At 41.4% G+C, this 144,179-nt stretch overlaps 2 protein-coding genes across 3 annotated transcripts in view; one reads left to right on the top strand and one right to left on the bottom strand.

Annotated features, from left to right (window-relative positions):
• The first annotated feature begins 21,825 nt into the window (after positions 1–21,825).
• Positions 21,826–98,033, top strand: MAP1B (microtubule associated protein 1B). Its single transcript, XM_068422700.1, has 7 exons — positions 21,826–21,997; positions 26,789–26,890; positions 78,709–78,791; positions 82,820–82,960; positions 88,850–95,345; positions 96,798–97,036; positions 97,751–98,033. Exons 1-7 carry the CDS (start codon positions 21,826–21,828, stop codon positions 97,904–97,906), a joined length of 7,389 nt encoding a protein of 2,462 aa, XP_068278801.1. The 3' UTR covers positions 97,907–98,033.
• A 12,226-nt stretch (positions 98,034–110,259) lies between these two features.
• The window catches only part of MRPS27 (mitochondrial ribosomal protein S27), a 49,708-nt gene continuing 15,788 nt past the window's right edge, over positions 110,260–144,179 (bottom strand). For both annotated transcript variants that reach the window (XM_068422213.1, XM_068422214.1), the window contains exons 5-11: positions 126,412–126,526; positions 125,859–125,937; positions 124,451–124,566; positions 121,545–121,647; positions 119,194–119,336; positions 115,649–115,804; positions 110,260–110,648 (exon numbers count right to left, since the gene is read on the bottom strand). In XM_068422213.1, coding sequence (XP_068278314.1) covers positions 110,409–110,648; positions 115,649–115,804; positions 119,194–119,336; positions 121,545–121,647; positions 124,451–124,566; positions 125,859–125,937; positions 126,412–126,526 — 952 coding nt within the window. In that variant the 3' untranslated portion in view covers positions 110,260–110,408. The remainder of the gene's footprint in view (positions 110,649–115,648; positions 115,805–119,193; positions 119,337–121,544; positions 121,648–124,450; positions 124,567–125,858; positions 125,938–126,411; positions 126,527–144,179) is intronic.

Consider the following 144,179-nt stretch of genomic DNA (forward strand, 5'->3'; position numbering starts at 1 on the left):
GCTTGTTTTTTTCCAAAGCACAGTTTCTATCTTGAGGAGAGAAGGAGAGAGCTGAGTTGTGCTGCATCACTCTCCTTGCAATCTGTTCTGGCACAACTCCCTGTGCTGTGTGAGGGAGTTCAGTCATCCTCCAGCATTGCCTTCAGATAGGAGTTAGGACTAATGAAGACTGAGAACTGAAAGTTCTACTGCAGAAAGAGGTGAAAATATTGACATGTTTTTAGGAGGCAAAGGATGAAAATACTGTCATATAGGGGCCCTTGTTTTGTACAAGACTGATGCTGGAATGCAATACTAACCTGTTTTCACAGCAAGGTACATGTGAGAAGCCTCAAGGTCCCCCATTTCTCTCATTCAGATAAAATACGAGAAAAGCAAACAATACAAAGGAAATCTTAAGTGCTGTTGTTTGCGACAAGCAAGCTTCCTTGCCTGCATCAAAAAGACTACTCTCTGCCTAGCTTAGCTGATTGTAAGCTTTGCTTTATCATCACTGCTGAGCCTCCAGTTGGATGGGGTCCTAGAGCTAAAAGCCTGAAACTTCCAGAGAAGGAGCACATTTGACAGCAGTTGCTGATGGTATAGCACCTTTCAGGGCAACTTGCTTTTGAGTGATCAAACTTGAAATTTCTTCAGAGCCTGGTGGTACAGACTGCACTTGTCTTCTGCAGCCACTTGCAGAGCTCTGGTTTTAAACCAGCTTTTGGGCCCATCACGCCACCAAGGAGAGTAGCACAGCGTGAAAATCTTCACCTGTCTTCTTTTTTTCCCCTCCTTTCCCCATTTATGCTTTATGGAAAACTTCATGGATGGCACTTTCCCTTGTGCTTACAATAGCAAATTAAAACTTAGAGCAGGGGGTTTGCTGTGTTTGTCTGTGCTCTCTAGTGTTACACACTGTGCCAAATATTCTGATAACGAGAAGGAGAAGCCACGTTGGGTTGGCAGCAGTAACAGGTTATGTTTCTTCTAAGCTGCCAGGGAAGCAAGAGGCAGCATAGCTACTCACGGCACGGCCAAAGCTGGGAAAAGGAGAGCTGTGATAGCTCCACTTATCTTGTGCAGCTCTGCTCTCGGAAATACAGTTCGCAAGCCTCTGGTGACAGTGTTACTATAGAGACGAGCTCTGTGCCACTTGCCCTTTCACTGCAGTCAGCAACTTGCATGAATAAAGTCTGCCAAAAGATTTCTGCTAAGTGTTTTCTCTAAGATGGAGGGCTTATATGATATGTAAATATACATCCAGACACTCTCCTTATTAACATTACACAGAAATTTTGCAGGTTCCTGATGTCCCAAAGCAGAATGTCACCTCTGCTTGAATATTTTCTTTCACAAGATTGATTTAAATGACAGGTTAATACTGTACTTCCCCAACATGTGTATGGGCTTACAACTCTCTGCCTGCACCACTTATCTATTTTTTACTGCAGCCCAATTATTGATCACAGTTATCCTGATTTTTTTTTCCAGGTAATTATTTTACTAAGTGCTACATCAAGTACAATACAAGCAAACCAATAGACCATATGGTCACACGTAAGAAATCAAATGGCATCTTCTGTCCTCAGCTGGTCCCTCTGCTGTAATCCACCTGACCAAGGCAGGTGCAAGAGCAGGCCTGTTGTTAGATGGACACCTAAACTGGTCTGTCATTCAGCCAGGCAACTGAAATACATGGCATGTTACTAATTCCCTTCTGTGTTACAGCAAATTGCAGAGAATTGTGGGATATGAGCCATGTTTGCAGCTGGGTTTTGAAGGGCCTGGGACTGGTATGATCGTACCGTCTGTCTGTCTGTCGGCTTTCCTCCTTACTCCTCCCTGTGACTTCTGGTCTTATGGACAGGCTCCAACCAGGCTTGAGAGAGTGGATGGTGTCACAAATACGACTAAGTTCTTGCACATATTATGAGCATAAGTGTCAGGGGAGAGAGAGACAAATTAGTGCCCCTGTTTCAGAGAAAGGCAGTAAAATGGGAATATTATATGTTGTTTGGCAGTAATCTGTCGCTAGCCCATGCCTGTGTCCTGCTTAGCTGTATGTGTAACACTTGGCTAGACTCAGCAGGTGTACTCAGGTGGCAGTACCACAGAAAACATAGTGAGGGGAAGCTGGGCTCCTTGTAGCAGAATTGAAATAGAGGAGGCAAAAGATGTCAATAGGGGCTGAAATAATTCTTCTTAGAGTATTTAGCACCTTGTAAAGGAAAGCGCCTGCTCCTGCAGTCCTGTGAACATGAGTCTCTGCTTTCATTTAACAACAGTTTCTAGCTTATATGTTTTTAAGAAAAGCTTAGCAACAAGACCTATGAGTTTCAAAAGGCAAATTAAAAAAAATCAAACCCAATGAACTTTAAAAGTTTCTCTTTTAAAATCTCATAATACTTTAAAAAGTCTCTTGATCTGGGGTGAGAGGACAGAACATGTTCCTAATGCAGTAAATACACTTGTTTTAACTTCATAAGACAAGATCTTTATCTAATGCTCTGCTGAGTACTGTAACACATCTGCAATGAAACTGCCCATTTACTTCCTTGAGCTGAAACCTGCTATCCTGTGTGCTGCTGTGCAAGTAGAATAGTTGACATCCAAGGAGCTGATCATATGAGAAGGAAAATTTAAAGCAAGTAGTGAGCTTGTTTTCATACAATGTGTTCCTTCTCAAAAAAAAATTCAGTTTAATGAGTGATGGGAAAGCGAGCCAACAAACCTTATACATAAAATACTGCCATAATGCTGAAGGTTGCCACATACTGTATATAAATGTAATAATGAAGTAAAAGATTAACAATTTTGGCTCTAAAGATAGAACCAATATTTTGCTATATTTAAGCTTCATTTAACTTCATGTTTGGAAACAATATTTTTCTTTTATGTGGGCTGCTTTTAAGCTACAAATTTGAAAAACCTTTCCAGCTTTCATTGTGTGTTATCTGAAGACTGAGGTTGCTGAGAAGTGTATGTCTTTTTAATAGATTTTATGTATGCTCAGAAATAGAAAGCCATAAAAGCAAAGTACACAGAGGTTTAGAATCAGTGGAAAAAAGTTTACTTTTAACATTCTTATTGAAGTGTGACATTCTTATTAATATCTTGAAGACGGTTGAGTCAGATTTCCAAAACACTTCAGGTGCACAATCCTGATAGACATGAACCTGTTCCTTTGTTGTTCACTGATGCTCCATTCACAGCCATGGTTGTGCAGAGGTTTGTCAGTGACCGCCCATACTGCACATTTGGTTCTCCCCCTTGAGCCTCACTGACCAGGCAGACAGTTAAGTACACGGAGAATATGTTAGAAGACCAGGGCTTCAGTCAGCAACTAAGTACTTTCATATTTTCTTATATTATGAGTTAAACATCAGGGAGGGTGTATACAAAATGGAAGACAATCACAAAGATTCTCCAGTGCTTGGGTTGAATACATGACCAAGAAAATGTTGGGACTCAGGAAGGTTCAAAAGTTGCTCTGAACTTCGGTTGCATTGAATTGTGTAAATGAGTGGGAATTTACATTTCTCTACATTTTATCTGTGAATTGTCTTAGAATCTTAGAATCATAGAATCATTTAAGTTGGAAAAGATTTTTAAGACCATCAAGTCCAACTACAAACCTAACACTGCCAAGTCTACCACTAAACCATGTACCTCAGCACCACAACTACGTGACTTTTAAACACTTCCAGGGATGGTGACTCCACCACTTCCCTGGGCAGCCTGTTCCAATACTTGACAACCCTTTCGGTGAAGAAATTTTTCCTAATATCCAATCCAAACCTCCCCTGGTGCAACTTGAGGCCATTTCCGCTCATCTTATCGCTTGTTACTTGGGAAAAGAAACTGACACCCACCTCGCTACAACCTCCTTTCAGGTAGTTGTAGAGAGCAATAAGGTCTCCCCTCAGCCTCCTTTTCTCCAGACTAAACAATCCCAGTTCCCTCAGCTGCTCCTCATAAGACTTGAGCTCTAGACCCTTCACCAGATTCGTTGTTGCCAAGAACGGTTGTTGCCCTTCTTTGAACTTGCTCCAGCACTTCAATGTCTTTCTTGTAGTGAGGGGCCCAAAACTGAACACAGTATTCAAGGTGCAGCCTCATCAGTGCTGAGTACAGAGGGACGATCACTTCCTTAGTCCTGCTGGCCACACTATTCCTGATAGAAGCCAGGCTGCTCTTGGCCTTCTTGGCCACCTGGGCACACTGCTGGCTCATATCCAGCCAGCTGTCGGACAACACCCCCAGGTCCTTTTCAGCCAGTCAGCTTTCCAGCCACTCTTCCCCAAGCCTGTAGCAGTGCATGGGGCTGTTGTGACCCAAGTGCAGGGCCCGATAATTGGCCTTGTTGAACCCCACACAGTTGGTCTTGGCCCATCAATCCAGCCTGTCCAGATCCCTCTGCAGACCCTTCCTACCCTCCAGCAGATCAATACACTCGCCCAACTTGGTGTCATCTGCGAACTTACTGAGGGTGCACTTGATCCCCTCATCCAGATCATTGATAAAGATCTTAAAGACAACTGGCCATAATATTGAACCCTGGGGAACACCATCTAGATTTAACTCCATTCACCACAACTCTTTGGGCCCGGCCATCCATTTGGTTTTTCACCCAGCGAAGAGTAAGCCTGTCCAAGCCATGAGCAGCCAGTTTCTCTAAGACAATGCTGTGGGAAACACATTCAAGAAAAAATCTTGATTTACTACACATTCCTCTGTAGATCTATGGCATACCTATTATTGATCAGTTACTTAGTTTGTGTTCATTTTAACCTGAGTAACAGTTTTACAAGACTCCAAGGACAAAGAAGATTAGAGAATGTAATGCAGAGAGAAAACAGTGTTGGCAGTAGGATATGTTAGACACGTGTTTTTTTTCTGCTTTCAGTGTCTATAACTGAAATACATGTTGGCATATGTACAGACAGATTTTGTTTTTCAATAGAAGTTTCCAGTAAGATTCCTTTGCATATAGGAAGCCAGTGGGGAAACTCCACTTAAAAATTAGATTGTGCTTTAAATACAGATATGGGTCTCTAGCTTCAGAAGCACATCTTTCAAAATCTCTGCTCTCATACTCCCAGAGTTTGACACAAGCCTGACTTGCATCAGTTTATAGCAATGTTTTCAGAAAACATCGTCCTTTTTACCCTGACATGAAAGCACAGTAAATCCTCTCAGCACACACATGTCTATGGGTGTCCACACACATATTTGTGTTTGCAGATGCTCACCATTTTCCTTGTCCTGTGCACAAGGCTCAGAGCACGGGAGCAGGTGTGAAGCTGAGGTTGCAGCCAAGTGCCATCTCTTCACAAAGCTGCTGGCTCCTGCCTCGTCGAGGAGTGCATGTGCAGACCCGTGGGACAACAGGCTGATCAGCGAGGTTGGCCCCATCTGGCACTGAGGTCCCAGGGCTGGAAAGATCTTGGGACACTGTGCCTGGAACTCAAAACCTTACATAAAGCAGGAAATACAATCGCACTGCTTGGGTGTTTGTGACTGTGCCTGAATACAGCCCTATTAGCCTGAGACTGGATATGAATTAAACTTTGTACCTGTAGTCTGAAATTTATTAATGTTGTATTGTGACCTTGGAATACATAACTATATTAGGACTAGCCAGCAGGACTCTCAGGACAGAAATAATGAAGAAAAACAATGCAATGAGGAAGAAAGACCTTCCCACAAACTCTTGTGAATTTGTTTAAAGATGACTTGGTGAACAGCTGGTCTAAAGGGCTTGGCTTGACCTCTTGTGAAATTCAGAAAATAGGTGGTGAACTGCAGGGTAAGGAGCAGAAAACTGCCAAGACAAAGCTTTGCTATGTAAAAAGTGACTAATTTGCAAGAGTTGTTTGGAAGGTCTTTCAGGAATTTTAAACAGCTTGTCTAGAGGCTTTCCGCTTCTTTTATATCCTGCCCTGTTCCTATCATCAAGTTGATCAATACATTGTTTTAAGGAATCTACCGTATTCACCATCAGCCACAGACTCACAAAAGGAATAACGTCAATACTGGACCCAGACAGGCCTCCTGGGTAAGGATGATCACTGCTCTCATTTAGCACGTAGCATAAAAATGGGAAAAGAGCATGATGGGTTTTCTGAAAGGATAACTTTGTAGAGAGAAGCAGCTGAGTTGCAGCTATTTGCCTAACCACGAACACTGTTAATTTATAAAACATCTCAATTCCAATTTTAATTAGAAATATTTTTAAAGAAAATAAACCTCATTTGTAACTGATACATAAAATTTTGTGTTAATGTATTTACTGAATTTGCATTCTGAAGCATAGAAGAAGTACTACAACATGATGTTCCAGAGGCAACACTCAAGGCAAAACTTCTTATACGCCCTCGACTTATTAAGAACAGAAAATCAATTTTCCTTCAAACACCTTGTTGGACAGTACTTGTAAGCATCTGAATAATGGCATTATTAACATAATGTACTGTGACTCACTGGTTCATTGTACAGATCTGGAGAGAGATGAAAGCTTGGTAAAGTCCCATCAAGCTTTTTTCATTGAGAAAGTAAAAACCTATGGCAAAATCTCCTTCTATTCTGGAACTGGGCTAACTACCTTTCATTCTCCAAGACAAGGATTTTTAGAAATCCAGCATAATTTGCATACTGCTCAGTACGTTTTCACTGTAGGCATTTATATCAGAGACCATCATTAGAAGGCTTGTCTTTCTCACCTGCCAGTATAGTTAATGCGGCAGAGGGCAGGGGAGCTCTTGCAGAGTTCAGTCCAACTCCCTGACCTCCCCAACTGCAGATAAGACTTAAATAACCTTTCTTGCTACTCTGGTTGTCTTATGCACCAGAGTGATGGTGCAGATCACACCTTGAAAATGGGAAGAACTAAACTGCAGTGCTGGTATGACTGAGGGAAAGAATTTTTATTGAAGAGATACGAATGCAGCAATGAATTATTCAGTCATTGTTTGCACATTTGAGGTACCTTCCATTATTTCATTAAATTTCAGTTTCGATACCAGTGAAACTTATTTGACAGAAAACAAAGTTTTTACAGAATGACCTGCATTGCAAGATGTCTGTGACCTGTGTGTGTTGCTAGAGAACCAGGTAATATTCGGTGGGAACAAACCCAAATCAATATTACAGGATGAGGTTATGGGTCAGTGTCTACCAATATGACATGGAAGCAGAGGAAAAAAGACAAAGTAAATGAGCTTGCTTTCATTTAAAGTATACATCAATGTTTCTTCCCTCAGGGCATCCTGGCAGTCAATGAATATTTCAAGAAGCAAAATCAAGAGGTTCATCTCCAGTCATTTTATTAGCTACCTTTTTATTTGGACAGTTAAGTTGCGATGAAACGCAGCCATGAGACCACTGGACAAGTGAAAAAGTGTTCATTTATTTCAGCTGGGCTTCCTTTACACACCAGTGGTGGATATTCAATATATTCTAAGAACCAATGAGTTGTCATCAGCTGAGCACCCAAAACTACTTTAGCCTTCATTCAAAATTAGTAACTCAGTCACTTTCCATATACAATACAAAATTTTAACTTTATAAGCTTAAGTTACATCTCCTAGATGGTGTTCTGCCTAGAAATCCAAGTTTGGTGTCTTTTTTTTAGAGAGCATGACTGTTTCCAATATTCCCAGTGCAGTTCTCAAACTTAACTTCTAACAGCTATTGTTGGGAAATCCTGATGTGATCATTACCCAATGCACATGTATGCAGCATAAGTAGTAATGCACAAGGACAGACTGTTAGGTTATTAAGGCTGCAGTGAAGACAAGAGATGCAGTTATTGTGGTCTGGACTAGAGAAATGCTATAAATTTTAACCTGCTAGGATCCTGAAGCTGTAAAACAACTGGGCCTCAATTCTCATCCCATTAAAACAACTGAGATTTTTGCACTGACTTCATTATGCCCCAGATTAGACCCAGTGTGAGCTAAGGGTTGGAGAGGTGCACAAACAAATTTGAAAATCAAGGTAATAATTGATTAAACTGGACATCAGAGGATGAAGTGTCCATATTGAGGATATCCCATTTTCTGGAAATGTAACTTTTTAGGACAGGTTAAGTCAATTGAATGCAAAAATCTTAAGTATTTCAAAAAAGGAGACTAAAAGCTATTCGGGTCAATTTACATATTGTTACAGCCCCTATGAAATGTTGAGCACACATTTAAATCATGTGGCTCATGATAAATCATGGCTTATTCCTTAGGTGTACCCTACGCTTACTCAAGGATGCTGCCTTTTTCTGGCCCTTGCTCCAAACCTGAAACACCTGCACTCAGTCCCAGCTTATAATAACACCCACAGCTGCATTTTGGGGGCTCTGCCTGGAGACTAAGGGCCTATTGTTATGCCTTGGGCCAGATGCTTACCCCCATCAGCCATTAAACCAACAGCAATGTTCAGCCCTGATCATTACTACTTAAGTCAGTATCAGTCTAGTTACTAAGCTCTTACCAGGGTGTCTTGGATGTGATAACTGCATAGCTGCAAGCAAATCAGATAATTCCTTACCGCTATCTTACCACTAATTATTTTTACACTATATGTGTAAAAATAATTCTTCCAGGAGGTTCAAAGCAGTTGGCCATGTGCCTAACAACTCACCTAGGCATTCTGGGATTGCATAATAAAATACTACTTGTCATGTCTTATTGCTTAATTATTGTTATCAGCTTTCAGAATTTCAGTAAACTGGGTGTACTGCATAATGAGGTTGTACTAAGCCAGAGGCATTGTATCACAAGTAGAGCTATACTACTATATTGTAGTGGTTATACCATTACCCCAACACAGTAAACTTTTCAGTCTCTTATATTTTTTCCTAGGAAGAAAAAAACCAGTTTACAGTAGACTTTTCTTCAGTGTGCCTGGATCTTAAATTCTCTTAGAATGATAAACTCTCTGATATAATAAACTCCATCGTTAATATTATTACAGCATGCTTAAAATGTATCTGGAGAGTAGATGAGGATACCCCTCAGGCTAGGAGACAGTAAAAGGGAAAACAAAAGGAGAATGATCATTCTCTCATGTTATGAAATCTCACCTTCACTCATTTGCATAGTGACATCATCTCCCTGCTTTTTGAATCAATGAAATCAGGAGCATAAATGCTTAAGGTAAAAAAAAACGAACAACTAGGTAACATTAGCAGAAAACTCCTTAAAAGCAAAATATACATGTAAGAAATCAAGCAGAAGAAAATTAATGTAAACAAAAATCCAGAGAAGAAATACCTCTGATTTTGCTGTTCTCTAAGAACTTACATCTACCTTTTCTCCTATGTATTTCAAATAGCTTTCCAAAACCAAACAAATCTGCAGTTTATAAATGACAAAACAAAGGAGAATAATGAAGGTCAAATACATGACTTAATGTAAGTACATCTATGTGACAAATGTAAAATACGTTGTTTCCCTTGGCAGGTGGGCTCCTCTAATTCTTTCAGAATTACCTAAGCTTATTAGCCTCACTAAAATGAGATTTTATTAATTTTTACTGCCATTAGCAGTAGAGAAAAAATTCAGCTCTTGGAAGATGAGCTGGATTTTATTCTGGTTTATTTATCATCAAAAGAACTATTAATTAAATTCTCAGTGCAAAATATCACTGTAAATGCATCAGCCCAAAATAACCCAGCTTTGCTTTCAGTGTTTATTAGATTCTGGTGTATGTTTTCCTGCTCATGCTCAGGAAAAAATTAGCAAAAAAAAAAAACCTAAAAAAAGCTTTTACATGGAAATTTGTCTAGAAGACACTGGAAAACAGTTCTTACAGAATGAAAATTTTAGTGGCTGTCCCTGGTCAGGCAGCAAGGCAACACCAAGTTGGAGACAGGTTAGATGTCCCTGATTGATTAGTCCTTGTGCACTTGCTGTTGCTGCAACAGTGGATGGACAGGGCAAGCCACCAGTGGCACAACGCAGAGATAGAGGGAGGCAGGAGTCTGCAAGCAATCTTGAGAAATTTCTCCCCAAGCCGTGGAGTTCAGAGACATCACAGTGCACTCAGTCTGGAAAACGCTTGTTCATGAGAACAGCCCATTAGCTTTAGGACTTGGAGCCAGAGCGTTGTTCAAGTATTGGCACTGCTTGAAAAGAAGTTGAAGAGCAGCGCGTTGTATAGCAATCCTGCGATGTGATGCTGTGCCGCTGCTTTGGACAAACAGTCCTGTTGATTACAGCAGGAGTTTTAGTGTGGTCTGTATGTGCATGGGAATCTTCAGGTGCCCTCTCAGGAGTTGCAGAAGGCAACTCAGAAAATCTAGTCTGTCGTCAACACGTTTAAATTCTCACTGTGGTAATCTGCACCTCCACGCGCTGCCCATACATTTGATAAAGCCTCAAACTGGATTAAAATAGTAAGGAGTTTTTTGCTCAGTCTTAAAATCCTGGAGGTGGTTGGTGAGTGCAGTCAGTATCGGTCACCTTTCATAAGTGCCCAGAGGAGAAAATTAGAACTGTTGCAGGGATCCTGGGAGTCAGGAGATGCCAGAGGTGCTCTGCTCCATGGGGAACGCAGTCGATCGTTATTGCAAGAAATCATTCTGCCTGTCTGAGGGGATGAAGTGACTCTTTGGGCCAGTGCTCACCTTGACTTACCCTTTGTGCAATGCCTTTGATTTTGCAGGGTTGAGGCTGAAGTGGAATTGTGCCAGAATCAACCCTCTCCTCCTTTTTTTCCCAAATGATGAATTCCCATCCCACATCTGGGCCACTGATTCTCCCGAGGAGAGCGAATGGGAAGAGAAGTGATCAGGTTTAATGTTTGTTTAGATTCCTACTACATCTGTCCAAATCTCTTCCTACAGCTGCCCATCCTTTATTTATGTAATTACTTTCCAAATTCAATTGACAATGCCATGGCCCTCTTGCTAGTCACCTCTTTGCTCTTTACTTTTCTCCCTGTGCCCACAGCCTGAAAGCAGGTACTAATAGGTATTATCACAGAAAGTTGCACAGTGTATGGGGCATCTTTCTCAGCCAAAATAAACATGACTCTTTCTTGATTTCATGTTGCTCTTAGTCAGAAACTTTTCCTCTTAAAAGTATTTACTTGATGTTTACCCCTGTTCTGTGCTGAATGCTAGCAGAACATGAGCTTTGCCAGTCAGCAATGCTGTTCAGAGCCAGACTGGCACGCTAGCCACCTAACTCAACTTTCTGAGAAGACAAGGGCAAAAAAGCTTATCATCAACCCTGATAATGCTTGGAGCATAAAAACAAAACCTAGACTTCAGAGAATATTTCTGAGGCAGAAAATAGCTCTTTGTCCATTTTGTTATAACTTCACCAGTGTCCTTTGTACTTTGACTCCCAATCTTTGCTTCTTCTATTCATGACTCTTCTCAGTAGTTTGCACCATAAGGTAGTATTAGCAATTTTCTTCTAGATATAGTTTTACTGGTCCTTACCATGGTCTTAATTTAGTTTTCTATAAAAGTGTCCATGGACAGTTGCTTTATACTCCACACTGCGTTTGTTAATATCAAATGAGATTGAGACACTAATTGAACTCAAGGAAAATGCTGCTGTCAAACTGGAAGCCTAAGCCTACAGCTTTGAGATGTTGGAAAACAAAAAGGTAATCAGAGACTCCTCTGGAGATAAGCAAATCGTTTCACTGAATGAATCATCTACAATGATTTTAACGCTGTTAAAAATAGAACATGTGAATGCAGGAATATAATATAATAGATATTAGGAAGAAATTCTTTCCTGTGAGGGTGGTGAGACACTGAAACCGGTTGTCCAGAGAAGTTGTGGATGCCCTCTCCCTGGAAGTGTTCAAGGCCAGGTTGGATGGGGCTCTGAGCAACCTGGTCTAGTGGAAAGGTGTCCCTGCCCATGGCAGGGGGGTTGGAACTAAATGATCTTCAAGGTCCCTTCCAACCAAAACCATTCCATGATTCTGTGATATCAATGAACAATTTTATGGCCCATGGGTCATAAGGAATTGTTTAGGTGCTTTTTCTCAATGATGACAAAAGCTACTGTGACTGAACTTAGGCAGTGCAAGTCCTCCAAAGAAAACATGCACTGCTTGTGGTAAGGTTGTCCAGATAAATAACACTCTCTTCCCTCAGTTACAGAGTTGACACATTATGTTTTGAGGAACTATGATTTTCTCAGCAAAATGTGAGAAAACAGCTTTGAACATGTGTTGCTAAAATCCAGCCTTTGTATTACCCAAAAATGGAGATTACTTTCTGTCTGTGCAAAGTAATTCCATTACTTTGATTGGAAAGGATAATTAGTTCATGTCTTTTCATAAAACTGAACGCAACTGCAGCATACTCTATGTTATCCCAGGAACGGCAGTATTTCAGTGCTGGAAAACATTATTCCTGTATGTAAAAAATTGTAGTTGCATAATTACTGGGAGGAGAAAGAGGGTCTACATATATCACGTTCATTATATATACAAACACCTATATCATGTACACGATACATACAAATACATATATTGTGCCACATAATGACAATATAATAGCTGCTATCTCAAAAGTGTGTATGCAGAGTGACTGCAGTAAAATAAGTCAGATCTGGCTAATATAAATCTTTCCTTCCTTGAGTTTTGAAGACTAAACCATGACCTTTTTAAATCTGGAATTCAAAAAGTGGTTGGAACCAGCATAAAGAGAATTTGGAAAAAAAATACAGCCGAAGAAGTTCAGGCTATCTTGGGTAAAACTGAATGGAATATTTGGAAAAGAACATTAAAAATAATGCTGCTTTTCTGCATTTTGAAATTTCCTTGGTCGTAGATCTATATTTTTGCATTGGAAATCATACTTTTCAGCAATAGCTCTAATATTGTTGCTCTACTGCCTTTGCAAGTGTTGAAGAAGAACAAAACTTTTCTGTGTTTCAGAAATATGATAACAGCACTCTAGTATTACCCAAAGAAGTTACCATGCAACATCTGGCAAATGGGATACCTGACAAAATTCAGGACAATTCTTAGGGAGAAATTATGGCAGACCCTTGACTGTCCCGTGGCATGGTTCCAGCTCCACAAGGTCTCTTGGGGCATTGCCTTGGTGGGACCAGTAGACTCCCATGGGCACAAAGCAAACACCGACGGTGACCCCCTGTATATCAGAATGCACAGTGGTGGTGGTCTCTGCCCACTCCCAAAACAGGAGCCCTATAGCAAAATGCTCAGCTTGCTGCCCTCTCTGGGCAGCCCTACTGCATGCTCTCCAGCGAGGCCATTCACTAAATTCTGCAGTGAGACCCTTAGCACATCCCAACCTACTGCAAAATACTGATGACTAGGAATGATTTATTAAGCTAAAGAGCAGTTAAAGTAGAAAGAAAGAAAAGATCAGAGGAAAAACATTCAATATATTCATTAATGACTTGGATGAGGGAATAGAGTGCACTGTCAGCAAGTTCGCTGATGACACAAAACTGGGAGGAGTGGCTGACACAACGGAAGGCTGCGCAGCCATTCAGAGAGACCTAGACAGGCTGGAGAGTTGGGCGGGGAGAAACTTAATGAAATATAACAAGGGCAAGTGTAGAGTCCTGCATCTGGGCAAGAACAACCCCATGTACCAGTATAAATTGGGGACAGACCTGTTGGAGAGCAGCTTAGGGGAAAGGGACCTGGGGGTCCTAGTGGACAGCAGGATGACCATGAGCCAGCAGTGTGCCCTTGTGGCCAAGAAGGCCAATGGCATCCTGGGCTGTATTAGAAGGGGTGTGGTTAGCAGGTCGAGAGAGGTTCTCCTCCCCCTCTACTCTGCCCTGGTGAGGACGCATCTGGAATATTGTGTCCAGTTCTGGGCCCCTCAGTTCAAGAAGGACAGGGAACTGCTAGCGAGAGTCCAGCGCAGAGCCACGAAGATGATTAAGGGGGTGGAACATCTCCCTTATGAGGAGAGGCTGAGGGAGCTGGGTCTCTTTAGCTTAGAGAAGAGGAGACTGAGGGGTGACCTCGTTAATGTTTATAAATATGTAAAGGGCAAGTGTCATGAGGATGGAGCCAGGCTCTTCTCAGTGACATCCCTTGACAGGACAAGGGGCAATGGGTGCAAGCTGGAACACAGGAGGTTCCACATAAATATGAGGAAAAACTTCTTTACAGTGAGAGTGACCGAACACTGGAACAGGCTTCCCAGAGAGGTTGTGGAGTCTCCTTCTCTGGAGACATTCAAAACCCGCCTGGACACGTTCCTGTGTGATATGGTCTAGGCAATCCTGCTCCTGCAGGGGGATTGGACTAGATGATCTTTCGGGGTCCCTTCCAATCCCTAACATTCTGTGATTCTGTGATTCTGTGATTCTGTGATTCTGAAATCATCTTTACTTTCTATCATCCTATTGGAGTGCATGAAGCAGACAGATACATAGCAGACAGAAACAAAAGGGAGGCCAAAAAAAAAGCCAAAATGATGCTGTAAAATTGTACCACTAGTAATGTTGCTATTAAACCACAATAGAAACTGCAAGAAGGTGGAAAGGAAGCAGATGGTCAGTCTTGTAGGTGGTCTGAATGAACAATTCTGGAATTTGTTTTCAGAGACATGTAAAAAAGTTAATCGTTCCTACTGTTTATCCTGTAAGAGTACCAAGTCCTAGGCAAAAAGCATGAGTTTTTTTTGTAGTTGAAATGGTTAAAGAAATGGATTATTGTGGCAGTAAGACTACGGAGTACATCAGTAGAATGACTAAAACCTGTTTAGGCAATACCAGAGTCACAAATTATTCTCTTAGGAGCAGGCCACATTTCATTGTAACTTACTACACATATTTAGCTGAAATCCAGAGTCTCTGAAAGAGAATTAGAATGAAAGGCCCCATCAAGGCCTTTACAGGAATGTAGTTTGCATGCATTAAAAATCCTGGGGAAGGGTGCGAAGTGATGCACTACCCTGGTTGCAGCTATGAAATATGTGAAATCGCTGTGCCCTTAAAGAGCTGGTACATTCCCGGTGTAGGATCATAGTCTGCTGGACCTGTGCAGTAGGCAGATCCAGCAGTTCCCCAGTTTCCATGTTCAGAAGCCTGTCAGTGCACTCTATGAAATAACGTTTGCCTGGATTTCTTGCTTCCTATTCTCACTGCAGTAGCGATAAGCCATTTCTATTGTAGCGTGCTCAAGAGAACATCAGAATGGACCCTTGTAAAATAATAATAATCAGTTTTAAATTCTACAGAACTAGAAGAGCTAGGCAACCTCTCCAAAGTGTTTTAAGGCATGTCTCAAAGCTAAATGAGAATACATGTAAAGTATCTACTTGCTGTTGGGTTCCCAGAGGTTGCTTTAGATGATTCAGCCTGGGGAGGAAACAGAAAAAAATATTCCCTTTGCTCTAGAGCACCTCTATGTGCTTTTGGCACTCGAGTAGCTAGGATGCAGCAGCACGTGACCGGCAGCCCATCAATATTTTTCTCTTCTGTGCTTGCAGTGAGTTACAAGACTAACACCTGGCATACAAGACAGCTGATGGTCATCCAGCAGGGCTGTGGACAGAGTGTGCTGCCAGGGCAGACAGGTTTCAGGCAGCCTGGGGCCAGGCTAAACACAGGTGTTACAGAAGCCAACACCACATTGTGGGAGCTGTCAGCTTCCAGCTGCCCCCCAAATTAAGCAGATGATAGTGTACATACAGTCATTCAAAACCTGTGGCTTGACTCACCTCCCTCTTAAGTCAAGAGGGAACTCTAAAACTGGCTTGAAAGGAAGTGTGTATTGAGCCTCTGGACTGAGGGGCTCCTCAGGTTGGTGTGATAGGGCATGAGTTGTATCATCCCTAGAAGCCAAATGTAATTCTGTAACTTGAAGTCCTTCAACAAGAACTGCAGAACTCACCTCCTAAAACCCAAACTATACCCTGTATCAAAAGACCATTCTTCTCTTTCTTGCTCAGAAGCATTCAAAACTGCTCAAACTACTGCTGGCTGCCGATTCACGTTGTCTTACCATTGTTTTTGCCGCACTGCTGTTTTAATTATACACCCAGCTTTGCAATACAATGGGTATCACTGCTCTCAATGTTTTTGTTACCAATTATTGCTGAATTTTAAGTGTCATCCTAATTAGTAAAGAGGATCTAATTGCTTAAAACTGCTCTATTTTCTCTCCAATAGTGGAGAAGCAATCATTTTATTTTCATGCAAAACTATGTGTTTTTTTATAGAAAATTTCAGGATAAGTTTATTCAAAATCATTAATTTCTGATTTGTCTTTATTTAATAGTCAAGAGGAAATTACTTTTTTTTCCCCATTCATTCTCACTGAAGTTAAATCAAGTATTTTTCCTTTTTTAACTTCTTTTTCCACTGAACAAAAAGAGGGAAATTACTCTGATAAAAAAATAATTAAATTTTTCTATTGGGAACTAAACCAAAATGTTACTTAGTCTTATTTTTCTCTCACTTCAAGAGAGAAAGTTGAAAGTGAGAGAAAATGTTATTTTTAAAAGCAATAGTGTTGCTTTCCTCACTTTTTTTTTTTAATATTTAACTCCCTCTTTTCTATAGAGAAAATGGGAGGAGAGGGAAATAGCTGAAATGCCAACTGAAATGGATATTTCACCACAAGCAAATAAAAACTTTCTTTCTTTTGCTGTTTAAAAAGTAATCATTATAACTGAAGTAATATAATTTAAAATACTTGAAATGAATGTCAGACAAGTAATTTTTATTTTGCATGCAGTTAAACATAAAGCTTGCCATCTTAAAAAGTAAATTAAGAATTTCCCTTCTTAAAGAGTCTCTCCCGGAGTTCAAGTCCCTGGCTGCTCACTCAGGTACAGCTCTCTCTCGTGCCCCTGGCCTTTGCTGTATCCCTGCTGCAGCAGAAGCTCCTCCAGCAGCACTAGCTTGAGGGTGTTAGGGATGAGGATGCTTCCCTGCCTAAAAAAATGGGGGAAGGCAAGAGGGTCTGTCTTTATGAATCACATGGCCACATTCTTGCAGGGATGTGCGGGGCTCCTGACTCATCACATCATGGCTGGTGGCTGCAGGATGACCCTTCTATTCTGCTGGGGTCAGGGCGATGTGCTGACTGTCCCTCTGTGTCTGCACTGCTGCTGTGTGCTCTGCTGAATTGCCCTAAAAGACCAACACACAGAGGACACTCTGGGAGGTAAAGGCTGGACCATGTGGGGGTGGTGGAGCTGCTGACTGCAGGAAATGGGGAGTGTGGGGTCACACAGGGGAGTGGGAGTATTGAGAGTGACAGCAGGTCACATTGGGAAGGCATCAGGTAAGGTACAAAATGTTATGGGTATTATTTGCTATAATACTAGTGGCATATTCGTGACTTCATCATGCATCAGGAAACACTTTTTGACTGTGAGGGTGATGGAGCACTGAAACAGGTTGCCAGAGAGGTGGTTGTGTCTCCATCTATGGAGATACTCAAACCTGACGGAACACAGCTCTGAGCAACCCACTGTAGTTGGCCCTGCTTGAGCAGAGGGATTAGACAAGATGAGCTCCAGAGGTCCCTTCCAACCTCAGCCATTCTGTGACTCTGTCACCTCTGGTGTAGGCTGGAAAAGCTTCATCTCTAAAATACATTAGGCCTTACTGCCTCTCCTTGCAAAAACCTACCCACTCTAGGAACCCCCTTCATGACACATTGTGCAGTCCTCAGATTGACATTTCTCTCAGTGAAGACAGCCTTCTGAACCATTTCACTGTCAGTAAAGTTCTTAAGTTGGTCTGAAGTAATGCACATGGACATGTATTTCTTTTATGCTAGGGGTGACATTTGGCCTTGGATAAAGGGCCAGTCTAAGGGTTTGTGCATCACTGAAACGTCATTTAAAACTTGAAGATAGGACTTCAACACAACCTGAATATTAGTGGATAACAAATGACATACACCACCAAGACTTCAAGCACTTTATTTAAAACTGCCTGTTTACTTTAAAAAATACCACATCTGCACAAAAAATACAGCTCTACCTTTAATGTTTGACTATATTGAATTGGGGGACACCAATTTGGTATTGAACATATTAAAGGAACAAAAAAAAAAAGGAACAAAACCAAACCAAAACAAAGCAAACAGAAGCCAGACAGCAGCGGGTATCAATCACTGTCTCTTTAAAAGAGCAAGACATATTCCATAGCCCACATGAGTTTTGCTGTTTCTTCTACTGAAGTGGCGTATCTCTGTGATTTAGCTTAAGCTGGGAAGCTGGTATCACTTTCAAACAGTGAGGGTCACATGACACTGAGTCAGCTTTATACAGCACATTGCCACATTTCACCCGGCAGCGGATCTGTTCATATGCTCCATATTGCAGCATATAAATGGGTTTCCAGATAGGGAAAGATGACAACAAACAAAACTACCCAAATGAGATATCGGTGGGGCAAGTGACAGTGTGGACACTGACTATAGAGCTGGGAACCTGCAGCTTCCTCAGAGGCACATCCAGGAGGCTAAAGTATCTTTTCTTGTCTAACTTCTATCTCAGATGAAGTGGCGTATGCTTGTGAATGGATGAGGGCAAATGTCTGCATCCCTTGAAGAGTTCAGCATAAGACCATTTTCTTCCAAAGTCAGCCTCTTGTCCTTAGAGTTTAATGTGTGACACATCTCCCATCACAAGACAGCTTGACTGTAACAGTTCACCTTTGATCATAGCATGTTCTAGTTGCATATTATTTTACAGCGCAATATAAAATAGAGGACTACCTCAGCAGGCTATTTCAAACATATCTGTATTACCTACCTGTACGTAAGCATTTTCTTTGATACATTCTTTTCACCTCTTACTTTTCAAATTCACAGGTATTTTTCCAGTTATGTATGTCTTCATTTTTTCTTAAAATAAGAAAGTGCTAAAAAGCACATATAATGCATTTTGTGTACTGGTGTGCATTTCTGAGAGTAATGCATTTAATCTGCTGTGCTTGTGAGGCAAGTAATTGTTTTACCTTTATGTCCTGGAACCACTACCAGTCTATTCTGCAACCAGTTAGCAAGTCCCCTTGGCAAGCCCCTTCCATGCTCCAGAGACCAGCTGCTCTTGTTGGTGATTGAAATAAAGGCATATCCCAAAGCTGCGTTTTGCAGTGGGAGAAGCCCGAAGCTCGCTTTCTCCAGTGGGCACCATGTGGCAAGTCTTGAGGGTATCTATAATCAGAATAGATTATTAGGGTGGGGGCCATATAGGACATGGCCACAGGGGTGTGGACATTATTTCTAGGTAGGCATCTATACTACCCCATGGAAACTGCTAGAATCAGCGAGGAAACACCAGTCACAGCTGGGCTCAGATGAATGGGGGTACCCAAAGAACAAAACTCTGTACCTATGAACACCTCACTGTTTCCGTTTAGTCCGCATCCAGGGCTAAACAAAAACCAGCTGTTCTATCACCAAATGGCCCCTCCCCAGCCATGAAAGGGAATGGGGAAAAGGAAGGAGACTTGTGTGTTGAAATGGAAACAGATTTAACAAAATAAGAAACCCAATATTAATTCTAATATAAAATACACCGCGTTATACTCAGCCCATGTAGTGGCTGTGAGCTGCGCCCTCCCAGCAGTGAATGCCTGATCTCAAACACTGCGAGCACCATAGCTCCAGTGACAGCGCGATGATAACAGGGAATGGGAGAGCAGGCCTCGGGAGCAGAGTGATGGGCAAGACCCTCCAGGGATGGCGACCATTGAGAAGAGAGGGGCCGTCCCCAGTAAACTTTCCTATATATAGTGAAGTGACATTCATGGTGCAGAATACTTCTGTTGGCCAGCCTGGGTCAGCTGCCCTGGCTTTCACTCCTCCTAGCTTAAGCACCTGGCTAACTTGAAACTGCTAATGGCCTTGATCACTATGGGAACCCGCATACTATGGCTGCCCACCAACGCAAACGAAGTGTCTTATCAACTTCGTTCGCACTGTATCAGGTGCTGCAGGCTTCTCAAAAGTGCAGCTTTCCTGGACAGAAAATTGATTCCATGATTCTGTCACAGCGAAACCAGGACACTCGTGAACTTTAGAAGAACTGCTGCTAGCTCTTCTGCACCTACGCCATTGCATTTGTTCTATCATCAGCAGTGTCAACTCTAGTGAAGAACAAGCACTGTTGCTCTTTACCACTGTGTCATCTCAGCCACCTGACATAGCTGCAAAAATGCTTGTCCGCACTCTACAACATTCAGACTGATGGCAGCACAGAAAAATAGCCTGCTTTGGATGTAACATCCGCACGCATCATGCCACATTAGCCAAGGCTCTCCACGCTGTATTTATGCAGAGGAACTATTCACGTTAAAAGCACTAGGTGCTATAGGCAGATATAACATTACGGACCAGCACCTACAACAATGGTGTTTCAATCTTTGTGGGTGCCTCTAGGCAAGTAAGAACAATAACTTAGTAGTGACAACCTGAAATGCATGTTAACTGGAATGAGTCCAGTGTGCCCTGAAACAAAGTACATATTTTAAGAAAACAGGACTGATGTATTGGTTCATCAAGGCAAGCACTCTGTGTTTCTGAGCAGCAGGCGGTGAATTTGAGCAGTCAGTACTCAAAGGAGCTGCACACAGAGGAAGTGTCTTCTCAGTCAGGGACCAGGGGTTATCTTAAAAACCAGACTACAAAAGTTTGCATCCTTTCCTGGGTCACAGTGAGATTTTTCCCACATCACTTTAGCCATATAAACAAGAGGCTTAGTGTAAACCAGTGCCTTGCTTCTGTCAGGAAAGTGAGAAGAACATCTCAGAGAGGCTGATTTATCTGACTGCTCTATCCCATTTTAGGAGAGGATAAAACACTTTCAGGAGGTGATTGAGTTTATCTCTTGAGTGGGTCTCAGTGAGTATTAGGGAGCAGATGTCTTAACTTTTATGTGGAAAGGAATGAAACTTTTGTTTTTGAAATCGTAGACATTTTCTGACACCATTGCTCCCTGGAGTTGCTTAAGCCTGGTCAAAATTGGTTACCCAAAGCCCTTTGAACTTCTGGAGCCTTAAGAGTATGGGTTTCAGTAGCTTGTCCAAACCCAGTGCTTTTCTGGTGTAAGTCATATAACCATGGGCCTTGAATACATGCAGAAAGGCTATGTTTGAAGTATCTTACTAAGTGAACTGCTTTCAAATGAAAAAAAGGTTGCAAGAATATTTAGATTTGCTGGTTGGAGGGGGAAGCATGACTCAAATGTCGCTGCAGTGCTACAGCAAGATGCAGGAGACAGGACCCTTGGCCTTGGACAGTGGAACTGCTTTTTCACCAGTCGGCGTCAGGGGGGCACCTGGATCCCCGCTGCCGGTTTTCCCAGACGGCTCCCCAGGCCTGTCGGAGCATCACCTGCGGCTCCCGGCTGGGACCCCGGGAGAGGGGCTCGGGGCGCCGAGCCAGCATAGCAGACCCCGGGGCTGACCGGCCCGGCAGGGTGACGCCCCGAACGGGCACGGCGAGCAGTGGACGCGGGATGACCGAGAGCGAGGGGCCTGCGCCGGTCGGGGCAGCACGGGCCGACGGGTCCCGCCGCCGGGGCCGGGAGCCGGGCCCGGGTCGCACCCCTCGGCGTCCCCTCGGGGCGTTGTTCGCCCCCCGCGTCCTTCCTGCTTCCGGGGGCCGCCGCGATCAGGATTTGCCGCAGATGACATCAGCTGTGGATGCTGGAAACGCGGCGGCAGCAGCGCGGGGATGCGTCGGCTCCCCCCCTTCCTCCTCCTCCTCGCCAGGTCCCTGCCCTGCACCGTCTCCGTATAAAAGCGCCGCCGCCTCCCCGCCCGCCCTCATTCCCTCCCTGCCGCCTGCGGAGCCGCCGCTGAGCGGCCCTTCTCCCCTCAGCGCCCCGGAGCCGCGGGGCGAAGCGGGGCGGCGGCGATGGCCACCGTGGTGGTGGAAGTGGACTCGGAGCCCTCCTGCAGCATCCTCAACCCTACCTCGCCCAGCCTCTCCCACCGCTTCCTGGACAGCAAGTTTTACCTGCTGGTGGTCATCGGCGAGCTGGTGACCGAGGAGCACCTGCGGCGGGCCATCGCCAACATCGAGCGAGGTGAGGCGGCGGGGAGCGGGAACGCCGCAGGCAGTGCCGCTGCACCACCCCCTCCGCCGGCGCTTTCCCCCTGCTCGGACGCGGCCGGGGCTAACCCCCCCCACACCCACCCCACGCAGGGCACAGGCACACCAGCCGCCAGTCGCGGTCTCCGGTTCTTTATTCCACGAGGGTCCCGCCGCAGCCCGCCCCCCATGCCCACTCCCGTCCTCCCACCGGCGGGGTGCGGGCGCGGCGGAGCAACGGCTGCGGGCCGGGCCCCGCTGCCGCCCGCGCAGAGGGCTGGTGGCCTGCCAAGCCAGCACGGCAGTGGGTCCCCATTGTTAGGGCGGAGGGGCCGGGGCGGGAGCCCAGCGCCCGCAGCGCCGCTGCCGCCGCCGAGCCCGTCTGCCCGGAGACACCGGCGGGTGGGCGTGGCGCTGTCCGCACTGCGGTCCCTATGGCAGCCCGGAGCGGACAAAGGGCGGCCGCGGCGCCGGCGGCAAACGCGGCTGGGGATGATGGGGATGGGCACGGGCTGCGGGGCGGCTGCTCCCCGCAAAGCCCCGTCCCTCGCCACCAAACCAAACCGGCGCGATTCGGGGCGTTTTCCTTCTCGGCGGCAAAGGCTGCCTGGGCGGGAGCGCAGACGTGCCTTTGTGTCCAACTTTGGGCGGTGAGACTTTTCTCTTGGCTGGAGAATTTTTCAGGACCCAAGCTTTATATGTGCATATATATATATATATTTCAATAACGAAAAAAACATATAGGTAACAAGGCTAACACCTGAGTGCTCAGCCTCATTATTGTCCGGCTACGGGCTGCTTTGCCTCAATGTTGATTTGTCCTTTTCTTTAGACGGTGATACAGGAAGGTACCGCAAGTGAAATTACAGTTTTATAAGTTCTCGATGTAGTTTCTGGTACAATAGATTGCAGTGTACATGCAGAGGGGAAAAAAAGCCCCGTTGCAGTAATAGTGGTATAAAACACAAAGAAAATTATTGCTGGACCCTATAATTTGTTTATCTTAATTGATACCTGATTTTGTAACATATATTTTTGTTCTGGGCTGGTGAAAGCAGAGATTTTGGAAACCTGGCATTGTTAGAGGGGAGTAAGAGACCCTGGAATGGGGAATTGGTAGCAGCCTTGTCATGTAGGTGTGGTTCAGCAGTCCAGCTAAGACTTCGTTTGTCTCTATTGTTGCTTTCTCAAGCATTGTTGCTCTTTAGTTGGCTGTTTCTCATGATTCTTTTTCATGACTGTTTGTGGGAAAGGGCTGCCTCATCACAGCTAACCAGTTTCACCATGACCTGTTCCTCTTTATTGCGACTATTGTTTCCTAGTCAAAACTACTGAGGCAGATGCTTTGTCATTCAGAGCCTCTTCAGCATTGCACTTTCCTAATTCTATCTAATTTTTGGCTGTCAGAAGTGAATTGGATGCATTTTAATTAAATTATTACAAATTATAGAGCAAATGGATAAAACTTCTGCCCGCAAGACAGCTGATGTCATCCTTCCTCTGAAGAAATGCTCTTCAGTCTCTTCTTGAAGCTTCTATTGTACAGTTGCTGCTGCGTAGCTCTGTTGCTGCTACCTCCTGCCACTAAGCGTAACACCCACTGACAGTTTTAGATTTTTCAGAGGGAACGCTTTGGCCTTTTTATTCATCATTTTGGATTAGAGGTCACCTTGCTGCTCCTGGTGTCAGATGGTCTGATTGAGATTTTGCCTGCCAGGGAAAAAACCTTGATCAAATTTTGAGGTGCATTGTTCTGGATGAGTACACTGGGAGTCTGAAGCTCTAGCTGCATGAGGCAAGTATGGGCTCGCCTAATCTCTTTCTCTTTGGAAAGTGTGCTGTAGTCTGGAGAAACCTGCTTCTTTCAGCCTTTTCTCTCCACAGAGTCTTAAATGCATTTTGGGTTTCTGATAACTCTGTCTCACTGTCTTCTCTGGTACATCTCCTGGGTACCACCACTGAAAACTGTGGATTCATGCACCAAACTGCAGAGCAATGTGTCAAAGAAAACATCTGCTGATAACACATCAGTGGCGTGATGCTATGCAACCTGGTGGAAAGCAGAGTCATTTCTTAATATATCATGAAGAGGCAATGGTGTGGCAAGATGCATTTTCAGTAATTATATTTGAGATGCGACCCTACTAAGGGGGCAATCCTCCAACCCACTGCACACCAAAAAATAAGAGAGGAGTGAAAAGAAAGCTTCAAGATTTTTCCACTGATTTGGCAGATGCTGCTGGGTGTTCCCTGCCTGCTGTCTGATTAGTCCTGTGTCTAGTGGCGTTGAACTCCGAACACTGCAGAAAGAAAGAAATAGCTCCAGTTCAGCCATGCTTCCAGTATCTACATCCATGCTGTTAATGATCTACATCATTGGATTGACCTTGGATTTTAGTTCCAGATTTACCTCTGTTCTATCCAAACCTGATTTGATTATATAATGTATAAAATACATTATTCTAATTTATAATGTACATGCATAATTTTTACATCCAGACTGCTGAATCATGCAGCTGCAGATTCGGGATATCCTATCAAATTCCAGCTTTAGCTTCTAGGACTACTGTGTGCCTGGGATGTCTAGGCTTTTTTTTTGCTATTTATTTTTCATTGAGTCCTGTATTTTGGACACTGCCTGGCTCAGCAGTCTTGACTACGCCTAATCAGAATCTTATCCCTACAGCAAACTTGGATTCATGACAAAAGCAGCTAGGGATGATGGACAGGCCCTATCATTAGCAGCATTGCTGAATCATAGTCCATATTGCTTAACAGGCCTCCAGAAAGCTTTGTAGTCTCCCCACACGAGCTTGCTGTCAGAGGCCAGTGAGCTGTTTATCTTCTAGCTTCTTGAAGTTCAGCACTCGTTCATTCAACGTACTTCAGCTTTGTGATCGATGTCTAGTTTAGTTTTCATATGTGCTGTACGTGTGTGATAATATATTATCTTTACTTTCTTGCTCTCAAATATTCCAACACCTGGAAAACATTAAAGCCTGCTGAGCTGTATTTTTCTGCCAAAACTATGCTCCAAAAATGCACCATATGGCCAAGAGATTTTTGAGAAATGAAAATAAGGAGACTTGCAGAAGAGACTCACTGCTTATGCCTCTGAACATTGATGTGTCAGTCAGGAAGTGGAGGTGGCTGGTTATAGCTCAGTTATTTTTCTCTTGAGTAGTTATGAAACACACAGACAATACTGTATTTCCAAATTTGTTTAGAGTTTCAAATGGTGGCTACTTTCAATGGCTGGTAGCATATCCCAGTAGTAAGCATGCTCCTACCTGGATTCGGATGCTGACAAGGAAAAGCCCTGGATGAATTTTCGCTGAAGAAGCTTCATGCTCTTGAAATGCAGATGTGCCTGTTTGCATGGAGAACCTACACAGAGCTGCAATGGGAGACCGGCACTGCACATGTTGTTTCTCTGCTCTTCCCTCTCTTTCTTCTCCTCATTCTTCAGCCCTACAACATGGCTTCTGCCAGCACGAGTCCTGATGCTTCTGCTGCATTGAAAGAGAATATAGCGTGGGAGGTAGCATTGACAGTAATGTTCACAGCCTGAAACACTGACAGGGTTACCAGCAGGAGTGTTGGTGCTAGTCTGATGGTGAGGGGTTGGCCACACACCTCTTCAGGTATCTCCTCACCAAACCCCAAAGTGATTTAACTCAACAATTTCATGCAAAGGCACGGTCAGTCATGTGGGGAGGGGCTACCAGACACTTCCTCACCTGCAGTTCCTCTGCAGTTTGCCAGCTCATTTGTGTGTAAGTCTAATGATGTTCCTTTAGGAAAAAAAAAAATCACTATAATGTTGGTGTTCAAAAATTGCAGCAGTGCCTGGATTTACCAGTAGTGCAACTGCCTGCTCATTATTTTTCAAAACTAGAAGATTTTTCAGAACAATTTCAAAACAAGAAAATTATAGAAAAATATTAAGCATGTTCTCCTAGTTTGTTTTTTTATTTAGCCCTCAAAATCATATGGAAGGAAACTATAAATTTGTCTTTTGGCTACAATGATTTTCTTTTTTTTCCTGGTCAAATTTCAATCCTTAAAAATATAGTTTGGAATAATACATTTTTTGATATTATATATGTCAAGTGTCTTACTTTCTAAGTAGCTGAGGGGAAAAATGGTAGGGAATAGAGATGTGCTGTTTAGTTTTTAAAAGAAAAAAGATCAAGCATAGCATTTTTAAATCTCAAAACTAGAATTTTGATACTTCATAAATAAAAGATCACTTAAATTGTAATTTAAAATATGGGATGCTTCAAAGCTTTTGAATGAAAAAGTCAGCAATTTAATACTTTGTACTTAGATATTAATTTGCAACATGCTAGGAGATGCTGTCTTTTTTTCTCAGAGGGATGAATACAGTGGTCCTGCAATCTGACTAAAGTGTCCTCTGAGTGATTGAGTCTTTCAGTTTTGTAAATCAGAGTATTGCTATTTTAAAGGCAATTCAGGGATATCCATAACTTCTCCTAATGTGGCTACTAGGATGTGTGACTGGCAGTCCTAGAGCTGGGGCCTTAGAGGGTGATTGCCCTTTGAAAAGGCAGATTTCCTCTTGCTTGTGACTGTTTCCTGTCCAGGGTGCTCCTTCTGAACACTCAGCACTTTCCAAAAAATAGCTGTGGGCCTTGAAAGGAAGAGAGGCTGGCTTTGGAATTTAGAAATATGCAAATAACATGAATGCAAATGGCGTAATATTCAGTTAAAACTTCCAGTGCTCGTGTATCAATCTAGATGTGTTTTGTGTTTTGAATTTTAGGAATCCGATCATGGGACACAAACTTGATTGAATGCAACTTGGATCAAGAACTGAAACTTTTTGTGTCTCGCCATTCAGCTCGATTCTCTCCTGAAGTTCGAGGTGAGTTTTTGGAAATATTTGACAGGGTTTTTTTTGGTTGGTTGTTTGAAGACCAGAATTAATAAATATACTCTGGGATTGTATGGCCAACTTTCATTTGTAATTACAGTGTATAATTTTTTTTCCTTCATTTTAAAATATGGCTTGAAAATTACAAGTTCTTTGAACTTTCTTGCAACTTAATTTTAAAACAATCAACCTTTTAGGTTAGCTTCATGTATATCACCATTATTACCTTGGTGGTATATGTTAGTTTTAGGGCCACATTAAATTTAAGTAAAACTCACTTTTTGACTGAACAGTTTGTTTACGTAGCACCAGTCTAGGAGTTCCAAGTAGTCTTGTGGTAGGTAGAACACATACAAAAAAATAACCTGAAAGGTTAGCTCTACAGTTTGATAGAGACAGAAGTGGTGTCATGGCTGTTGCACAAGTGCAGCTCAAGCCCCATATTTCTGCCCAAAAGACTCGGACTTTTCTCTTTCTTGGTGTGAAAAGCTGAGGGGTGGAGGGTTTACCTTGACTCACAGGAGCTTTCTTTGGCTTGTATGAGGAAATTAGAAATTTACAGGGCTCATAAAACTAAATCTCTTTTGCTGCCTTTACTTCAAACTTGTCCTTCCTTTAGAGGATTTATACAATAAAGCAAAGCAAAACAAAAAAATCTGATTTTGTGAAGTGTAACATTTGATTTTGTTCTGCTTGCATGGGAATCAAGTGTTTGGTAAATTTTCTAACATCTTATTACTTTAACACAAATGCTGAGTGAGCATGGGTGAAATTAATAACAGTTTTCATGTAAAATATATAACCTTCTCAAAGGAGTAGAGGTTGCTTTCATGGGTAAAATCATTGTGGCCATGTGCATGTTGACTAGTGCAACCTAGTACTGACAAGTGTTATAAATTCCAGCTTCAGAAACATCTATTGAGTGTGGTGAAAAAGGGCTATGAAATGTTGTACCACGCAGCTACGCCACATTCCTAGGGTCAGTTGCTATGCGCTGTTGACAAAGAGATCCTGATGTCTTGCTAGCATGACAGCATTGACCTGATGGTTTTGAATAATGTACCAAAATGTCTTGTGTAACTAATTCTTCCTCTTGCAGCATAGGTTATAGCAGATTTTGCTGTATCTCCCCATATCTAAAGAGAGTAAAACTTCAGGGAGAAATCAGATCCTGCGCTGTTTCTTTAGCAAAAATAATCCAGCATGTCTAATATTTTTTGCCGTCTTCTTTAGAAGATACATCCTGACACACCAGAAGGCTGTGCTGCCATTCAGAGAGACCTAGACAGGCTGGAGAGTTGGGTGGGGAGAAACTTAATGAAATATAACAAGGGCAAGTGTAGAGTCCTGCATCTGGGCAAGAACAACCCCATGTACCAGTATAAGTTGGGGACAGACCTGTTGGAGAGCAGCTTAGGGGAAAGGGACCTGGAGGTCCTAGTGGACAGCAGGATGACCATGAGCCAGCAGTGTGCCCTTGTGGCCAAGAAGGCCAATGGCATCCTGGGCTGTATTAGAAGGGGTGTGGTTAGCAGGTCGAGAGAGGTTCTCCTCCCCCTCTACTCTGCCCTGGTGAGGCCGCATCTGGAGTATTGTGTCCAGTTCTGGGCCCCTCAGTTCAAGAAGGACAGGGAACTGCTAGAGAGAGTCCAGCGCAGAGCCACGAAGATGATTAAGGGGGTGGAACATCTCCCTTCTGAGGAGAGGCTGAGGGAACTGGGTCTCTTTAGCTTAGAGAAGAGAAGACTGAGGGCTGACCTCATTAATGTTTATAAATATGTAAAGGGCAAGTGTCATGAGGATGGAGCCAGGCTCTTCTCAGTGACATCCCTTGACAGGACAAGGGGCAATGGGTGCAAGCTGGAACACAGGAGGTTCCACATAAATATGAGGAAAAACTTCTTTACAGTGAGGGTGACTGAACACTGGAACAGGCTTCCCAGAGAGGTTGTGGAGTCTTCTTCTCTGGAGACATTCAAAACCCGCCTGGATGTGTTCCTGTGTGACATGATGTAGGTAATCCTGCTCCAGCAGGGGGATTGGGCTAGATGATCTTTCGAGGTCCCTTCCAATCCCTAACATTCTGTGATTCTGTGATACCATTGCATGAATTAAAATAAAACACTCTGCTTTCATATGATAAGTAAAATAAGACTATGCACCCCTTTTTTCAATGGAAAGTCTATAGAATTCTCTAGGAATTTTTCTCTAGGAATTGTATTTTTGGTTGATTTTTTTTTTGTTTGTCTAGACTTGGCTGTTCAGTCTGTCATTGTGTTGAATTACAGCTTAATTGCATGTGACTGGAATTCATCAACATCTCTATGACAAGCAGTAATGGATGTGTTTTTCACCACTGCTCAATCGTTAAACAATGAACTGCCAAAATCTGTGCTGAAAGAGTATTAACGGAGCCTGAAAGTTGGGTAAAGGGAGCATCCATGAATAAAGCTAGCCTTCTTGACCAAGTTCTTGTCTAAAATTTTATGGGGAAGCCCATTGACACCTCCAGAATCCCACTGCACAGATCAGAGGATTATTTATTTCAATTTCTCTCTGTGGTTCTCTGATGTTGAATCTGCATGAGGTTCGTTTGTATCCTCTCTACTGTTTGGTAGGGAGAAGGGGTTTTGTTGCCATTTGTTAATAAAATTTCAGAATGTTTGATTGCTGTTACAACACTCAAATGTTGAATTTTGAGTGTTTAACCAGTGAAATGGTGCATGTTCATGCTAAAGAGATGATTGTAAGTACGTGTTCCCTTATGGTCCCAAACTCAGAAATTCTATGGAATTTTGGTAACTAGGCGACCTTTTGTCCAAGGAAAGTATTCATCCAAGGTGACAGGGTAGTCTGTGGGATGTAATTAAACAACGTTTTTTTCAGTCCTTTGAGACTGAACTCTTTGTGTGACGCACATATAGGGACAGTTTACTCTTGAGGAAGGGTAGAGTCATCTAGTGTGTCTGCACAGCTCCTAGTGTAGTCAGGTCTGACTGCTGACTGAAGCCTGTTTGATTATAATGTTTAATTATGGTAATTGCAGTGCTGGCTCAGTACATGCTTGTATGTTTCTCAAAGCAGCTCGAGGATACGTACAGCAGCAACATGAAGGGTAGGACTCTTACTCCAGAAGGAAGCTTGGAGGAAATGGGGCCGGCCTGTCCCCATGCCATATGCCTATGATGTCGAAGGAGAGGCATGAGAGATAATATGTCTGTCAAAGCATTCATGTGTTTTTACTTGAGGAATTTGAGTTTTAATCCTTCTCCCTGTGTAGTGAATAGCAATGTACATATTGATACTACAGGGAGCATGACTGGATCCTAACACTCTTTGTGCTCTTTTCAAGGGAATGGATTGTAACAGTGGTATTTGTGTGTTTATATTCAGCTGCTGGGCAATTTATGGATGATTTATGATTCCTGAAAAATAGAATTCAGAATGGAAATGCCAGCAGATGTTTTCTGATACCTTGTAAAGCAGCTGAGTTAGCAGACTCCTTAATAATACCAAATCTTGCAGAGATGTTGTCAGGTGCTGGTGAAAAATGAGTAACAGAGCTTATTAACTGGTTGCCAAGACAACAGGCAACATGACTTAAAATGGGTACTCCAGTGCTTGCCTCTGTTTTATCTGTCATGTACCGATAACTTCCATCTTATGTTAGCTTCACAAGGACAAAAAATTCTAACAACGAATTTTAACGTGTACGTGCTGGAAAAGGAGCTGTGTATCTGGTAGTGAGGCAGAGCAAGTGGAGAGTCTTGGAAAGAGCTCTGTTGAAATTGCAGCTGTATCTAACAGTCTTAATTAAAAAATGTTTCAGCTGCACAAAGCAGCTTCACAAAAGACTAAGTAAATAGGTTTTGGGATGGGGGCCATGGGAGTGTGAAGCCATTGAGGGCCCTTCTGCAAGACTTCTACACCTGCCGTTTTGAGGCTCAGCTTCCACCTGGGGACACTTGACTGTTGCATTGGTGTGTATTCAAGTCCTTGTCTAGATGAAATCTGTTTTACTTAAATAGCTGTTCAGTAGCTAGTCACCCCTAACCTTCTAAGAAATACTGCTCAAGCAATGCACTGTGGCTACTTCATACTTTGTCCTGTTGTTATGAAGAACATGTATCTGTGGAAGACGTTTCCCATCTGAGCAGTACTGGGAGGTCTCCTATTGCCCATAAGTCAGCAGTTGGTGACTGCACTAGCTTAAGTGAGTACTTCCTTACCTGTGCCCACGACTTTATTTTTGCCAGCCTGCCTGTAGCTAGGGGGGACCTTGGCAAAGTGCAAGATAAGTTTGGTGTCCCCTCGGCAGCCGCCTGCATCATCATCAGCAGTGGGCTTGCCTTCTTTAGGCTTCCTAAAGGAGGTCATTGTTCTCTGAAACTGTCATTACCCCAAAAAGCCTTAACATCTTTCATTCTGAAAGTTACGGTTTCAAAAGTTACTGTTTTGGACTGTTAGTATCCTGTGGAGAACTTTTGGATCTGGGAATTTTGGACATCAATGTCCACAACTCCATACTTTGCCAAAGTGGTGTATAGTCCCATTGCCTTTGTCGAAGCAGATCTAAACCATTAAAATCACACCTAGTGCTTGCAATGTGACCTCATGTGACCTTTAGGATTTGCTGATAAAATCCTAAAGGGCATGGTTTTAGTGCTGTCTTACTGAAAACTGCAGTTCATCAAAAATTATCAAGTAAGAGCACACAGGTACTTGAGCAAAACCTGTCACTTAAAAAGAAAGAAAAAGATCCAAGAAGTCAAGACCAGATTTGTCAGCTGATATCAGGGCACCATCACAAGGTGCCTGGGAATTAATTTCACTTAAAATCTCAAGTAGTCTGGTATGCACATTTAGGGACATCCTATAAATATGATTCTTCAGCTATTAGAGGCTGTAATAGCTGGCATAGCTATCGAGTGGTGTCATTTTAGCTCATGATATGTTTGGAGAGGTTAATTTTAATTGGCTACCAGACTTGTTTTGTGTCTTGAAGTATTTGTGTCTTGGAAGAAAGAAAATGGAGGCAGAATAGGACTTGAATAGGGAATTGAGCTGACATCACTGTGGCTGTGAATGGTGTCCCCACAGGGCATTGCTGTCAGTGGTCGCAGGCTGCCCGGCGGTGTGAGACCAGGGAGCCCCACTGTCCTTGTGGGATCAATCGGCTGGGGGCACATGCAGCGCTCTCATCTGCTTCTGAGCTTTTTTTGGGTGGGATGCCAGGATTTTAGTTGCTCAGGAGAGGATTACAGTGTAACAGCCTATATGTTCAGATACATGAATCGTCAAAGCCTTCCTTTCTTAGCACTAGTCAAAATTCCAGAGATGGGCTAATAAGTGACTTTATCTTTTTTTCAGTTAATAAATTGTTGCACTTATGTGACAATCATTCTGGCACTGACTTCCATTTCTGCTTTTTTAGGAATGATATCAAAGAAAATTAGCATGAATTTACATTGCTGCCAAAACACCAGTACCTACTGATGCTAAGCTGTTAGCATGAATCAGCAAAATTACCGAGAGATTATTTTTAAATGCCTTGTATCACAAGTGCATACAATGAGTTCAGTGGTCTTAGAATAGCCCATATTTTATGGGAACAGGTTTTTGACCTGTGCGAGGCAGCTACCAGAGGCTTGGGATTAAGTTAGTTGTGAATAACGATAGAATTTTAACTCCATTATGAAATTTGACTCCCCATTCCTCTTTATTAGAATGATAATTCGGCTTACCTAATGGTATATTCACAAGGGTTATTTTGTTAAGGGTTATTTAACAAAAACTTACAGAATTATAATTATTAATTTGTCTCTTTTGAGATTCCTCAATCTTTCTTTCCTAGCATTTTGTCTATGTAGGACATCTGAAACTGAAGTCTTAAACAATATGTTGTTTTTGACCCTTGCCCTGTATCATTTACAGATGACCTACATCTCATCTCTTCCGTCATGGATTTATAGTAAATGTGTAACCAGAACTTCATTGCCACTTTTTTCATGTAGTTTCTGGTTGTCATGGGCAACATTTTTCTCAGATGTCTTTTTTTCTTAATTTTGTCAAGACTTACCTTTTTTAATTGCCTGGAATTTCTGTGACTTTCTGGTACAGTTTATCAATCACTTAAGAGAAATATTAAATGTTTGTAATTGGACTTTATAATGAGAAAAGACTTTATGCAAAGGCCACTGAAATAATTGGATTGGATTTTGGATTAGCGGAAATACTATCTAGTATTTTTAAGATAGTAAGGACCATATTTTCACATAATGAAGGAGAAAGTGAACATTTAAACTTCTTTCTTGCCAGATAAAAATGGTGCTTTATTTGCAGTGAGTTGCCTACCACTGTATTCAATAATAGGACCAGATCCAGGGAAGAAGAGTTGAGACATTCCTTGTCTCTAGACTGAACAGAATGGGGAGCACGTATTCATCCCTGTTGCCAACTGTAGAATGAGAGTTGCCACTGTGGCTGCTGCTATCAGCCTTACAACAGCATGAGGAGCTCCAGCTGCCATCTGCCTTGTAGAGACAAATGCAAGAGATGCATTAGCGCTGGCTGCAGGTCCAGGTGCTCCTGTCTATAGGCTGCTGGGAGTATCCCATAGTACTCACAGTCCGTATGAGTCCGTATGAGATAGGGAAGATACGCACTTTAGTCAGTAAAAGTCACAAATAGAAAGCTGGAGAGTTAGGTAACAGAGGCCCATACTTTTGCATCAAATTCCCAGATGGTCCCAGCAAAAAGACATGATGGTTACTTTGGGCTTGTAGTCACTGGTGGGAAACTGTTCCTAGAGTCGAGAAGAAAAACCAGTGCTCCTGGTGACCTGGGTTTGCATGCTGTCTGTGTGTGCAGCATAGACTCATAAATGTAAAGGCATGACTCTTCTGGTTCCTGGGTTTTCTACTGGTTGGAATTAGTCTGCTTATGATTCAAAACCAGTTGCTGATACAAGACAAAATTAAGTTCAAAAAATTTTTATTAAAATAATAACTAATTCAGAAACAAATCTGCATGAATTTCGGTATTATTTTGATGTTGCAACTTTATGTATTTTGTACTTGAGAGCTTATCTATAGTGGTGAGATGAGTCACTGTCCTGTGTCCCTATGTCCCTATCTCCTGCATAGCTGTATGCGGCAGATTCACAGAATGGTTAGGGTTGGAAGAGACCTCTGGAGATCATCTAGTCCAACCCCCTGCTAGAGCAGGTTCACCTAGAGCATGTTGCACAGCGTCGCATCCAGGCAGGTTTTGAATATCTCCAGAGAAGGAGCCTCCCCAACCTCTCTGGGCAGCCTGTTCCAGTGCTCTGTCACCCTTAAAGTAAAGTAATTTTTCTTCATATTTAGGTGGAACTTCCTGTGTTTCAGTATTCTCCCTGTCAGAACTCTGGGAAGCTTAGGGTTTTATTTGAAACAAACAAACAAAAACCTACCAAAAAAAAACCTAAACCAAAAAAACCTCTTCCAATGAGACAAGCCATATTCTTAGGCTGTGTAATTTCTGAGTGATTCTAATGAGCTATGGACACTTTCACCTGGAATTCAACTTACCCCTGCCAAAGGCAGCCTTTGGAAGATGTCCCAGTTTTATGGCAGTTCTGCAGCTCTTCTGGAGCAAAGACTGATCCTAGCTTTGGCTCCCGTGTCCTGAGTCACAGATAAGCTTTTCTAGGTCTTGTAAGCTCTTTATGGTGGATTGAGTTCCCCCTCCACCCCTGAGAGACTAGAAAGAGCAAAAACAAGAAAACTCATGGGTCAAAGTAAAGGTGATTTAATAGATGAAGGAAAGAGGAAAAGAAACAACAAGCAAAGCGAAGCAAATCACTCACCACCTTACACAGGCAGACTAATGCCTAGCCAGTCTCCAAACAACAGCCACCTTGGAAACTAACCCCCCCCGCCTCTTCCTCTACTCCAGGTTTTGTTGCTGAGCATGATACTATATGGTATGGCACATCCCTTTGGCCAACTTGTGTTAGCCGTCCCAGCTTTTTTTCCTCCAAAATTCTTGTCCAGCCCCAGCCTACTCACTGGTGGGCAGAGTGTGGCAAAAGAAAGCCTTGATGCTGTGCAAGCACTGCTTAGCAATAGCCAAAACATTGGGGTGTTATCAACGCTGTTCTAGACACAGCACCTTACTGGCTGCTGTGAAGAAAGGTAAGTCCATCCCAGTCAGAGCCATGAAACTCTCTAGAAAGGGTTGTTTCCTAATGTTCATATGTGTATTCATTACTAAGAGCAGGACTCCAGTCTTGGATGAGTCCTTTCAAAAGACCATCTGGAAAGAACTGAAGTTTCCTGGATCACTGTGTGAGGAAACCGGCATCATGAAAACTGCCCTGGACACATGGGACAGACAAGACAGACTAGAAAAATACTGAAACAGGGAAGAGGGAAACCTTGCTTTCATCTTTTTGTGTTCAAGTCATGGTTTTTTGCTGGCACCATTGTTGAACCCCTGGAAAATAAATATAGGATGAAGTCTGACAGACCCTTAAGAAGAGAGCCTAACTAGAGGAGTCTTGCTTCTGATCTTGGGTCTTGGAAACATCCAGCGCCCATCCTGGCAGGGGTATTGTGGCCATCCAGCATGCTTTCCTAACCTCAGGTTGTGTCCTGAAGTTTTCTTGGTCTTCCAGAATCTGCACAGAGTTTAGACAAACTGAAAAAAAATGAATATAAAATTATTTTCTATGTGACCAGTATTTTAAATAGACACAGAAGGCAATGCCTTCAGGAGTATCTCTGGATAGGATTTAATGCTTGTTGCAAGCTAATAATTTAATGACATTACTCATAATCATTTGTCTAGCACTATTGAATTTTTCAAACTTACCATTACTAGCTGCAAAGCTCAAGCTCAGATTCTGAAAGTTCATTAGACTTGGAAGATTTAAATATTTTTCAATACTAATTAGGTTTTTGTACATTTAACATTTCCTAGCAACTTTATAAATTTTAATCTTTCTGTCCACTTTTTCAATAATTGTATTATAGAATGCCATTCTTTTTACATTTCAATCCACTATATACAAAAAAGCTTGAAGTGGTCTTTTGTTTGTTTTTTAACGTGTTATACAATATGCATTTCTGGATCAAATGAAAAACATACCACCTTTCAACATAACACGTGGAAGTCAACAAAAAGATATCCAAATGGAGATGGATCTCTTTTTATTTAAGTGACTCTCTAGAAGTAAGGATGGGTTGCTTTGATCATAGCACTGTCCCAACTGCATAAGTAGTTTGGCTGCACCAATTATATACCTGAAGAGTCCCCTGTGGGAATAGTTGCTCCACACCTAACAACCCTCTATACCTATTAAAGCCTGTAATTACAAGAAGAATTACAATTTGTCTCCAGCTTTGGTGGGCTAAAGACATTGTATGTCAAGTAGAGGATTATCATATGGAAGGAGACCTTGCCAACATTCTTATTTTGTGTTGAACAGGAGGATCTGATAATATTAATCTGTTAGTAGTGGCTGTTGAACAGGGGAAACCCATTTACTGGGCTATGCTAATATGTGTGGGTCCTCCACAACCAGTTATAGACAGTAATCACAGGGAAGAGGAGATGCAAAGCATTCAGATTTCCTTAAAGAGTACAGACTTACTATTCAGTCTGTTGAACAGTATAATACAATCATGCGTTAGAGCCGTACTTACCTATAAATGTATAATTTTGACTTCTGGATTGTTTCATGGCCTGTGTGCTCCCTTTGTAATTAGATTGGTTTAAACTGAAAGCAAGTTCCAGGCCAAGGAATCAGTTTCTTGCAGAGAATCTGGAAGAAACTTAAAGATTTACTTTATTTTATAGCTCTCTCCTTTTTTTTGTTTCACACAGCATGCTATGTATTTGCAGAGTTGATGCTCCTCTAATTTTCGGTCCCTTCCTAACTTGAGTCTTTTTTCCTGCTGATGTTGGAGACAGCTGGGAGTCTATGAAATTACCTGTGTCCTCCAATGCTTTTCAGGCCTTCCTAGAGTGCTCTGAGAATCAAATGAATTTCTAACACAGTGCCTGCTGCTTTCCAGGTGAGTAGTAGTTAGTGTGGTGTGTTCAGCCCAGGGCAATGATCCTGTCCTGCCATAGTAACACTTTCTCCTTTCTTGTCTTGACTTAGTCACAAAAAAAGCAGGGATGACTTTAAAAGAAAGGGCTACTCTAAAAACTTTCTTTTGCTATTGGAAGTGAAAGAGTGGTGGTGGAAGGCAGCCCTATGTAGAGCTACACTACCAGCTCCAGATAAGCTGGTACCTCTACCCAGAACAGTGCAGCCCCAGACTTCAGTCCCTGGGAGCAGAATGATCTCATCAGTGATGGGCCTCCTGATACCATCAGGAGGGTCTCACCACATCAGGTTTACCACAGCTCTGAGTTGGCAGGGGTCTAGTGCCATGTTTCAGGGATAGCTTTGGTGTCTCTGCAAGGGTAGTTTTTGCATGGACAAAGCATAGATCAAAGGCTTTGTTTTGTGACACTGATGTCCAAAACTGTTTTTCCCATTTTCCTGACTTTTTTTTCTTCAGCTTATTTTAAACATTGTATCCTATTCCCTTCTGCTTTCCTTAAATGAGTGAAATGCTAAGTTTTGATATTAGCAGATGTTTTCAAGACTACAGAGAAGCTTGTGTTCATCCTAGATGACACTTTTCTTCCTTTTCCCATGCTGTTCCTCCTGCAGTCTTCCTATGTCACAGTAATTTAGTGGTAAAATGTGAACAGCATCTTGTCAGTATTGGCACTTCCAGGCTTGCTGCCTTTCTTGGAGCCACACCACAGCTAACAACAAAGGAATGTTTACTTTTTTAAGAGATGAGTTTAGAAAAAGCTGTGGTCAGGGATGTCTCTGCTCACAACTGATGTTTTGTAGTTTTTCTTCGTTCTACTTCTGGCTTCCCTCTGCTATTAAATATGTTGGAGGCTAATTCTGGCACTTCCAGCTTTTCTTTTGGTCTTCCTTTTGAGCAGATTGCTGTCTTTTTGTCAGTGATCATTACCTTAATCTAGGCAATGATCAAATTAGATTTAGACCAAAGTCCTTGCTGAAACCTACCAAATATTGCTCCCTGTACTATTCCATGTCTGTGACTTACTTGCAAAGATGGGACACTCTCAGAGAGTATTAGGTCAAAATTAGACCAACTGTTTTTCATTAGATAGTCTAGCTAACCTGGATGTTGGCTAGGTGTGGACTGGACACAATAAAAAAATCTCATCAATAAGCATTGGAGGAAAAAAAAAAGAGAAGATGTTTTCAAACCAGCAGAGATGTATCTTATGTGGATCTGCCTTACTATAGTACTATGACAACAGTTACTGCTTTGTGAGTGAGGTTAACAGGACAGATATTCTCCACAGAGATGACTATTTGAGATCAAACCACAAATTGGCCACCTAAAGCTTGGAATCATGTGCCGTTTGCTATAGATGACAGTACAATAACAAACAGATTCACTGCTGAGTTTGATGCTTTTTCAGACTTTCATGTCAAAGGTTTAGACTCTGAATATTCTTGCCAAATATTTAAAGGGCTCTTGAGAGTCATTTTTGACATCCTGTGAGATAAGAGGAAGCATAGGAAACTAGAAGCAGTCCCAGTCTTGCAGCTCTATTCATATTTTCTCATTATCTCTGATGTCTTTTAAATTGTTACTATTTTCAAACTTCATCCTTCTTCTGGTACAAAATTAAGTTGTAATAATACATTTCAGATTCAAAACTCATGCCCACCAAAGTTTCTACATAAAATTAAGCATCGTATCATGCAGTTACAACTACTTGATTTAAAAAACTTGAAATGAGCAATTAAAAAACCCCCCCCAAAACCAAACGAACTAGTGACCTACATCAAGTTTTCTTACCCTTTTCCTTTTTTTGAAATTGCCTGCCATGAAATTATGTTTCCCTCATGTTTTTTTGCCAGTAGATGGCATTCTGAATGCCTATACTCACTGCTGTGCAGTGAAAGAGCACATAGTAAAGTCAGTATGAAGACGTCTGTAGTTTTTAGGTCATAGTACTTAACGTGAGACATATGTTTCTATTTTGCTCTGAGATCTTGCTTGGAGTTTAAACTTCAGACAGTTCAGCTCTGCTGAATGTGAAGGACAAATCCCTCAATGTGAAATGAGCTCGACAAACTTCAGATCTCTCATAGTGAACGGAGGGAAAGCAGAGTATAGCTTATGCAGGATGAGACCTCTCTCAGTTTGAAGACCACAGGTAGTAATCGTTTATGAAAATGCTTAACATTACATTAACTCTGCAGAGCCAGAAGGGAGAAAAGCAAGACCATTATACATACAGCTATATTTGTGCATAAATTAACACATGCTGTAGATATAGCTGAGGAAATCAGCCTTACAGATCATGTATTCTCTGTATTTTCAGGATGTCTCTAACAGACCTGAGCTTCCCCTGTTTTGAAGCTGCAATATAACCACACCAAGATATATAGTAGTGCCTCCTCTCCAACACTGAATTTAGAGCACAGCATGGAAGAAAAGTCGTGAAACCTAAGCAAGTAGACTCTGACTCACTTGTCAAGTTCAGTATATCTTGTTTTTTTTTCCCCTGTCTCAGTCTGCACTATGACTGTCTGTTAGGAATACAGGAGTAAGTAGTTTGACAAAGCATTTCAGTATTGTCTGGCTAAAAACACTTGTTCATACAAGTTAAATCCCTGTGTGGCCTTTTGCCTTTCTTAGGGATAGGAAAAAAAACCCCCATGGCTTTAGACTGTAGAACACATGATATATCCTAAATCAAGAGACCTGAAGTTTAGTCCTTAACTTGGCCCCTCAAATACATGAAGACTGACTGTGGCTGTCACACTCAGATGCTGTGGGCCAGCCTTGATCTGGATTATTCGGTTGCAGGAACGTAATGACATTTAATTCTTTTTGTCTTGCTTCAGCTTCCCATCGAGGACTGCTCTGCCAAGTGTGCCAGTAGGGAATCTAATGTTGGTGATTTATGCAGCGTGGCCTTCATTAGAATTCAAAACGAGGCCACCAGCTCTCTTTGAATAAGCTACCAGACAGATGTTAGAAAGTAATCACTGCAGGGATCACTCGACTTGATTTGAAAATAACACTAAAGATGAAAAGCTGAGATTAGCCATTCGCCAATTTGTGTGACTCCTTCAGATTTCTGAGTTGTATTAAAAAAAAACCAAGTGAGGACCATTTTATGAAACTGAGCACCTGCATAATCTGCATGGGCAAAATCTTTTGATATATGCAAATACTGGTAAATGGAAATTCAAATACTTTTCAGTTGATTTAATTGTCAGCAAAGTAGCAGGGCTCTGGATCTCCCAGTTGTGTCAGTTACAACTTACTAAAAAAACCCAACCCGAACAACAAACAAAAACCCAAAAATACTAAATGTAAGCCCATTACATGTTAGGGCAGCATTGGAGTGCTGTTGAAGAATCGTAATTTGTAGATCCCATCTATAGACAGTTGGAGGGAAACGGTTGTGGGAAGCTGGTCTGTAGTTTGTAACAGGATTCCACATAAAATGAAATGCAGCACTGCTGTGTTGCTGTGGCACCACTTGAAATAAAGCCTGGCAATTCTCTCCTGTGGTTTCCTTGTGAGTCTGGGCGGTGCTGAAGTTGGCAATAAATCGGCTGACTTCCATTAGACCTAAACCTCTGCAGGAAGCTGAGTGTCTGCGCAAAGCATAAGCCAAGCTGGTGAAATATTGTCTGCCATCTCCAACAAAGCTCCATGTCAAGTGGGAGTGAAATGCTTTTAAGTCCTGCCACGTGTCTGTGGAAATGTATGCTTTATGGTTACTGAAACATTCTTGCCAGTCCTAAATCCAGGAATGCTTACAGGGTGAAAGTTAAAATGCCATTGGGAGATGAAGTAAATGGCATTTTGATTACCCCTCCGAGTCTGGCTTAGTGACTGACACAACCTTCAAATCTTGGACGAAGAGAAGTGGCAAGGAATAGTCTTTTGCCTTTTGTCACCTCTGCTGTGCCACCCCCGCCGCTGTATGGCTGCTTGTCTCATGGCTGAGGGTTAATTACAAGACTTTGAGGCTGAAGTTGTGGAAGGGAATTTAAATTGCATCTGTATGGATTACAATCTAGTGGAGTTCATTAGCATGCAGGCGGAGTTCGTGCCCCTCTCTGCCTCTTCCCAGAGCTCATGACTTCTAGGCATTTCCACACTCCGGCAGATCTGTTGTGCCTTATGGGCTTGGCCTGCATTTTCATATTAGCACAGTTTAATTATGCAAGAAGAGGTTGCTGTGTCTCCAGAATGATCTACGGATATGATAGATCAATATTTATTACAAAGATTTTTTCAAATAAATGCCTACTCTGTTAGACAGGTTTGCTCATTCAGGGGCCCTAGAGCCATTTAAGAAACAATTAAGTCCTCTCTGGTGTGAAGCAGAATATTAAAAAGGATTAACACTGACAGACCGTGTATTCTTTCTAGTTTCAGCTACATTACTATGCCTTGCTATTCTCATCTGATACATAGGTTTGATAGAGGGAGATTCAGGGACTGCTGCCTATCCCTTGCAGCACTGTAGAGCATAAGGGAGGATGTAAAATCACAGAATCACAGAATGGTTAAGGGTTGGAAGGGACCTCTGGAGATCATCTAGTCCAACCCCCTGCTAAAGCAGGTTCCCCTAGAGCATGTTGCACAGGGTTGCGTCCAAGCGGGTTTTGAATATCTCCAGAGAAGGAGACTCCACAGCCTCCCTGGGCAGCCTGTTCCAGTGCTCTACCACCCTCAAAGTAAAGAAGTTCCTCCTCATATTCAGATGGAACTTCCCATGTTTCAGCTTGTGCCCATTGCCCCTTGTCCTCTCACTGGGCACCACTGAGAAGAGTCTGGTCCCCTCCTCTTGACACCCACCCCTAAGGTATTTGTAAGTGTTGATAAGATCTCCTCTCAGTCTTCTCTTCTCCAAGCTGAACAGACCCAGCTCGCTCAGCCTCTCCTCATAAGAGAGGTGCTCCAGTCCTCTGATCATCTTTGTAGCCCTTCGCTGGACTCTCTCCAGTAATTCCTTATCTTTCTTGAACTGAGGGGCCCAGAACTGCACACAGTACTCCAGATGTGGCCTCACCAGGGCCGTGTAGAGGGGCAGGATAATCTTCCTTGACCTGTTGGCCACACTCTTCCTAATGCAGCCCAGGATACCATTGGCCTTCCTGGTCACAAGGGCACACTGCTGGCTCATGGTGAACTTGTCCACCAGAACACCCAGGTCCTTCTCTGCAGAGCTGCTCTCCAGTAGATCAGCCCCCCTGTACTGGTGCATGGGGTTATTCCTCCCTAGGTGCAGGACTCTACACTTGCCTTTGTTGAACTTCATGAGGCTCCTCTCCGCCCAGCTCTCCAGCCTGTCCAGGTCTCGCTGAATGGCAGCACAGCCTTCTGGTGTATTGGCCACCCCTCCCAGTTTTGTGTCATCAGCAAATTTGCTGAATGTACGCTCTGTTCCTTCATCCAGGTCATTGATGAATAAGTTGAACAGGACTGGGTCCAGTACTGACCCCTGGGGAACACCACTAGCCACAGGCCTCCAACTAGACTGAGCACCGTTGATCACAACCCTCTGGGCTCTGCCATTCAGCCAGTTCTCGATCCACCTCACTGTGCACTCATCTAAGCCACACTTCTTGAGCTTTCCTATGAGGATGTTATGGGAGACAGTGTCAAAAGCCTTGCTGAAGTCAAGTTTGTCTCCATAGAATGAAACACATAAAAGCTAAGAAGCCAAGTGATAAGATATTGCCTAAATTAGTCAGTTGGAGAGGGAGTCAAGGAAAGGGACTTCAGGATCTACTCAGCCACTATGTTCATTGCTCGATTCCCAAAGAGAAATCTGCTCAGGATCTTCCAGGCCTAAATGTCTTGCAGAGTCAGACATCAAAGCTGCCTACCATCCCCATTTTATCACAACTGGGGGTGACTGATATTTCTCCCCTTTAAAAACATGACAGGCCACCAGTGTATAGTAGCTAATCACAGAATCATAGAAGGGTTGAGGTTGGAAGGGACCTCTTGGGATCACCTCATCCAGACCCCTGCTCAGGCAGGGACAGCTACAAGAAGATCAATATGAAGCCATTTTACACTTCGTTAAAAGAATGAAAACTAACAACAAACATTATCCTTGCAGCAAATGCAAAGACCACAAATACTAAAACCTCTGGAAAATGGCTTCCATAAAATACGCTGGTCATTAAACTCCCACCTAAGCAAGGCAGTGGAAACAGGCTACCTTCATTCCCATGACTAATAGCAATGAGTCTTATTCTCAGCATTCTTATGGACTGCAGGTTAAAAGGCACATCTGCTAAAGTAACTTTCTGAATAATGGCCCTAAAACTACAGTGTTTCAACACAGGGCCAAAATTCCACTAGTTGGAGATGTAGAGTGAGGGACAGAAACATCATTTACAGACTGAAAAACACCAACCTATGAAAATTAATAAAGCTTTAAAAATAATAATGTTTTGATTAACACTACAATCTTGTCTAGCATCTTAACCACAAGTACTCCATCTCGTAACACTGAAAGCTGATAGTCAACACAACAGAGTATACCTTTCACGTTCCTGCCATTCAGATCATTTTTGAAAACATAAGGTCGGTAGCTGATAAGATGTCTCAAGTCTTTCCTGAACAGCTTACATGTGTAATAACTGCTCTAATTTGGAAGAAGTCCTTATTAAGTTTTTGTAATGTAAATCAATCTCATGGTCCAAAACATTGAAGGCTCAGGCTAAAGCAGAGACCTCTGAATGCAGCACAAGAAACATCAGAGGTTACTAAAACAGTTCATATTGCATAGTGCATAGCATATATCCTGTATACAAGTATTAATATTTAATGTAATGTATGGGTCAAGGCGTTGGCTAAAAATGATCAAACCCAAACAGAAATATGTAGCTGTAGAGGAATATACAAACGCTGTGCTGGGAAGAACTTTAGATAGCTTAATTCCATAAAATTTATCCTGGTTATCCAAATTTTATGTGAAGGGTGAGTATGAAGAGATCCAGTCTTCTAAACACCCATGTGAGTAGCCAGGTCTACAGTGGCCATCCAGTAAATGCCACATGAGGAGAGCTTGCATGATCAGGTCATTGTTGATCTTTTTTTTTTTTTTTCCTGATTTTTCTTTCTTTTTTTTTTTAAAAAAAAAATAATTTTAGTGTTCTGTGCAAGGGAAACAGTTTTCCCTTTAGGGAGCATGTTGGAGCAGTATGCCAAATCTGCTAGTTTGTGAGGATTCACAAAGGACCTGAAACTGAAGCCATAAATCAAAACTATTCAACAGAAGAAGTCAAGACGAAAGACTCTGTCATGCCAACTAGTAAGAAGAAATTATATAATTTGTACAGAAAACAAACATTTCCCTGTGGAAGTTTTGTGCAATTTGGATTTATTTACATGGTTGAGTTTGCTACTCATGTTATTGTGCATATTCCTTATATATGGCTTTATTTAATATATGTTTATAATACTATATATTATAAATATTCCTATTTTAAAATTTGCATTTTTCAGCTTAATGTCTTATGAACTACACAGTAATGTAACTTTGTAGAAGTGCAGCCATCTCAAAAAAAATGCCCTAAGGACCAAATCACCAAGTTAAAAAATATGCTCAAACCATCAAATACAGCTATTTGACTAGTTCAGCATAAATGAATGTCCCTTTTCTTTGCTGGAGTCTTCAAATATAAACTGAATTTGTAGCAAGAAAAGTCTTGTATCCAAAATTGCTCCTTTTGGAAATCAGTCAGGATTTTGCTCTTGATCCCAGTGAAGGCAGGATCAACCCCAACATTATTTATTATTCCTGTTCTCCCTAGGTAAGCACTTTTTTCTTAAGCTAAGAAAGAATACTTGTGCATTTGCACAACTTAGAACTATCATCAGGCATAGGTCAGTTGATTAACACCTAGTAAGAGTTTTCCTTTTAGTGTAACTCCCTTAGAAAATTAAGTGTGCCAGACTTAAAATGTATCATGGTTCATATGGAAAAAAGAAAAATAATGCAACTCTGCCTATCATGCAAGACAGTGGAAGCTTCCAACGGAAATCTAATGGCAATCTTTACATTTCTTTGTCAAGAGAAAATATTAAAACTCACAGGATTTCTTATCCCCAAAAAGAGAAAATAAATTAAATACTGAGTTATTTTAACCTTTGGGGGAAAAATGCAATTGTGTTGGTATCACGTTCCTTAAGCATCCCCCTGCATTGTTTTTTTCAAATTATGATGATCCTAAAAGTGTACTTGAGTTGTGTTCATTTAATACCGGGTGGGTTAAATGTCTCACCAATGCAGACACTTTGTCATTCCAATGAAGTACAGTTCATAAGCATCTGTAATTACACAGGCTGTGTGCAATCAGCAAGATTTCTAAAGGGAGTGTATCACATCTGAAATAACATTTTCTTCATTGCATAGTCTAATTTCACCTGACAATTTGCCAGCCAGAGCACAAGCTTTCTTCAGGAAGCAGGAGAATCTTTCTGGTCTCCTTCAGACAAAAGAAGGTGGAAAATTAAGTTATTATAAATCTGCTTCTAATTATGTTAATTAAATATTACATCACGTAGATTGATCTGCTGTAGATCTTAGATAATTCTTTTATTGTTTTAGTAATTTGCTTTATTTGTTATGCATGAAAAATGCTTTTGATAAACCATGTTGATCATACTTGCTAATGAACAAATACCTACAATTACTGCACTTAAGGATGTACCTTCAGAACATACAATGTTAGAGGGCTGATAATGAGCACAACAGTAGCTGGAGACACTGATTAATCAGGGTTATTTCGCCTGCTGCTGAATTATAGGAGGATGGATGCTGTCACTGGAAATTGCTGGAGCATTTAACCTGGGGCTAGGTATTTAGGGAAATAGTCAGTTCAGCCAGTGTGTTTCAGAAATGTTGGTAATGCGAAATATTTTCTCCATTATAAAGGCAGTAGGTATTTACTACCTTGTTCAGATCAATTTATTATGAAGCAGCATGATACTTTGTATTGTGAATCTTAATAATGCCCGGAGGCATTCACATGAAAATTGCTCATTTAATTTTCACTGGATTACTTTTTCTCATTTAAACAACAATAATAATGTAAAGTTAAGTGCAGAGCTCCAGTAGCATGCAAAGGTCCTTTCCCAATATTCTCAACCTAATTTTGAAAGATTAATCTTTTAAAATACAGCTTCAGATTCAAAGATCTTTTTTTTTTCTTTTGGCCTTATGTGGAAAGCTGAATATCTGTTACTAGTTCTCTTAGTTCAGCCAAAGCAGCGTGCTTGTCACCAAAGGATACAGGTATGTTTTAAGACAAAACTTCTGTCAACCCAGCTAATAGAAAGAAAATGGGTAATAAACACAACCTGCACTAGGTCAGTGATTTCCATTCTCAAAAAAGGGCCCAGCACAACACTTACATTTATGTGGTTGGAAGCCAGACACGTAAAAGGCGTATGTTGTCACTGAGATGGATAGTGCTAATGGAATTGCCTGTGAGAGCGTTGTGTGCCAGGTGATGAATAGATCAGCGCTAGCACAGGCTCTCAGAGGCTGCAGATACCGTCCTCTAAGGCACAGCGATGTTTTAGTGAGAGCAGCTCTCAGGGGAGGAATGATAGGGGCTGAGGAATATATCAAGGGGAAGATCACTGGTAAACAGACAGACTGGATGGCTTTTACACACCTTCTATGAAATCTCTGGATGTCCCCCATGGCTATTAAAGAATAAAATGGCAAAAAATTGTGGTTGTTGTATTGTTCACCAATACATGGGCTCAAAGAATGTATTTCAATTCCTTTAGATTTACTTTTGTCAAGTTTTCCAATATTTTCATGTCAAAAACACCATCAAGAAATATTTTTTTGGTGGCTGCTGCTAACAGAAGCCCTGGGGAGAGAAAGAGGGATTTTTTGCTTCCTTTTCTGCCCTTTAGTGTGCTCTTGCCAGCAAAATATACCCAGTCACCTCCCCGTGGGGCAGGGGCTATGGTTTGCTCCAGCCTCTTGTGGTACCTGGTCACATATCTTCTGACACACTCAAGCATTTAATGAGAATGGCCAACCACCTAAGACTGGGTTGGCCAGTGACCCCTCAGTTTTCACAGGTACCAGCTGCTTTCTTGCTGTCTTACTGATAAGTTCAGATCACAGAAGTCAAAGTTGAAGCAGGTATTAAAATGAGGGCTAAGTTTGTCCACTACGTTCTTGCATTTTCTGATTGAACATTGTCCAGGTAAGGCTGCAAGAAAAGAGATCCAGAATCACTCCAGATGTTATAGAAAGGTTTGGACTTGTTTCTTGTGCCTGCTTTGTTTTGAGACGATAGCTTTTAAAACCAAGTGCTAGACTTACTACGTCCATCCACCCTGCAGCCAGCCCTAGAAAAGAATTGGGCTAATGCTGACTGAGAAGAAGAGGAGAAGCAGGTGACGAGGGAGACTAGAGGTAACTTTCTTTTCCTCATTATTACTCAGAGACTCACTGAGCGGGCTTTATTCCTTACTAGGGAAAATGTTTTGTCGGTTATATCAAACTGCAACATAACTAGTATTGTCTTCATTTTACTGTTATTTGAAAAAGCTATTTTTAAAAAAATATGTTGAATCTAGACCTTTAAAAAGCCAGTTATTTCACTTATGTCAGCCCAAGGGAAATCTTGCTGTTTCCAAAGTAATATAATTTTTTCCCTGGAGGCAATACTTATTAATAGCTTATACTGAAATTCAGACCTGGAAATTACTTTTGTGTTCCCATGAAAAAAAAATCAGTGCAGTACATACTCCATCTTACATGTGCTCTTCAAACATCATTTTCGGGTTAATCAGTACTAAAGGATAATTCTTATAAAGTTTAAACCTTTAAAATTTTACTAGGTAAGTGGCTCTTCACTATTCAGACAACCTGTTCAGACTAGTTGTGAGCATGATAATATTCAAGGGTAGAGATAATTCACTACTGTGCTTCTTTATATTTGGGGGTTTTTTGTTATCCCATTCTTTTGCTAACAGCTTCGTTCTACTGTACGAAGCTGATAATTGGGGATAAATTGCAGCAAATCTTGACGTGGTTACATACTTCAGAACTTTAAATGGTCAGTTTAATAATGAAGAAATCTGCATTTGTTAACAAAGTAATAAAATGCAGAAATTGGGAATAAGTCCCCAGGTGGGAGACCATGCTACTACTGATCTTGCAAAGGAATGCTTACTCTGCATAAATAGTTAGCAGTTTATATGTGTATGTATAATTTGTGTAAACAACATAAAAGCCAAAGTTGACACAAGTCGCTTTGAAAAATGATTTTAGTATTAATTTTTCTTTCCCTTCCTCTTTAATGAAACACAAGAGCTGGAAGCTAAGCCTTCCCTTTGTGCCTCATTTAAACAGATTTCCTTTCTGAATTTCTGTAGAAAGAAGGCTGAGAAAATTGTCATTGATACCAGAGGAACTCATGAATTTTCCATGAATTATCAAATATGACTAGTTAGTGCTGCTACAAGCCATTATATCTACAGATAACTCTGCTACTGTCACATTGGTTATATGGCCCATATGGTTACATCGACCACAGCACAGTAACAGAAATGAAGGCATACAAGGGAGTTGATTCCCCATGTGGAGCATCCAGGTGTGCCCTTGTTCTGGATGCAGGAGTCGGGGACCTTTGGGGCCTACGGTGTGTGCTTGTCCTCTTGGAAATCCTTCGTACTCCCAGACTGTTGGTTTCTTCTCCTGGCAACTGCCAGCCCAGTTCCTCTTCCATGGAGAAGGATCCCCAGTATGCAGTGCTCTCTGTCAGTGTTACCCTTTCTCAACACTTCCTTGAACTGTCTCATGGGTTTCTTAGGTTACTCCACTTCCTTCGTGGGTTTCCCATCTAGTTAGACTCTAAGCCTGTCAGCATAGGAAATACATAATTTTCATAAAATGAGAGACCACCAGATTATTATAAAGGCTAGAACTAGATGATTCACAGGAAAATTTTAAGCTGAGGGAGGTCATTTTAAATGAGAGTTTGTTTTTTTCTTTATTTGTAGAAGAAACAAAAACAATTTGGGCACTACAAATGTAACTAAACCCCAATGTTTATGTGAACTTTCATTACTCATTTAAAAATAGGACAATAGACTTATCTTCCCATGCTTTTTTCTAAGGGAAGCAAATTACATTAATCAAATTATAAACCACTCAAAACCAGTAGCTTATGAAAAAGAACCCTGAAAATGTCTTATTTGTATATATACTACTGGGCCATTCCTGTGATGAGGTTACAACCTAGCTTTGACAGGTATACTACAAAGGATCTTATACTGTCAGATCAATTCTGAGTAGAAATATACCCAGATCATGGGAGGAAATGAAAGAAAATAATTTTTTGTCAGGAAATTACATTATAGTTGTATCTCGCTCTGTAAACTTCCTTTGCTAGACCACTTCACATATATTGCCATGGATGCAGACATTATCTTACACTTGTTCCTACTCCACACAGAAAGTAGAGATGGCAAATTCTGATAGGTCTATGTGCAAGTCTTACTGAAACTATTTGATATATTATTATAAAAGGTAGCCGGGATTTTTTAGAAGAATCATACAGTAATATGATACACCGTGAACACAAGATAACAGTGCAAGAAACTCAAGCCTTGTTTCAAGAGAACACATAATGAATTCTTAAATCTTTCCTTGATTAGGAAAGTGCTGAAGTGTAAGCAGTAGTTTTAAGCCTTAAGCTGTAATGTTCAAAACTGCAAAGGCATGCAAGAAGATCCGTATTCCACACATCAAGTCCCTAGGCTTTAAAGGACAGAATTTTAATGTTTTCTCCATTTCTGCCAAGTGACCAATCTGAAGTTAATAGCCATACTACGGTCATTGTTAACTTTATTAATTTTCTATCATATTATCACTGTGCTGAACTAGTGAAATTAGACAGACAGTACTTAATTCTGTGTCTTCTGCTGAAGAGATCAATGTGGATTTGGTGCTCTGCAAGTAGGTAGTGCATGATGAGAGTCCCTAAGAACCAAATGCCAGTGCTACTTTGAATAGGTGAATAAAAACTGTCTTTTATATTAATGGAAAGGGAAACTTGTACATCATAATATATTTCAGATCTTCCAATTCAAAGACATTTGCACAGTCCCTAATTTTGGTGGGCTTTGTTTTTACATGTCTTCAAACATGATGGAAGATCAGATTTCTTTTCCTTTTCAAAGTACTTGCACTCTGATGTACTAAAATGTTACTCCCTTGTAACTTAAAGGTCCTTTTCAGGGCTAGTGAAAGATCCATGATCAGAAGCTCAAGGCTTTGGAGGCCTTGTTGTGTTTTACTAACTGTAAGGTCCTTTCCACTCCTGGTCAGACTCCCAAGCAGCAGTGGCATGAGTGGAGTGGTCATCCGTGATCTGCTGACAGCTACCCATACGAGGTCTGACTGCATGGAAAATTCACAGTCCAGCTGGAAAGCCTGTTGGTACCTTCATAGATTGTCCCTGGGGTCTGGCTGGGACCAGCAGCAGCATGTCCTCACACATCCCTGAACCCATCCAGAACTACACTAGACCTCAAATAGTGGCAGGTGGTATCATGGAGATAGCTGACCAGTGCTCTCCTCTCTACAAGGAGGTATTACATGCCCTGGAGGGTCTTTTCTTCTGGCTAATCTCACAGGGCAATCAGGCCAGGGTCTTTTTAGCATAGATGTTGCTGATGGTAAATAATGTTTTATTTATACTACAGGTAAAATGTGTTTGTATTTCTGAAGTCCCTTGCAGTGTTGGTACCTTGGAATTGTAGCCCTACTTTAGTATATAAGAGAACAGATACTGACCATAAATACAAAGAGACTGAATGATGTATTTTCATTGTCCAAAAACACAACAAAAGTACAGAAACAATGAGAAGTATTTTTAACTATCTCCAGTCTTAAAAGTTGTCCAAGGTCTTTCTTCAGTGACTTTTTTGGAAAGCTGATCAGCAGTGCAGATAACTTTCTCACAGTAACGATAATAGCAAAGATACATAATGTAGGAAAATAGCAGAATAAAACCCGACATTTTGTTTCCTTAAAAATTACTAACATTCCCAGTGATTTCATCCCACTTGTTTTATTTTACCTCCAAATAATACTTATGAATAATACTACTTATGAATATATTTTTAATCCAAGATATGATTTCTCTGAGAAGTCTAAATCTTACTTGTTTAACTTCACAAATAATGTTTGTGTCAATGCTTGATCTCATAAGTCAAATATATGCTAATTGATGAAAATATGTTTCCATTTCAGTCAATTCTTTGGAAAATGCTACTTTCAGGCTGTTCCCAGTCTAGAAATATTAAAGCTATAACTATCCAAGGACTTGAATCATTGTGCGCCCCATTGCAAGGTGCAAGTACATAAACTGAAAGGAAATCTTAAACCATCAGGAAGGTATTGGATCTCTTTTTATTATCTCAACCCTCTGCAAAATATGTTAAATTTCCCTGTTCCTCTAAACCAGATTTCACCTATTAGTAACAGCCAGACAGAAAAGAGCCTCTTCTCACTTTGTTAAGGTCAACGTAAAAAGAAAACAATAAATGGGAGAACACACAAAAATGTGAAATGGAAAAATGCCTTGAAATCTTTAACTCAAGCTTTTTCCTTCTAATGTTCCCCCATGCCCTAGGGAAAGGCAGGTGCCCTTTGCTGGTTGTTAGGGCCAGAAAAAGCCACTTGAAAGTCGAATTTGGGAGCTCTTGACTCTGCTGTCAGTTTTCATTGACCCTTTGATAGGACAAATAAGGAAAAAAAGACCGTTAATATCAATTTAAGGTATTTTTCTTTTTTCACCGAATTGGACGACTTCTCCTCTCTTCACAGACATCACTCTCTTCATTTGGGTCTCACGTCTCTTGCTTGAACTGATACTGCATGTGACATGCTTGAGACTTCTGCCAAGCCAGCTCTCTTCCATACCTGGAGCAACTGCTTATCCTTCTGTTTCTTGTATGCTGCCGGTACAGCAGCACATTAAAACATTACAAGCAATGTATTAAATATTAGAACTGAAGCAGTTGATTTTAAAGTAGCTCTGTGTAGGAATTGTTGCCTTTTTTTCTCTGTTGACACCCAAGGCATCTGAGAACTAGACCAATTACTAGTTGCTAGTAGTGCTTGGGATGGCTCTGCAAGAAGTTGAGAGATGTCAGAAGACAACAGTACTTACCCTTAGGGATGAGGGTAGAAGTCTGACCAGGCAGTTTGTTTATATTTAGCAAGCCCCTTTCTCTGCGCTTGTAGAATATTTATTACGCATTTGTTTTTGTGTCAGTTGATAAGCTGTGCTGTACAATAGGAGATCACAGAAGACAGGCATGAATAAAATCAGACATGCTAGGAGGTAAGAGAAGGAAGTGAAAAAACTTTTCTTTTCATCTTTCACTTGTCCTTAAGTTGTCACTGGGTAAGTATCTGATATGATAGGACTTGTCTTCAAAAGCAGAAGACAACAAAAACTAGAAGGTACTGTTTCTTTGTGGACCAAAGAAGGGTGGCAATCTGGCTGGTGATTTGCACGTACATTTAGAGAAATAAATCAGCTTGCTCCCTGAAATGCCTGTACACCAATGCACGCAGCATGGGGAATAAACAGGAGGAGTTAGAAATCCATGTTCAGTCGGGGGGCTATGATCTAGTGGCAATTACAGAGACTTGGTGGGATGCCTCGCATGACTGGAATGTGGTCATGGATGGCTATGTCTTGTTCAGGAAAGACAGGCCGCTAAGGAGAGGTGGTGGAGTTGCTCTTTATGTGAGTGAGCAGCTAGAATGCATTGAGTTCTGTCCAGGGGCGGATCAGGAGCGAGTTGAGAGTTTGTGGGTGCGAATTAAGGGGCAGGCTGGCAGGGGTGATACTGTTGTGGGTGTCTATTACAGGCTACCGTATCAGGATGAGGACGGTGATGAGGCCTTCTACAGGCAGCTGAGAGCAGTCTCGCAATTACAGGGCCTGGTTGTTGTGGGGGATTTCAACTACCCTGATATTTGCTGGAAGGCCTACTGAGCCAGCCATCCCCAGTCCAGGAGGTTCCTCCAGTGCATTGATGATAACTTTCTGATGCAAATGGTGGATGAGCCAACTAGGAGAGGAGCGCTGCTGGATCTTATCCTCACTAACAAGGAGGGTCTGGTTGAAGCGGTGAAGGTTGAGGGCAGCCTTGGTTGTAGTGACCATGAGATGGTAGAGTTCAGGATCTCATGTGGCAGGAACAGAATAGCTAGCAGAATTGCAACCCTGGACTTCAGGAGGGCCAACTTTGGCCTTTTCAAGCAATTGCTAGGGGAAATCCCATGGGACAGGGTACTAGAAGGTAAGGGGGCCCAAGATAGTTGGTTAGCATTCAAGGACTTCTTCTTCCGAGCTCAAGATCAGAGCATCCCAACAGGTAGGAAGTCAAGGAAGGGTACCAGGAGACCTGCATGGTTGAACAGGGAACTGCTGGGCAAACTCAAGTGGAAGAAGAGGGTGTACAGATCATGGAAGGAGGGGCTGGCCACTTGGGAGGAATATAAGTCTGTTGTCAGAGGATGTAGGGAGGCAACTAGGAAAGCTAAGGCCTCCTTGGAATTAAACCTTGCAAGAGAGGTCAAGGACAACAGAAGGGGCTTCTTCAAATACATTGCAGGTAAAGCCAACACTAGAGGCAATGTAGGCCCACTGATGAATGAGGTGGGGGCCCTGGAGACAGAGGATAAAAAGAAGGCGGAGTTACTGAATGCCTTCTTTGCCTCTGTCTATACTGTTGGAGGCTGTCCTGAGGAGCCCCGGACCCCTGAGGCCCCAGAAGAAGTCAGGATAGAGGAGGAATCTGTCTTGGTAGGTGAGGGCTGGGTCAGGGACCAATTAAGCAATCTGGACGTCCATAAATCCATGGGCCCTGATGGGATGCACCCGCGGGTGCTGAGGGAGCTGGCGGAAGTCATTGCTAGGCCACTCTCCATCATCTTTGCTAAGTCATGGGCAATGGGAGAGGTGCCTGAGGACTGGAGGAAAGCGAATGTCACTCCAGTCTTCAAAAAGGGCAAGAAGGAGGACCCGGGTAACTATAGACCGGTCAGCCTCACCTCCATCCCCGGAAAGGTGATGGAACAACTTGTTCTTGATGCTGTCTCTAGGCACATCAAGGATAGGGGGATCATTAGGGGCACTCAACATGGCTTCACCAAGGGGAAGTCATGCTTAACCAACTTGATAGCCTTTTATGAGGATGTAACCCGGTGGATAGATGATGGTAAAGCTGTGGATGTGGTCTATCTCGATTTCAGTAAAGCGTTTGACACGGTCTCCCACAGCATCCTCGCAGCTAAACTGAGGAAGTGTGGTCTGGATGATCGGGTAGTGAGGTGGATTGTGAAGTGGCTGAAGGAAAGAAGCCAGAGAGTGGTGGTCAATGGGACAGAGTCCAGTTGGAGGTCTGTGTCTAGCGGAGTCCCTCAAGGGTCGGTACTGGGACCAGTACTATTCAATATATTCATTAATGACTTGGATGAGGGAATAGAGTGCACTGTCAGCAAGTTCGCTGATGACACAAAACTGGGAGGAGTGGCTGATGCGCCGGAAGGCTGCGCAGCCATTCAGAGGGACCTAGACAGGCTGGAGAGTTGGGCGGGGAGAAATTTAATGAAATATAACAAGGGCAAGTGTAGAGTCCTGCATCTGGGCAAGAACAACCCTATGTACCAGTACAAGTTGGGGACAGACCTGTTGGAGAGCAGCGTAGGGGAAAGGGACCTGGGGGTCCTAGTGGACAGCAGGATGACCATGAGCCAGCAGTGTGCCCTTGTGGCCAAGAAGGCCAATGGCATCCTGGAGTGTATTAGAAGGGGTGTGGTTAGCAGGTCGAGAGAGGTTCTCCTCCCCCTCTACTCTGCCCTGGTGAGGACGCATCTGGAATATTGTGTCCAGTTCTGGGCCCCTCAGTTCAAGAAGGACAGGGAACTGCTAGAGAGAGTCCAGCGCAGAGCCACGAAGATGATTAAGGGGGTGGAACATCTCCCTCATGAGGAGAGGCTGAGGGAGCTGGGTCTCTTTAGCTTAGAGGAGACTGAGGGGTGACCTCATTCATGTTTATAAATATGTAAAGGGCAAGTGTCATGAGGATGGAGCCAGGCTCTTCTCAGTGACATCCCTTGACAGGACAAGGGGCAATGGGTGCAAGCTGGAACACAGGAGGTTCCACTTAAATATGAGGAAAAACTTCTTTACGGTGAGGGTGACCGAACACTGGAACAGGCTTCCCAGAGAGGTTGTGGAGTCTCCTTCTCTGGAGACATTCAAAACCCGCCTGAACGCGTTCCTGTGTGATATGGTCTAGGCAGTCCTGCTCTGGCAGGGGGATTGGACTAGATGATCTTTCGAGGTCCCTTCCAATCCCTAACATTCTGTGATTCTGTGATTCTGTGAGAGTTAAAAGGTAATAAATTAAAATAGTTAGCACCTTCCTAAATACAATTCTTAAAAATACATTTTAAACATTACCATAAGGCACAATAAAAAGCTAATACATGGGGTGAATAGACCTGAAAACAAGACTTGTCTTCTGAAATTTTTAGAACAACTTTAGTATCACAATAGCTATACTACTACATGTTTGGGTCTGCTTCTGAACTTCTTACTCAGGTGACTCATTCAGTGGACTTACAGATTTGGCCGGATCCTGTCCTTCAAAGATTTAAGCACTTGCTTATGTTTTCGCATAATCATTTTACAGAGATTTAAAAAATAACACTTTGAAGTGTAGGGTTTTTTAAACTTTGCCTTTGTCTTCTGATTTGTCTCCTTATTCTCGTTTAGTTGAGAAAAGCTTGAATGAGATGATAAAAAAGGACACACACATCTGCAGATGATTGGACCTAAATTAATAAAATTAGACCAATGCCTTTAATTTAAGTTGGTTTTAAGCATTAGACTGAAATAGTGATTTTTCTTTATACTGTTTACTACAGCTCTTACTCCATCTGGTAGACGAACCAGAGAGTAGGACCACTGCTGCATGCATATGTTGCAAAACACAGGAGCTGTTTATTTGCTAAAGACATTCTTGAGTACAATTTCTTAGGCCGATTGTTAAGTGCATGCTAAACACAGGATAACTCTGAATTCACTGTTGCTATGCCAATTTACATTAGGTGGAATCTGAGACGGGGGTTAATTTCCATGTAACTTGCAGATGGTATATAGAACTGTATGAGAGAGGATGAATAATTTACGTCTGAGTTCACAATATCAGACCAAGAACCAACTCACAATTAACTTACTCTTGAAGCTATGGGAAAATTCACATTGTGGTACATGGTGAATGTATTAATTCATTGAAAATCTGTCAATGTTAAGTTTCCTTGGGACTGCTAATTAGCAAGTTAAAATATTTTTGGCAGTGTGAAAAATCCCGTATTTTTATCTTGTAAAACATATTTTCTAGACTGTTGTTTTTAATCACTCTCTCTAGTGAGTTTGTCCAACTCCCACTGAAGTCAGTGGAAAAAGTTCTGTTTGGAGGCCAGTTGGATCAGTCTTTACTCTGTATAACTCTGTGTAAATGTTTCTTCTGTTTCCAGCATCTGAGATAGATGGTGCATTAGAAATATATACAGTTTAATTATCTCTGTACAGAAGAACAGTATCTTATATTCTGTAGTACTTCTGTTATTTTTATTACAAATCATTCACAATAGCCATAACAAAAAGACCCTTGTGCCCACCAAGTTATAAAATACAAGTATTTCCAAAATGTTCATTAAACAACTTTACAAACAGAAATGCAAACAGTAAACAGACTTTGCCTTATTTGAAGTGCAGCTGTGGACCAAAATGTGTGATGACTTTATTAATAGCACCCAGAAAATTATCAAACTAGCAAATATATTAGCCAGGGAGATACTAAGCAGGTGTAAAACAAACTGCTTCTGGATAGGAATTCAGTAGTGACACACAAATTATTCTGCAAGATATCAAGAGACACTTTGTGGACAGGACCTTGGTTTTGTGTATAGCTGAGTTGCCACAGCTGCAAGTGTGTCCTGACATCTACAAAAAGATGAGATGAGTCCCTGCAGGGTCTAACTATCCTTTGAACATTTCCGGTCAAGGACCGGAAAGCAGAACAGTAACCTTGATTCTGCCACTGTTTTATGGAGATGACTTATCTAGGTCTACCTCAACTCTGAAGAGGAAAAAAAAAAGGAAAGAGAGTCGAGGGGAGGACTAATGCCTAAATATTCACACTGGGGGTGCTCTGAGGAACCTGGAGGTCCATTAAGTACTCTTGCTATTAGTGTCCCAGCCATCAGTTTAAGAGGTCTGATGTCATAGCCACAGGCTCAGTGTGAACACTTCAAATCCCAGTGCTACCCCACTGCCCTGCTCCCCAGGGAATACGTTTTTTTTTGCCAGAAATGTTCTTTGGTATTCGGAGGCAATGATGTGTACAGTTTGGATGTACATTGGGGTGTGGAAGACAGTGCTGTTCAGAAGTAGCGGAGAACAAATGGGATTAAATGACACTCGAGGCTGTTATGAGGAGCAGGACTGAATGCTGCCTTTACAGCAGGAGTGGCTGGAGTGGTTAGTTGTGGTAAGGATGGGAGAGTGGTGTCACGGTTTAAAGTGGTCTTCATTCTGCTCCCCACAGAAGATCTGCCTGCTCTCAGGCATGCTAGTGCGGTAGGAACACCTTACAGAAGTGCAGTAGGAACACCTTACAGAAGTGCTGCTGTGCCACAGTGAAGCACATAAACTGGGGTTGTGTTCAATCATTGTTACAGACAACATCCATGGAGTTTGCATAGGGATGTTGCAGCTTCCTTCTGACTTTCATGTCTTTTTTATTTCCCTCTAGAATCTCGATTTATAACACTGCCTGCAGTTACTCCATTGTATCTGACTCCAAAGTAATTTTTCAGATTCTGGATCAGTGCAAGTAAGGAATGACCTAAAGGACATGGGAATAGGGCTGGGATAGGTATCAATCTGTGAATTGCAAATCAAACTTCCAGCTAGGAAATGCATTCTATAGCATGTGAAACATTTGGTAGAGCAGTGTAAGATACTCGGGGGAAGAAAAGAGAAAGAGTTATTAAGCCTCAATTTCTTTTCTATTGCACTGGTTTGGGAATTGTATTTTAAAGTGTTTAAACTGGGCAAAAGAGATGATTACCTATTGAAAACTAGGTTACCACCAGCTGTAGACAGTTTCCTTTCTAAATTACAGTTTTTGACATATAAATACTGTTGACCTCACCTGAAATGATACTCAGCATTAGGGACTGTGCAATCTTACCAAGTTTTCCATGTTTCAGTACTTCAGCAGCTGAGTCAGATTAATAAAAGGCATTTGTTTTCTATGCAGAAATTCGATTTATTTTGTAGTTCATTGCTTCCATTGTTTCTATTTGAAATGCAAATAATGGCAGAAGCGGCAGGCCAACATCTGCGGCTGTGAAACATGGCACTCTCCAAATGTAAATGCAGCACACAGGGACTAACCCCCCACACCCCCACCCCATCCCTGTGGCCTGGAGGGCTTTTGTCAGGAATAAAGCAAGCAAGTGCTCCCAGGAGCTAGGGAAGTGAGCTGGAAGGAGCACTGAAAGGAAATGAAAAGCAGAATTTTGACCTCTGACACTAAAAATAAAGATTGGAAAGCTGGTCAAAGATTTTAGCTAAGCATATTTTAATGAAAATACCCTTTCAATAAAATTCACATTCTGCTAAAATGTCTTTTTTATTTTTCCTTAGATGAAGGATTTTTCAGATGTAAGTGAAATGTGTCAAATTGTATCTTCCTTTTGCTGCTCCCACAATGTCCAAATTGAACATGGTGTAAAAATTCAGTTCCATTTAAAAAATATTACCAGAAAAGCATTGTTTTCCATACAGTGTAAGACTGGCATTATCAGGGACATTTGTACAAAGGCTTCCTTTCCCCTAGTCTATTCAGGGAGCAGGGTAAAGGAGGAAGGTCTGCACAGCTGAGGCATGGGCACTGATTCACGTCATAAGTAGTAGCAACAGCTGTGGCCTGATGTGCTGACACTGCCCATGTCCACACCCCTAGGGGACCTGCAGCCAGAGGGTGTCCTGGTTGTCTACATTGCCTCGACGCACCTAATACACTCTGGGCTCATGGGCAGCATATGCTGCTCTTGTGTTACTTGTTTATATTGCACGTTTGTGTCAGTTCACGTGCTTCTCAGAAGAGTTTTTGCCCCTGAAAATTACAATTAAGACAGAAAGGAGATAAGGGACAAGTAGAGAAAGGGACGAGTGAAAAAAGGATGAAGGTTTTGTCACTAATAAGCACAAACGTATTCAGCATTTTGTGATGCTGGTGGTGCAAAGGAAATTAAATTCCATGCTGTAAAGCAGGGTGGGCATCCCAGCCTTGTTGTAAGGTTGTTACGACCTGGTCGCAACTAGTTCATATATCCTTTGGAGTAAATTAAGGTGAAACGACACCAAATAACTGGTATGAAATTAAGAACAATTTATTAATACAGGGAAAGTTGCACGGTTGTAAGTGTCTTGGGTTTCTAAAGGCACTGAGAAAAGAGACAAAAGGAAAAAGGAAAAGAGAAAGAGGATAGAGACTATGAGAGAGAGAAAAAAAGAGAGATCACCACCCTTGTATCCAGCGATGTAAGTTGTCTGTAGAGTTGGTAAGTTGCTTGCAGAGTTGCTCCTCCGGTAAATCGCTTGCAGGATCGGTCCTCAGGTGGTGAGCGGGAGGGCGTACCAGCATCCTAAGCCAGAAGGTCTAAATACTTTAGGTCATTTGTATGCGAGATAGGAGAGGGTGGTAACATCCCTCTTGTCTCGCCCCGCTCCGCTCGCTTCCCATGCTAATTGGGACGCCTGCGCTTTGTAGTCTTAGATTGTTCTCGAAATGAGTCTGTGGTCCCCCAAGGGGTGTCTGGTGGTCGTGATCCCCTAGTTGTGGTGTCCGCTGTATGACCCCGCTTCTGCACAAGCGTGGTTGAGGCCTTGCAAAGTTGTTGCACATGTAGGCTGGCCCCAAGGAAAAGATACCATCCTGCCTCCGCAGCACTTATCTCTTCCTTCAGCCAGAGTTGTAAATCACAACAATTAAGGCACAGCAGGGGTATTGTTCTGTTCCCAAGGCCCTTATCTCTTTCCAGACTTGCAGGCCTCTGTAGTACACTTACCCTCCTCCAGCCAGAGTTGTCAAACAAGTTGTTTAAGGCATACAAACTCTGTCCGTCACAAAGGTAAGAGAGCCAAACCTTCCCAGGCGATCTGTTTCTTACTGCTTTCCTATTTCCTTCTGAGTCACCAGGAGCTGCAGGTAGCCAGCACTGGATTTGGCCAGTGAAGACAGATCCTTGCAAGCCACCAGACTGCACCTGCATGGCGACAATTCCTCTGACTGGGGTTCAGACCTTGGGTTTACGAACAGGAAAGAGTCAAACACTGGAATTAATTTGCTCAGGGCCAGAATTAAGACCTTTTGTGATTCAGAAAGGTCTAGAATTTACTGCCATACAAACTGTGAAGATGTACTGAAACCCGTAATTGAAATGAACCTATTGTTTAATATGTTATCTATTGCTAAGGTGAGCGACGAATATTTTTCTTGGAGATTAAAATGACAGAAAGCAGGGTGCTATAGGAACTGAGTATGTACGTGGATGTAGAATGGCATATGTAGTAAGTCTGACAATGGTGGGGTGATAAGTGCTCAGATATTTGGAGTGGATAGGGAAAATGTGGGCATATTAATGTTGGCATAGATCAACTTTCAGAGAAATTAGAATGAAACACCATCTCATAGGTATCTTAATATATAGGAACATTAATATATGTAGAAGTCAAGTGGTGGAAAAGAAATTCTGATATAGGATGAACCAAACTGTATCAGTGTAATTAAAACTTCAAGTCAGACCGCCTAATTGATTTTATGCTTGTGAAAAGATCCTTCCCCCAAACATAGTTTGTATACACAACTCATGTGGCTTGAAAACTGACACATACTCTGAAGATGTAAATGAGCCCTTAATATTTGTAAGAACTGTCTGGTCTGACTCAGTTGAATGTTATAAAATGTTTCTGAGAGTTTCATGCATTAAATGAAATATTACAATGCCATCTGAATTCTCAGTATCCCTAAGCAGATCATGAAAGCATTCAAAGGAGAGTGGCATGGGACATTTTATAAATATATTGAAATAACAGCAAATATGCTGTGGCTTGATGATACGTCTATAAAATATAAGTCCACATGCTTTGACCTGAGGGAACAGCAGAGATGTGTTTACAGTTGCCTATCAGGATCTAATATTCACTAACAGCAAATAGATTAAGTCTATATACAATGAGAGCTATGCCAAAAAAAATGTGGTTTTGTTTCATAGCAACGAAGCCAAGGACAGTTTGTAAATAAATGCATCAGTTTTCTTGGGATTCTTTGATTTTTTTTTCTTTCTTTGGCATATGAAAGAGAAAATATTTCCCTCAGCTGTAACTACCATTATGACGGTTTTATTCATGAACGTATGAAATATTAGTGTCAGGGTCTAATATTCATACCAGACAGTATCTGTGCTTAGAATTTGATTGGACTCTAGCCCATACTTCGTTGTCTTCTAAACTAAAAACAAAAGCACATGTACTGTCTCACAATATTTGGGCAAAACAGGGCAAGGAAGACCTGTTGGATATCCAGGAATCTTGCTGAGACCTTCAAGCTGGGAAATAAGGGATGCTAGGGAGGGGCCAGAGACACTGTTTTGAAATCTAAATCTGATTTATTCCTACCCTGTTAGTGATTACTTACAGCACTGGAAAGCATGGCTCTGACCCACCAGGTTTCTCCCGGAAGTGATGGGGAAACAAATTTATCGACCTCAATAAATCTCTCTGATCTCAGCCAAGCCCAGAGCCCATCGTCACAGAGGATAGGTCCTAAAACTGGGATGCAATCTCCCCATGGATTCGCGGTGTGAACTATCCAGAGGTAGTGACAAGGCCCTCTCATGTCTGGGTGATACCTGCTTCCCTTGAGGGTGACCTTGGTTTGTTTCTAAAACCCCCACGCCTTGCAGATCAGTAAATGGGTCTTCTTCTGGATCTCTCCTTTAACTGGGTGTATACAAGCAGCTTTAGGATAAGTCCTGAATTTTCCTAGCAGTGCAGTCCAGGTGTAAGGAGAAACATATATGTTTTTCTTTTTATCTTTCTTAGCTGTATGCAAAGAAAAAATAACCTGTGTATGTAAAGATACAATTGCTTACCCCATGCTTACCAGCAGTCATATCCAGTTTTTTCTTAAACATTCATAAAAAATAAATGAAATTTTGCCCAATGACCTATTAAAAATTGAGTAGCAGCATATGGGATTTAGCCCACACTGCTAGGCCTATGTGGGGAAAGCCACTGTAACCAACAGCTCTTTTTATAATCACCAAGTATTTATTTTTTCCAGGTGCTTAAAAATCGGCTATTTCAGTGTTGTGCTGTGCCAGTTCTGTTTCAAATGAGGAAGGTACACGGTTCTCAGAATTGGGTGAGGTTTTCATCAGTCTAGGTAGGACTGTGTAGTAATGAGGAGTGTAGGATACAGAGCACACCTTGCAGCACTGTGTGGGCTACAAGTTGAATAAGAGAGTCATTTTATGTATTAGCTGAAAATTAAAGAAAAAAACCTGTGCACTGACTGTTCTTTGAAGAGGAGGTCTCCAGAAATTATATTTAAGTTAAGAAATGCAGGCAATATAGAATGCTCTTTTTCTTGGGAAACCACAGTGAAATCTAACCCTTTGTGCAAAGGTGATGTTGCCTTGCTTCCTGCCATGTGTGCAGACCACATGCATACTGTTCACTGTAAGACAGATGTGGCTTGAGGTACATTCAGTCTGGATTTGTAACGCACTTGACTGTCCTAATGCTACTTTTGGACTGGACTTTCTTTGTTTATCCTGTAGACACCTGCTCTTAGCACACAACATTACACGATCATATCTGAATCGGGAAGATGTTTTTCTCTTGATTTTTCCAGTGGTCTTCTTCAAGGTGTCTTGGAATGGGTCTCCTTTTGTCTGTGCCTGTCCAAGGGCACGCTATTAAAGTTTATGAATATCCAAATGCTATAGATGCCAAATGCTATAAAATTCCCGCTTTTGCCGCTCTAGATTCTGCAGAATTTTCTGGGGGAAACCTGACACAAATTTTTGAGACTAGCTAGATCAAAATGAAGATTTTGGTTATTGATAAATGATTTATACTTTCAACAAAATTGTCCTTACTCTATCTGCTGAATTTATCACACTCCATCATTCTTATCTATGTGAGAGCTGAGATTTTTCCCCCATTATGTGGATTTTCTACATATCACCTTTTAAGAAACTCTCAAGACCTGTCTTTTTTCTGGCTCTTGTGTTATGCAGTGGTTTTATCTGTGAAAACACAGCATGAAGATAATTTCAACAGTATGACCCTTGGGGCTACAGGTAAGAGCCTCCAGACTTGAGGACTCCTAGAGCACCTTTCCGGGGGCAATCAGTGCACAGAGATAAAGGCAAAGCCCGGGGCCTGATGTGGAGAGGGACCAGAGACTTGGAGGGACCATCTTCATAAATGAGAATGTGGGCTGGCTCTCTTTAAAAATCTGAACTGTTCTAGATCCCCTGGTTTAAACAGAATCTTTACATCTCTAGGATCCCCCCAGTAGTGCTCAAGAGCTACCACTTTAATAAGTTAACAGCGTCAATCATTACAAAATCCCCAGATGGAATACGGATACAACACGTCTTTTAAAACATACAAAATAAAAGTACTGTACATTTCTTTCTTCAGTGTTTCCGTTTTAATTGCAGCCCACATTTTTTCTATATCCATATCAGCACATCAGGTATATTAATAATATTCCACCAACACATCTCTAGATTTCGACACATTCGTAAGTGCATCTTCTGTAGTTATCTTTCAAGTCTTACCTTGGCAGTCCATTGCTGGAGGCTACTTCGTGTCAATTGCCAAAAGTAATTAGAAAGATGAAAGCTGGTGATCACCATTCTTCCTGCTTGTGCCCTAAAGCATCGCAACTGGATGCAAGCCAGAGGAATTTATTCTAATACCGAGCCTAGTGTGAACGAGTCTTTTTCTTAAGTTTGATCTTTGTAAATTTCTAGATTTCAGATACAGAAATGGGGGTTGCCAATAGTAATTTTTTTTTCACAGCATGATGAAATATGTATGATGAAACCAGCTTTAATTATTCAGTTGGTGCCTGCAAACAGTTGCTTAGTGATTGGTGGGCTTTCTGTTCAAATCTGCAGTAAAACTGATTTGTGGGCTAGATCAGTAGCTGGTTTAAGTCAGCATGACTCTGCTGATTTAACTGGTATGCACTAAGTCAACCTTGTTAAAAATATCTCTCTGTATTTAAGAATAGTATGGATAGCTTCTATAGTCGAGACAATGCTGAAAAATAAAAGAGACATCTCATATGGTTTTCAATGTACTAGTTGCTCTTTTACAGATGTCTTTATTTTCTCTGATTGCTGTCTTGAAGGTACTTAAAATCAGACTTGCAGCAATTTTACTTTTCACAAGTACTAGGTGAAGCCGATCATACGGCAACTCAAGAAGACAAGCCTGTGTGAAGCTTTCACTGAAAATCATAACAATATATTAATTCCTAACTATACACCACCTTATTTGAATCCATGATTCTTCAAAAAAAATTTTTAAAGTATTTATGTAGTTAAAAATTAATTAAAAATGCTCTATTGTTTAGTTAAAAATACTCAAACTGAAAAAAAAACCACGTTGTTCTCAGTGGGGGAGATAGTGTCAGGAGAATAGATTCATAGCAGCTTATAGATTAGTCTCTGAAGCAAAGACTGGTCTGTGCATGTGTTCTGGAAGCAACTTTCCAGTTACAGGGAACCAGGTGGTCACCTATGGTTGATTTAAGAAGCAAACACTGCCACAAATGCTATTAGTAGTGTGTAATGAGATTAAGTCCCCATAGTACTTGCAATATTCTTGAGGTTTTTCCCTGAAGCAGCACAGGGCTGATCACCACCTTTTAAACAAAGAAGAGTTTAGTTTTTCATTGTTGTATGCAGATAACTCACATCGGCATTAGTAGGAGTTAAGCATGCACACAAAGGGAAGAACAGACCTTAAAGTTGTGCTAAAGGTTTCCAACAATTTCACAAAGGACCAGGCCAAAATTGTATGACTATTCCCACTGAGTGACATTAAGTATTTTTGAAGCATAAAGGGTGATTAGAGGTTCCAAAATAACAATAAAGATTTAGGAAAAGGTTAGAAGACTTAGCTGCAAGAGACAGAACCTGAGGCAGAGCTCATATTAAATGTTTTTCCTTGCTATGACAGGGTGAGCTTTTGCTTTCTTTCATTTTAAAGTAACTAGTTTTGATGTGTACTGAGCATTGCCGTGGACGTGCTGGGAGTTTGGTGGATGTTCATCTAGTTAGAGATGACACAGTTCTCTGCATCAGTTATTGCATATGCAGAATGAAACTATTTCACTAGGTGCGAATTCTGTGCCCTCCTGTAAAAGCTTGCTGTGGCTGCATAAGCAGAAATCACCCTCCCATTATGGATCAGCAAGACTAGTCGTCTGCTCCTCAGCTCAGAGGCTGCCTGAACTATTTCTGGGGGCATTTGCTTCTTCCTAGGAAGAAGACTGGGAGTATGAAAGGGTACCAGAAATGGTAACTCAAACACTTGAAGATAGGTGTTTTCAGAGCTAGATCTGTTCCTCACTTATTTTTCCATCCAGACTTTGGTGCAGGGAGAGTGCACAGGGCCAGTAAAGAAAAGAATAACCCAAGCTAGACTCTTGACTGGCCTCTGGAGTCTGCCCACTTTGTCATTTAGAGGGCCAGCTTTTGCTTTCACACTTGCTGGTTCATTGATTTCTGATTTTCAAGCCCTTTCACTTCTGTTAGCAGCTATTTTTTTCTTGTATTGTATCAGTGGATATGAGCTATCACCATTTGTTGTTCATACATTGCTTTTTGATGCTACAGTTTCCAGCACTGATTACAGTAATTGCCTTGTTAAATTTTACAGGTTAGGTATTAGAAGACATTGACTTTTCAAGATAATATTTTGATATGGGTTTGTATTTCCTGAAGATACTTGCTTTTTTTTTCCCTCCCTCCCTGTTTTTGATATTCTAATTACAGGATAGCAATGACTTTTTCAGTCTTATAATGTTGTCCAATTGATTGTACTTAAGCACATAATCAGAAAATTTAAGGGCAAAGATTGGAGGGACTACTTTATGGCTTGTTTTAATTCCAGAAATGAAAGCCAAAAGAATGTTCCCTTTGTGCTGAAACATCTAGCTCGCAGGTACACCTTCTCATTTTCGTCTTTGCAAACCTGGAATTAATAGTACCTGCCTGTATTGTATGCAGAGGCATTTGATTTCATATTACATTTGCAATTTGTATAAAACCATCACACTGCAGAATTGCACGCATCCAGTAAAAAATCGGAGGATGAAGGTGTTTTGAGGCTTTTAAGTGAGTCTCTCTCTTGGCAGAGCAAGATCTCTGCTTTCAGATAGAACAGTTGCTCTGCTCTTTCAGACCAGGAAAGTGGTTGCTGCTAGAATAGGACAGTGTATTCATGTCCAGAAATTGATTAGTGATACTGCTTATCGTCATGGCTTTTTTCACTGACTATATGTAAAGCAAAATAAAAGCTTTGGGCAAGCTGTCCCATGGGGAAAAGCTTAAACCTGGTTCTCATTAAAGGCTTACAAACAGAGCATCTTGTTAGGTTTTGCAGTGGTTGCAGAGGCTTAAGGATATTCCACAGCTGGTAAATTAGTTGATAGTAATAATACATTTAACAGAATGACAAGTTTCTAAAGCACAAAAACTAAACCCAAGTATTAAAAAATATAAATTTTCCACCATAATACAGCTATTATGATTGTGTGATGTGTTCAGGAAACAGCAATAAAGCTGTGCTGTTACTTGTGAAAGAAGAACTTCACAGTTCTTCAAAGAGCACCACTAGGTAAATTATGTTTAAGCAGGTATTTTGGCAAACAACCTGGGATTTTTATTGTACATAATAAACATTACAGTACGAGTATCAAGGGTAGGTTATAAACTGTGGGGTTTTTTCACAATAAAACTTATTGATTGCCAGACTGTAGGAAGATTCAACCGTAAATAATTTCATATACTGCAATGTTAAGTGTCTAATCTGGAGTGCAAGGGTCCCTGCAACAGCCTTTAGTGCTTGCAAACAGATCTGTCATTCATTATTCATGGGCTGCCAAGGCAATGAAATCCTCCTCTGATTTGAACTTGGAGGAAGGATAGAAATTATACACAAACTGAGAAACTTTAATAAATACATGTCAAAGAAAATGTTTGAGGGAAAGAATGAATTCCCCATGTGTGAAGCCTCTGTAGGTTGTATTGACTTGTCTGAATTTCAACAGAGATGGCAGATGAACTTAAAAACAAGTTGCATATGCAGTAATGACCCCAAGACCAGAAAAATCCCACAGAGGATTTTAATTGGAGCTTTGGGTTTGGCTTCAGCTGCCATAGTGATAAAAACCCATTAGGAAGTAGGCTGTGGCAATTTGGAAGCATTAACAGAGACCTTCTGAAATGATCAAAATTCAGAGACTTCTCCCTGAAGGGAGGGAGTAAAAGACTAAAAAAGTTTTCAGGTAAAGATGTCTGGGAAGAGGAAAGACAGACTTCTGAAATTATTTTTTTCTGAAATATTAATTTCACTATTTATCCCTTTGCTGCACATTCTGCATTTACACCAGCGTTTCCCTGATGCTGCTGTGCTCCATTTTCTATATGAAGGTGACAGTTGTGGTGAAGTGCAAGGAAGCATCTGCACAGAGTGCTGCAGAGAAAAGGAAAAAACTCTGAGCTAACTTCCCTTCCCTGGCAGTCAGGATGGTGAGGGCAGAATGGTACAGCCAGGCACTGCAGAACAGGGAGGTAAAATGGAAGGATGTAAAAAAGGAGGTTTTCGCAATGGCAACATTTGAAAGGAAATAAAGTACGTTTAACTGAGGTTTGTTTTGTTGTTTTTTTTTTAAATACAGGAAGGATCTTGGCTACTTACTCAAATTCCATTAAGGAGAAACATAATGCTGATGTTCCCTATCTTGTTTTCAACAGCAGATATTTATAATCGGAGAACCTTTTCCATTCCTCATTGAGCTCAGTGACAATATTCCTATGGAGTACACTTGGATTTAAGTTAGATACTATGTTATTTAATGCAGATTGGCACAATCGTATTTTGTTATAAAAAGTCATTAAAATAAATCTGGTTTGTTTTCCACAAAAAGCAGCCCTTGGAAAAATTCCCAAGCACTTTTCCTTTGATACACAAATTTGCTTAGCATCTTTAACAGCCCGGCAAATGGTATTGTTTGTAATGTGAATATACTGGGCACATCACAGAATCACAGAATGGTTAGGGTTGGAAGGGACCTCTGGAGAACAGCTAGTCCAACCCCCTGCCAAAGCAGGTTCCCCTAGAGCACTTGGTATAACAAAAGAACACTTAAGCTTCTAACCAGTCCTGTGAATTATGGTATATGGTACTGTTCGATAAACAGTGCAGTGTGAGGTAATGAGCCACAGAGGTATTGAGAAAGAAGTATTTTTTCCAAATAAGATTTTATTTGGCTATTTGACAGTTAACACTGAGTTGGGATGTGAAAGAGAGGTTCCTTTTCTGAATAACTGAGCAAAGTTAAAATATCACATTGTGGGGACTATTGCAAATAAATTGTACTGGGAAATGGTCTGCTCTGCTCAGCATTATTTTAGTTTCTGGGTCCGAGATGTTTTCCAGTGGTAAAAGAAGACCCTTCTTTTTAGACAGAGAAGGTTGTTTCTTGAAGAGGTCAGATGTTGCGCAGCTGTCTTTCTCTTCCCTGGTTAGTAATTCTCCCAAATGCCGGCTGAGACGAGGACTTTGATTGACCGTCAGGACTGATGAGTCAGCTCTGCATCACTGCAGTCTCCTGTCGTGGTGCGTGTTGGCTGCCAGTTTCTATGCAGTACTGGGGCAATGTGCTATGCAGCTGAAAACTAAAGCTCCAGATCCACGGATCAATTCTGCAGCATATCATAAAGCTGCCCTTGCCATTTTCTATGCATTTAGGATTTAAGGCTAGGAGAGAGATTAACGTGAGACAATGAAAGGATTACAGCCTAAAAATATAGGGCTGACCGTAGTACACATGCCATTAATTCACTAACTTGCTCTTAACAGCTTTTTAAGATTATCACTTGTGATGGAAATGTGTTAACTCAAGACAATTGCTTACAGAGAATCTCACATTTGCCTACCTGCCTGCCTCAAGTGTATGAAATACAAAAACTGAGAGGAAAAGATTAAATTGCTTTACTTTTGTCTAGACAAATTTCTCATGAATTGCAGTGGATGTTGGTTTCTGTTTTCTGTTGCCATTTGTAGCTAGAGTTTCAAGGCCTGCAGTGATAACAATATTATTTGTTAACTAATATAGATATCTTAATAGCCAAGCAAGTGGTTTATGGAAGAATTTCAGCTCTGGGAAGTAGTTAGAGGTGACTTAGGGGGTCCATCTAAAAAATAATTCATTATGCATAGGTTTTTAAGTATTCAGCATTTTCTAATGCACAACATAGTGATGTACCTTGTGGAACCAAAAGGATTGTGTAGCTGCAGCACTCTGGTTGACTTGTAAAGATTCAGGTTTCTATATGACCTTGGGAATAGTTTCCTTTTCTCTATTTTATGGGTTAAAATCCTTTCACACCTATCAGCTGTGTTCCAAAGATAAAATTAATTGTGAAAGTAGTTGTTCAGAGATCACAGTGTCTCTAGAGTTTTAATCTACAAAACCACTATGTGGAAATATTCCTTAACAAGATTCAAATACGCATTTCAGGAAGTCACTCTGAACTGTGAATATTTTGGAGGAAGATCCTCAGTTTTGTTTATATGGAGCATTAATAAGTGCTACATATTGCCTTGAAAATGGTGGAAAAGACTACACAATTTAAATAGAAAAGGCTTTAAGGGCAAAAAAATTGAAGAGTAAGACATAAAGGTACATACAAAGTTTTCCATGTTGATGAGTGCAGCAGTCTTCTATCTGTCTCTGAAGCCTCTTGTTTCCAGCTTAGAAGCGTGAATCCTGAGGGAGATGGTGACCTCAGGTAAATGAATGGTTGGTGAAAGCCCATGCCAGACACTTGGGATGGGATGAGTTTTTTGCTTCTCAAAACCACACTGTCTACAGCTTTACTATTGAAAAAGGCAGTTCTCATGACTAGGGACATTGCGTGGCCCTCTGGTAAACAGCCATCACTCTTCCCTCTCTTTCTGCCCAGATAAGAAATTTCTCTGCTCTCCAAACACTCCTTTTTTTTTCCTTCCCATAATTACAGCAGATCATTTCTTGGAGTAGGGTCATAAAGCTGCACTCACCTGTCTGCAAAGAGTAATTTCAGCTGTGCCAGTTCAGATTTATATCCTTTGCTTGCCATCCTGTCACTGAAATTACAGTGCTGCCAAATAGTGGCAGACACGGCTTCTGGCATTTGAGCTTTATCCACCGTGTGGATTGTGAATGACATGAGTCAATGAAAGAACAGAAATGGCAGAGTTCAGAGACAGCCATGCCTAACTACAGCAACAATTAGGCATCAAATGAGAAAGCAAAGACTGCTGCCAGGGAACTATCTCTACAACAACTGGTTAGGATATTGGGTAGTTCCCCCAGAAATATGAAATCTTAGGTATTGGGAATAATTGGTTATCGTGGGGTGGATAAGGCATGTTTGGTTTCCTAAGCAAAGAAGTATTCCATTAATTATGGACAGTCACTTACTTCAAGAAGAAGCTTGTCTTTTTCCTCTCAGTAGCGAATTTTAATGCTTGATAGCAATAACTTGCAGCTGAACTCATAGAACAGATTGGTGCTGTTGACTGACTACTGGATATATTTTTCCTTAAGCAAAATCAAGGGTGAACCCATTTATCATGAGCATTGGATTCCGCCACTGTTGCAAGTTCAGTATATCAGGAGGTGTATTCCTGTTCTTTCTCATTTTATTGAGGTCTTCAGCAATCTTGGTTTTAAATTTCACTCCTGTCCAGAGTCTCAGTGAAATCGATAATTAAATCCCTAGGGTACTTGGTTCAGTTTTTGTGGCATATCCCCTTTGTTGGGAGATAAACCTATTTTAGCAGGCATTGAAAATACAATATATAAGCTATTATTGTTACTGTGCTTTAGACTGATTTGCTTCAACTTCATTTTTAAGTACTTTTTGTAGTACTACTTTGTTCAGAAGAGATTTTTAATGCTTTAACAGTCTTTTATAGAGCCCTGAAATTGTAAAACATCAAGAATTGTATGAAACATACTGATTCTGAAAGTGGGGAATGACAATTGTGGGTAATAATTTTCCTCTGACAGTAACAGATGGGGGTGAAAGGCCAGCAGTTTGCTTCCACTTGATAAATGGCTGTATTTTGGTAGCAAATTAGATGTCACACAAAGTTGGCAAACAGTGCAAGAAATCAATATTTAGTGTGAAAAGTCTGTTGATCAACAGGGTATGTGAAAATATGATTTAATGCCTTGAATTTACTTCAGGAGATTCCAGTGGGAATGGGTAGCAGAGCAGTGGAGTCCCCTGCAATCACTTGTAGTTCTTGCAGCAGCTTCTAGCACAGCTCAGTTCGTAAGTCTGCAAGTATTAGGAATTAAAGTTTGAGGCAGAAGATCTGAATCCAGCTATTAGTATGAGTGCAAACAGGTCAGCTTGCTTTTCCTCACTGCTGTTCTAGAGTCCTGAGCAAGGACTGGTGAACTGCATTCATGTACAGTAACCGAAGGCTGAATCTTGCAGTTACTGTTCAGGCTGCATCATCATCTTCTGTCTAGCCTACAACTTCCAGGGCTCTATTATTACCTGGCAGTATAAACCCAAATGAGATCTGATGGATAAGGACTTATGCAAGAACTAAAATGAAATTACAGGCAACTAGCCTTATTTCATTAAATATACATCAGCTTAAAAATCCTAAAATACAACATGCTGCAGGACATTGCCTCTCAGAACTTGTAGTTTATAATTGTTGCAAGTCAGACGTGAGTAGGAAGAGTGTTTAACTATCACCAAGTTGCAGCTGAACCATATGAAACTTGAATACGAATTCCATTTATGCAGGGAGGGGGAGAAGATAAAACAGGGATTTGTGCTTCCTGAAGAGTCACAACACATAGTTCTCTATAAAACGCATGTAACATTAGATATGAATCTGAAGTAACCATTGTGTTCAGAGCAAGCAGATTTGAATAATTACAAGGAAAACAGACACACTTTGCAGTCAGTGTCACTCTTCCAGATCTTTGTCAACATCAGAGGGTTCAGCAATGTTAGTAGGGCTGACTTTTTGTTCACAGCTGTCACACCAACTCAACATCCTAGCAAGTATGGGTTTTATTTTCACCTAGAAATGTGTAAAGTACTCGATATTTGTACATATATAAGAGTTCTTGCTGGAAAAAATGACTATACCTTCCTTGCACCCAGCTTAAATTTAAGAAGTCATTGGGCTGAATTGAGCCCTGGTGACAGTGAATCAATCTTCTCTGATGTAAATGGAGTTATGCCTGTGTTATACACTCCCCATCACGTCAGCTAGTTACAAGACTGACTGATTAGCCTCTGCAGCCCCCAGCATCACCTGGAGGGCTTCCAGAGCATGCCTGGAAGGGGCTTTCTGAAGTTCTGCTCTTGTAGTCCAGTGCCAGTTCTGCTCTTGTAGTCCAGTGCCTGGACATTACACAAGCATTTCTCCATCAAGTCTGCAAATTATTTCCTTCTTACTTGCAGATACAGAACTCCGGATTTTTACAACATCAGAATTTGCTTTGGCAACTTTGTAAAACCTGCTACCTTGCTTAATGCTGTACACTGACCTATTTCTCCAGTTTGCAGCTTAGGTCAGCAGGAGACTTAGCGTGCTCTGGTGGCCCCGTCTCAATGGAGAAGGTGAAAGGGATGGAGTGCTCCATATCATTTACGCATGATTTCTTCAGATAATTGATAATCTGCTGTAAAAGGGGATCTTGATCCTTTCTTCTTGGTCTGGAATCATTGTTGCAGTGTAGTGCCTCCAGGATGACAGTGGGGAGGTTTTGGGGCTGGTCACAGTTACAGCATTATTTGACCATTTATGCCCATTGATATTTGTATTGAAAACAAGGAAAAATAGATTTATTCAGTTAGTATAAGAAATAGCAACCATCAGATGACCAGTGATCCACAACTCCAAACACTCTGTTGATAAAATAGAACAACCACGCTGAACACAAGGTTAATGTGGTTTTTTTTGGAGAACAAATTTGAAGTCTCCACTACAAAAAGAAGGTGAAACAATGAGCAGTTTGAAGTTATTCAAAATGTATGAGTTATTGCGGTGCTGTTGGCTAGGCAAAAAGCTCCTTTTTTTTTTTTTTCCAAAGGAATTTATTGCTTTAAATATATCATATGCAAGGGATCTGATAATCTTCTAATAACCTTCATCAGACATGGTAAATCTGAAACAGATGTAGTTGAGATGACTTTTGACTTTTGAACACCAGTTATTGCTTTCTAGCATAGTTACTGACAAACCCCAATACTGTCTTTCAGAGTCTTAGCAGCTCAAAGACTGTGCTGCATCTGACCTCTTGTTCAGTGGTGAAGACCTTTGTTGTGTTCCTCAGGGTATTTATTACTGCTGTTTTTGCTAAAGGCATACTTTCTTCTACCAAATTAATTAAATGCAAAAGAGTGTCTGATTTGCCTATGCCTTAACCTTTAGTGTTTGGATGCATAGAAAGGGAAAACTCCTCCTCTCTTCCCCCACCTCACCTCCAAGCCCCCCTATATACTCACATATATGAAATCCTTAGCTGGTAATATTTTTCCGTCATTCGCATCTTGCTTAGCATGGATGTAAAGACAACGAGGACTGAAGCTTTTAAGATGTTACTATGTGTTGATATCAATAAATAGGGTATTGTGCTGAGTAGGAATTAAAATACACCAAGCCTTTCCTGCCTTCTATACCCAGAAATGTGGAGGAAAAAGGTTGCACATTGCTGCTCCTCAAACACAGCGTTGCCCTGTTTGGAAAATGTATTTTCCTTGGTGATTGTATTTGTCTGCTAAAGACGTCTTCTCAGAGTTGGAGAAGGAATGGATATTTTATAGTTCATTTTGGATGATTTTTCTCCCCTCAACATCCAGAAATTCCTTCACAAGATAGGGGCAGCTGGGGGGCCCAGGGCATTGGAGCTACTTGCAAGTGCAGAGCACTGAACGTTTCCCGCTGCAGAGAGTTCACTGCCTAGTCATGGCGTGTGGGAAATTTCATTAGCAAGCCTTGCAAGCTGCACCATCTGCTAATGCCACCCAGCACAGTGACTGGTGTAACACGTCAGTCACGTCTCCTGACAGTGAAACAATACATCAAAGTTCTTTACAATGAAAAAGAAAATATGTTTAAAGTTGCCAAAGGGTCGTCGTGTTTGAATGCCAGCTCAGGTGTTGAACTGTTACCATCTTCAGGGAGAAAGTATTTTCCCTTCACCCTTTCTACCAAAGTCATCACAGGAAAGGTTTGCCTTCTTCCTCTGTGTTTACTTTGTGTGGAAATGGCACCGAAGGAGAGAGAGTGAATGCTGGTGTCCATCTGGGGTGGCAGGAAGGGCTGACAGGGACCTCTCTGTTGAGTAGATTGTTGCCCACAGCATGCATCCCCATGGGCTGGTGTTGCACAGGCACGCCAAGTAAGGAGAAGTGTGTCAGTAGTGATCCTTGGTTAAACAAGACTTGAAGGAGAGCTTGCTTTCTCTCCCTTGCCATTAAATTACATTTTTTACTTGCACAAAATTAACGTAATCACTGCTAAAAGCAGGCCCCATGATCATGCTGCTCGATTGGCCTGAGAAGATCAACTGTGTAAGTTAGAAATCTGTTCAGTCACTTCTCTAGGAAATGTTACTGACACCGTCCCCATCTCAATAATCTTACTATAAATGGCATTGATATTTGGAGTAGGGGAGCAATAGGATCCTACGGCCGTAGGAACTGGGATGATGCATGTGGGAATCACCCTTTAAGCAATTGTCACATGCTGTTTACTTCTCCTCTCTGTTCTGGTTCTGAATCAAACAGCTGCCAAGACTCTTTATTCATATCTGTTTTTAATTCGAAGCTTTACTTAGTAAAATCAAGGATGAACAGATACTTAGCTTTCTTCCAAACACAAGTAATATTTATTTCTGAAAGTCTTTAGATAGGGCTTCGACTTGCTTTTCAGAAACTGTAAGCAGGTAAAATCTATCCACCCAACCACTTCTGTGCAGTCTGGAAGTTCCTTCCTTTCTTCTTCTGACATGTCACAGAAATGTTCTGTCAAATGTGTAGAGATGGGCTGCAAAAATCCAACGGAGTTAATTTAGAGCAACCCCAGATCTTCTACATGAGTCTCAGGTTCTCCCACTCCATCTGTAGTTTAGTCAGTCGCAGTCTCTTGCTTGTTTGTGAAATGCTGTTGCTGCTTTCTGCTCCCACACTGGGATAGTTCATTTCTGTTTGATAAAACTGTTCCCGTGGGAGACTTTCCTTCATTCCAGCTGAGCATCTCAGAGTATCAACCTAGGCAGTAAGCCTGTGTTGCTCTTACAAAATTGTGAATAATTAAAAAAAAGACCTTTTTTTTTTATTTTTCAAGCAGTGACACGGGACCATGTTACTGATAATAGCAAGTAGCTGCAAACTTCCCAAGTTTTACATGGGATGGGAGCCCTCGTAGTGACTCACACCCTGCCAGTGCTGGGTCCCCACCCTGTATGATAAGCAGTAACACGTGTTGATGTTGATGCTGAGAAGTGGAAGAGGGAGGCAGTCATGCACAGAGGTCTGAACAGGCACTGTGTACGTGGTGCAGACCTCTATGCTTGCCTCTGGAAATCAGTCTCAAGGTGCATGAAACCATGCAGCCACTGGAGCTGGGTGACTGGCCCACAGGATCATAGGATGTAAGCAACCACTGTCAGTGCTGGTTAACAGTTGTGACTCCTCAGATTAAATAAATCCTTCCCAGATACACAGATACACAGCTTGGAGCAGCTTCAGTGAAGTACAAAGTGGGTGCTTTGAGTCAGGTGGACACTGTGCATCTTTGTCTAACTTTGCATGGGGCTAATTGCATTTCTTTTCTACCTGTGTTTAATGTGTTAATGTCTAATCATATGTGAGGCTTAATCTGGCCTGAAACAAAGTGTGTGCTCCATGTTACCAACTATTAAGCAAGAAGTTTCTGTGGCAACTGAAGGGTGACGATTTCTTTTGTTTCTTTACCAACAGTAAAGACTAGATTCAATAAATGCTGCCTAATCTCCTAATTTGAGGGAAATCTGCAGAGTAACTAAAATATCAGATCCAGAGCATCTTCTGAAGGAGTCTGTGGCAACAGAGCCGTCTGGATGTTTACTGAATGTAGACTTATGTATGCATTCCTGTTAGGCAAGGAAGCAGAGCTATAAAAATAAATTTATTTACAAAGGGTAATGCCAGAACTGGATGCTGCAGAGGGAGACCTGCCCTCCTCCCCCTCATAATATAGTCTGTCTTGTGCTTTCGAGGAAGTACAACAAAAAGAATGTGCTAAGAAAACTAGGTTTCTTCAAACAGGTTATTATCCACACGTCTCTAGGCACTGTCACACACAAGGGAGTAAACTACAACCCCGTCTCACATTTTAGGAACATTCTTATTTTCCCCCTTCCCTTCACATTGTATCATTTGATTATAAGCTTTCACAAATGCAGAACTTCCCCAGTGCAAAAGAGACAGCGCATGGCGAGCTCGGTGGGCGAAGAGGAGGGCACGAGGGGTGCAGGCAGGGCAGGGAAGGGGAGGGCATCACCGGCGCAGGCAGGGCCGGCTGCCCGGGGCGGGGGCTGCCCGGGGCGGGGGCTGCCCGGGGCGGGGGCTGCCCGGGGCGGGGGCTGCCCGGGGCGGGGGCTGCCCGGGGCGGGGGCTGCCCGGGGCGGGGGCTGCCCGGGGCGGGGGCTGCCCGGGGGGTCCGTGCCGGCCCCGCGGCGGGGCGGTGTGGGAAAGGCTGGCTGCCCGCCCTGTCAGCCTGGCTGCCCGCCCTCTCCCTCAGGCTGGCTGCCCGCCCTATCAGGCTGGCTGCCCCCGCTCTCTCTCTGGCTGCCCCCGCGCCGCGGCTGCTCTCAGGAACGCAGAGCTCCTTTCAGCAGGGCCGTTCTCGGCCTCCTTCTTTTACGTCTCTCTACAGGGGAGTTAGTTTCTAAGTCGGCGAATAGGTGACTTGTTCTGTGTCCCTCGTACCTCCTTTTAAGCGCAGTTATTTTAAGGCATTAATATTGCACCGAGCACTTTGCTTGGAAGTGAGAGCTCTTCTGGTTTTTTGGACTAATTACCAGTCTGGATTTCTGAATGACAATACGACTGCTAATTAATCTCACTGCAGTTCTCACAGAAAGAGACCCTGATAAGAACTTGCCAATTAACATAAGAAAAAGAATGTCAAGAGTCCGGTTGTGTTTTTCTGGCATCCACTCCCCATCAGATGAATATCACTATTAAATACAGAGACAGACTAACTGCTAAGTATGAAAGCCAGCAGGCTGTGAAGCTGCTCCAACCTTGCCCAGACGTTATTCAATCAGGAGTTAGCTGTTATTTGTATGCCTGTTCACTCTTGTTTACTAACATTGCTTCCTACGGTTTTTGTAAGCAGGAGGAAGATGAAGCAGGGCAACGCAGCAAATGTCCGACCATCCCATTAGGGAATTTTCTCACAGTGTCCCAATGTTAATCAACACTAGCAGAAGGCTGAAAGGGGAGTTTTGGCAGGGTGCGTCCCAGCTTTCACCTGTTTTTTCTGGTGTGGCTGGGGACCTGGGGTCAGTGTGGGGTGCTGCCTGGCTCAGGAGTGCTCCCACGGTGTGTGACAGGGAGAACGCAAGTGCCGTGTGGGACAGTGCTGGTGGTGGTGGGCAGCGGGGACACCCCTGGGCTCCTTTGCTTGTCTCACAAGTAGTGCTCATTAGCCGTGGAGTACAGCCCAAGTATTCATTTTGCTTCTCACAGGGGAAGTTTGCAGCCTGTGCTGACTTCCCTGCTGCTGCAGCTAAGCTGCAAATAGTTCCTGGAAAAGCTCATTTAAAACCACTTGGGCATGTTACAGGACTATGTAATCTCAGCTGTCTCTGTGATGTAGATACGTCCCTGAAAATACAGGGCCAGATGCTCAGGTGGTGATGGTTACTCCAGGCCCTGATCCGCACCAGCTATGTGAGACCAACGTGAGTTACAGGGACTCCTCTGGCTAAGGGGAAAGGACAGGACCTGGCACTGTTGCCAGTTTGTTTTCATTACCTTGGATTTTCCGAGCAGTGGTTCTGGCCCACAGGACCACATGCAGTGAGTGTTTCTGAAGAGATGAGCAGCACAGCAGTTGCTGTGGCCAGTGTGCACTGCTCTGGGTGACCAGAGAGCTGTTGCACAGTGGAACATACAAGACACTCATGCTGTTTTCAACCATGCTGGTTGAATTTGATTTCTTTTCTTTTTTTTTTTTCTCTCTGTGCTTGCAGGTCAGAAGATTCTTCACCACAGAAGTGATGTCTTAGAAACTGTAGTCCTGATCAACCCCTCAGATGAAGCAGTCAGCACTGAGGTAAGTCAGAAATACTTCATTGGATGCGTCATAAAAGCTCCACGAAGTGGGCAGAATGAGAGCAGTGAAACAGATGTAGTTGAGATGATTCTTGAGTATCAGTTACTGCCTTCCAGCATAGTGACCGACAAACTCCAATACTGTCTTTCAGAGTCTTAGCAGACTAAAAGCACATCCTAACTGTGGATGAAAGGACACGTTAGGAGCAAATATCATGAAAAACATCAGCCATCCCTTGACTGTCTTCCTGGTTTCCCAGACTCCTGATAAAACATCAGAGGCATAGGACAGAAACACACCTCTGATCCCAGCACTCATTTTCTCATAATGCACAAATTCCCTTCCTGATGAAGTGGAGGCAGCTGTGGTGAAACTGCATCTGCATTTCTTCTGCTCCTTCATTCGTTTATAGCTCTGGATGCCTATTTTACACATGAAAAAAGTGCTTGAAGGTGCCCTGAGACAAATTTATGTCTTTGAGAAGAATTACTAGCTATGTGGTGGTGACTCTGGGTTGATCCATCTGTCCTTCAAAAAGTATGTGACATGATCAATGGACTCTGGAGAGTGCCCCTGGAGAGGACTGCCAATTCCTCATGAACTCCCTAGAGTCAAAGAACTGAACATGTAGCTCAAAGACAAAATTGACAAATTTAGCTAGTGACACTGAAGGTTGAAAAAATAGGGATAATTGCATTGCTAGCCTGTGCTGGGAAGTACTGACATAGTACCATTTCTGTTGGGAAATAAAGCAGCTCTGCTTGTAGTACATAGTGAAAAATCTATTTTGCTACCAAACTTAAGTGATATTAAACACAAACAGGAGGAAGGACACCAAAACAAATTAAATTTCTGAAGTTGTAAAAGTTTAAATAAGTAAGTCACCTTAGTTAATGGCAGCTCATTCAATAAAACTATGCATGAAAATCTCTTACAAGGCATTAGAGGTACTTGGTAAAGAGCAAGGGGGTCAGCTGGGTAGCAGCTCTTAATATACTCATTCAGAGTAAAAAGCTATAAAGTGTGTGTGTGTGTGTGTGTGGAGGAGGGGAATAGCTGAAGGAACTGCCAAAAGTAGGGAAATGACGTTTCTGTCACTGTTGCTCATCATACCTTTCATGGATGACCACATGGAAGAACACGGTCTGAGGCCCATTAATGACTTCTGAACCCTGGCTTTACTCCTTTGGCTCTGGAAGGTGTTTGGCTAGGTTAATTTCCTCTTGCTAGACTGTGAGAGGCAATCTTTTCTTCACTTTCATCTTGCCAAACTGGTCACAGTCAGAATTTACAAACTGAGATTTACCTTGGCTGGGTAAGCAAGACTCTGACTGGACCCAAGCCAGAAAAAGACGATAAGAAAGAGGCAGCAGAATTAAATCGGGGTTGGAATAGACATGCTCTGCCCATTATGGCAAATGGAAAACTTAGTTTCATATATCAAGAGATTGCCAGGTTGCATCTGGGGAGACAGCGATATACCATGGATCTCTGACTTCACGAGAAGAGGAACTTGAATCTGTCCATTCAGGAAAAACAAAGGAAAATTATATTAAAAGAAATTCCTGCTAATCTGGCTGGTAATAGCCATACCAGTGGTAGTCTGAGCATGGTTCTGCCCAAAGCTCCTGTCATGTTCTGTCAAATGACAAAATACCTCCCAGAAGAGAGAGGCCCAAAGGGAGGGAGACTGTAGTTTCCCAAAAAAACCCAAGTTTCTGAAACTCCCCTGAACAGTTACTTCCTTCTTAAGAAGACTCCACTCTGTTGCTCTAATGCTTCTGCAACTGTGCCATAAGTCTGGGAAACTGCTGATCTGCTCATGCTCCTGTCTCTGTTCACACTCCGTCTTTAGCTCCGTTTTGACTGAGGCTGCATCTTGCTATTTGCTTCCTTCAGCCAATTTGGGACTTCAACCAAGGGTAAAGCTGAACAGAATCATCACCTTGCAGTATTTCTTCTGAAATGGAGTGGTCTTGAAATCAGGACGTGAATTTCTGGTAGTCATTCAGGAAGCCTTGGTTATACCCAAACACAGAATTTATGTTTCTCTTGAAGGTCTTCCATGTGTATCCTACAGTATGCTCTGTAATCTGCAAGCATTTATTTACTTTTTTTCTTGCCATAGTTTGCTAGCTCTGCAGAACATATTTCATCATCAATTAATAAAATAGGTTGAAGGGGAATTATGTGACAGTCACATATCAGTGATTCATAAGCCAGGAAATAATTTTGCTGTTGGAAAACCTGGTGAGTTTACACATAAGTTGGCAGACTGCCCAGCACTGCTGCCAGCAACAAGAGAAAACATAGAAGAGGAAGCCAGTTCTTTTATGGTTTTAATACAGCTAAAACAGACAAGATTTGAGCAACACACACCAGACAGCCGGCTGCACTTATCTATATTTTTGTCTGAAATAGAAAGAGATACACTCGATCCAGCAAGGATATTGCTGAATTTATAATTATTTAGTGCAATTAGTGACAGACCAGCATTAGTCCTGCGTTTAATCAAAGGAACTTTCTGCTGCTTAGCATCAGGGTCACTTATTCAATAAAATAGCAATGAAAATGTGGTAGAGTTGGGATCTTCTTTCAGATACATATTCAGTGCCTCTTCTACTTGTACCGAAAACATAAGTTGTACAGCAGAGATTCAGGTCGAGCCTTCCCGGCTTAGCCTCCCTGGCGTGTATGGGAATTATGAACAACTGATTGCTTACAATCAATATAAAAATTTGAAAGAATCGCTTGCTAGGAGAGCTGAGGTGATTATGTCATCTCCATGGAGATGGAGCTTGGATGCAATATCATGTGGAGTTGTTCCAGGACAGACTCTGCTCATTTAGTTTAATACATCAATAGCCTTGTTCTGGAATCACTATTCTGGTTTAACTTAATTCCTCCTTAAACAGAGGAATTAGTGCACTTGAAGTTCCTACCTTACCATAAGCTGAATTGATTTTTCAGTGTTGGACAAGACTTTTGAAGTATTTGCAAAAAATTTACTCAACGGTACAGAATCTTACATAGGTTTTGTTTAGTTTTGTTCTTAAATTTAAGTTGAAGTCAGCCAACAGAAGTATACTGAATATATGGATTTCTTTTAGTATGCAAGTAAATCTCCCCCTAGGGAAGAAACAGGAATTATTAGTAGCTCTAGTGAGGGTCAAGTAAAGTGACGAGCATCTACTTTAATATAGTTAAGAGTTATTTCAAAATGCAGAAGAAGGTTATTTGTCAGTAGCAAGCTCGTGTGCCATCAGTCATCCACTTAATTTACTACTGTATATTGAAAAAGGTCTTGGGTTCACACACTTCAAAAACTTATCGTGTCCATAGTTAGTGACACCATGAGATGTAAATGGTGCGTGTGACTGTATCCGAGTGCTTGAAGTTCAAGTTTATGATTATGGTGAAGCAGAATCGTCCTTTAACTTTGTAGATGATTCAGGTTACAATAGAATGACAATCTAAATATGCCACTTTTGTGTGTGATTTGTGACTGTTACTTTTCAGTGACATTTTTGCAACTGAGTGGTCAGTAATGCAGTAATACTGAGTGGTCAGTAATTCTTTCTCTGGGAAAAAATAGCCTTCCAAAAACTGAGTCGGACACATGTAGTTGCCTCTTATTAGCACGTGGAACAGAGTTCACCAAGGCAGTCCTGGTACAGTGCTATTAAAATTTACCAAGATTATATTTGGTGAATAAGTTTGTTCATTGAAAATATTTTTTTTTCATTCAAATTTTATTCTGTCTCCTCTTTGCTCTTTTCTCCATGTCATTAGTTTGGTTTATTCATCAGATCTTCTCTCTAATTGCTTCTTGTCCCTCCTTTTTTCACTTTTGCACCCTTCTCATTGTCTTTTGTAAACAGCACTATAACTTGATAACATTTCGACAGTCCTGGGAGACTCTGGTGCAAAAACATTTTAAATTAGGAGAGGTAAAATGCATGTTCTCAGCAGAGTATAGATAAACATGGTAACTCCCACTATTGATGTGTTTCTCTCCTTCACTCTAGGTGCGCTTACTGATCACAGATGCTGCAAGACACAAGCTTCTCATACTAACTGGTCAGTGCTTTGAAAACACAGGAGAACTCATTCTTCAGTCAGGGTCCTTCTCCTTCCAGAACTTCATTGAGATCTTCACAGATCAAGAGGTGTGTTCAGAAAAGCGTCTTCCATACATTGTTGTGTGGTGGCAGAGGTTTCTAGATGACTAAAAATGGCCCTCTGTGTTGTTAGAGTTAGCATCAGCAGCCTGATGCTGATGCTCTTTACTCTTCATTATAGGCTTTCTTTCAAAACATTTATTTAGTTTACTTTAGATTTGATGTAAATTGCTTAACAAAAAAATTAAATTTTAATTTGGGGAATTGAATCCTAACTTCCAGAAACAGAAAATCAAGGAACCTTTTGATAATGGAAGGAGACAGAGCTGTGTTTAAAGTATACAGGTTTTTTATCTAAGGTGCACATACAAAGCAGTCAAATTGAACTTGACACCAGGTTCTTGCCTGGTAGCAGCTAAGTAATAGGTGACATTAAATAAGACAGAGGCTGTCTGTTGGACTAGTTCTACCACCTACCTGCTCGTCTTCTTTATGATGGTGTTTAAAATTTGGCCAGTGAGATCTGTAAATCTTGTGATTTTTACATACCAAAAAGATAAGTATGAAGTACACTAGTATTTTAATGTTGTTTGTTTCATGACTTGTTATTTTGCTGTCTTGCTTAATGTACTGTGTCTGAAAGCTCCCATAGGGCAGGAATCCATAGTAAACAAGCTGTCGCACTTAATTTGACTGCTGTGTAAAGTATGTATTTAAATAAACTACATGGCTGCATCCCTAGGAATACAGTTTCCAAAATGAATTAGGAGCATGTCAGTGCAGTGAGATTTGAAAGTTCAGCACTGAAAAAGCAAAAGTTTGCATGAGCTCCAGCATGACCTTATTGTATCCATTTGATCCTTTTCTCAAAGCCTCTTTGTTCAGCATATGGTTGTAGGGTTGGGGAAAGAGCTGGATGCCCGTTTTCTGAAACACGCGTGACACCTAAAACTCACTGGCAATTCGCAAAGTTACTTTTCTATGAAATTGCAAACCCAAGCTCCTTGCATCTCTGTCTAATTAGCAACACATAATTACTTTATGACTACATGCAAAACTAGGGGCAAATCCTACCATTGCCATTAGGAAGTGAAACTGTCGGCTGGAAAGCGGAGGGGTGGTGGTTAGTCATGAGTTACAGCTACAAAGGGATTGCCACAGTGTACTCCCATGGGCTCCCAGTAAGGCTCACTTGGCTCATCTCTGTGGCTGGCAGCAGGCTCACCAGCCAGCTGACGTGGCTCTTTGAAAGTGTTGGCTTCTGGCTTATTGTTTCTGAAGCCTTGGCCTCTCACTGCTTCTACAAGATTTTGCAAAAGCAAAGAATGTTTGCATTTGCCATACTGCAGTCTTGTATATGACATTTTTTAAAGGGTCCTATTACTGCCAAATTTTTAGGTGGCCTACAAATTGGGAAAGAGGTTAGAAAAAAGGGCTAGAAAAAGGTGGTTAGTGGTTTTCTAAGTGATGATCAGAAGAAAGGACAACACCCTGTGCTGTCCTGACCCTGGTGAACTTGGCGGTGTTAGGTTTACGGTTGGACTCAATGATATTAAGGGTCTTTTCCAACCTACATGATTCTATGATTCTATAAGCATGTAAGGTTTGACGAGTACTGTGTAGAGTTGGTGTTTCTGGCCTCATCCCATTTCTACTTCACCGGACCAAACCTGAACTGTGGTCATGGGATGCTCTGACAAATAAGTAAATGCCCTTTGGGGGATACTCTTATGAAGTCTAATTCAGAAATCCATCTCTAGCCTGCACAATTTCCTGCAGGCAATGCCTAAAAGTGGTGTTTTCAACTTCTCCTGTGCCAGAAGATTGAAGATGTCCCATTCCACTGCCTCTGCAACAACAGCTAGCAGAGGAAAACCTTTCTTTTTACCTTCGTGGTCCAGGGTAGGAAACAATCTTGTGTTTTCTCTGAGCAGCCATCTTGCTGTTTGCCTTCACCAGCTGTGACACCTTTAAAACTTGAGGATTCCTCAACAGATACCTCTTAGTGCTTGAAAAGACGATCAGGTTGACAGATACATCTCTTTGCTCACAGAGTGACTTTAAATCCAGAGAAGGAGCGGTTACATCTCTGTGTTATCAAATAGTGTGAGCAGTGAAACTATCGATATCCTTGGTGTCACCATTTGAAATGCAAACCGATTGAGACCTTTTCTGAGGCATACCTGAACTTGCTATTCCTAACAGATAAGATCAATGTCTGGAATAATTTTTCTCCAGCTTTTCATTGGCCTGTGCTACCAGTGGCTTTACACTGTCTGCACTATGTGTGCCAACTTTTAGAAGCAAAGAAAGTCAGAATTTAGGAGTATGAAACAGAAATCCAAATACGGTATAATATGAACGGGAGAGGACTAACCCCAAACCTTGGCCCAGTATATTCATTAGCCCAGTGTATTACCATATGATTTTTTTTGTCTAGCTAGAAAATTGGCTCTACATGAGAAACAGTCTGTATTCAAGTTATCTCCTTATGTGTGCAACAGACTTGTATTTATTCCCCCAGAGGAAGTGATTGTGTACTACTTTTGCCTCTCCCTAATAATGTGTTTTCAACCCTGACCAGAGACACAGCATAAGTACACTTGAGATCCTAAATCCATTTCAGAGCTGTGGTCTGTGCTGCCCCTCTCTTCTTATTTTTGCAATAAACAGCCAGAATGATTCTCCTATTTTCTTTATCTTTTGTCCTTTTCTCCTTTTATTTTGTTTTGTTTTGTTTTTAATTTGCTCCTTTGCAGACAAAGCCATGTCTGACATATGGGTGAGGTTTATTTATACTCCTGTCAAAGGGTTTGGATACTAACTAAGACTGACAAAGGAAGATAGAAAATATTTATTTTCTGCTTTATTTAGGTATTGGTTGGATTATTTTGTTTTGATAAAAGCCACTGCACCTTTGTTGAGTTTTATTCTTGGTAAATACTGAAAATAAATTATGTAACACAAAGAAAGAAGTGACACTTACACATGCAGAGGCCCAAAGGGATCTAGTGCAATTAAACAACATTAATTTTTTATATATTCTTTTCTTCTGCTGATTCAGCTTGTGGTCCAAGTCTTTCTAATTATTCAGCTGTAGCATAATGTACATTGTCTTTATGAAAACTGTTCTTACAGCTTGAACTGACAATTGAGTCTGTTCAAAGAAGTTTGTGGTATTTTGCATGATGCTGTCTGAATTACTTCTTTGAAGAGGAAGTTTACATCATTTGGCAGTCTCTACGTTAAGAGCAAATAGAACAGAAATGGGCTACATTTAACCTAATTGTCAGTGAAAAAAAGTCAAATGAAAGTATCTGTGGACCTTGAAGAAGGTATAAAATGTCATACTTTTTCATGGTTTTTTGTCTACCAATCTGGGACCATCAAACATTGTTTTTTAGTTCAGACTGGAACAGAAGAACAGCTCTTCATACTATGACATAGAACTTCTTGTTTTCTGTGCCTTTATTTCAGCAGCTGGTTTTGGTACTAGCATGTTCTCAAATACTGTCAAAATTATGGAGTTAGTCTAGATTTAAACTTTTGTGCACTATGAGTTTAAAATCAAAATAATGACAAGAGCATGTTTAACCCTAACACTTTTTTTGTGGCTCTTTCTTTAGTCCTGTACCTCATAGTCTCAGAAATACAAAACTTGTAGCTATTTGCATTTCTGAAGAAATAACTCATTGTAGTCAGTCATGCTAATCTGGGAGCAGTGCTGGCTTTTCAGAAGCCAGGCTGCAGAAGGAACTGCAGTAATGATGGTGTGGTGGAATATATTCCATGAGAGATGGGGTGAGGAAGGCGGCTGCCCCTGGGAGAATGCTGGCCTCCTCTGGGTTGCAGTTACTCTCCACTGTTGAGAGGATGTGCTTTGTTCTGTAGATATTATATATTAGAGCCTGAAGTTAGGGACAGAGGGCTGTGTGAAGCCCCCGTAATCCAGGAGGAGACGGTTAGTGACCTGCTGTGCCAACTGGATACCCACAAGGCTATGGACCTGGATGGGATTCACCCCAGAGTGATGAGGGAACTGGCAAATGAACTTGCCAACCACTCTCGATTATCTACCAGCAGTCCTGGTTAACTGGAGAAGTTCCAGCTGACTGGAAATTAGCAAATGTAACGCCCCTCTACAAGAAGGGTCGGAAGGATGATCCAGGGAACTATAGGCCTGTCATCCTGACCTCAGTGCCAGGCAAGGTGATGGAACAGATCATCCTGAGTGCCATTACACGGCACATGCAGGACAATCGGGGCATCGGGGCCAGCCAACAAGGACTCATGAAAGGCAGGTCCTGCTCGACCAACCTGATCTCCTTCTATGACAAAGTGACCTGCTCTGTAGATGAGGGCAGGGCTGTGGATGTAGTCTATCTAGACTTCAGTAAGGCATTCGACACTGTCTGCCACAGCATCCTCCTAGACAAACTGGCTGCCCGGGGCTTGGATGGGTGGACTCTTTGATGGGTTAAAAACTGGCTGGATGGCCGAGCCCAGAGAGTGGTGGTGAATGGGGCAAAGTGCAACTGGCGGCAGGTCACTAGCGGTGTTCCCCAGGGCTCAGTTCTGGGGCCGGTGCTGTTCAATATCTTTATAGATGATCTAGACGTAGGGATTGAGTGCACCCTCAGTAAATTTGCAGATGACACCAAGCTGGGTGGGAGTGTCGATCTGCTGGAGGGTAGGAAGGCTCTACAGAGGGATCTGGACAGGTTAGATAGATGGGCCGAGACCAACGGCATGAGGTTCAACAAGAACAAGTGCCGGGTCTTACACTTTGGCCACAACAACCCCATGCAGCGCTACAGGCTGGGGGAAGAGTGGTTAGAAAGCGGCCTGGCGGAAAGAGACCTGGGGATGCTGATCGACAGCCGGCTAAACATGAGCCAGCAGTGTGCCCAAGTGGCCAAGAAGGCCAATGGCATCCTGGCCTCTATTAGGAACAGTGTAGCCAGCCGGTCTAGGGAAGTAATCGTCCCTCTGTACTCGGCACTGGTGAGGCCGCACCTTGAATACTGTGTCCAGTTCTGGGCTGTGCACTTCAAGAAAGATGTTGAGGTGTTGGAGCGAGTCCAGAGGAGGGCGACCAAGCTGGTGAAGGGTCTGGAGGGTCTGACCTATGAGGAACGGCTGAGGGAGCTGGGGTTGTTTAGCCTGGAGAAGAGGAGGCTCAGAGATGACCTTATTGCAGTCTACAACTACCTGAAGGGAGGTTGTAGTGAAGTGGGAGTCGGCCTCTTCTCCCGGGCAGCTAGTGATAGGACAAGAGGACATAGCCTCAGGCTTCGTGAGGGGAGGTTCAGGTTGGACATTAGGAAGAATTTCTTCTCAGAAAGGGTCATTAGACATTGGAACGAGCTGCCCAGGGAGGTGGTGGAGTCACCATCTCTGGATGTGTTTAAGAAAAGACTGGACATGGCACTTAGTGCCATGGTCTAGTTGACATGGTGGTGTCAGGGCAATGGTTGGACTCGATGATCCCAGAGGTCTCTTCCAACCTGATTGATCCTGTGTGATTCTGTGTGATTCTATTTGGCTGTCTCTTTTGGACGGACTGGGGCAGCAGGGAGACTCATGAACCAGAGTGGCATCTCTGGCAGCGTTGGCCTCATAGTCCTCATACACTCTCAATACAAAAGCTTGTACCATCCTCCTATAAAGCGTGGAGGAGGGAAGGGGGAACCTTGGAGTATTGTCATCCTTTAGGCAATAGGGACCAGGAATAAGGTCCTTTTTGTTTTTTAAAAAATACACTAGTAAACTAATTGTGGTAACAGGTTCGTTTAACTTCTAGGACAGGTAGACCAGTGCAGAAGTGAATGAAAAATGTTTTATCTATCTGATCAGGAAATATTATGTTCTGACATTAATTGTCATTAAAAAATGAATTTACATGCATTTTTTTGTATTTTTATTTTACAACCCTAGATTGGTGAATTATTGAGCACCACACACCCTGCCAACAAAGCCAGCCTAACACTTTTCTGCCCTGAGGAAGGGGATTGGAAAAATTCCAACCTTGACAGACACAACCTTCAAGACTTTATTAACATTAAACTCAACTCAGCTTCCATATTGCCTGAAATGGAAGGACTCTCTGAATTCACAGAGTATCTGTCAGAATCAGTAGAAGTGCCATCACCCTTTGATATTTTGGAACCTCCAACCTCAGGAGGCTTTTTGAAACTCTCCAAACCCTGCTGTTATATTTTCCCAGGGGGAAGAGGGGACTCTGCATTGTTTGCAGTGAATGGATTCAACATGCTTATCAATGGGGGATCTGAAAGAAAATCTTGCTTTTGGAAACTTATCCGTCACTTGGACAGAGTAGATTCCATTCTGCTCACTCACATTGGAGATGACAACCTGCCAGGAATCAATAGCATGCTTCAGCGAAAGATAGCCGAACTAGAAGAGGAACAGTCCCAAGGGTCTACTACCAACAGTGACTGGATGAAAAATCTGATTTCACCTGATTTAGGAGTCGTATTCCTTAACGTACCTGAGAACCTGAAGAACCTGGATCCTAGCTTTAGAGTAAAAAGGAGTGTAGAAGAAGTTTGTTTTACTCTCCAGTATTTAAATAAATTGTCTATGAAACCAGAACCTCTTTTCAGAAATGTGGGAAATACCATTGACCCCATCATTTTATTTCAGAAAATGGGAGTTGGCAAGCTTGAGATGTATGTGCTTAATCCTGTCAAAAATAGCAAAGAGATGCAATATTTTATGCAGCAGTGGAGTAGTACTAACAAAGATAAAGCTGAATTCCTGCTACCAAATGGCCAAGAACTAGACATTCCATTATCCTACTTCACCTCGGTCTCGTCCCTGATTGTGTGGCATCCAGCTAATCCTGCAGAAAAAATAATCCGAGTTCTGTTTCCTGGAAACAGCACCCAATATAATATTCTAGAAGGACTGGAAAAACTCAAACACTTAGACTTTCTTAAACAACCAGTGGTTACACAAAAAGACCTAACTGGCAGCATTGCTAGTCCAGCTGTGAAACAAGCAAAGTTGAAACAACGAACGGACAGCAAGGAGAGTCTCAAGCCTGCTGCAAAGACACCACCAAGCAAGCCGGCCAGAAAAGAATCTAAAGAAGAAACGCTGGAGCTTACGAAGCCTAGTCCAGCACCGGAAAAGCCTCAGAAGTTGGAAAGCAAAGAAAAAGCTCCAGTTAAAAAAGAGAAACCAGCAAAAGTGGAGACCAAACCTATAGTGATGGAAAAAGACATAACAAGTAAAGAAGAACAATTAGTGAAATCTGAAACTCCTGAAAAACAAGGCACAGATGTAAAACCAAAAGTGTCAAAGGAGAAGTCAGTGAAAAAGGAAGTCAAAGCAAAACCTGAAGAAAAGAAAGAGGAAAAAGAAAAACCAAAGAAAGAGGTTTCTAAAAAAGAGGAGAAAACACCCATCAAAAAAGAGGAAAAACCCAAAAAAGAAGAGATCAAGAAAGAAGTTAAAAAAGAGTTGAAAAAGGAAGAGAAGAAGGAAACTAAGAAGGAAGTAAAGAAAGAAGCTTCACCAAAGGAAGCTAAAAAAGAAGCGAAAAAAGAAGAGAAGAAAGAAATCAAGAAGGAAGAAAAAGAAGCTAAAAAGGACAACAAAAAGGTTCCTAAAGAAACAAAGAAGACAGCTGCTCCTTTGAATGAAGCCAAAAAGCCAGCAGCAAAGCCTAAACCACAGAAGAAGGAGGAACCTGCTAAGAAAGAAGCAGTACCTGCTGGAAAGCCAAAGGAAAAAGGAAAAGTTAAGACTGTGAAGAAGGAGATCAAAGTTGGTGGAGCACAAACTGCCCTTGCAGCAGTTGGAGTTGCTGCCACTACTGTAGCAGCTGTAGCAGCTGCAGAAATTACAGCCAGTGGAAAGGAATTTGAAGCGGAGAGATCCCTTATGTCTTCTCCAGAGGATTTAACAAAGGATTTTGAGGAATTAAAAGCTGAAGAAAAAGAAACAAAACCTCAAGTTGCACTTATAGACAATGAACTGAAATTCACTGGCACAGTACAAAAAGAGGCCTTTGAAGTACAAAAAGAAAAACTAGATAAGGAAGGACCTGCCGAGTCCTCTGATGAAGGCATAACTACCACAGAGGCTGAGGGTGAGTGTGAACAGACACCTGAAGAATTGGAACCTGTGGAAAAGCACAGGGCTGATGACAATGAGAAGTTTGAAGACGAGGGAACTGGCTTGGAAGAATCATCTGAAGCAGGAGATTATGAGGAAAAGGCAGAGACAGAAGAAGCTGAAGAACGAGGTGAAGATAAAGAAGAAAAGACGCCACTGGACAACGTGAAACAATATACGGAGGAAGCAAGAAAAATTGAAGAGAGCTTAGAAGAAATAATGGCTGAAGCACATGCTAATATTAAAGATCAAAAGTATATTGAAAAGGCAGATTATGAGGCATCAGATGAACGGGCTGAGGAAGACAGGAAAGAAGCAATAGAAAAGGCAGAAAATGAAGAGACTGAAGAAGAGGAGGAAGACAAAGCAGAAGACATCAGAGATGAAGAGGAAACTGAAAAAATAGAAGCTGAAGATTATGTGATGGCTGTGGTAGACAAAGCTGCAGAAGCTGGTGAAGTTGAAGATAAATATGGCCTACTTATAATTACACCAACAAAACGGTCAGAGCCTCAGTCTCCAGCAGTTGAACCAGCCTCTTCTATCCATGATGAGACGTTACCTGGTGGTTCAGAAAGTGAAGCCACTGTTTCTGATGAAGAAAACAGAGAAGATCAACCTGAGGAATTCACTGCTACTTCAGGCTACACACAGTCTACCATTGAAATATCCAGTGAACCGACTCCAATGGACGAAATGTCAACACCTCGGGATGTCATGAGTGATGAAACTAACAATGAGGAAAGCGAGTCACCCTCTCAGGAGTATGTCAACATTACCAAGTATGAGACATCACTGTACTCTCAAGAGTTTGGCAGACCTAAACTTTCTCCACTTCCGGATGCTTTTAATGGATTATCTGAAGGATCCAAAACAGAGGCCACAGAAGGCAAAGACTATAATGCCTCAGCTTCCACCATCTCACCACCTTCTTCTTTAGAGGAAGACAAATTTTGCAAATCTGCATTCCAAGATGTATACTGGCAAAAAGAAAGTGAAATCCAAGGTACTGCTAAATTAGAAATCAAAGAACCCTATCAAGAAGATGTTGGTGGAAAACGTAGTCCAGCCAAGAGTCCATCTGACAGTTTGTCCCCTCCATCACCTGTTGCCAAAACACCACTGAGTGAACGTAGTGTGAACTTTTCGCTCACTCCCAATGAGATCAAGGTCTCGTCTGAGCCTGTCCCCGTTGCTACATTGCCTGATGTACATCAAGAAGTTGCTGAAGAGCACTGTGCAAGCCCTGAAGATAAAACGTTAGAAGTAGCATCTCCCTCACAGTCTGCTGCTGGTAGTGCTGGCCACACACCTTATTATCAGTCTCCCACTGATGAAAAGTCCAGTCAGCTTCCCTCTGAAACCAGTGAAAAGTCAACAGAAGCTCCTGTTAGCTTTGAATTCAGTGAAGTCAAAGATGAGTCTGCAAAACTCAGAATAAGCCCAATGGATGAGCCTGTGCCAGATTCAGAATCTCCTATTGAAAAGGTTCTCTCGCCTCTACGGAGTCCACCACTCATAGGTTCAGAGACCGCTTACGATACATTTTTGAGTGCTGATTTAAAGTCTTCCACTAGAGATTATGGAAGTCCTTCTGAGGAGAAACTTGAAAAAGAAAAATCACCTCTTCAGATGAGCCCAGCTTCTGAAGCCAGCTCTGTGGGCTTTTTCCAAGAAAAACAAGATGAAAAAAACATGGAGTTTATGGTAATTAAGGAAGGCTTCAGCCTAGAAAGGAAAATGGAGGATACAGAACCCAGCAGCTCCCAGTCTTCACTGGTCTTGGATGAGCGGAAGTTAGCAGGTGATCTCTCACCTACTCAAATAGATATCAGTCAGTTTGGTTCTTTAAAAGAAGATACCAAAATGTCAATTTCTGAAGGCACTGTTTCTGACAAGTCTGCAACTCCTGTTGATGAGGTTGTAGCAGAAGACACCTATTCCCACATAGAAGGAGTAGCTTCTGTCTCTACAGCATCTGTTGCTACTAGTTCATTTCCAGAACCAACTACTGACGATGTATCTCCTTCTTTGCATGCTGAGGTTGGATCTCCCCACTCTACTGAAGTTGATGATTCTCTTTCGGTGTCAGTTGTACAAACACCAACAACTTTTCAGGAAACAGAAATGTCTCCATCGAAGGAAGAGTGCCCAAGGCCCATGTCAATTTCTCCACCAGATTTCTCACCTAAAACTGCAAAATCAAGAACACCAGTGCACGACCACAGATCTCCTGAGCAGTCAACTATGTCAGTAGAATTCGATCAGGAGTCCCCTGAGCAGTCTTTAGCAATGGACTTTAGTAGGCAATCTCCAGATTATCCTAATGTAGGCACCAGTATACACCATATATCTGAAAATGGACCAACAGAAGTAGATTATAGCCCTTTAGATATACAGGAGCCTACTTTTGCACGGAAGATTTCCCCTGTGGAGCAGTCATCTTACTCTCAGGAGAAAGATATTTCAGAAATTATTTCAGTTTCTCAAATTGAAGCTTCATCCTCAACTTCATCAGCTCATACGCCATCGCAGGTAACTTCACCACTGCCAGAGGAAACCTTTTCAGGTGCTGTTCCAAGCAGAGATATATCACTACATTCTTCTTTTACCCCAGAAAAGGTGCAGAGCCTAGGAGAAAAGCTGTCACCAAAATCTGACCTATCTCCATTAACTCCAAGGGAATCTTCTCCTCTGTACTCTCCTAGTTTTCCAGATTCACCGCCTGCAATCACAGAAGCGGTGTCAGCTAGTGACACACCTTCGTTGTCACTGCAAGCATCCTCTGTCAAAGCATTTGGTTACCAGGAACCCCTAACAAAGCACAGACCAGAACCTTTACTCAGCCCAGAAAAAGATGATTCAGAGAAAAGCAGCAGGTCACCAGAAGAACTTAGTTATTCTTATGAGGCCACAGAGAAAACTACTAGGTCACCAGAGGATATTAGCTACTCCTGTGAGGCAGTTGGAAAATCTACTAGATCACCTCAGGCCATGGATTATTCTTATGAGACAACTGGGAAAACTACTAGGTCACCTGAGGCCACAGATTATTCCTATGAGATAATTGCGAAAAATATTAGGTCATCTGAGGTCACAGATTATTGTTATGAGATGACAGGGAAAACCATCAGGTCACCAGGGGCCACAGATTATTCCTACGAGACAACAGGGAAAACCGCCAAATCACCTGAGGCCAGAGATTATTCCTATGAGAGAACTGGGAAAGCTACCAGATCACCTGATACTATGGATTACTCCTATGAGACAACAGGGAAAACCACTAAGTCATCAGAAGCCATTAACTACTGCTATGAGACAACTGGGAGAACCACCAGGTCACCAGAGGCCGTGGCTTACTCCTATGAGGCAACTGTGAAAGTCTCCAGTTCACCTGAAGCCACAGATTACTCATTTGAGACAGATGCGAGAGCCACCAGGTCACTCGAAGCTACTAGCTATTCCTATGAAGCAAGTGCACATTTCACTCCGGGAAAATCGTTAGCAGAATCCCGTCAAGATGTTGACTTATGCCTTGTGTCCTCTTGCGAATATAAACATCCCAAAACTGAACTTTCGCCCTCATTTATCAACCCAAACCCCCTTGAGTGGTTTGCAAGTGAAGAACAGTCTCAAGATCAAGAGAAGCCACTAACTCAATCTGGGGGAGCCCAGCCACCTTCTGGGGGAAAACAGCAAGGGCAGCAGTGTGATGAAACCCCTCCCACGTCCGTGAGCGAGTCTGCCCCATCTCAGACTGATTCGGATGTTCCCCCCGAGACTGAGGAATGTCCTTCCATCACTGCAGATGCTAACATTGACTCGGAAGATGAGTCAGAAACCATTCCAACGGACAAGACAATTACGTACAAACACATTGACCCGCCACCTGTCCCAATGCAGGACTGCAGCCCTTCCCCTAGGCACCCTGATGTTTCCATGGTTGATCCAGAGGCTCTGCCTGTTGATCAGAATTTGGGTAAACCTTTGAAGAAGGACCTCAAAGAAAAGACAAAGACAAAAAAGCAGGGTACTAAGACCAAGTCGTCTTCTCCTGTTAAAAAAAGTGATGGTAAATCAAAACAAGTGGCTTCACCAAAGCCAGCTGTAAAAGAATCATTAGACAAAGTTTCCAAAACAGCTTCTCCAAAAAAGAAGGAGTCTGTGGAGAAGGCAACCAAAAATATCTCTAATCCAGAAGTAAAGTCTCGACTGGAAGAGAAAGATAAGGACACCAAGAATGCAGCAAATACAACAGCATCCAAGTCAGCAAAGACTGCAACCACAGGTAAAGAAAGGTAGCAGTTCCCTGGTGTTAAGATTTTCTTAGTTGTTGCAGTGAAGTTAGTTTGCCTTTATATCAGCTGAGAATGTGGTTTGTAGCAAATCCCCAAAGAAAGTCCATGTTTTAAATATAAATCCAGCATGTAAAGGTCACATTTAAATGCATGAAATTCACTAAATTAACTTTTGTAATCTGAGAAACTTGATGTGTCAATTTGCTCAGAGAGTACATAAAATACAAAGAACTCAATACTAGCTGTCTGAACTGTTAATCAACTAACAGAATTAGAAGTACCATTTTTGCAGGTGAAGTGAAATCAGTAGCAAAGTGAACCACTTTATTCATTGTAAGAAATAAGTAGGCACATTTCTCAACATAAATTAATGCCATTTAATATTGTGGGAGGCAGAGGTACTATTGGCCATTGGATGCTTTTATTAGTTTGCTGGATTAATTTTAAAGGAATATTTTCAAAATTTGTAACAATACTAAGAGCACTTTCAGTGAACTAAGCATGTACATCACATAATCTGGTTAAAGTCTTACGGTATCAGTGATGACTGAACATACAGAAAGTTAATGTCATTTTGAATGACTGTTTTGTATTCTAAGTAGTAATAAAATATGAATTAGGTTACTGAAGGAGGCATTGTGCTGATCTGTTCTTTTCGGCAGATATTGTTAGAGAGTGTTCGGGGGTTACTTTGATTTTGCTGTTGTCAGGATTGATGTTCTGTTGAAAGCTTTTTTACAAGGAGCAAGTCTAGGATTCAGTACAAACAAACCAGCATTCAACTGTCTTTAGCTTCCCCATTTTAACTGGTCCACTGTTTCTTTCTTACACTATCATTTGCATGTATCTTAGTAGATATGTTTCAAAGCAGCACTATAGTTCCTCATGCTGTACATTTCTTCAGCACTTTAGATAGATTCTCTCAGAATCTATATGAAGATTCTTCTTCCTTAAAGCATACTTCTCAGGTATATGCTAGAGCAGAAGATAAGGCTCTGTCTGATAATAACATTTAAGTGTAAAATGTAATGTCTAATATTTTATCCAGTGTTGGTACCCACAATTCAGAAAGATATATCAAAGATTTTTTATGATAAAAGATTTTGTGACATAACCAATAGTAAAAACTCTCTAACTCAGGAAGTCTTATCGTATCATGATGCTCACTTGGCATATTGCCCTATGATGAATGGCAGGACACGCTAGATAATTGTTGGTTATGTGGTAGTGAGTTTTTATTGTATTATATAGTTACAGTTATTCAGGTTTTTCCTCCCATTACAATTGTAATTGGGATAGAGCAAACCTGAAACATGTCATTAGATGTAGGAGGGTAATGCCATAATTGGACACATCTCACCTCAGTGGTTATAACAGTAATTAATAAATGCACATTTTTAACCAGCCTAGTGATATATTCTTTTGTTGTTTCATTTCCAAAGGACCTGGAAATACTAAGGTGGTAAAATCTACAGCAGTGCCTCCAGGACCTCCGGTGTATTTGGATCTGGTGTACATTCCCAACCACAGCAATAGCAAGAACGTCGATGTTGAGTTTTTCAAGAGGGTGCGGTCATCCTACTATGTGGTGAGCGGGAATGATTCTGCAGCTGAGGAGCCAAGCAGGGCTGTTCTGGACTCCCTGCTGGAGGGCAAGGCACAGTGGGAGAGTAACATGCAGGTAGGCTCCTCACTAGTATGTCTACTTGGAAATTTAACCTACTATGGGAAGCCAGAGCGCCTCTGGAGTGGATGGCAGCTGCTGCGGAATGGGGTCCCCATGCTGAGCACGTCGTTTCCCTGATGATGTGAGGGAGCACCCAAATGAAGCACAGAGCTGCACCACACTCAGCCGCTCACCTGTTTCTGGCCCTTCTGACTTGTTCCTGAGGAATAAAACAGTTGGTAGCTGGTCTACAGGGCCATTTGGCTGTTTCGTCTTGTTGCTATACCATATATAATCCAAGTTTGGAAACATTGCAGTTTGTATGTAGGAAAGAAAAGTGAATATTTCATGGTTTATATGGTAATCACATACACTTGGAAACTTCATGTGCCTTTCCGTCATGATAAATAAGTGAACAAAATATTTGGCCATAATCTGAAGAGCTATCAGTGCAGACTACAGACTGCTATTGTCTGGAAAGCTGCATCTCAGCACCTTACAAAACCAAGGTTTTATTTTGATAAACTGCTTCTTTGCTGTAATTTTACCTTACTTATGTGTTTGTGTATTTCCTTTTATCCATCCATTTATTCAAGTATTTATTGCATAAAGACCCACTTTTTCCAAAACAGAAACATACTTGTTGGCTGTGTCTTCTTACAAAGACGTTTTTCTTATCAGCTGTTTCTGTTGTCTATTCCTCAGGACTTCTCCTTTTTTGTATTGCAGGTGACCTTAATCCCAACCCACGACTCAGAAGTGATGAGGGAATGGTACCAAGACACCCATGAGAAACAGCAGGACCTCAACATCATGGTTTTGGCAAGCAGCAGCACTGTTGTTATGCAAGATGAATCTTTTCCTGCATGCAAGATTGAACTGTAAGAAGGAGACCATGCACCACAAGATTAAACTTTATTTCCAGAAATTCTTCAGTTTGAAAACACCTTTTCTAAAAATTCAACCCATCTATTTCAACTGCTGAACTATATACCTGCCAAATGCTATACTGTGTCATGGTGATGCAAGTCACTAATATTTTTCAGTCTTTGCTGATCGCTAAGGGAACTAACAGTATTCCCATAGTAGGAATCAAATTACTGCAAAAATACACATCCAGTTTCATCCACGCTGAACATTTGGAAACCATGCACTAGCAACCCCAACTGACTTCTGCCAGGTAGAGGCATTTGCCCTCTAAAGAAACACAAAGAGAGAGAAAGAGAGAGAGGGGTAGGAGGAGAAAGTAATAAATAATTAGATCTGCATTAGTCTCATTGCAACAGATGTATCGCTTACTGCAGTCTGCTTATTTTCCCACATGAAAAAAGAGTTTTAAAGTTGTATCAATCTGAGAGCTGTCACAAGGGGGATCCTTTTTTTACAGAATTAAGTTATCTGGAAAATAAAAAGAAACAGAACATGGCTAGGAAGGGACATACGACCTAAATGCTCATCAGCAGTTTTCCACTTTAATTTGAGCTCTGCATACTGACATACCATAACAATCACAGGCCAAATATGCACATAGTCTGCTCCCCACCCAGAAGTCTAAAACCTTCCTTTCAACATGCCAAATTGTTGGTCTAAGGCATGCTCCCAGTAAAAGTCCACTCATTCCAGCCAGAACTGACCAGTCCACATGCTTGAACACCCATGTCCACTGTCGATTAACTGAAGCAAATTACCAAAGCGGTCGGGAGTACATACAGTAGACAATTTGCCTTAGAAAGTGACTTGAATGTACAAAGAAACTTGATACACTTATTTTTTAATGTTGAGACAACAAGTTTTTAAAACATCTGTGTAGAATCATAGTTATACCAGTAAAGAAGTGTGAGTGTGCATGTGTGGTACTAGAAACATCTGACTGGTCAAATGGCTTGGTGCTGTGAATTACTTATATTAGTTATGTGAACACTTCATTGATACACCTGGACAGTGCAACAAGGCAAGATGAGCATTTTTTTGAAAGCTTCTTTTGTACTGTGGAAGCAAGATTGAAGTGGTGTCCAGTATCAGAGTTACAAAACTTAGTGAAACATTCAGAATGATGAAAAAGGTTACCTGCAAGCCTGTACAGTATTGAACCTTCCTTTGTCTTACCTTATTTTATTTGATTAATTTAAGAGTGAATGTGGGAACAAATGTACAGAAACTTTTTTTTAGTGCTGTGTGAACTTTTAATAGATTAATTTTTAACAAATGTTTTCATTTACAGGAAAATGCAAAGAAAATTTTTTCAGGTGAAGGCAATTTTTTTAGTAGTTTTGTAAGATAAATGAATAATGTTGTTTAAGGTTCTAGTAAGAATGGACATTGAGGTAAAATTTATTGAAAATAGTCAACTATCAATACCTTTTGGTGGTGGTGGTGGGATGTGGAAGGGCACACTAGTGGTAAAATTAATCTATTGATGATGACAGAAAATGGGATTTGAAAAGCTGATTACCTAATGCTTACAAGGGTGTAACCTACATTCTCAACCCTCATAAGATCTTGAAAAAAGAATAAGCAATAAGTTAAAATAAGTCACCCTTTCCCTTTCCCTTTCCCTTTCCCTTTCCCTTTCCCTTTCCCTTTCCCTTTCCCCCTTTCCCTTTCCCTTTCCCTTTCCCTTTCCCTTTCCCTTTCCCTTTCCCTTTCCCTTTCCCTTTCCCTTTCCCTTTCCCTTCCCTTCCCTTCCCTTCCCCCACTTTTCCCCACCTTCCCTCATCTCATTTCCTCTTCTTTCACGCTTCCTTTCTTCTTCCTTTAGTCTTCCTTTCCTTGCCTCCTTCCTTTCCTCCTTCCTCCCCCCTTCCTTTCATTCTCTAGACTGCTTGCAGAGGAACAGCATCACTGCTCTGTGTTCAAGACAGTTTGGATTTTTTAGTCTCAGAAATTTTACCCCAATTTAAAAAATCTTGTTACATTGTAGGTTTGCAAATCTGAATTTAAAGAAGGTGTAAAGGCCTCCAGAATGGAGATATGTACTGTTCGGTATGACTCACCATTATGGCTGGTATTACGTTACACAATGTAGTGAACTATGACCTCATTTTATTTTATTTACCTATAATTTATTTCAATTTTACATTGTTAGGATATTTTTGTTTAATAGGTATATGTTTGCACTCCTAATTTTTCTGAGGGTCTTTTTAATACTGCTTTAGGGTCCTTTAAATGTGGGCTCCTGAGGCCCATTTAATGCTGTGAATTACTGTTTGTCAGTTTTGGGGGATTTTGATTTATTTTTAATGTCTTCTCTTTTTTTTAGGTATCTCTAGCAATGCTGTTTTATTTATTGCTATACCTTTTAAGTCGTTAAGAATAACTCAGAATGACAATGGCACAAAAGGCAGATGGAAATGTATTGTGGAAATAAGCATGTTTGCTGGGCACATAATCATACACTTAAAATTGCTTTTGTAATACATAGTCTACAAAGTTACAGGCAAAATGTTTGGCAGAAGTTGTACTATTTATACAATTCTTTCTGCTTTGTCTATTTTCTTATATAGGTCAGATTTCAAACTGAGTGGGTGGGAACAGATTTTCTTATTTTCTGACAATATCGGAAATGGTTTGTATCTCTGCTTTGGTAGAAAATCTGTTTTAAGTACAGCAGTGGTCCTGAGACTGATCTCATGCCACTTACTCCTGTGAATCGGGAGTAATTTCACTGCAGTCAGGGAAGTTACAGTCATTTGGTCCTACTGTAAATGAAATTGGAATCAAGCCTTAAGTGTCCCCAAGCAAGTTTGTGATGGCTTAAGCGTTTGTTTTACTTTTAAAATAATAACAATAATTAGACAGTTACAACTGATGTTAAAATGCACATTTGTTTTTTTTCTGCTACAACAATACTAAAACCCCGGTCTAGCTATTCTGAGGTATTGTAATGCCTGTTCCATCCATTCCCTTTCAAATACCAACAGCGCCTGGGTGCAACACAGCGATGAACTCCTCCATTAGCTCCTCTTGCCCTTAATGTCTTTCCTGCCTGTGGAACTAATCTAACTGTGCTAGTCCTAGTGCTACACAATTAGTTTAGTGTAACAGTCATCAAAATGTACTGTGTGCATTAACGATGAGTGCTGTTGAGCAGCATAGATTTCTAGGAGCGTGGTTTGTTACTGATTACTCTAACTATAAAGATTCAATATCTGAGTGTAAAGGACGCTCCATTTAAATGATGGTACTACCCATAACAGCATCCCCAATCATGATCTTTATGCTATTACTATACTGCTTCATCTAATTCAATGAAGAATTAACTTTGGAGATCCCACCCCACTCCTGACCTTGGACAGGGCCTCTCTCGCATGCCTTTTCAAAGTCTTGCAGTGGACCTGACTTCATTGACCTCTATTTTCACCCCATCTTTCATAGAAATAACTTTTAATTTTTTTTTACTTACTTTACATACTATGGTGAATGGAGTTAACTATGTACATTATTATTTTTTTTAATTGTCTGTGATAGCTTACACATTTTAGGAGAGTTCCGGTACTGATTTACTAAGATTTAATCAATTTGTTAATTGAATTTTCAATCCCTTCACCACAAGCAAGTCAGCTCCAAAGAGCGCTTACGGTGCATTTGGGAAATTTCTGTCATATGCTTCTCTTTGTTCATCGGCAGAGGTTCTTGCTCAGTAATGATGTTTTGAGAGAAATAGTAATTTTGTTGGTCTGGATTTATTAGAAAAGGGAAAAGTATAATGTTTACACTTGAAAGAAACTGTAAGCTTTCATCTTTTCACTTAATAATTGAACAGAACACTAAAAGCAACTAGAAGTAAGCATTTCTTAGAATGCAATTATATTATTCACAAGGTTTTAAAATGGTTGCTATTTAAAATAAAAAAAAAAAGAAAAAAAGCCTGTTTGTTGTGACTTTACAAAAAATGTAAAAAAATGAGTAACTAAATAAAACAATGTCATAAAAAGATAGAAAGAAAAAAAAATAATTAAAAAAGCAGCTTCTCCACACTAGACTAGCTAGGAGCTCCAGATGGCAGGAGCTACCTCTTCAAGACTGGGCTGTAATCACAACTGTAAAAGATGAAATCTGAAATATGCTCTCACACATTTGCATGCAGCCATTATCTTCCAAACTATGGAAAGAAACAGTCTTGTTGCTGGCTGAGAAGCGCCTCTCACACCTCCTCTCTCTTGTTCTGAATGGTGTTTGTGTCAGTCTGCAGCTGTGTATGGTATTATGTCTTATAATCCTGCATCACTTCTATCCAGTCATATCTAATGTAGAAAATTAGTTTCCAGTGAAAGTAATATGTAGTGCTTTTATGATATTTGTGTGCAATATCCCCTCTTCCACTGAGGATATTTGATGTAAAGGAAACAAACTCAGTTCCACAATAAAATACAAAAGTGGTAAAGTGGTGTTGACATGTTTCTTGTCTTTGTGTGTCTATGTATTTTTAAGTTTTCCCTTTCCTTCAATCATGGTAACCTACTATATGGGTTTTTTTCTCAAAAGATCAATGACTAATTAAATGCTAGATAAGAACCAATATCTATTTAGAAACTGGAAAACAAATGCAGAAGATTACTTTTATCTCTTGTGGCATAAAGTGTTACCATGATGTATCATGGCATGGCTTCTTTTTGTTGTTCTCATTTCTGTATCCCTCAGCAGCAGGAGAAAACACCTCATTTTCAGTAAGTACACATTCAAGGGGCTGTGTCAGAGATGATACCCAATAAAGTTACATCAGACTGAGCCCACCCTGGTTTGGAAAAGAGGTCTTTTCCAAAGTTGTTGCAGCTTAACAAGAGTGCGCAGCTTGTCTCCAGTGGACATAGACCCTTCCTGACCACTGCTACCCAGTAATCCTGGTGAGAGGGTACAGAGCATTTGGGGAAGCTGGGGTCTGCTTAGTTTTTTACTTTATAAACATCAGACTTTTCCTCTACTGCTGTTAAAGGGACACTGTAAGATCAGGCTTTCTGCCTTTGCAGTTTTGCTTGCTGCAGTGAAGTGCAGCAGTCAATGCTTGCGTTTTTTTAGCTTGGGGAGATGGTAATGACATGAAAGCAGGTAAAGGCTGGGAAAGCAGGGAGCGAGGGGTGCTTGCTCGCTCCCAGGAGAAGCAGTGGCCCTGTGGGATTTCCTTCACCCTCAGACAGCAGTCTCTTTTGTGGGCCCTTATCTATCTCCAGCATCTAAGGTTTCATTTATAACTTCTAATGACATTAATAAGAAATACTGTGCTTGGCTTGAATTGGGCTGAGTGTGGTGAAGTAGAGAAAAATGAAGACCAGATGAGAAGAGTCAACTGCTGCAAATCTTGTACCTTAAGTATAATCCTGCATATGTCTACATCAAGGATTTTTGAGCTGTTGTGGTAGAGTAGCCTGCTACTTAAAATATATTAAAACGATTGTGCAAAGCAGACCAGATCAGGCTTCACGCCAATTATTCACCTGCAGTTGCAGGGTGAAGTTCTGGATTTGCACAGGTGGGACCACTCATGGTACCTGTGGATGGGGTCAGGCCAGCCTGGTCTGTAGCGTTTGGCTTACTGCTTCCAGATGCCAAATGAAAGCTGCTTTCTTCAACACAGCTGCTGAGGAGGAATTTTATTCCCACTAGTGTTGTTAATGAATAAATTCAATCAGCTTATAAAGTATTTCAGATGGCATGAGAAAATAATAGTTTCTCAGAGATTTTTGGTTTATCTAAAATGAGGGATCTTTCTTGTGGCATCCTTGACCTAGAGACTGTTTAATACTGATTTCTAGTGTTCTGTGGTTGGGAGGAAATTGTATCTTTTCATGGTTCGTAGGATGGGGTGAAAAGGTGTCCAGAAGTCTTTTGAGTAACAGCCATGGTGACACCTCATAGATCTAGCTCATTCCCAGCATTGCAGCAAAGCTCCTTGGCTTCCTTCAGGGTGTCTCTGGGCACATGGTTCTGCTACATGAGCGTTGCCTATTTCCTTCACTCAGTGGACAGTTTTTGACCACTGCCTACTGTTGTGGTCCCTACTTTCATCTCCCACAGACACAATTAGTCCATAGTCGCATGAAGCCCCCAGGGCATTGTCATCTGTTGTGCTTGTGTGCTTTCTTCAGATGCAGCCCAAAACCACCAGAGGCTGAGTAATGCCGAGTGCCCTCAGTGTACCAGTGGACTTGCTGTTTTTTGACTGCATGCTCACCATCATTTCCACCAGAAATGAAATACAGAGAAGAACTAAAGAACTAAATCAGTAGGCACTGTAGTCTGCATGAGCTCTGTTCACTGGTTCTCATGGATCCTTACCACTTGATGTAGCTGCTTCTCTGCAGTTCAACAACTCCAGCATTACCAGCCCCAATGTGAAGAGCTGGCAAGTCAGAGGGTGGAGGTTGACTGTGCAGCTGTTGCCAGCTTCACTGACAAAACAATTGCATATGCCATGATTTACACATCATACTGCAGCTCAGCCCATCACCTGTGCTTGTGAATTACACAGAGAAGACAAGTGAAATAGATGGAACTTATGTCGTAATAGAAACAAAGCTAAATATACATAACAAAATCTATATACACTGAGGTTACATCCTGTATACCTGTTAAGGTCCAGAAATTAATTTTGACTGAGCTTTTACAAACCTCACGTTATCTCAGCCCAGCTGTGTTACTTCCTTAGCTTAAAGAGTTGAAGGTAAACTGAACCACTGAGCCACTTAAATACTTAATATGAACCCCCCAGCGTGGAAGTCAGTATTTCCAGGAAGAGTTTATGGTTTCCAAAGATGTGATTATAGCAGCAGTTACCATACGTAAGGACCAGAACAGGCTTGAAAGTTTATTTCCCAATTCATTTAAAGGAGGAATTGTCAGGATTTGCAATAAGCAAGATATATTGAAAGCTGAATTTTGTCCTGATAATCTAATTTGTGTGTCAATGGGGCTCTAATGCTATTTCTGTGCCTGGGGCATCTGGAATTTAGAATTGGGTTGAACAGACTTGAGTTTATCAGACAGGTTTAAGAGCAGCAACAGAGTTAGTACTATGCAATTGCTAGCTGAGTTCTGTGACAACTTTGTGATTATGAATGATATATATATTTCTGTGAGGAGATTGACTCACAGTAGATGGCACAGTTTTCTATCACACGTTTAGTATCTTAAGTTACTCTTGAATTAATGTTTTGTCACTAATTCTTGCCGTATACTTCATTCTCCACAGTTTTATTTTGAAAGAGTCACTGTTCCAAGGTCAGGTTGTCTGTCATTTATGTCAGCAGAGTTTCCCTTCTACAATCGAAGAGCTTTGTGCTCATCTCAACATTTCCTACCAACAAATTTCTGGGAAGGTAAATTTGACTTTACTTTCCACAAGCCTCTCTCCCTTTCCTCTTTTCCTTCCCCCTCTTGGCGGGGGCAGGGGGGTTAATAGAGATCATCTGCCACTGGTTTAATAGCCAGCCCAGCGTTAAACTGTGACATCCCCAGAAATACATTTTGTAAGTTTAATTGTAGTTTCTACATAAACAGTCCCAGCAGAACCAGCAGCTGTACTTGCAGAATTGGATGCTGTTCAGTGGACCACATCTTGCATCCCTCAAAGTCAAGGGTGCAAGTCCCTTTCGTAACTATGACTCCAGCTTCCTGAGGAGGTAGAAGAGAGGACACTTGCTGACCTGGGCCTCGGGCTGTCTTTTGCCTGTCTCAGCAGCACAGTGACGGCTGCTCAGGTCAGAAACCCTCTTGCACCAGCCAACCCTCATCTGCAGCTGGAGTAAGTCATCGTCCTGGTCCCACAGTTCTAGGGTGACCAGACAGCCCTGGGACAGGTAGGCAAGCAGCTGGGACAGGCCACCAGGGGAGGGAGCAGATGCTTGGAGCTGTGGGAAGGGGCTTGATATCAGCACTGTGTGTAGGACACAGTGTCTGACCAGGTCTGAGAGCATCTAGTAACCTTCTCTTGGCAAGGCTGGGTGTTACCATGAATAGGGCCCATCTGTGCAAGGCTTCAGGCAACATTTATTTAAGCTGCAAGGGAATAAATATGTAATTTTCCTTTGTGAATAATGGATAACGACCTTCAGTGTTCTGCCAGTGACACTTGTGGGAGGAAGAGCTACATATTTTCTTGCCTAATCAGCAGTGTATTTGCTGTCTGCCATGGGTTTGAATTGAGAAGCAACTTTTTGAATTAAAAGGAAGAGCTTTAACCTTTGAAGTGCTGGGTTTTTTCTCCTAACAGCAGTCAAATTCATCCCAACGTACCAAACAGGCTTTGCATTTGTACTGGTTTCAGTTTCTTTTGGCTAGTGTTGTTAAGAGAAGGGTCTCCCCCACACCTGGGGAAACATGGGAGAGCTGTTAACACCACCTAACATGTGCAAGTCTGGTAATGCTGCACCATAGGCGGTAGCGCAGGCAGGTAGCTGCATAGGCGTTATCGCAGGCTGCTCGTCACCTTGTTTGCATGCACAGTTCAGCGGCTCTGCATGCAAATGTATTGCTTCCAGCACTGGGAGATTTTCCTCTTCCTTTAGCTATACAGACACCAGCACGATGAGTAGGGAAATTATTTAAAAACTTTCACAAAGAAAGATGCGCTCCTGCGATTTAGAAATATACTGACAAGGGAGAAACTGCAATAGCTTTAATCCAAATCACAGCTAAAGTAGTAGTAGTAGTGACCACAGTTTGTAGTCACAAACGAAAACAGGATGTGAGGGAACATTTCTAGGAGAGGTGATCATAAAAAAAGGAGATAGTGTTACTACCAAGAAAGATTTTGGTCTATCCCATCCAGGAAATATTTTGCTAGTCCCATCCAAATACAGAAAGGTCTAGGCAGCTGTCTGAAACAGCGCAGCAAGGAGCAACAACATTTCAAAAAGCTTGAGAGTGTCCTACTGAGGAAGTGCTCATTGGGTCATGAGCTTGCATCGCATGAGTACCAGGGCACAAGACTGGATGAACTCAGGTTTTTGTGCTTGTAGAGTACAAAAGTATTTTCTTTTTTTTTTTATATAGTTATATATACACAGCCACATTCTTCCATTAGCATCAGAAGTCATGTTTAAGCAGCAGCAGGTCAAAAGCTGCTGTATGACTTCTCTGCTCCCCTTCTAAACATGGCTGGCTGCATCACAGCAGGTGATGGCTATCACAGGAGTGCACAAAAGCCACAGGCATCCAGACAGAAGGGCTTTTGACTACCTGGGGCCCAGTTTCACCCCTAGGTATTTCTACAAGTGTTCTTCAAACTCATTTTTAAGAGTAATCCAGCAAGGAGCTGAAAAACAGGTTGTGTGTGCAACATGATTTATGCAAGGGGGTAAACAGTCAAGTCTACTTACTTTTCCTGGAGTGGGAACGAGAAAAGCAGGTAAGTTAAGCTGAGTTAGTTGATATTATGTCAATTTTTCATGCTGCAGCATTTGTGGTGCACAGCCACCATCCATGCCTCCCTTCGGAAGCTAAGCACGTGCCTCAACAGCAGTGATCTGTGGATTACGCCATCTCTCAATTTGTCTGTCTCACTGTTGACCTTGCTCAAAGCTAGCAGATAGAAGAGAGCACCAAAGAGGAGAGCACCTTCCTCCCCTTCATCAAGCTTCTGTTGCTAATTCATGTTTCCAACCTCTTGAGACAGAGCTGTGTCCAGGGGGCCTCAAACCTCAAGGTGCCCAAGCACTTGGTACCCTGGGCTGCTTGCTGTCTGAGAGCTGGCAGCACACTGCTGTCTGAGATGGGGGTGTGGGGCAAAGAGACATGGCCGACCTCCTTGGAGAAGGGGAAGAAATAAATGTGAGATGATACCCGTGAGGAACTTGAGGGGATCAAGCGTGAGGTCAAAGGGGAAGCAGCGCTGAGGATTGCTGGAGAATTCACGGGGGTGCAGGTAGGCTTGTGGGAAATGTAAGGATTTGCTAGGTGAGAAAACACTGGTTTGGCAGAAGCTGATTGCTATTGAGTGAGACAGTGGTGAGACTTGGGGTGGGGAGAAGTAAGATTGAGGCCACTGGACCATGGAGAAATACTTGGCTGGCACATGAGGGGGAGGGAAGAGGGGCCCTGGTGTGTAGCTGGAGCAGTTGGTGGAAGTGTCAGAAGTCGTTTCTCGCTCAGGGTGATACCAAGGGGACAGACAAATGAGAGGGCTTAGCAAAACTTTTCACTCTGTAAGCCACAAATGGTCTGGACCCTCTCCTGCAGGTCTTAGGTTTGGTGTCTGTCATCTGGTCCCAGGAATCCGCTTTGCTACCTGCAAAGCATTAGGCAGGGAAACCCCCCTCTCCCAAGGGCAGAGGGCGTATGGGAGGAGATTCAGATGAAGGCAGAAAAATGTTTTATTTACCCTGTTTAAGTTTAGGCTTTGGACTGGGCTCAGAGCATTCAAACCCACACTGCCTAGAGTACAACAATGAGGCAACCTGTAATATTCATTAACAGGCTCTTCGGAGCTTAGAGGATTTTTTTCTCCTATTGCTGTAATAGTCAAGTCTAAATAAATGGAAAGGGGGGTCAGCTGTGGGGAAAGTGAAGTGTGCTCTGTGAGAGATGCGGGGCATGGCAGCTGGGCAGCTTGCTGGAGCTCCATCAGCATTAGCTGCCTGGTGTATCTACAGAGCAGGCTGAGGGAGGGTAAAGGTGGGGCCAGAAACAGGCTCCTTGTGCTGCCCAGAAACAGATGCTAACAAGAGACAAGGAGAAATGTGGCAGTGCCTGTTGTGACCTAGCCAGTGTCTCAGAAGCAAGAGGATGAGCAGCTGCCGTGGCTAGAGACCCTGCGTTAGCAACTGTAGTGGTGTAGAGAAGATCCCACGAGGGAGAGGTGGTATCTGTAGAGAGAAGCTGAGAAAGGAATCAGGATGCAGGAGTGATTGAGAACCCTTGGAGGTACAAGCCATGTTCCGATACTGAAGAACTGAAATACATGGTCAGGGAAGGGATACTTCGTTCTCCTAGTAATCAGAAAGCATTTAGACCAAGGAAGAGGAAAAAAACTTCAGGAGACTTGAGAAAAGTTGCTCAGGAAGGTCCATCACTGGTTTAGTTAGGCCAAGACACAAAACGATCCGCTTACCTGGAGACAGCACTCTCTTACTGCAGTATGGGAGAAACTACGGGACTTGCTGACAAGATGCGGTGAAGGACCTTACTGCTAAGTTCTTAGATGTGAAAGAGCAATCAGGCTCTGAGTGTGTTTGCTGGGAATAAGAGAGGTATTTGGTGTGTGCGGATAAGATGCCTTCCTACACTTAAAACAAAGTTCACTTCATAGATTTACAGCATGTTCTCACTGGATTTAGACTGAGTTTGTGATGTGAATTTTATCAGTGTAAAACTAGACAGGTGCATAATAAAACTGGAAATGTTTATCAGACCCTGTGGTAAAGCACAGTGAGACAACACTGTTGGTGCCGTAACAAGCTGAAATACAGCAGGGCTGTTGCTAGGGTCTCCTTGTTTTCAAGGAACCTGCCCTGCCATGAGTGGCATAAAGTTGCTGGCTGCAGCCGATGAGAATCATTGGTAACAGGGAATGTAAGCAGGGATGGATGCTGATGCATCCCACAACCAACAAACTATGACCCTTTCCTCCCTTGCCATTTCCTTGTGCTCTGTGTGAATAGCTACATTTTTTTACCAGTCTGACGAATGGGGCATGGGACCGTGTACACAACTGAGACAAGAAGGGGATTAGGTCAAAAACCCCATGAAACATGCCCAGAATATAAAAGAAAACTGCACTGCAGTATGAGGCTCCGAGGTGTGTGCCGAGGTGATTGTGCACGTTTCTCTACTGAGCTTAAAAATGGAGCAGAGCAGCACTAATAAAGTCAGAAATCTCTAACTTCCTCAGAGGTAAGGCACATCTGAGTGTCTGTGCAAGTGCTAACTCACTAGGCTGAAACTCTTTCAAAGTAGTTTTAAAAACAGTATAAAGTTAGGCTTCCAACTCCATGTATAGTAGCCTGAATTTTCCAAACAGGCTCAGAAAAAAAAGCAATTAATATACGTTAATCCTCTTAGTGTCTGCAGCTCAGAGTAGCCAAGGCATTCTTTCCTGTGAGAAATCCCTGCTGAAACAACTTGTGCTTGAAATTCTTCCCTCTTCTTTTGTTTCTTCTACTCTCTACACCTTTCATCACAGGCAAGCTAGTTCTTATGCCTTTGTTTCTTTATGTTGTCTCCATCCCATCCCCCGCCCAGCTGATGGTAGGAGGAAAATATATACAGCATGAAGATTTCTAAACCACACGTGCTTCACTTCAGGAAACAGGCAAAATGGGAAAAGTTTAATTTGCATACAGCAGTCACATATAGTCACACTTGCAGCAGGATCGAAGTGAAATATTAATAATGGTGAGCACTTCAGTTCACTGACAGAGGAATGCATACCACTATGGTAGTCTGAGTTCCAGTACTAAGCAGATGCTTTAGCTAGCTTCCTAGCTTCCATTTCCTGCTTAGCCTTTTCTCTCAAGTCTCTTTCTCTCTCAGCGAGAACTGCTTGTTCTTGCTCCCACTCCTTCAGCTTCTGCTCATGTTTTGCAATGTCTTCCACTTCACATGCTGGCAGCTTTTGCTTGACAAGTTGGGTAGTCAGGGTTAACAGGCTTTCAGATTCAACCTTGCCAAGTGAATGCAGCTTAGAGCACAGATCCTGTCATAAAAAGGGATTTGGTGGGGAGTGAGAAGGAGAGAGCCAGTCAGTCACAAAATAATCAACCACAAAATACTTCCCTATAACAACCAATACATCGCTATCTGAATCTATTAGCTGGGCTATACAGGCCAGGTAACTATTTTTCCCCAGCAAAGTGTTTCGACTGTGGTAGCTGGTACCATTTCCTGAAATGCTAACCTCTAGAACAATTTTTTGAGCAATAAAACTAAAACAATAAAGTTTCATTTTCCTTAACCATTAGAATTCCCTTTATTTTTCCAAGTTCAGTTACCTGGTATTAACAAAGATCAGCTGACCAGTCAACTACAATAAATATAATCTAAACACCTTGGTTTTGTGTCTTAACTCAAAACTGATTGAAAGATTTGCTCTACACTGCTTGCATTAGCATCCCTGTCAACAGATGCACATCACTTTAAATGCTCTCTTGCTAACAGCATACTAAGTAACTCACATGATTTTTCCTCCAAACAATCTGAGGCTTGACTATGCTTACACACACTGTACAATAGTGCTAAAACAAGGGATATTTTTTCAGGGATATTCGACACTGAAACTAAGAGCAGAGCTGCAGTAAGAAACTGTTCAGTATTTCTTTCTTGAGCTTTACTTATCTGGATTTGTTGTAGCATAAAAATATTAATTCACTTAAGATGATGAATCATCCAGTGATACTATTTCTGGCTTTCTGGAACCTTCAGCCTGATGGCTCACTATCAATCTGATTAATTGCCTTAGAAGTGCAGATACACAACCAAGGAGTTTCCTGGGGGGAAAAGATGACACAGCACTGGCAGATTCTTTACCTCTTGCTCACTCATTAGATAGCAACACATTTTCCTGCTTGTTCTTTTAAATAAAATGGTTTACTGAGCCCAGCACTTGCAGGAATGTTTAAAGTAAGTACGTGTCCTAAAGGAAGGTATATCCATGCTTGTTTTCACAGAATCACAGAATCCATCAGGTTGGAAGAGACCTCTGGGATCATCGAGTCCAACCATTGCCCTGACACCACCATGTCAACTAGACCATGGCACTAAGTGCCATGTCCAGTCTTTTCTTAAACACATCCAGAGATGGTGACTCCACCACCTCCCTGGGCAGCCCATTCCAATGTCTAATAACCCTTTCTGTAAAGAAATTCTTCCTGATGTCCAACCTGAACCTCCCCTCACGAAGCCTGAGGCTATGTCGTCTTGTCCTATCACTAGTTGCCCGGGAGAAGAGGCTGACTCCCACTTCACTACAACCTCCCTTCAGGTAGTTGTAGACTGCAATAAGGTCATCTCTGAGCCTCCTCTTCTCCAGGCTAAAGAACTCCAGCTCCCTCAGTCGTTCCTCACAGGTCAGACCCTCCAGACCCTTCACCAGCTTGGTCGCCCTCCTCTGGACTCGCTCCAACACCTCAACATCTTTCTTGAAGTGCGCAGCCCAGAACTGGACACAGTATTCAAGATGCGGCCTCACCAGTGCCGAGTACAGAGGGATGATCACTTCCCTAGACCGGCTGGCTACACTATTCCTAATAGAGGCCAGGATGCCATTGGCCTTCTTGGCCACTTGGGCACACTGCTGGCTCATGTTTAGCCGGCTGTCGATCAGCACCCCCAGGTCTCTTTCTGCCAGGCTGCTTTCTAACCACTCTTCCCCCAGCCTGTAGCGCTGCATGGGGTTGTTGTGGCCGAACTGTAAGACCTGGCACTTGTTCTTGTTGAACCTCATGCCGTTGGTCTCGGCTCATCTATCTATCTAACCTGTCCAGATTTCTGGTGCTTTGAATAAAGCCTATTGTTTTGCATTGCAGGATGATGGAAAAAAGATGTGGGGATCATTCACCTCCAAAATAAATAGCAATTCTGGGGCCATGCAGACATCCGGACTTCTGCTTCCAGTTATCACTGGAAGTTTATGCGCTGTGCTGATGGCCCACAGTGTTCCTCTTACCCCAGCCCACACTAGCAATAATCTGCAAAGGCAGTACCCCTCAGCTCCATTCTTGAGGCTCTGCCTTGTTCTTACACAGGGAACTACGATGGCCCCTCTAAGGCCTCTCCACTTTTCTCTGCCTTAGCCAACACAACTGCAGCCTTTGTCGTGTTTTGTCAGACCCTTGAAGGTTTGAACTGGACAGACAGCAGATTAAGGACTATTTAAAATGCTAGGCATGCAGGTCTGAGGGGCTGGGATATTTGGCTCTGTTTGTTTCTTGATTTTATGATAAAGAATGAAAACAAAACCAATGGCTTTGAAGTAATGGACTAAACCCAAACTCAGTAGTATTTAGATGTATTCACCTCTATTTTATCTGAGATGTCAGTAAGTATATATACAATGCATCAGTGATGAACAGGAGGAGACCATACATCTTGGGTCTGGGGAAGAAACCTGACAACTACACTTATGTTTACAGATTAGGTATTCAGTTTAAACATAAATGGTTTAGGTCATTCAGACTCTCCCTACTAACCACTACCAAGGATGTGCTGAAAAGGGGGTTTATGCACTGAACCCAAGCAGTACGCAATTGAACAGGAAACAAACTGGAAACTAGCAGGACTTCTCTCCTAAGCCATACTGGTACTACTGAACTCCTGGAATCTTCCCTGCTCTGCTGTGATACATTAGTGAAATTAATTTAGGAAAGCAGCAGGCTCTACGTTCTACAGGTACCAAAAGGGCACATTCTTAAGTGGCTAAATCATTGACTTTTAGAAGCAGTCTCCAGGGCTCTGCATGCAGACAGTCAGAGAATGAGCACTGCTTTTACAACTGGATGTTCCCAGCATTTATGTGATGAAATGCTTGCCCACTGATCATTGACACAGGTGGAAGTAATTGCCTGAGGAACACTGTACTTGAGTAGGGAGCCTCAGCATACAGGATTTGAAAACAGGTAATTACAACACGAATGACAGTATCAGACAGAGAGTCTAAATTACAGCTCTAAAGGCTTTAACTGGAAAGAGCCAAATGTCCTCAAGTCTTCTTTATTTTAGCGGAAGTGAAGGACATGCTGCCTCTCACACATCATATCTGTTAGGTTGCTGTGGCTTTTTCAGATACTCCACAAATGGCTGTTCTGAAGGTTGGTATGAGACATGAGTCCAAGTATGTGTATAAAAGCCATGTAGAACAAGCTACAGTTCTAGACAGGAACTGTATGTCTGGAGCAAATCCACATGCTTTTCCTTGCATACCCAGGTGTATGACTTGTGAAAGAGAACTGGGCAAGCAGGAGACAGGAGCACTTTGTTTTGAGCTCAAAGAGAAAGACTGGGACGTGCTGGCTAATGCAGGGCTGGACAAAGTGCAACCTAACTGTTTTCAGCAGCAGAAGTGCAAATCTTGTGTTGGGGTTACATCACACGAGGGGCAGATGATCTGTGCTGCAACAGCAGCTGTGAATGCCAACATCACCAGGTTGCTTCAGAACCGCCATCTTCCCTCAGACTTGTGTGATTTCTAGTGAACTTCTCTGCCCTGTGAACTAGACCCATAGGTGTCCAGGGGTTCAACTGGGAAGACTGCCTGGTGCTGGCCTAATGGACTTGAGAGAGGAGTCTGAGAGCCCTTTCAGGCTTAGCTGAAATGGCATTCTGACTTGAGAGCTCCTTTTCACATCCAAACAAACAGAAATCGTGGCTTATGTACACATAAATTACTGTTGGATGACTAGACTTCACATGAGGGCTACATCTTTCTTAGACTTTTCTGGTGAGAGCTTAGAGCTAAGCATTGGCACTGTAGTCTTTTGGTTCAAAGTCAGGGCACTCACTGTTACACCAGGGAATGCCTGAACTGGGGTTAATTATGGAACTTGTAGAAAGCTAGAAGTTAGAAGAGAACTATCCTCTTCCCAATAGTCTGTCCCCAGTTTGATATTTAGGCCTTGTTTTGAGCACTCTGCATTATTTTCTTCAAGGCTAGGCAATGGATAGACAATGAGAGAGTCACAAAAAGGTCTCACTCCTCCTTCAAAGGGCACTTGTGTTTACCTAATTCACTGTAATTCATCCAGGCATTCATTATCACATGCTAAGCATCCACTGATTCCCAAACACTTTAATTAAAAAGTTCTAAGTGCCTACAAAGCAAGTTTAATATCTAAAGATTAGTGGCAAATAATTTATGTAAATAAAAACCAAAGAAAGGAAAAGTGTGTGTATGTGAGGTGAAACCATACAATACTAGTCTTTTAACTTTTGAAATTTCTTTAGAAGAACAACAGTCTGTATCCAGAACAACTGTCCAAGGTCGTGACAGCAACAATGGAAACTGATGGGCTACGGAAAGAGTACTGTCCCTGGAACAGTAAGCCAGAGCAGCTTCAACCAGGGGTATTTGATTTTTACCACAGCACAAATCAGAGATGATAAAATAAAATGAGCTCATTATATAGCTATGAGATGATCAAATAAAATGCACTCATTATAATAGCCGTGCCCTAATGAACAACTGTGTTTCACATTGTTATCATCAGCGTGACGACCTAAAGATAAAAGAGAGGTGATATAGCCTTACTTAATTCCCCAGACTGAAAGTATAGGGTGCAAAATTCCTACTTAATCATAACATAGACAAATGGACAGTAAATTCAGGATGGTCTTATGCCTATTACAATTTATTTTAATGAGCAAGAGCTCACACAAGGTCAGATAAGGGTTGTCTAATGACATACCACTTTCGCGAACAGGATTGGATTTATCATTTTGATGTATGAAAAGTGAAAACAAAATCCCAGCAGACAGACAAAAGACAAGTGGCCTTGAGCATTTATATCTTTGTAGGCTGCTGCTTCCTGTTTGAAGAAGTTTAAATGTAAGGTGACATCAGTTTCAAAGATGCCAGGTAGGACTCCCGATGAACTGAAGGGGTGTCAGTCTACTAGCCATAATAAACCAGTATATATATTTTCTAGTATATATTATGGAGATCTACTACAGCTTAGAATACTTAGATAAACGAAACTCTCTTACCTTGAATCGGCTGTAGTACTCGTGTGCTTTAGACTGCGCTGTTTCTTCTGATTCTGCACACTGTGATTTCTGCTCTACTTCCTTGACTTCTTCAGCCAATTCTGGACCAGGTTTTGCTTCAAGCGCAGACTGCAAAATGGTCTCCAGAGCATCCATCTGAACAATCACATTTGACATTGTTAGCATAAGCAGTTTAGAAATACAATCTGAGTAACACTGTCATCACGTTTACAACCAAATTCATGAGTTACCATTGCTTTGAGATTACTTCTGTGTATGATAAAAAGAAAACCAAATTCTAAAAGGAAATGGGACTTATTCTTGGAAGAATTTTGTACTGTACTTGCGACCTTTGAGGTTGGACATTAAATCCCTGCAACAGAACAACTCCACCACCCCCTGTACTCCCCATGATTCAGATGCTGACTGGTATTTGCAGATCTGTCAGGCATTAGGCTAATGTCTCCTCTTCGCCTGATATCTAGCCATAAATACTAACACTAAATGGTAGTCACAGTGGTAACAGCACTAGCATGATACACTACTACTATGGAATGTCAGAACAATATAATCTCTAAGAGATCATCTCAATACCTCTTTGGTGAAAAGAAGCAGGGAAATCACCTGTTCACAACAAGAACATTTATTCCTATCATTAGTTTGATAATTTAACATGAAAAATGGAAATGTAGGCAGATAATATATTGGTATAGGTATAATTTTAATCTGTGATACCGCTGTTCTCTTCATGCTTTTTTTGAGGTAGTAAGAGAACTACCCTCTCCTAATCTAATTGCAGTTCTATCAAAAGAATGCATTAGCTTCACTAAAGGACTTGCTAAACTATTTCTGTATGTATTACTGATACAAAAGATGGAACTGTTATATGGATGCTGCTGCTGTTTTGTGAATGGCATGATCTCTATAACTGGAATTATTGGATGTAGGTTGCCTGCATTTTAAAGGTCAGCTTTTACAAATGCAAAGAGCTGTTATCCTTTCATGAATCCTAATTCTGAATGTTTATCAGTAAGATGACATAACGCTGTGTAACCTTTGAATCTATGATGCTTTCTCCAAGCAAAAGGGATCTTGATACTTACGGTTTCATTTTCCTAGCGTAAGTACATAATGCTAAAGGAATAAAAATTAGGCTTATTTGAAATAACATTCTTGACACCGAAATGTAATCTTTAAACTAGCAGTACTAAACCAGGATGAAATAAGCAATGAAATAATAACTATGTGCTTGGACATCCATACACTCATTTAGAGACTTTCTCAGACAATTGAAAAAAACAAAACTTTGTCTTGCTTGCTCACAGTTAAACAATATAGCACAATACTAAACCAGTATTTCTATTATGTTCTTAAGATACTAACGGCAGAGAGAAGAGAGACACCATTCTAGTCAGAAACAAAAGGAAGATTAAAGTCTGAAAGAAAAGTGACTGATAATGATGGGGCAAATACTTGAAAGTGTTTACATCAAAACTGCATAATTAAAAAAGTTCATTTGAAAACTTGCATTTTAGATAATGAAATTTATTCAGCCAGAAAATAATATTACATTTTGGTAAAGAACCAAGTCCACAAAACCAGGGCCATGTCTTTCTCAAGTAACGTGAGAAGGCATGCAAGGACAATGATTTATAACATGGCCCATACTTCTCAGTGCTATGACATGGATTTTTGAGAACTGCATAATGGTCAACCTAGTCCTGCCCAAGAGAGGCCCAGGATACTACAAGAAAAAAGGGTTTATGGCACTTGAGGTTGTTTCCATCATATCTGCTACTGAATTCAGTGGAAGTTCACTGACCCCAATATTGACCTGGCCAGTGCTCTTAGTCCTTCACCCTTAGGAATACTGCATTTCAGTTGGAAATAGTAATTAAAAATATCTTGTATGGATTTTAATAGTAAAATCTTAATAAGCATTTAGGTAGAAAAGGCCAGATGATGCAAATCAATACACTGTAATTACTTTACACCAGATAAGGATATGGAGCAACATATTTTTCTGTTTTTCCTTTCTGCATTGGGGTCACAAAAATGCATTAGAGAAAAATTATTTTGATAATAACAAACCATCCAGGCCTGCTCTTGGTCTTCAGCTTGGTGAAACTTACGTGACTTGCACTATTTTTTATATACTGCTACCTAAAATCCAAATGAGGCCAAGTATCTCTTCAGGGAAGTTTCTTTGTGGCTCCCATGGTCGTTGCTTTTTGGGCTCTACTACTGGATTTGTACAGAGACACTTGCACCATTAGTGAGTAACTAGTAACACCCTCATTTTATAAGTTCTTAGTTATTCACTGAACAAAGTACAAAGTGTCTCCGTGAAGAAAGACACTTTGTGTGTGTCTCTAATATCTAACATTGCTAGATATTACTAGTGTTTACTATTGTTCAGTGTCAGTACACAGAAGGATGGGATCTTCTATCGACCTGTTGTACCACAGACAGATGCAGGCTTGTTTCAACACTAGGATGTTCATCTACAACCCAGAGCAAGCTGAAGAGTTCCTTAATTTGTCTAGGGTTTGTAAGCAGAAAAAACCCACCAGCATATTAGGGTGACTTCTTCAGACTTGGAATAAGGAAGAAATCCCCAAAACCACACAGCCAAAGAGATAACTCAAAATGGTGGAAGTTGCAGATGTGATACTTCCTTCCTTGCAATGTCCAGTATTACACAGAGTTCCTTCCAAGCATGGAGCAATAGATAGTAAAACCTGATGAGCAGTGCCCTGGTCTTTATTTGTCAAGGGAAATGCAGAGATTGCAAGCCTAGTAGTGATGCAGACTCCCATCACCAGAGACACCTTCAGGAAAGAGTACCAAGAAGAGGAGGCGAGACCTCAGTGATGTTTCTATGCTCCAGCCCATGTGGTGGTGGTTTCCTAAGGTACTTCTCCCAAGCTGTCTGATTCCAGGATCAGCCTGATGCCCCACAGCACTCCTAAGCCCCAAGTCCCTTATCAGTGCTGTCCTCACAAATGGACTAAATCTATCCATCCTCTCCAACTGAGGGCACTACAACCCTTCTAGAAATCATTCTGTAGCGGTTTTGGACCAGTATGACTCTGGAAAATATCATCTCAGAGGGCACAGAATACATGGAATTAGCCAGGAGGGGAACAAGATGTGGTATTTCATCCTCACTGCTAAGAAGTATGTCTCTGAGTGAGTTCAAAACTTGGGAAACATAGATGTCTTCCCATCCCCACAGACATGTGCTTCCTGTGACACAGACCCAGGCGTCTCTATAGAGAGGGGAAGGCTTAGGAACCATGCTTAAATGGTTTGTGGCAATAACAGACACTCATTCCAAAGGCCATGCCAGTAGACATCATCACTGGCTCATCAACTGAAGCAGTGGTTCTGTTCTAACCATTACTTCTTCGCCTGTCTTCCGAAGACCTCTGAAGTATTGCTGGGCCTCTTCTCATTAGCAAGGCACAGAATTCACAGGTTTTACCACAGTTTGGCTTGTATGAAATTCTCTCTATTCAGCAGGTTATAGCCTTCATACTTACAGCTTCTTTGCAGATTTTGCTGTCCCCTGACAATGAAGCCATGTTCTCCATCACTTGCAAGGCTCTATTCAAGTATCCAGGTGTCCATATCAGTGGCATTAGATTGTACACAGCTCTTAGCCCTTTATTCAACTCCACTTTTCCTGTGATAAAAGATACTTTAGCGTTAGTATTTCAACACTTGAGTCTTAACAGAATCCATATGGGCTGGCTCAGTTTTTTAGAAGTGACAGCAAGTGTCTTGGCTTCTGTGGTAAAAACAACACACTCTTCTACAAAGCTGCTCTGACAGAGCTGCTATTACCTTATTTTATTAAGGTGCCTTCTTTTTGCCCAACTTCACGATTATTACATGTTTGTTTCTGGTTCCTCCCCATTCCCCCTCCCCCCTCGCCTAGAAATTTTGTCCAGATGGAAAAGAGGAAAAGTGGTCAGGTTTTCTCATTGTCTGGCAGTTGTAACAGCAGCTCTGAGTAGGATGTCTGAAGATCTCAGACAAATGTCTCCTTAGCCTTCAGATACTGACTGTGCAGCATGTGTGCACTAAATCCGAGGCTCTGCGGTCTTTAGGGTCCACTCACATATGTGTCATGGCCAGATTGCACAGTATTTACAGCACATGCTATGGCTAACTGTACAGCTTAGTACCCCTATTTTGGCTGAAGCTTCTTGAGAGGAAATATGGGAGACCTGCCAAAATTAAATTTTGCTTCTTGATTAGGCCATTCAATGCAGCAAGGTCTTCACTGACTTTAGCAGGACCTGTGATGCACAGCACCACTGACAATGTGGCTTTTCTGACGGTTATTACTAGAGCGCATGAAACTCCTACATAATAGAGGAAATGCACATCACGTTGCAGTTGGTGAGTGCTAATTTACAATGACTGTCACTCTAAGGTTTTCATTTTGTCATTGGCAATGTAACAAATAATACCACTTCAGTGTAGCTTATGAGAGTTGTATCCAAGCTCTCAATTTAATTTGCACTCTGGCTATAATGACACAAAACTATTCTTTACATGGAAGAGAACAGTAATAAATGCACAGACAAAGCTTATGGACTATGGCTAAATTAAAATAGCTGAGGTGCTTGAGGACACTCTGTGCCCATAGACATCTTTCACTCTCTCAGAGGTCGGTTCCATTAGCGTTGGCAAGACTGTGCAATACGTGACATAACAGTAAACAGCTTTTGATCTACTGAGTGTCAGTGTCATGCGACAAGTACTACTGCTCACAGACAACGGTGAAGTACATTTTTGAAATACAGTCACTACTCAACCAATCTATATTGCATAAAAAACACCCTAAACAGAATGTCAACTGGACAGCAAAGTCCCTATTTGTACCAGTATCCCCAATGGATAACAAACTACAGCTCTATGGAAAACCCTACTTTCAAATTAATTTTCACATTTATCCCCCTTTTTGACTGAAAATGAATTTTTTGTCTTACAGTCATGATAAATTCAAATCAATGTCCTAACTCTGCCACTACACATCATATTTTGAGGCCACATATTAAGAACAAGTTCACTTTTTATTACCCTCAATAAATTCAAGAATAAAATATAATGCAGTAATGGAACAGCTGGATAATCATAAATTAAATTAATTAATTACTTTTAAGTAAATAATCATTTTGTAGAGAAGGACAAAACCTATCTGCACTATATTCCTCTAAAGGTTAGAGGAAATTCAAGAATTACTTACCCCATTCCCCTTCCCTCCAATTCTGGATATACTCTGATCTAACTGTTCTTTAATAATACAGCATATGATTAGCAGTGAAGACTCCCTAATAGATACAGGATAAAGGCACTGCTATGTGCTGTTCACAACAGAAACATTAACTTTACAGTGAGTAGTAAATGTTCTAAACATAGTGTTTTTCAGGCTGTGCTCTCTGAACTTCTTGAGGTTTAAGGATTATTTTAAGAAGCTCACTAACTAGAAAAAGTCAATTGTCCATAACCTTAAATTTGTGTTACGGAACTCTGTACTTTTGATTTTTTTTTTTTTAAGATTTGTTGGTCCACAAACAAACCAACTTTGTTTGAGACGTTCTTTAAGAATGCCTTTCTTTCAGCTGCCAATCCAAACCTGCAGGGAGCCCTACAGGAGGTTCTGAAGCTGTCTGATAAAGGGCATATCGTTCAAATCAGTACTACCCTCCAGACTTACAAAACAGATTCAGTCTTAACTCTGAAATTGTTCCTTCCACTATTTCTGCCTTTTTTTTTTCCTTAGCCTTCTCCTTGATTACATTTTAATAAAGCAAAGATGCTAATTTAATTCAGCCACTGAAGACAAGAGGGAAAAGATGACTGTGAGGGAGGTAAAACTTACCAAGGAATGCATAGCCATACAGCTGGGAGCTAAAACCCACAGTGTTTGCTTGCTTTAGACCCGTAAGCACTAGCGATGCTCCAAGATTTCTCTCCTCTTCCCACTGCAAATAATGTAAACTAAATAAGTGTCCCTTGACAAATACAAACATAAAATGGCAGCAGCTGAAGACACCACATGTGGCTTTCATCAGATGTCTCAGCAATAAAGAATCATTAAACATGTTTTGTGTTCAGAGTTACGGTGCGTATATCCTGAGGAATAGTACACATTATACTAACGAACACCTCTCTTTCCAGATGACAGTAAAATGTGAGTGGTTGAGATTTTGCATGGAAGTCAACCAATGCATTTCCTTCAGGACAGAGTGGAACACTGATTTACACTGGCCAAGCTCTGTCTCTGACCAGTATGTCCTACCACTTGCTTCAGGCCAACACTGCTGAAGAAAAAAATTACATGGCTTCTATAGCAGATCAGCCTTTTCTTTTAAGTATGTGGTAAGATACATGCTCCACTATCCCTCAGTAGAAGAGGAAAACCCTGAGAGAAGAACATGCTGCTAATGGCTGCTCTGAGTCCAAAATCTGCACTGTGAAAAGAACACATGCAACTCACCAAGACCACTGTATGCCCCAGGATTAAAAGTACAGCTGTCTCTCCAGCTAGAGAGAAGTATCAGCTGTCTGAGCCAGACCACCAGTGATGGCTAAAGAAGGGCACCAGATCAGTAAATACACTAAAATCACAAGAGCAGTCTGAACTTTGTTTTGCTATGGGATAGTACAGTACATTTTCCAGACCAGAGAAGCACAAACATCAAGGATAAATGTCTCTACTGCAAGTGAAAGGAGCTGAACAACTCCCATTGCTAAGAAAGTGAGGAAAAGGAAGCTATAAAAGGCAATAGATTGGAGGAAGTCTGACTCTCCAACACATGTTTTTTGTGGCAGGGTACTTCAGTGTCTTGCTTATTACCTTACGACCTGAAACAAATATCCCTGGTGAAAAGAAGAAGCCTTCTGAAAAACTCCCTAAGGTACACTGAGTGTTAAAAAGCACAAAGGTTTGACCTTCTAGTTTAAGCATTATTCAGAGATGTTTTTTCAAGGTATGGCATTTTTGTGTCTCCATTCGGGTGCTACAAGAATTTGCATGTTATCATCTGACACAACATACCATCACCTGACAGCCCCACAAGGTATTTGCCTGACCCAAAAAAGGGATACAAAGAGAATAGGGCTGTTTCATGCTGAATTCAGCACTCCAGCTGAATGTTATAGGAAAATCAGATGCAACTGGAAAAACAGGTCTTTTAGCAGTCTAGGTTCTTTTGGGAGCTAGCCCATATGGCTCCAAGAACTGGAAGAACTGCAAGAACTTAATGTTAACACCTTTGCAGTGGAAGGCAGCAAACTGACTGTTTGCAGCAGTCAAGGAAACTTTCTGGGAAGAGTCAATACCAGTCAGGATTTCAGTGGTGTTCACAACAGCAGAAAAATGGAAGCTCTCTATCACCACTGCTATACACACTAAGGACTAACATAGTCAGATTGCCCAAGAGTCAGCTCTCAAAGTTAAAAAATATTTCATCAGCCTGCTGGACCCTAAGCTACGGCCAAGGGCCTGTCTGCAACAAGACACTGGCTGACCTGTCTCACACCTTGGGAAACACGAACGGGATTTTCAGGAGCAGCCAAGCAGATCTCATAACTCTGTCCACCCCACTGCTTAAATCAAACACTGAAAATTGGTACTGAGCATTATGAGGTGTTGAACGGTACTCTGTATGGTGTATACATATAAAAATATGGCTTATTGCTGTCTTTGCATGGGGTTATTTCAAAACGCATATTAAATAAGTCACATAAATATGCTTGCCTTAAATGTGTCATATGTCCACACCACCCAGTGCTTGTCTTTGGAGTCAGGATACACAAACATGGACAAACACAATGGGAAAATGAGATTTTGGTCCCTCTGCTTTTCATATACAAGTGATCAAGTATACTTGACTTCTGGGGAATGAAGGTGAATACAGAATAGGGCAAATGCACATCTGTTTTCTATAGTAAAAACTGGAATTACAACCCAATTGAGTAAAACCTTAAGGCATCTGTAACATGCATATTGGAAGATGTTTCATGAAAGACAAATGGAGGCTTCAAGCATTTTCCTTATGGATGACAATATGCTACTGAAGGCTTGTGCCAAACTACATGAAAAGTAGCTGCCTAAAGTGATGGACACGGCAGAGCCCTTTGGTGACACCTAACTGAGCCCCTTCTCCACAGGTAGAATAATGCCACTTCCAAGACCCTGAACTGTCATGTTGGCCTTAAGCAAGTGAGATTTGAATAAGAAACCCTTAAACCTTGGAGACGAGAGATGTAACAAATTTATTTTTAAAACAAATACATACTAGAAACAATACACCCAAAGCCAAAAGGGATAGTAAAAATCCTAGTGCAAATGCTTTATAATTCTGCAACATCAACATTACCAAGTTGTAATGGTGAGCAATACTCACATTAACAGGGTCCTATACATTAGGTGATAGGTTTTTTATGTGAACTGATAGAGCCCTCTTTGACTGAACTGAAATGTCATTTCATAACCTTCCAATGGACATACATTACCTCTGAAAATCCCAACAAACCTTCACTTTCAGAGAAAGGAGCAGAAGGGGTGACAACTTATTTGATGGCTTTCATATTTTATTGTTTCTTTTCTTTTCTTTCTTTCTTCTGCAGTTGTAAAAGTAATGAAAAAAAAATGGAGTACTACTTTTTTCCAGGTAGACTTAGGGGAAATAAAATATACTCAAGATTGAATGCCCAACTGACTGCACCATGACACTCAGAAACAAGAGGCTTTATGTATCATTTAGAGTGTGGTCAGCTTACCCTATGTTCAGACTTGGTTGCCAGGAACTGGTATAAAACATAGAGAGAAAGAAGCTGTGTTGATAATTCATCAAAACTCTCTTGCAGCATGATCTCTGTTACTACTGAGAGAGCATCTATGGAGGAAAACAATACATAATCAGCAAGTGCAAATTTACACAGCTCCCTTTTGCACTTACTCATGTTCACTGATACTTCATTGCTGTAGTATGTTTTGAAGTAGTTAGGGAGGAAGTTAAAGATTTCTTATGACTAGTAGTATAGAATTAGTCCTACTTGCTTGGATTATTCAAACACATTGCGAGAAGGAAGAACGGGTTGAATAGCATGAGACCAGAGCAAAGCAGCTTTCCAAAATCATCTTAGCTTTACACTCTTCAATTGGCTCTCCTCTGCTCAGCCCTTCAATCAATTTTTTAAAAAAATCTCTAAAATTACTTCTTTGTTCTTGTGCTTAGATTACAAACAAGAGAAGACTGGCTTAAATTCACTGCCCTTAAGGTGAGAGAAGAGTACAATGGAGCAGACATGTCACAGATAACCCACAGCACTCACTGTATTCAGCAAACAGTGCTCTGGAGGAGCTCCACAGGGAGTTCCAGTGACACTCCCTGTTAGGAAGGACAGTTTGTTAAACAAAAGGCCTGTTGCACAAAAGAAATATGGATGGAATAAGGGGGGATTCACAGGTAGGGGGGCTCTCAAAATAAAATAAATATATGTATTAATTAGCCATTTAGCAAAACCTTCATTATAAAAGCCACAGACAAGTCCTGCAATTCTATTCTCCCTTTCAGTTATTTGTTTTACAAGAGGCGTATGCAAAAAAAACCTCACTGCAAGTCTACAGTACAGAAAACCTGCAGTGAAACAAAAATCATAAATATTTGTTATCAAACATGAGAGGATTATTCATCTCAACACTTAAACAGTCAATAGTGAAAGACAGGCTCCTCAACATGGCAATTCAGCATACCTGGCTCTCTCCAGTGACAGACAGAAAGTCTAGACAGTTTAGTATGTAGCTTTCCAAATATCTAAATATAGGTAAGATGAACTCTACCAACATGCATTTTGATTCTTATAACACTCTAATTGTCACTAATAACTCCTACGATGTCATTAGCATGTAAGTCAGACTTATCAAAACTGGAGAAGTTGGTTTACATTTGGAATGGGATAATCACAGTAGAAACTGTGAATTGCACGTGATTCAAAATCATATAATGAATAAAAACTCAAAAGAAATTAGATATATACATGTAGAAAAGCAGTTTAAAGTAAGGAGAAGGCGTGTTTTTAAGGTGACTTCAGAGAAAATATGGCTAAAAGCTTTTTATTCAAAGAAAGGCTCTGCAGATATAAGAGCATACAACTAAGGATGAAGAATTGGTACATATTTTCTTACCTTCATATTTCTTCTGCTTTATAAAACAATCCAACAAAATATTGAATGTAAAATTATCTGGGAAAACTCCATACTGAACCTGAAGAGAAGGAAAAAAAAAATCGGTGTGAAAATCTGCTGTTCAAATCTTCCCAAGCATAGTGCTGCAGGTATCAGAAGGATCATAACCATGGCATTGCACACTGCTGCAATGTTACAGTTACTCAAGCAACACAAGGAGATTAGCATGGCTCCTGTGATGTAGGCCTTCTAACTTTTGATGTACTGGATTTGTTTTGGCATTTTATCTGAGCCTTTGGGACCAGGAGGGGCATTGCTTATCAGGTTTTTATGCCTCCCCTGCATCTAGCATGTTTTGGACACCAACACTGTTTAAAAACAAAAGCTTCCTGGGAAAGAAGAGTAGATAAAAGCTGTTTTGTTTTGACAAAGAAATATCTGAACTTAAAACCACAGTCTACAGGACCTGGCTGCAACAGGAATTCCAGGTAAGCCACACTTGTCTCAAAAAACTGATCAAATATATTCATGGCTTTTCCTTGTAAAAACTTACCTTGTTTTTTAATGTGTATAAGGCTTTGTCTTGTGCACCATATTTTAAGCACTGTCTGATCCAGCTGTGGATGGTCCAGTCTCTCAAGTACCAGCAATTTGGACTATGCCGAAACCTAAAGGATGATAAACAGTCCAAGTGACAATATGACTCTCTGTTACAACAGAAACAAATTCTGTAATCAACAAACTATGAGTTTCAGAACCGCTGCCTTTCGTGATCTCAAATATAAATCTGTTTCTGTTTGACTTTGCAGTCAGTCATTGTTTTCCAAAGAGCTCCAACTAGTCCTTTCAAGTAAGAGAAACAAAACTTTGACAAACTTTAATACTGTGTACGAAGGGGGAATCTGACCTTTTCACAAATGCATAGTATTTTAAACTTCTCACTTTCCAGAAAGCCTACTGCTTTTCCCCATAAAAGATGAATACCATAATAGCTTGGTATATTTATGAAGGCCAACGGAGATTGCTATAAACACTGTAGTATTTTTTAACCTTGTCCTTCTGATTGTATAACATTCCACTATTGCTGGTTTCGTCAAAGAGCAACACTGCTCCATGACTGATGACATCAGCAAGTATCAGAATTACATTAGAATACAGCTGGGTCTGAACCTTCGGAGCTTGTGTAATCTGGTGTCTCCCTCACCCTCTAACTCATGCCTCACTTCAATCACTTAAGAATGTTTTGTGCCTCAGCACAGGCCATCCCTGGGCTGCTGCATGCTTCACTTATGTTTAGAAATGCTTCGCCAGTGACGCCTGACTCACGCGAGGGGAAACTCTGATGGAGAGCCCTCCCCTGCACCGGCTGCTTTGTTACCGACTGATGTTTCTTTAACCTGTTCTGAGACACCTCATGCCGTGGCTTCAGCAGTCTTCCCAGGCAACCTACTCCAGTGCTGAACCAGTTTGTAAAATTAAATACTTTTAAGTTCAGCCTCTTTTATTTCATCCTTATTCAGACATATACACTTTGCTCTGTATTTGGAGAAGTGGCAACAAAAAGCATATGGAGCTCTATGTTTGGCAAAGACTCAAAAACCAATTAAGAGTCCAGTGGTAGGAGCTGCTGCCTTGGTCCTGGGCTGAATTTCACACCCCAATGTGAAGAGATGCATGTAACCTTTCTCAATTTAAATTGTATGCATGAAAAATGGTCTCAATCCCCAGCACAGAAGTGACTGCCGCTTCCTGTAGAAAACACAGATGACTGAGCTGGGCTCATGTGCAAATGCTTGCAGCCTCAAGCCAAGCTGCAGCACCACTTAGAGGCAGGGCTGGCTCTTCCATCTGAGTGAGCATGCTTTCCAGAACATTTATCAGATTAACGTGACCACCAACTCTTTTTCCCCCTCAGTGAATCTCTGTATATTGCATCCCACAGCTTAGGGCTACACAGATGACCAAGCCTGGAAAAGTACTGCAGCCTAGAGAGCCTTCAGAATGCAGAAGACATCCATGCCAAAAGCAGAGCTAAACAACTACATAAAGTCTAAATATATGGTTTTGTAAGTGGCACATGAAATCTCCCCATTAAATCAGAATTTAACAGAAAAAGAAAAGCATGCTTTGGATATTAAATTACAAACATCCATTTTGTTGCTCTAATTGCCTTCCATTTTCTTCCCTCTGGAGTTCAAATATTGGGAACAGCAAGAACGTCTATTTGCTTTCATGAAAGTCCTGTTTCAATAATGCTTACAGGAAGCATCAATTACAGGCATTTGGATTTAATCATATTTTGATGAAACAATTATCTAATTGCTACAGACTGTTTCACCAGCCTTTTAAGACAGGTCAGATGGCAACACCAGCACCCAGCAATAAAGCTGACAGCATCTTTTAAAGTTGCTTCATTAAATGGTTAATACTGTTTCACAAGTGGAAAACAACAGACTTGTGTTATAAAAACATGACACTGATGCTCTCAAAGACTTAGGGCTTTCTTTTGATACAATCTTTGGCATCCTTCCTACTAATTAGCTACACAGGAGGGAAGAAATAATTTAAAAAAAAAAAACCCAAAGGTTTTAATGGGTTTGAATATTCACCTTTTTGCAGAGCTGTGTTTATTCTCTTGAGTACACCACAGTGAGAGGGAGCACTCCAACACCTCCTGCACCTTGGGAATGCTACAGTCTACTGTAATGGTGAAATGCTTCTAGGTTTCAAAGTCATATTGCACAGTAAAAGGCCTAACAGAGATGTGATGTGGTCTAGAAATAGGATGAAACTGATCCTCAAGTGTCCTGGTTTGGACTAGGACAGACGTTTCAGTTAAGTTTCTTTTAAGTGACTACTTTCTGAAGTTGACTACATGTGCTTGTTGCTGTGGAAACCAGGATCTCCGTTGGGTCTCTGTTCCACAAAGGAAAGGACCGTAAAGTGTCACACCTGCAGGGAGGAGTGGACAGGACAGGTGACCCAAACCTGACCAACGGGGTATTCTATCCCATACATGTGATACTCAGTTTAAAGCTGAGGGACCACGAGGGTCGTGCGCTCTTCCCCTATGGCCGATATCCAGGGAGGACTCTGCCCGCGCTCCTGAACCCAGTTCCCACCTGCTGCCATGCCTGGTTCAGAACTGCCCAGCGCCTGCCCTGCAGTGTCAGCGGTGATGTGGTCGTCATCGGGGGGAGCTCAGTAGCGGTTTTGTATATAGTTCATTATTTATTATACTCTTTCTTTTTATTGTTATTGTTCATTAAAACTGTTTTAGCTTTCCAACGTAATAAGTCTCCTTCTTCTCTTTTTCTTTTCCCCTCTGGGGAAGGAAAGGATTAATGGAGAGCATCTGTTGTCCGCTTAACCACCCGCCCAGCTGTAAACGGCGACATCAATCAACACAAGTTTCTGGAATCGATATGCACAAAATTCAAAAGCATGTTATAAAACTCTTTTTAAAAAATCTTCGCATGATCTTTGTAGGGCTGGGACTGACTTGAGAGTGTGTGTGTGTGTGTGTGTGTGTGTGTATGGACAACCACAGGATCCATCAGATATAGTTACTGTATGGTACTACTAAGATCTTTACGCTCGGACCAGGTCTACCCTGTGCTAGGTACCATGCAAATAAAAAGCAAACAGCTTCTCAGCCAAATAATTTTCTAGTTAATTCTAATAATTAATTATAAAAACAGTTGCCTGGGAATGAAGAGAGGGGACTGGTACCAAAATTTTCCTGTCTCCACGTCAACAAGAATGTAATACATATGCATGTACACGATCCCTCAACACTACACACTTCCATTAATGCATGATGTGGCAGAAGGAGAACTGGAAGTGAAAGGGAAACAGGTATGCCGATATCTTTAATTGTTTCTGATTCATATAATGCTGGGATGAGCTCTGTCTCTATTCTACTAGTTGAGAAGAGAAGCCAACAGAGTATCTGTTTTTACAGCTAACATAGACAAACTAAGCAAACGTTGTGGCAGACACTTTTTTGAACGGGAATCAGGGAAAAAAGGATATTGCTGGTCATTTCGACAAGTATTAACATCTTCCTCCTTCTCTTTCTCCACGAAACACAAAACAGGATATAATTAAACAAGGCAATATGTTCAGGGACAGATGAAAAAAACAGAAGGAAGCTAAAACTACAGAAAGCAGAAGATTCAGAGTGAATTAAATAAAGGAAGCCTCTAGCAATTGCTGTGTGTTTAATGGAAAGACCAGGAGGTTATCTTGCAGATGTCTGTTGCTGAAACTCATTTTTCTGAGAACTAATAAAAACCTGAGAAGCACAAGATTCTTATAATGCATTCAGAAAAAACAAGGAGAAGCATCCATAACAGTAGTAGGGGAGCTCCCTGTTGGTACACTTTAATAATAATGGCTAAAGAATCAATACGGTCATCCTTTCAGTCACTGAACTGAGAACATCTCTCCCCACAGGGAACAAGAGGAATATCTCTTAGACAAGGAGTTCCTGCAATATCAACGTCATTGTGGATCTAACAGCACACAGTGCGATGGTACTAGAATTCCCTTATTTTGGAAAAACATTCAAATGACGCAGTCCAGAAACTTGATTTTCATTAAATCATTGCTTTGTACTTGCAAAATGATTAAAACTTGGAAGAGTTACAGTAAGTGTACAGCCTCAGTACAAGGCAACCAGAACATTTTTAGCCAAGCAAGTGCACACTCTTTCTTGCTAACAAAACAGCATGTTGGGCTAAGAATACATTTTTAGTTTACTAATTTCCTGCACAAGGCCCTGTTGCTCATTATTTACAACAGTGCTGAAGTACTCATGCTGTGTTAAAGAAACTGAACAATGGAAAGGTTTATCAGATGCTGAGAGTGCTTTATGGAGCGCTCCACTAATACAGCAAGCATTACTTACTTCTAGTGGTGCCCTCCCACACTGCAGAAAAACTGAGTGGCTTCCCTTATTTATTTATATATTTTAAATGGTCTTTCAAATTTGTTTGGTGCCATCAAGAGGTGATGCACTCTAGTGCTGCTTTCACATTCCTTGCATTCTCAAGGGAAGTAATACAGCAACCCTGAAAGCAAACAGAAGCACCAAGATGCTGGACTGTATTCTTTTCCCTACGTTTGGTACAGGGGAGTTCATTGCTTTGGGGACAGTAACAAATGAGGAAGATGGAGAAGGAAAATTTGCTGGATTACAGAAGAGCAAGTGCTGCAGAAGTAATACACTACCAGGAACAGCTCTGCTGTACGGGAGGAAAGTCAGCTCAGCAGATCTGTTGTAACTCTTTGCTAAGCTGATTAGAAGCTCCCATTTTGTACTCTTTGGCTTTCTTAAGGGTCTACCCAATTGCTGGTACTGCCAGAGGCTATCCTTGTGCAATACACTAATTTTTTCTTTTTCCTCCTACCTGTGAAATACGAAGAAGAGTCTCCTTCCTTTCTCCAACTTTGTCTAAATTAATGAGAAAGTATTTTGTAATGATCTACATATCCAGTGAACAGAACTGTACGATCTCTTAGGCCTCCAGATTTCTTCAAGACTTTCTAAATTTCACCTGCATTTTGCTTTGCTAATTTTGCACTCCCATACACAAACCCAACTGCTTAAATAAAACCTCTTGTACTATAATGTTTTTCCCAGTTTTTATGCTTTAGAGATTCCTGGACCATCTTCTGCCACGTTGCAAGGAAATGGAGAAATTAACAACAGAAGTACACTGAGCAATCTCCATTCTTTCATTATTTCTAATATACATCATTTAGATGTGTTATTGTACTTTCCTCAGAATCAAAACCAAAAAGGTTTCATACGCTGCTAGTCCTCTTGAAGGATCCAGTCCAGCAAAGGAAGGAACCTACCTAGTGGTAGCCACTGTAACAAATTGCTTCCACCTGTACTTCAGATCTCGCTCACTTCTTTTAGAACTAGAGAGAAATATGGGTTTGCATCTTCATTTGCTTTAATCGGGAGGGGAGAGTGCCAGATTTCTTCTCATACACTTAAAATTCTAAAAAATCCTGAAGCAAAATGTAAGGAGACTTAAAATGAATAAATATTGTAAGAAATGCCTTTTTGTATAAAGGAAGAAGCTCTCTCAATGAAATGAATCCAAAGCCACTCCACATTTTACACAAGTCATACAGGGCTGTGAAGCTCCCTGGCAATGCCATGTTTTTTTCTTCCCAGGCACATTTTTTAAGCTACAGTGCATAATGATCAAATGGATTCCGGGCAGGCCTAGCTCGGAAACTGGAAGGCTAAGGAAGTCTCACCCAAAACTCTCCCTTTGTTTGTCATTTCAAGCCACGGGCCTTGGGAAAAATCGTCTGCATTTTAAATGGACCCAGAGGCATTGCTTATGCATCAGCGTCAAAAGCAACAGCCCTGAAAAAAAAATCTTTGTTGATTGAAATTTCCTTTTAAACATGAACAAAACTTTATTTTTCCATGTCTTCTTTGCCTGCATCTTAGCCTACACCTTTTCTTTGCATGCATCCTTTTAAAAATTTCATGTATAAACATATCAGTCCTATAGGAAATACCTCCTGCATTAACTACCTACACTCAAGCAAAAACCAGAGGGAACACTTTCCTTTTGTGTTGAAATAAAAAAACTCAATTAGCATACATAGTATAAGAAATCAATTATCAAAAGCAGTAACAGGAGAGGTTAAAAAAAATAGACGAGTCAAGTATAACAGATGATAGTCTAATGCTGAGGCTGAATTGTGCTCTTACACAAGGAGAGAAGCGGTTTGCAGACTCCCTGAAGAAAGCCCACATTCAGCCCTTATCCTGGTTTTAATTTTTATTGACTTTCCTTGATCTTTGATTTTAAACTAATTCAGCTCTTGATTGCTTTGACCACAAAATTAATTCTTTTAAATTAGGCTGGCTCCACCTCCACATGAATGCATATTTCTTGCACAGCATCTTTTGTTCAGGAGTTCCACAGAGCTCTAACACCACGGATGAATGTGGCCTCAAAACAGGCCTAAACCCTCAGTTTTTAGATATGGAGAAACTACAGTAGAGAAGCACAAACATCAAGGCTGAACAGGAGACTTAAAGAATACTTTTAGTATCAGGTCTTGTTTTCCAGTTATACCACATTGAGCTTTTCTTTCTGTCCACCCCGATGTTATGGATTTACCTGTTTCTTAACCCTTATGCTTGGTAAAAGGACCAGATCTGGGAGATGAGCTATTTTGGGTAGGAGTACATACTATACAGTCATTTAGGACCGGTAACAGGGTGATATCACCCTGGTAACCACCCTCTCCTAACAACTGAAGGGACAGAATTCACCGTTCAGTAGTCTTAGAGTAGCTATTGCATTGCACAAAACCACACTCCTGCACAGAGAGCTCAGCTTTGCAAAGTCTCTTTCTAACAACAAGTATTGCATACTGCAGTCAACCATATAGCAGCTAGGATCTGGTCTATCTTTTACGAACCTAGCTACTTTGACAGCTAGTTATCAGAACTGATTAACAAATGACAAGCTGAATTTCTGATACAACATGCAATTCTGCTCATTGTTGTCAATCTCTTGTATCACTAAATGCTCTTCTTCCTTTTGATGGACTTAAGGCACCTTTGTGAGTAAAACACAAGGAACAGCCTTATTATGTTAAAAAGAAAAATAGCATAATTAAATAGTTGCAAAATCCTAGATAAATTTTATAAATTTCAAAACAATGTATGAATAGAGAAGCAGTTTACAGCAGCACAAAAGAAATGCTTTGTTTATAAATAGACATAAGAACCACCACAGAATAAATGGTAACAGCAACAGATCCATAGACTACAGCAAAGTTTGAAGCAACTTATTGGGATTCCTGGCTCTGAAAAGTACCTGAATGATTTATCTGTCCTTCCATCTACAAGCAGTGAACATAACAGAATTGGAGTGGAGCAGCTCTTTCAACCTTCTGCCAGCAGGTTACACCAGCCAGCCTTGAACTCCTCTAGAATCATTTGCAAAGCACAGAGAGGAGGAATCCTTCGGACAACTCAGTCAACTTAAGTATCCCACAAATTTGCCTTGAATGCCTTGAACCTTTACACTAATTAATTCATAATCACACTGAAAAAGCAAAGCCCAGGCTTAACCAACATACTGTTTCTCAGTATACTCTTTGTCCCTGGGAAAACTCTTCCAGGCTGTTAAATGTGTTTCCTAAAAAGCTCCTCTAGCCACGTAGAATCAAAATACTCCAGAACTATGCACTCCCTGGCAGGATACCAATGGAAGTTCACTCCTAAAAAGAACAAGAGTCAGGATTTCTTCTGTATCACCTTGGTTGAAGGTGCTCTGTATGTCTCAACCTGACTTAACAGGACATCAGTCACAGACCTTGTGTAGCTAGGAACTAAAGGTCTTAACATTTAAAATCCAGTATGAACATGGTTCCTTGCCTAAGCATAATATTTAAACAGACAGGTTAAAGGGAAGGTTGCCAGCTAGCTCACTAAAGCTAAGACAGGCCACTTGGGGATCCCCAGCATGACTGATAGAGAAAAGAACATTGTGATGGTACAAATATTGCTGCTGAGCAAAAGTGGTGGTGCCTGGTTTAGTTTCATGCAGAAAATAAAATCGGGTCATTTTATCAACATTTAGAAGTTTTATTTCAAATGCAAACTATGAAACAAGCAACCCCCCTTTTTGGCTTTACTTCTTTACGGTCAAGACAGAATGATGAGGTGAACAGCATGGGAGATTTGCTTAATTTCTTGTTGCTTAGAGAGATGTCCTCAGTGAAAGAAACCAAATAAAGAGACATTTTAATATAGTATTTCTATTCTTCTCCTCCTCCTAGGATAATAGAGTGTCTTGTTACCAACACCCTCTACCTCTCCTACTCCTTTTGGAAAAGACAGACAGGAAAATCAGATTTTCTTCTCACACACATGAAGAATCCATACTACTTTCGCCATAAAGCTGAAATTCACTCAAAAAGTAACAGCTAACATGAAAAGGGAAGTCTTGTCATAATAATAACAACAATAATAAAAAGCCCAACTTTTCCCCAAATTATTGACTGTAAAGGACAGAGCTCCTAGAATTTCTCTCTGTTAAAAATACTTTGGGGCTTACAGTTGAAATGACTGGTTTTGAATATAAATGCCATTAATAATCTAGTGACTGAACAGAGTATCATAGGCTGAGGAAAACATGGGGAATGATGGGGTGAGCTGTTGCTACAGGGATTCTGATAAGACAGTCTCTAGTGCCTTTCCTTGTCCCCGTGCAACCACAATAAAGTCTAATTTAAAACCAACTCTTCCATTAATTATATCTTTTCCTGGTATCCTGGCATACAAAAACATACAGAGAATTATCAACCATATAACACACTACATTTCTTGCTTTGGGGAGATTTTTGAATCTCAGCAATTTCTACCTGTGTCAGGCTAAAACTTGCTGTATTAAAGCTCAACAAAGGTTCAGTTCTGCTGGAATCTTTACTCATGTCTGCAAAAACTGATTAACACAAAGGCTGTAAAAAATAGTATATAGAAATTTGATTGTTACCATTTTACTAGGCCAGCTATGCCCGTCATTACTTCAATTAATTCTCTGCTTATCTGAAAGCTGGTACACAAGTTATCAACTAAATTAATTTTTCAAAATGAAAAAGAAATGTTTGTGAAAGCCTGTTTGTAATTCATAATTGCTAAAATCACCTTTGTACCTGGCTCACTTTGCAGAGTGAGAGAGATCCCTTGCTAAAGACTGCTGGAAAGTTAGTTTCTAGCAGAAAGCTAATGCCTGCTAGCTGCATATTGGAAGGAAGTTTAAAACCATCTGGGTACCAAATAGTACTTACGTCATGGGCTTTCTTCAACCAGGGCTATCTGTAAGATGATGTAATTTTAGGAAATAAACTACTTCAAAGCTAGTTAGACATTTCGTTTTAAAAAATAAATAAATAATTTCAGATGCTTTAGAAAACCTCCATCTCTTACCTATCATCTATTGCAGGGATGCCACAGCAAAGCCTGCATTCCAGTAACCATTAACCAAGCTGGACAGAGATGTAGCACCAAAGGCTTTTCAAGCTGTCAAGACAGCTACTCCAAGTTTTATAATAGTTCATTCAGTGTCACAGGGAACTGAATCAGAGTTAGGACCAATGTTCAGGAGCTTCTGCCTTCTAAAGCTACGCTTAAACTATGATGGTACACCCCTTTCACATTATGTTAAAAAGGAACACTTTATGGGTATTCATAAAAACTGCTGTCAACAAAAGCCAATAATGACTTCTGCTTTTAAGAGCAGTCTGTAACTAGACATTGCTATTACAATATTTGCAAACAGCAACTTTTTAACAGTGCCTAATATACAGCCTCCATTTAACCTGGGACAAAATTAACATAATTTTGTCAGAGACATAATTCACTGAGATCTGGAGTCCACACTGTAACAATGTTGCATTTTCCATTTATTCTACTCAAATTCTTTATGCTTCACAAAATATCTCCCAGAAATACATCACATGCTAGGTTCAAACTACTGTAACGTTACAGCCACTGACACAACCCTTGACACTTTTCAGTTTGATCACAGCTGAACTTGCACAGATTACAAGCGATGCATTCCTCTGGCTTGAGTATCAAAGCCTGCAATACAGAAGCATATGAGCCAAACGGTGAGGCCTGGTGAGGCCACATCTGGAATATTGTGTCCAGTTCTGGGCCCCTCAGTTCAAGAAGGACAGGGAACTGCTAGAGAGAGTCCAGCGCAGAGCCACGAAGATGATTAAGGGGGTGGAACATCTCCCTTATGAGGAGAGGCTGAGGGAGCTGGGTCTCTTTAGCTTGGAGAAGAGGAGACTGAGGGGTGACCTCATTAATGTTTATAAATATGTAAAGGGCAAGTGTCAAGAGGATGGAGCCAGGCTCTTCTCAGTGACATCCCTTGACAGGACAAGGGGCAATGGGTGCAAGCTGGAACACAGGAGGTTCCACTTAAATTTGAGGAAAAACTTCTTTACGGTGAGGGTGACTGAACACTGGAACAGGCTGCCCAGAGAGGTTGTGGAGTCTCCTTCTCTGGAGACATTCAAAACCCGCCTGGACGCGTTCCTGTGTGATATGGTCTAGGTAATCCTGCTCCGGCAGGGGGATTGGACTAGATGATCTTTCAAGGTCCCTTCCAATCCCTAACATTCTGTGATTCTGTGGTTTATTCTGCAAAGTTGTTCAGTTTCACACCACATGCAACCTAAGCAAAATGACAGTGCTGGCAAGAGAGTGCTGCAGGTATACAAATACTGAATGAATCTTAGTAGCCAACTTAAGCAAGGGAAGAGCCAAACCTTACCCCTTCAAAAACTGGATGTGCACAGGTCAGGTTTCACCTTTTCAGATTTGCTGCCATAGCCCCACAGTTCAAGTTAACCTAATTTTGACCAACGACTTGTGCCCTTTTCATTCTTCACTGCTAGAGTCTGATTTCCTTGTGCATTGCTGTCCTTCTGCACCCCATGAACAACAGGGAGGCAGAGCTACATGATAAGCTGTCAAGGCAGACACATAAGGTTTTCATATTAAGCATAAACACCTGCAACAGAGGAGACAAAACACCTGAGGCTTACCTCTAGTTTCAGCCACAGCGGCTGTCAAAAAGGCAACCACTTCCAAAACATAAACCATAGGGGCACAGCCAGGTCTTGGCTACCAGGCAGTCCACCATGAATCCGTTTACATTTCATGTCACGTTTCAATGAGCAACAGCTTATTAATATTCTTTTGTCCTTCCAACCATGCATTTTCCTGAGAAAAATATTTTTAGCAATAAAAAACAAAAGTCCTCAAGTCCTTTATGATACATTTTTAACTGTTCTCTAACCACAGTAAGCTACCCAATCATGGTACTTTAGAGGCTAACTTCTAGTTAGCATATCTCTCAGTATATCTAATGTCTCCAAGCCCAGTGGGACAGAAATGTCCTTTATTCCATTGCATATGATGTCAAGCACATGGACCAGCAAACAAATCAAGGATAAACATGGCAAAACTGAGTCAAGCATTTTGTCAGGCAGTTGGAAATTTGTGGGGTCTTATCAGCTTTGTGACTGTTTTATTCTTTTCAGAAAAATACTGTACCATCAGATCTGTTATTTAAAGAGAGAGACAGTAAATACCTCAACTTTAAGTACTGCATGTACTGTAGGACAAATGTTCCCTTGTGCAGGCAAGTACAAGCAGTGCAGTAAAAGGAGGTTGTGCTACTCAAAATGGGCAGAGGATTTCAAAATGCAAACGGATATTTTGTAGCTCCTTCTCTTTTGAGATAGGAATACAGCCAAGACTGTTCATTATAAATATAACCCACAACTGGCTTTGGTTCTGCTGATGTGCATGATGCAAGGCCAGGAGGCTCTGCCACTTTGCCTGTTGCAGTGGTCTGCTCAGATCTTGCACTCAGGACCAAACTGACATTTACAAGCAATCCCTTCTCCAAGGCACTCACAGTATATAGGAGGCTTTTACATGTCATGTTACCCACCGCACAGGAGAACGGAGAAGACAGATGAGGGGGAAAACCACTACAACTATTTGCAATTATGTAGTGGATGTGTTTCAGTCTGGCTTTTTTATTTTTTTTTCCTCCAAAGAATCATGACTTTCAAAACAACACAACAGTATCTTACATAAGATTAACTTGCTTCTTTTATGATTTAACCTGGACAGGGGAAACTCTGCGAAAAGGGGTGATCACTGCAGGACAGTAACTTCAATGGAAGACAAAAAAAAAGAAACTCCTTTGCAGAGAAAGCGGAGTGTACCACTCCTGCTGCGAATGCTTCCTGTCATGCTCTCACAGTAGCTGCTATACCTTGTGCACCACCAGCTACAAGCACCAGCAGCCACTCTGATTTGTCAGAGGTTTGGCACAGGCAGTGTAGGCAAGGGTGGGAGGTGGGTTGTCCATTTTACTCCCAGCTGTCTGTTGCCAGCGGCCATCTATTTTGCTTGCGGCTGGGTTTAGCCCTGCTCTGCTCACTCCCTAATGGAACTAAGCAGAAAGTGGCTGATGAAACTGAAGAAAAGAGTATTTTTCCCCTTTGTCAATGAAAACCGTAGTGAAAGAGGAGAGATCAGAATTAAATAAATGACAGCTTAAAGAGGATGATCATTAAGTTGACTCTAGAGATTAAAGCCAGCTTTATACCCACACCAATTCTTGGAAAAAGATACTACTCATAACGGTGCAAATCTGCTTGTAAAGCCAGTTGCCAAAATCTGTGTGCTTTCAGCTTGACAAGCTCTACAGTGAAGGGGGAAAAAAAAGAAAAATCCCCATTAATTTTTCAGTAAGTGAAAGAAGGAATGTTTATGGTGTCTACATTTACAGCTGAGAAAACAGGAGTTTCTACCAGCTGCTCTCTTGTACACCCCTTTCCAATTTTAACAACAAACCCAAGAAAGCACTCTTTGTTGGCTGTTTAAATGCTCCCTGAACTAGGTCCTGGGTCAAATCCTCACCTGGTCCAAAGAGACAACACATGATTCCCTCAGCCACCAGGGACCTGCCTCAATTCACTGAGGACCTGGCACACCACATGTGCGCAAGGATCATTAATTAGACTAAAGCTGGGAGGCAAGGGCAACTCCAGCACCTTTCAAGGATGTGTAGCCCAGTATGCCACAAAATCTGTCGGGGTGGTGAAGCTGGAAACAAACTGCTGAGAGCTGCCACAGCATTATTCCTGAAATGCCTAACTCCACATTTAACAGAGTCCCTCAGGCTTTCAAACTGATGTAGCGAAGGGGAGACAGGGAGGCAGCTGAAAAGCCGGGGGACATTCTCCTTCAGGGACTGGGGACATGCCAGGATTTTAGGAAATAGGTAAGGGGATATCATTAGCTGACAGGAGAGTCTTAGGCTTCTGTCTAAGCTTCCCCTGCCCCATCCTGTCCTACCCCCCACCTCACCCCTCTCCAAAAAAAGAAGAATAAGGAAGGGATTATCCTGCTTAGGAACCAAAGATTTACCAAGTAACAGACAGAAATAGAAAAAGAGGTAACGGGAACTCTGCCAGAAGGAACAGTCACAGGTAGCTAAGCAGAGTGACTGGAGCACTTGGTACAGAGAAGCTCTGAAAATGCAGCTGGCCTCATTCCAGCAGACAGTATAGATATGTCACCTGGAGCACGCAGCTTTAAAAATAGCTCACTATTAAAGCAGTATTAAACTAACAAAAAAAACCCCAACTAAACCCAAAAATGTAGGCACCCTGAATAACCGTTTTTTTTTCCCTTTGCTGCTGGGCATCTTATATTCAGGAATTTGCACCTTAATTTCCCATTTCTGGAAAACAAAGAGAGAGAGAGTAATAACATCAGAAATCACCCCAGGAAAATACTGAACTATGACCTTTGCTTATCAGTACCTCTATTCAATTACAGCAAAGCATTGTTTTGTGGGTCTGTTTGCAATGCAAGCTGCTTCTCCCCTTAGAGAGTAGAACACTTTTTCACAGGTATGAATTTATATGCAGAAATAAGCAGCCATACAAGTTGAATAAATGTACCTGCTTATTTTCATTTTTGTTCTGCACTCTAATGGTTTTGGACATTTCTGAAGAAGACAGAAGTATTTAGAAAAATGAACCAGTGGAATCGAGCAACATAAGCTAGCTTTTCAGATTTCTTTATTACTAGGGCCAAAAAGAAATCTACTGCCTAATGGATATAATCAGATAATTTTCTAAATGTCTTGATAACTGATTGTTGATCAAACATTTTCAGTCCTACAAAAGCATAAACATCAATTTCTGTAAACAAAAACAGACAGCTATTTGAAAATTAACTTTCCCTATCATTTATAAGTTAAAGAGAGATGTGTGCTAAAGTAGGTCTCTCTCCTCCCTGTCACAGTAATTTTAATTTTGTTACAACCATTTTGTCTACAATCGTGTATAATAGAACAAAAGAAGATCAGATCTATACCTGTGGTGCATTATTTCATCCCTTACCAAGGTCATTTTAATGTTCTTTCCATTTTGAAAGGCTTTCACCTTCTGGAACCTGCATCACATTTGCTACCTGTTACTACATACTATGCAGCAACATGCATCAAAACCACAGCTATTTTCAGGGCACAACACAATAGATACTCTACTGGATCATATTACTAAGTTGAACACCTTCACTGTTACCAGCAAAGCACAGAACACTTTTCTTGACTATTAGGAAGTCCAGTAAGATGGTGTAGGCCTTTTATTACATACTTGATCAGACTGTCTTCACTTTACATGCCCTGTGGAACACAAAAAGCTTACATGCAACCATGATTTGTTTAAAATTAAGATAATATGGAATTTTTCTTGTATACAGTAAAATGAAGGGAAGTTCTCACTACAAATGCACATGAGCCTTGAATTTCATATGTTGGCTGAGGTATCACAGGAAAAAATATTTTAGTGCTTTGCTCTTCTCTCCATCAGTCTACACTATAAAACCAGCACATGACTTGCCATCATTCAACCATACTGACAGTCTTCTTAGTAAAAGTGATGCAGAACGGGAATTCTCATACACTGGAATGTCAGAGAGATGCTTTGGTTTCAGCTCTGCTTTCATGCACCCTTCAAGAGCTGATACTATTTCCGTGGTAGAAAACCAACAGTGTAATGAAACTGCCTGTATAGGTATTATTAGCACTCATACTAGTCTTCTGGACGAACTTTTCTTCAAACACTGTAACAAAAAAAAATCAGTAGAAAGACAGATAGACACAAATCCCTTCTCCATGCTAACATACAGTGTAATATGGCCTGGAATTTTCAAATCATTTCACATTCTTAGTGGATCTCCAGTCCAACTCTCTTATAAGCGTTACTTTTAGTTACAAATAAGAGAAAACAATTACAACAGAAAACCCTGAGTAAACCCAGGTAAGTGGATCAGCTTTACAACATGTACATTCGACCCCAAATGTACTTTCAACATAACAGCTGTGGCAGGCTATCAACTCCTATACCCAACATCAAGACACTAGAGTGCCAATACTACTTATTGCGTATCTTTCCTCTTCAGCTCCTAGCTTAATTTTTTCCAGAATAAAACTGTAAAAATCAAACCCACGTCCAAGCTCTAAATACACATTCTGTTCTTAAACACCCATTTTCAATAAAGTACTTGTCCTGATCTTATCAGAAGCTCATCCACAGTTGCTTGCACAGTCCATATAAGCCGTGAACACACTGATTCACCCCACAGAAAACCATCGCTAATGGCAACATACCAACACCACAACTTATTTCATAAATTTTCTTTACTCTCTCTTTTACTACTGATCACAGTAAAATAATCACAACCACTGATATTCCTAAGAAATTTTCTGCCTGATCTGGAACACTTTTAACTTCGTACTTATTCCTGTCTTCTGACATTTAATCTGTTCGGCATTTTGAGTACATGCTGGTTGCAGCAGCAGAAAACCCCGTATTTCCCGAAGTATAGGATAAATGCTCTCCCATTTTTAGCCTATTTTGTTATTTTATACATGATGTGTGAAGACAGATGAAGTTAAAATGGCCTAACATTACCATTTGAATGGTCACTCCCACTTTTGCTCACACCACAATCCAGTAGTACTCAGCAGTGCGACTCAGTAAGTCAAAGATAACAAAAAGTTAACAGAATTTCTATTTGAAATAAATTGCTCACACAAAAAAAACCCCTGAATTCAACAATTTGCAGTAAGTATCTTTTTATCCTCAAGAAACATATATTTTACAGCTAATTTTACCAGCAGGATATCACAGACTAGAGAAAGTTACTAGCTAAGCAACTGAAAGCAGAATTTTTAATACCTATTGCCTGTTCCACTGCTGCAACCATAATATATTCCTTATTCTCTTATGTTATGTTTAGTTCGGCTCAATAATCAGTAACTTGTGACCGAAAACAGCAGGAATGCATCCTCACCTCTTGTAAATAAAAGAGGAATAAAAACTGGCACCTACAAATACTAAAATTCTGACATCTTACAAATCTATTAATGTCACCAAATAAAAACAAGATTTTCTGTAGCTGGTAAGTTTAAAATGCAAAACATGTTCTGATAAATGCTTTCCATACTGTATCTAATATAATTAATGTTTACATAATCATTAAAATGTGTACATTTGCAGAAAAGCAATACTTTCATTCAAGTTTCTTTCTCAAGAGAGTTGTCGACATCAATGAAAAATAGAACTCTGGTAAACTCTCTCTTTTTTTAAAGAAAGATTATCACATATATAAAATAAACCTGTAAATAAATACCTGTTAACCATGTAAGTACCTACACAAGATTGTCTCCCTGCTCAGTAAAAAAATGGTTCCAAATTTAGTACAATCATTCCAAAGAAAATCAAAATGGTTTAAAGGGTTACCAGAAAACAACAATAAGGCTTTCTTTAGAAAGATAAATAAAATTATAAACATGTAACATAAGTAAAGTCTTATATTTGAATTTAGGTTTCTTGCTTGCTGATTCAAACTGAGATAAAATTCAACAATTCAAACAATTCTAATTCTAATTAACCTATCTGTAATAAGACTGCTCTGGTCTACAGCATGTCAAGACTATTCCTTAACAATGTGGTTCATCATTATTCTTTCTGCTGCATTTATTTTGATTCAAAAAGGAATAAATACTTGCACCACAAAGGAATGACTTAGGTTGATGGATACAATAACCACAAAGTTAGCAGTTCCTAAAGAAGGGATCATGGCAGTTCTGGGTATGGTTGTAAGCCTAATTAAAAAATTAGGTTTTTATCCTAGTAGTTGCCATCTTCAACAATACTTAAAGGGAAAAGATTGTTGTACTGTTACACACTACTTAGGAAAGCTGTAAGAGAGGGAACTTAACAGAAACAATAACTTTATGTGCTTTTTTCTTCTGTTTACATGGGTTTGGAGCTGCTGCCTGGCTCTGGCTGCCACTACTGCTCAGGGACTGTAACGGAACCTGAAGTTCCTTTGAGGGGAAGCCGGATGGGGTTAATTCTCAAGTGTATCTTTACAATTATTAGTCATCAAAGCAAGCAAAGGAATAAATCTCTGCATGTGTTTGTGTTTTGAATTCCAAAGCTTACAAAAGGCTTTACTCTGTCCTGGTTATTTGTATTCATATGAACAGCTCACTCTTTACATTTTTGGCTGCAATTTAACCTCCCGTCTAGACTTTCAGTATTTCTAAAATATAGTGCAAGATCTGTCTCTAGACAGGCTTTTTTTCTGGTGTGGGAATTTACAAAACAACCTTTAGAATGCCACTGGATATAGTGGAATTGATGTTTAAG

Source organism: Nyctibius grandis, chromosome Z (genome assembly GCF_013368605.1).
Source record: "Nyctibius grandis isolate bNycGra1 chromosome Z, bNycGra1.pri, whole genome shotgun sequence".
Taxonomy (NCBI): domain Eukaryota; kingdom Metazoa; phylum Chordata; class Aves; order Nyctibiiformes; family Nyctibiidae; genus Nyctibius; species Nyctibius grandis.

What these genes read in the sequence shown, in the direction of transcription:
- MAP1B (XM_068422700.1), top strand. Translation starts at nt 21,826, where the DNA reads ATGGCCACCGTGGTGGTGGAAGTGGACTCGGAGCCCTCCTGCAGCATC. An exon ending in ATGAAGCAGTCAGCACTGAG is followed by an intron (nt 78,792 to 82,819) that starts GTAAGTCAGAAA and finishes CCTTCACTCTAG; the next exon opens with GTGCGCTTACTGATCACAGA. An exon ending in AGATCTTCACAGATCAAGAG is followed by an intron (nt 82,961 to 88,849) that starts GTGTGTTCAGAA and finishes TTACAACCCTAG; the next exon opens with ATTGGTGAATTATTGAGCAC.